This window comes from Rhipicephalus microplus, chromosome 10 (genome assembly GCF_043290135.1).
Source record: "Rhipicephalus microplus isolate Deutch F79 chromosome 10, USDA_Rmic, whole genome shotgun sequence".
Classification (NCBI taxonomy): domain Eukaryota; kingdom Metazoa; phylum Arthropoda; class Arachnida; order Ixodida; family Ixodidae; genus Rhipicephalus; species Rhipicephalus microplus.
The window spans coordinates 47,705,735-47,849,913 of NC_134709.1; the positions used below are offsets into that span (position 1 = coordinate 47,705,735).

Sequence of the window (144,179 nt, forward strand, 5' to 3'; positions counted from 1 at the left end):
ACAATCGCACAACTATGAATGCTAATTCTTGAGCAATATTGGAGGGTGCTGCGGATGGCGTTGGCCATTCGGTGTCGTTTGAGGTATCGTTAGAGCGGACAAAAATAGACAAATGTACAGACAGACAGACAGACAGACAGACAGACCTAAAATTTTACATCGAAGGTCCCCAAGAAAGACTATCGTCTTTAAAAATTTAAGTATATACATGGGGTTAATGGTGGAGCGTGGAGTGAAGCTGGCTCCGCACGCCGCTGCCGCGACGCTTCGTCATCCGGTTCGTGTACGCCGGGATTATGTCGGCGCCACTGCGCAGCTTCACGGCATGCTTCTGTCCCGCGTGTTCGCACATTGGTGTTCCGTCTTCGAGCGCGAGCTGCCGCTGCCTTGCGCGCACGCCGCTCTGCAGCCTTGTCCATCCGCCGCCCTTCTGAACGCGTGCACGCGCCAGAACGCCTTTTATTTTACTACACCACGCTCCCTAGCGTACGGCACTGCCGACGGACACGCAATCATCGACGTCTCCGTGTGACGTCGTTACTATTCTCTCGCGCACTTTCACATCGGGGTTTCGTCTTCGAGCGCGAGCCGCCACCACCCTGGGCGTATCATGCTTTTTATCGGCAAACCGTGATTCCTCCACTGACCGCGTCCGTCCATGCTCTGTCTGTCTGTCTGTTTGACGCAAGCACGGGTGGACGTACGCACAGATATGGACGCACGAGTGGACGGACGGGTGCACGGACGGATGGATGCGTGGAAGGATGCATGAATGAAGGGATGGACGAATGATTGAACGAACGCATGGACGGACAGATGCATGCACTGATGGACGCACGAGAAGATGGATGAACGGACGGGCGCATGGACGGATGCACGAATGGACGGAAGCATGGATGGACGAATGCACGAATGGATAGACGCATGGATGAATGAATGGACGCACGGACGGACGGATGGATGGACGCATAGGAGAGCGCTCTGACAGACGGATGTACGCATGAATGGATGTACGAATGACGGACGCACGGATGAACGGATGGACGCGCGGATCAATAGACAGACGCACAGATGGGAGGGCAAACGCTTCACCCCACCCATCATCATTCACTCCATGAATGCGCTGTGATATTTATTATTTATCATACTGCAAGTAACGTCCTCTAGTATTGTAAGATTCGCATATTTAGCGTATATGCATTTCATTATATGTACAACATCCCCCTCTACGGTAGGTTCAAAAACTGACGAGAGGTGGCCTCATAAGATTAGGACGGGACGCTCAGCCCACGCCTTAAGAAACTTCGCTTCTAAAAAGTATACAGTTCTGTGTTCAAATGCCACCGATGAGCGAAGCTCATTAAATATAGAACGCAAACGACTATGCGCTTCATCTCGTTCGCTGCGCTGGCTTTCACGAAGGTGTTAGGATTGGGATTGGGGAGGGAGCGTTCTTAAATGTGAAGGCATTTCTTAGTCCGGCTATGTCAGGCATCCGGCGATGGCGTCCGCGGCAGCGACCATGCACCGGGAAGTGTTATCTCTCCGCTCTCTCTCTTCCTCGCCCATTGCACAGCTGTGGGCGCGAGCGCTTATCCTTGACCATACAAACCAGGACGTCTGGTGTGAGAGAGCGTAGAACAATGTAGATGCAGTGCTTCGCTTCTCCTTCTTTCGCCATTCACTCTTCTCCCTGCGCCCCACTCTCCTGTCCACTCGCGCTACACTCACGACCGTTCACTGGCTGGGCGAGAACATCCGGAAATACGTGCTCGAGACAACGCTGTGAAACGCCAACGCAGAGCTGAGAACGCAGGCACTCCGCTCTCCCGTCTGTTCACTCCTCTTTTGACCGTTCTTTGGCTGGGCCCCTCTCAAGGCGATGGCAAAAGTCTGTGAAGGCGAATGTCTGACGGCAATGGTGCCCTCTCTCGCCGCAAGAAATGCCTTCGCGTTTCCTTAACTTGAAGAAATTCAAAGAGTTGAAAAAATGATAAAAAAAAACAAGTGCAAATGTCAAAATCCATGGAGCGCGACGACGTCGCATGAAAATGTCAAAGGCGTGAAGCGCTATGGCGTCACATTAGGTTAATGGCATTGGCTGCCTTGCAACAACGCTATATGCTCTGTTTAGGAAAACATGGCCAACGATTTATATTACACTGGAATCTCGTTCATAAATTTCTACATAACACGTTCTTAGATGTACTGCGTTTTGCTTTTTGTACGTGGCCAACATTCTCCGGAAGTATAGCAGACTTTCGCTTCGTTTAATACAATCACACATTACCCAAAACGGAATAATACACCGCCAAAGTGAATTTCCACGAATACATCTAGAAATCCTCTATTTTTACCTTTCGTTGTTTAAAAACAGAGCCCCCTTGATGACACCCAGTTTCGTCAACCGATGTGCCAAAATAGTATTGGTGAGCAAAAAGAGCTCTAGAAAATAGCCCGCTGATTTTCTACACTTTATTTCCCTTATTTGGCAAAATATATTTAAATAAGTGTTCTTTTGAGCTAAATAGAAATTGTAAAAGATTCCGTTGAAATTTCTGCACGTTCCTTTATCTGAAAAAATGAAGATAGACATTTTTTACATTTAAAAGAAACTTTTAAACGTGCTCACAGTTTCGACGTTATGAGCTGGTAACTGAGGGTCTTGGGTACAACTCCTGAGACCTTGAAAGCGTCCTCATTCTAACAAGCCGCCCCAAGCTGGTTTTAAAGCGCCTGTCCTAGGTTTTGTGGTGAAAATATCTCCGACAGGTGAGGCTGCTGCGTCAACTGATCGTAGGAATGTGCCAGGTGAAGAATGCCATTGAGGTCTAGTGAATGTCTGTTATAAACTTTTACTAGACAAACAAAACTTTACGAAATCCAGTAACTCATTCTACGTATAAGTAAATTGCTTACACTTCTGCAATGTCACGTTACTTCTGAAATCGAAACTAGTTCTTAAAAAATAAGACATATCGCACACTTGCCCCGCCGCGGTGGTCTAGTGGCTAAGGTACTCGGCTGCTGACCCGCAGGGCGCGGGTTCAAATCCCGGCTGCGGCGGCTGCATTTCCGATGGAGGCGGAAATGTTGTAGGCCCGTGTGCTCACATTTGGGTGCACGTTGAAGAACCCCAGGTGGTCAAACTTTCCGGAGCCCTCCACTACGGCGTCTCTCATAATCATATCGTGGTTTTGGGACGTTAAACCCCACAAATCAATCAATCAATCATATCGCACACTTGCACAATTTTGAATTAGGTATCAACCCTCAGTAAGGTTTTACGTTTATGCTTCGATTCTGAAAGATAAGTCACAAAGCCTGGAACTTTTCAGCAACTCTGTAGATGCTACAGTAGCTTAAATAGTGATGTACCGCGCACGCCATGGTGGTCTAGTATAGTGATGGTGTTGGACTGCTGACTCACCGGTCGTGGGATCGAATCACTACAATCGCGGGCGCGTCTCAATGGAGGCGATATGCTCGAGGCTCGTGTACTTCCATTTAAGGGCACGATAAAGGACACCAGGTGGTCCAAATTTTCCAAGCCCTCCACAACCCCATTCCTCAAAATGATATACTGGTTATAGGACGTAAAATACAAAGGCCTATTGAATATGTCACGTCATTTTGTGACTTGCTAGAATGGTGCTTTATGGACCCTTTAACATTTGGTTGGCGGTAACTAATTGAGCCAACGAAACGCCAGCCCAGCCGGTTATAGAAAACAGAGAAGAAGTACACAAAATATGTTATGTAAAATAAATTCAGCTGCTTCAATTTAAATTACAACTATACTGTTGGTTTCAGGGGAGTTGCATAACGCACGTAAATGTGTGGGCGTTTATTTTTTCACGAATGAAAAGAACTCTGCACACCGTGCAATGGGGATTTAATGGGTAGTTGTCGCAAAATATCATGAGGTGGAACATTGGCTTCTTCGAGTGGTGTTCTTGTTTAATTTCATTTCCTTATTTCCTGAGCATATTGCGTTTTAAACTAAGAGGGCAAATTACTGCATTTGTATTTGGCCACCTCGATTGTGTGCTTGCCTTCTCTGAACTAATGTGATCGAGAAAGGTGTACACTTCCTATTGTTCTAAGTGTCCTCCTTAAAATGTAGGTGCGTCATGTAGGCGTTTCTATACTCGAAGCGGATTTAGTCTCGCAGCGTCTTGATTACTGGAAAGCCCTACTGCGCACCTAACAAGACAGAACGCGACGGCGCTGTGTCTCTCGAAACTTGACTGGCTGCAGGCATGCAAAGTGCCTCGAAGTTCCATTTCGGACGTTGCCCGTCGGAGGCGTATACAACGCCTTCGGCCGGCTCCGAAATTAAAACCGATGACCCGGGTGTCAACCTCCGGGTCTTGCACTCGGTGTGACATCGTTGCTTCACGTGGAAGAATTTAATTATGAACTTGATTGGAGGAGTCCAAGCAGTAGACATCAGGTCAACGCATTCCAACTGGGCCCTGTTCTGACGGCATGCTGTTTACCAGGGAGAAGATATTTTGTTCTAAACTTCTCGTGGAGTATTGCCGTTCTGCTCCTGTCTGAATTAAAAAGAAAGAAGTTTCAGCATTAAATAGCACACAGTTCTATCAACCAAAGTATGACGATCTACAAAGCAGTTCAAACTCAACTCTGTGGTTAAGGATGAACTGCTGAGAACGCGATTGCTAGCGCTCGAGTTGCCTAACTGTACAAATGACATGTCACCTGTAGCGCTTTGCTCAAGTAAATATGTTACCAGTTTATAGGTATGCCTATATTTTTTACAAAAGTAAATAAAAACTGGCTGTGGTATTTTGATCAAAACTACAAAAAATCTGCATAAAACTAAGGTCAACATAATCAAAAGTGACAGAGAATAACTGGATAAGTAAGCAGTCGTAGAATATTTCCGGACGAATCTGTGCTCAGGGCCCCAGATTAAGGTAGCGTCTGTCTTGAAGAGCCGAGTGAATGGGCGTGCGATGTCGGCAAAGTTTTCCACAAAGCGACGTAAGTAAGAGCAAAAGTCAAAGATGCTGCGAACGTCTTCGGAGCAGGTTGGCATGGCGAAATCTTTCACTGCACGTATTTTATCTTGGTCCAGGTCAACACCAACGGAATCAGCGAGATGTACGAGCACAGAAATTTCACGATGGCTGAAGTGGTTCTTCGAATTTAGTTCCAGTTCCGCCGCACGGAAAACATATCATATCTTCGATTGCCTTTTAATCTCGGTAGGAAAAAATTGAGAAAAAAATGGTGACGTTATTCACGTAGCACAGGCACATTGAGCACTTATATCCGTGCAAAAGGGCATATGTGATAGGTTAAAACGGTGATATGTGATAGGTGATATGTGATATGTGTGGCATATGTGATAGGTTGCAATGTGCAAGTACCCGTAGCGAAGGTCGATGGCAGGAAAATACATTGCCCCGTGAAGGCAATCTAGGCCATTTCCTATGCGCAGCAAAAGGTATACACGTCCTTCCATGTAATCTTGTTTAAAATGCGGTAATCAACGCAAACTTTCCAACTGTTCTTGTTCTTAACAAGTACAACAGGAAGCGCCCGAGAGAGAGAGAGAATAAAATGAGGGAAAGGCAGGGAGGTTAACCAGAAAATGTAACATCCGGTTTGCCACCCTGCACTAGGGGAAGGGGGAATGGGGAAGAAAGATTGGAAAGAAAGCGAAGAGGGAAATAGACGCGCGCGAAAAAAAAGGGGGGGGGGGTGGAGCTGGGGTGCTACAGTCTATACAATAGGCCACCGCCACGCAAAAAGTTCAGTAAGGCCTTCACTGATTTTCTGTGAGCACACAAATCATCTCGTCTTTCCAGCACTGATTGTTCAGACAAAGGTCTGTCGTCAAGGCGAGCTAACGCAGCAGCTAGTTGCCGTCTTTGCACGCTGTTACGAGGGCAGTGACAGAGAACGTGCTCTATAGTTTCATCGCTGCCGCAATGACCGCAAGCAGCACTGTCTTCTATGCCGATTCGGAAGGCGAAAGCTTTGGTGAAGGCGACACCAAGCCATAGTCGGCAAAGCACCGTTGTCCCGAGTCGAGAGAGTCCAGACAGAGGCCGGAGTCGACGAGACGTGTCCAGTCTATGCAGTCGCGTGTGCCGTAAGCACTCGGTGTTCCACAGGGATTTTAATTCTGCATTAGCGATTTTTCGGATGGTCATTGCAGCATCAGTCTTTGAAAATGGTATAGATTTTTCTTCACCATCTTCGTGTGCTGATCGGGCAGCTGCATCGACATGTTCGTTGCCCAATATGCCACAGTGACTTGGAAGCCACTGAAACGTGATTCTGTGTCCTTCATCGAAGAGGTGGTGAAGCAGCTCTCTAATTTCCAGCACTAGTTGTTCATGAGGTCCCCGGCGTAAGGCGAATACCAAACACTGTAGTGCTGCCTTAGAGTCCGTGAACACGCTCCATTTCTTGGCTTCTTGGTGTTTAATGACTTGAATTGCGCTACGTAGAGAAGCAAGTTCCGCAGCTGTCGATGATGTCTGGTGGGATAAACGAAACTTCACCGTTGTCGCTGTTGCAGGAAAGATCACCGACCCTGCAGACCCATCCACTTTAGTTGAAGCGTCAGTATATAGATGAGTATGCTCCCGAATTGACAAATCAAAACGCCCAAAGCGCGACAAATCGTTTGGTCGATTTCCTGTTGTATGATGTGTATCTCGGCATGGGAAAAGGGATATAGGGTCCCCGATGTCTCACCCTGGCATCACCTGTGTCAATACGATGCCTATTAACGGCCATTTGTTCGAGTGGGTGGTCAAGTTGGTGGAAGAGGTCTCAAAATTTTGCACGCAGGAAAAAAACACAGGTTATTAGCTTGGTGGGTTGATATAAGGAGAACGCAATCACCTTCGAAACACACTTTGCTCTGACGCAGTAGTCGGCGAAGTTTCCTCTGCACTCGAAGCGCTGTGGTAACTCAGAGAGCAAAAATGACACTCTGCTGCCGGCATGATTTTCGCGAGTGAGAAAACGGCGAGCAGATACGGCTGCAGGCAATTTCACGAGCTGCCATTAACCCATTGCTCTGCTGCATTTAAGATTGCAGATGACGTTGTCAATACCATATAATAGATGTTGCAAGGTCAAATTACATGGGTCCTGAAACTTTGAACTAAAAGTGTCGGAAACCTATTGCCATAGGCATCAACGCCCGCCCAGGATTGAAGCGCAACTAGGTGAGGAGGGGACAAACAACGAAAGCTAAAAAATTAAATATGTTTTTTTTCTTCAAATAGTCGTAGTTTTATATTTGTCAAAGTTTACTTTAAACTTACTTTACGGTTTATCTAACATTTGGCTAAATATTTGACTGCCCCAATTTTTTGTCGAGTGCCATAATTTGGGAGGGGTGGGGGCGTACACTGGCAATATGCTATCAGAGTTTTTGTTTAGTTCAGCGTGTTCTTTGGTTCGACACACTGCCAGGTCAAAGAGACAGTGATCATTTTCGCGTGGTGATTTCGTGCGTACCTTCAGTAGTTTACCTATTTTATATGGGCTGTTTACTGGTGGGACATTTCAGAGCTTGACTAGCTCACAGAATGTATAGATAGCCGCTCCTGTGACTGCCCACTTCTCTCGCTTGCGCACGGCCAGCGTGCCCTTGCCTTTGGTGATGGTGAACGCGACACGCTAAGCAACGATATTGTGTACTCAACGGCTGCCAAAGCGATATTTTAAAACTGCTGTCTTGCTACAGTGGTTGTCGACCATTGAGCAACGTGAGTTTTCAAACTTTTTGGCTATTGCGTTCGTGAACAGTTACCTCACAGTGACCTCTGCGAAGTTCCTGGTGCATATTGTAGGTATACGTCATTTGGCTAAAAAAAAACAACTTTCCTTCCTCGATCTTTGTTTCTTTTGTTTCTTTTGTCTCCCACAAGCAATTAGCGAAGCACAATATGCATTAACTTTGCGTATTAATAGCAGCACGTAAAAGGTCCGCAATTAAGAAAATTTCGATTTAGTGCCATGTATACGACAAATGCGCGACGTAGCTACCACTTCCAGTTGTGACGTCATAATTTATTTTTATTTTTTGTTTTATGTTACCGGTCTCCTCCTCACGTAGATGGCGGCGGCGGCAATGAGCTGCCGAATACTTGATCAATGGCCTTCCATAGAAGTTACGCTAGCAGTTTACATATACTTTTGATATTTGTCTCACAAATTTTCTTTACCCTTTAGTGTTCCCAATGAAATATTGTTTCTGCAGTCGTGAAATATTCCTCTGCATAAGCGTCTAGAAAGATGCGCAACTTCAAGCGCAGCTTTGGAGACAGTGACTTGTCGGCTATACAAAAACGTGCAGTGCTGAAACCCTGTGGCGTCAACACAACTGAGCACTCATGTTCCCTCCTGGACGCATCAATCGCGTGGGCGTCTTTTCTGTCCTTCCAGCACATCACTGTTCGAAAAATTCTTTGCGTATACCAGAGAGCCAGGCAAGGTGTATACAAAAAGCCTATACAAAAATTCGCCTATACAAAAAGTCGTGAAACCTCGGGCGAATACCAATTCAGCAGCTATTGTCAGAGGCCCCAGCATGGGAAGTTATGGGTGTTCCGACTGAAGCATGGTTACGCTTAGAGGGAACGGATACGAATAGTGGGAAACTAAGTTTTATTCGAAGGCGAAGCAATTGTTTTTATTTCTAAAAATACGTTTGTTTCCAAACAATATCATTTAGGTGGAATCAGGAATGAATATACGACAGTGTTTATTATTATGTAAGATCTTCTCCGTATACCGCCCTCTGCCCACGCCATCAATACTAAGTACAGCCCTTGCACTGCATTAAAAAATGCAGTGACACACACCCTGACGTTTAATTTTTGTTTTTTTTTAGTATTCCGCACTTGCTTCCGCTCTCTGTATTACTGTGGTGAAAGTTGAAGTTGTTCTGTACGCAAAGTTGTCAGGTGCCTGCCATCATTGGTGAATGCCTTGAGCGCAGTATTCAAACGAGCAGGACGATACGGGTAAAATGTAGCGCCGACTGTTTACCCACAAACCTTACCAGCAGAAGCGATGTACTGTGCAAGGATGCCGGAACAACGCACGCATGCGTAAAAAATCATGCCTTTTAGATGAGAAATAAGGGCAACCGTTCGGACTGTGCTTGCCGGACTTTGGTGCAGCAGTGTTCCTATGGGCTGTTTTTTTTTGACCACGCAATTCCTACTATAATTCGTGTTATCGGTGAGTAAGTCGCATCGTTATCTATTGCGATAAAATTCGCAAGCCTGCATTCGCATACGCAACGGTCATTTATTAGATCTTAAGACAAAATACGCCGAATGTGCCATCCCCACATTTGCCGTGCTTATTATCCCACTTGATGATCATTGTGCGCAGTCCAACAAAAATGGAGTTCTTTTAACAATTGGGTCAGACTGAAGTTTCATAGTTTGGCGTGGCTATGTCACTTCTTGTTAAAACTAAAAAACACAAGTTGCGTGTTGGCTTCGCAAATACGCAAAGCTGCAAATATGAAATATACACTGCTGCTTGCTTAATTCATCTGCAGAAGATCCCACGAATAGAGTTTCATAAACAAGTTTTCATGCCGAACCGAGGCGAGTCGACTGGTACCACTCTTAAACATCACAATCTGGTCATGAGTCGACATTAGCTTCGCTGGCGTTGACTAAAGCGTAGTCGTACACGCCAGCGATTGCCTTAGCGCGAGCCCTTATAGCAATCAGGGGCCTTCGAAAACTAATATAGGATCAAATTTTGTGTTTGTGCCAACAAACCGACGTAATTTGTTTGCCAGGTATTGCGTCACACGAGGTTTTTTTTTTGTTCGGACGCAAGTGTTCCCTCCCCAGAAAAATATTGCTAAGCCTCATGAACAGCCCACGAGACGCCATTCTCTGAACGTATAGCGCTCTATGGATGCTTCGCTATCAGTTACGTTTACCTTGTACCGGTGTAAACTGCACATGAATTATTGTCTACCCTTCTAAATTTTTGTCCGCGTGAAGTTTAAAAGGAGACCACGAGAACGTCCAGAAATAGGCGGCCAGATGAAAGTTGGAAGAATTAAAGTGTTTCGGTTCACTGAGAACTGCTTCCCATTTAAAAATGAAAAAGTACACGAGCACTTCTTCATAATAGGGGTACCCTGAATTTTTCATAAAGAGTAAACGATGACATCAGGGCAGCTTCAAAACGAACGCAATTGCTGAGCCAGCGCGTGACTATTGCACACATGTGTATACCAAGTGCACGTGCACTACGTTTGTGAAGTTGGAGAATGAAATTGAACATAGGCACGGGGAGTACTTTGCGGTGCTCTTTTATTGACGCCCATGGAGCTCAGAGAAGAGGAAAGAGTAGAAGACTTTTACAAGTATGTAACAACGCAAAACACGTGACATGCAGGCAATGGCACATGGCAGCCGTACAACCATGTGTGTGGTCCAATACGTATAACATTGCTTTTGTTTTTCGTTAGCACTTGAAAGGGCCCCTGAACAACTTCTGAGAATGCGAAAAAAAACGACAGCATTCTTCTGTCCTTTTGTTTACCTATATTTGCACAGCGCAAGACTACGAGTAGTTACGACGTAACTACCGAAGAAGAGACAAGGACAGAAAGAGCGCTTCCGGCCTTTTCGACTCGATCTGTGACAGCGGCTCTTTTCACGTAACTCGATAAGAAAATAAGCTAATTATTGTTCCATGTACGAAAAATATCAGTCGTGAATTGTCAGCTACACTGCTTTTCCATGCAGACAAACGCCAATTTTGCCTTGTCGTAGTAGGCCACCGAGTGTGATCAATGGATTTCATTTAGTTCTTGGGTGTTTTTGAATCTGCAAATGGAGATACCAAGGTTTGGTCAAAGAGCGTGAAATCCCGATAGGCTGAAAGCTTCTTGTTTATAATGCCTACACGTTTTATGAATAAATAGACGGCTACGGTGATGTATAGCGCCTTTTGAATGGGCACTGAAGACTAGAGAAGAAAAGCCCTCTCTTGTATGTGCATTTATAGCGGTTCATAAGCCCTTTGACAGCCTTTTTCACCCGTTCTTTTAGAGTACAAAAATTATTTCAAAGTCACTTTGAGATATATTCTTCTAAATGGGGCTTAGGTGTGAAAAAAAATGTTATTCACACTGCGCCTGCTAACGCTCTCATTTTTCGTTTCATTGATGCGTCGCTTGCGTTGAAATTCACACATAATGACAACATTTCATTAACAAATTTACGCTACAACAAGGGGCATCGAGAATACAAGCACCAGTGAAAACAGGACGTACATTGCACCACCTGGCATCGCTTTAGAAAGCTATGCACGAAGAACCAGCACTGCGAGAGTGAGCGGGGCACGTGGTATAAAAACTTCTAAGTGGCCTCAAGAAGTGCCCCGTTTATAGCCGTGAATGCGACAACGTCACGGGAACTCTCGAAAGCACAACCGCTTGACACGAATAAGAATTCTTTCACACGAAGGTTTCAAAGCAAAAAAAAAGTTTTTTCTTCGAGTCTTAGATAAAAAGACGTATATTGAACACAACGCTATCATCACATAAAAACACAAGCCTTAATCAAGGCATGTCACCTATTTTCTAGAGGCCTTAATCATGAATAAGCGACGAAGAACGCATCTGGAGGTGAGTAAGTCTTTGGTGGAAACAAAAAATGGCGCTTGGATTCACTGAGTGGAAAAGAATGCTGACATCGACAAGTGTGAACGACGTGAAAACATGACGCTAGAGGGTATAGAGCAATATAACAAGAACTTTCCTGAATGAACATCTTTATATATGCTAAAGCATCTCAATTATTTCACTGAGAATGGTGACTCACATTTACACAAGGGCCACTGATATCTTTCACACGGTACAATTTATAACGAAATGACCATAAGAAAATTGGCACGTTTAGGCAAACATTTTAAGTCGGAAAACTGGGATCTATGAGATTCTCCCTCAAACGTGGTCATCTCCGTTCCTTTTTCAAGAGAAGTAACAGCCTTGAGAAGACATCCGCACTATCGAATGCATACCAACGTCCAGTAGCTTGCCTTAAGAGGGCCGGAATATGAAATCAGAAGCCGCAAACATGTTTGCTCTCACAGTCAACGTACAGTAGATGTTTTTTTTTTTTTCATTTTAGTTGGAGCAATACAAGATGATTTATCTATGTACATCTTCTTCAATGAATGCAGACAAAATATTTAATTAACATTTGAGGTTGCCTAATGAGTGTCATGTGCACAAACTATAGACATTGTAATTGAGCATTAAGTTAGTGTTTATTGCCCGCTGGAGCTGCCGCACACTCTAAATATAATTTTTGAAGGCCTTCAGAAATGTAAACCCGCCATGGAGAGAAAGACTGCTTGCCCCTTGCAATTGTTTCTAGAATATTACGACGTAGATACACAGTATGAATAGATGCTGCAGCTGCGTCCACGTAATGAATAAACTATGGTTTGGACAACCATAAGCTTGAGAACAAACAAATCTGATAGCGTCACGAGCAACGATCATCAGTGAAAATTAAAAAAAAAAGAAAGTTCGCTGCTTCGTCAGCACTACGAGACGACACGCACAAAAAAGTACGTTTCAAAAACTACCTGAAGAGTGCTCCGAACTCAACCTGGGTGGCACTGCGAAACATATTTTCTCATGTTTGCATGAACTTGTCCCTGAAGGATGGCTTTTTCTGCACATCATTTCCTGAATAATGTCCCTTGCCACACATACAATATATCCCGAACGCACGTCAAACATCTATAACTGGCCTCGTCAGTGTGTAACAACAACACTGTGCAAATGAGGGTCGAGTCTTGTTGAAGAGTATCCGGCCGGTGTCCTTGGACTGTTCATCTTAAGTTGAGACGTACGGTCTGGCACGATCACACTTGCGATTCAATGTCCAGCGCTTCTCAGTGGTCATGGAAAGCTTACTCACGCATCTACGACGTTCACAAGTGCATTACATTTCCGCGCAAACGCGAGAGGTCCTTGCATGCTCACAAAAAGTCCTCAATGGTTGTGTCCCTGCAGCGATTGTGCTGCTTGGCACTCCTCTTTTTGGCTCCCTTGACGGCGTGCAGCTGCGTAGCGCCGCGCTGGTGCAGCGGCGGGCACGGCGACTGTCACAAGGCGAGCGAGTCGCCCGGTAGCTGCGTCATCGAGTGCGGTATGGCCACCGTCGATGTGGCGTATGACGTGAAGGTGTACGTGGAACCGAGCCGCGTCGTGCCGTTGCGGGACGAGCAGCGGTTGTTCGTGGTGGTGGACTTGACGCGGCAGCGTGGCTCGAAGCAGGTGCGGTGACAGCACCGCACCATGCGACGGCGGAACTTGCTGGACATGAAGCAGTACACGATGGGGTTCAGGCAGCTGTGCACGAACGGCAGCAAGTAGAAGAGTACGCGCACGGCGTACACGCCGTGGTTGAACACGTTTAGGCAGCACTTGATGACGATCTCCATGACGAGCCGGGGACCCCAGCAGAGCAGGAAGAGGATCACCACAAGTATCAGCATCTTGATGACCTGCAAGCAAAGGAGGGAATACGTGAAGTGAAGGGCGTTTGCACTAGCGTAATGAAGAGGAAAAAAAACGTGCGTAAGAATGGAAGTGCGGGGACGTTAACTGGTTTTGCATAACCGATGGTCTATCTTGCACAAGCGGAAGGGATGACGAGTTTGGAGGCTCGAAAGCTGGGAGATTAAATAAACTCAGAAGGCTTGGAAAGCGAGCGCACATACGCATGCGTGTACGCACGTACGAACACGCAACGCCACCATCAGCCAGTCATGTGCGGTATATGGCATTACTGTCAGTCTTTACCGCGAACACTACCAGTTTACAGGTGCTCCTGTAAGTCTGCTGTTTTTAAATAATTTTAACAATGCCCTCACAGTCTTGTATTTGTGACCAGTTCTGATAAGGTCGTCGAGAAAATAAGATTTCTAATAAGGTTGTTTCTGGCTCGTAAAATGAGAAAAGACATTTAGTGTTTACAGTTTGGCAATAAGGAGAGGTCAACTTATGAGATAACATTGATTTCAACGTTGATTTCAACGTCACATTAACTTAGGATTAGATTTACTGTCTGCAGGATGTGCATAATTGCCAATAGCTGTCATTAGTTCGTTCATACATATAATGAGATGTAACTTTCCCTATAAATGGACACGAAAACACAATATTGTCTTTGAGTAAAAGTGGCAGCGTAAGTAAAATGAATCAAGACGGCATATTTTTTTTTTCTAGGCATGTACCTGTTGGCGCGCTCTCTTGACGTCCCTTATATCAGAGTTGGCGTGACCCCGAAGAATGAGTCTGCAGTTTGGCTGCTGTGGTCCTGGGCTAGGGAGGGAGCCCAGTCTGGGCGTTGTGGGTGCCTGGCATTGGTAGCTGCAACGTGTCAAGTCACTAGCATTAGTGATGGTGTGGAACAGTTTTGAAAAAAGTGGTCCTTTCTAATTATTCACAATCTTCAAGATGAACATTTAATGGAAGCGTGCTCAAGCTGCAAATGATAAGATCACTGAAGGCAACAATGAAATGTGTCATCGTGCATGTCATTACGACACGCATTACCACACCAGATGCCGATAAATAATAATTAAAGAGAGAGCCATCTCATTAAAATTATTAGAGCACTGATGAAGAAGGCCGAAAACGACGCGGCTTCTATGAAAATCGGCTGCAAAAGAAGGTTCATACGACTCCTTGCAATTTTTCTCGGTTGTTATAGCCTACAGAAGCGCAGCCGATAAAAACTAGTACTGAGTATTCTGCCGTCTACTTTCATTATTACGAAACAGGTCTTAGGTATTATGAAGTTTTCTTACTAGCCATACTAAAACACCGAAGTACTGCCTACGCTGATTTTTGTACGACATGAAGTATACGTATGAGTGACATGAATTTCCGTTTCAAGTCTAACTTCAAATACTTTCACTTGAACCAGTTTTACAAATTCTTTTATACGTATCGAACACTTCAAAACTATCTTTTCCATCCCGTAGACTATGTATCACTGTGGTTCTCTAATGCCGCACGAACACTTGACATTTATATTATTTATTTTTTGCCACAAACAAGCAGTGACTCACACCCCCTTCTAGCCACCGCTACCGCAGTCGAAGAATCTGGCACCTTCAAAATTGGAGTGATTACTATATTGTTGTTAACTACAACTGTCTGTAACGCCCTAGGGCCCATAAAGTATGAAAATAAACTAAAATAAAATTTAAAAAATACTACATTACCTATCTCGCCTTTATAATAACAAAAGCTGTCAAATATAATAGCACCACAGGAAATGTCACTTGTAACTTAGTTCAACATGTTTTTGTTTTTTTCTGACACGAAACCCCAGTGATACTCTTCTTTCTTTTGAAACGCTTCCAGTTGAGAATTTCGGTTTTGCCGAATGTTCAGAATATTTTTCTGTGAAAAATAGAGCAGGTTCCAAATCGGTGGTTCTGGATGAAGTTTAGAGTTATGTTGGATACGTATGAGACCGGGAATTGATTTACTGATAATATTAGCCAATGAACAGTTAGTAAAATTTATTGAAATAAATGAATTTGTTTGTTAGAAGTGCGTATTGTTTACTTGTGAGCAGCTGAGATTGTTGAGGCGGCACCTGACGGAAAATATCTCAGCCACGCGCTTCTTTCTAAGTGGTTTCTATATTGCACTTCGGCAGTGCCACGAAAAGCATACTTAGCCTAAGGAATACACGAGGTCACGCGAACGCCCACGTGCAAGTGCCACTACCGGTTCCGGAAGTTTTCTATTGGGGTCGTCTCCAGCATTTCGTCTAGCGTTTAGCTTACAACAATGTTACAACGTAGCCTTTCCTTTCAACTTTGTTTTGCTGCCCTCTTCTCTTCACCACGTTTAGAGTAGCTAACAGGATGTGTGCGGGAGCCTAGCTGACCTTTTCTTCCTCGTTCCATTTATGACGTTGTATAGGACTATTTGTTGCATTGGCGAACACAGTAGGCTGAGTCCACTCTGGTGGATAGTTGGCAATGGTGCTCGGCTTCTGACCGGAAGGCCCATGCTACAAACGTCAACGTAAATACGAGTCTAAACCTATAGTATCATTTTTACGTAACGATGTCAGATGTATACCTGAACTTTGCGGACTGAGTGAGCTGGTCCATGGTCTTGGTGCTGACCCAAAGTTCCAGGATGACCCATGAATAGCAGACGATCATGACGACCGAGGGGAGAGCGAACAGCGTGACTAGGCGATACCAGGACACCGACTGACCCTGCCAGTCGTGTTCGTCCTTGCAACTATAGATGGTGACGTTCACCCTCAGGTTAGTGAAAGTTGTCTGGATCACGTTCTGCGAAAACGTCGTTGGTACATCCCACGTTATGTGTTTGTTGAATTATTTCATTGTCATAGTGACATCAAAAGCAGTCAATACAGACTTTCTTGAGCTGATACAAATATAATGTAGTCGCATGGCTAATGTCAGCACTCAAGAATGTCTGAAGCATGCAGAGCCAAAAAATAAAGGGTCACAACGTCTGATTTGTGGCTTTCTCAGACGAAAGTGCTGTAATCCATCCCTGACTGATCACACCATATACTGCCACCAAACACGTGAGTGCACATAGCCAGAGTGCAGAGCTCAGACTTGTACTATCAAGCAACCGAAACATGAATGATGGAAACCTCTGCATAGTGGCTGTTTCGCATTGTACTGAGGTCTCACTAGTCGTTTCTCTGTAGCCGGTGTCCACACTCGATAAAATTTAAGAGGGATGAAATGGTAAGCCATATTTTGAGAAAATTTGCTATGGCTAGCAACATTTGGCCTGCTTTTAGGATTGTTCTCGTGTCTGAATATACATTTGCAATGCGCAGTCAAAGAGCGATTGTTTAGGCACCTCCACTAAAGCAAAAGTGTTACTGACTGCATGTACTAACGCGCATTCGGTTAGCTGCGATATCTACATCTCACCTTCACGAAGAGCATCGGCAGGGCAACGACAAGGGATACGAGCCAAACGCCCCACATCAGCCTCTTGCAGTTGCTCATGGTGCACACCGTGCGAGAGTGGATGGGGAACACAATCACCACGAACCTGGCATCGCGAAAAGTGTAATAAAAAATGATCACAATGAGATGTCTTTCTTTCACTGATTCAACATTTATTTGAATCATCGTATGTGTGGCTCGTTATTCGAAGGTCGTAGGTTCGATTCCTGCTCACGGCAAGTTATTTTTTCACCCACTTTTCTTTCTTCTTATTAACATTAGATTGCTTTTAATAACTTCCCCTATACATTCCGTGGCCTTATTGTTTGTTAAATCTCATTAATAATGTGTTAAAACACGGCAAAACGAGCCCTTAGATATACACTTCTGTCTCTTTTCAGTTTTCTTTTCAAGCACTTTCTTTTTTCACATTTACATTGAAATTACTTATAACATCCCCCATACTATCTTTGGCAATATTGTCAGTTAGTTCTCACTGAAGTTGTGTCTAATAAAGAAAACGAGCCCTTTAATTTACAACTTTCTACATTTAATAAAGTGATAGTTTGAGATATTGTAACAATATTACCGAGGAGGCTGAACGGCGCACATGAACGAGGGCGGCCAAATAACGGGCGCTTCCCGTTCATATGTCCTCCATTTAGCTTCCACTTATTTCTAGCCACGTTTAGTCAATGATGGGGTTACATATTTAAAAATAGCCTCGAGTATCTATTGGTATATCAGAATATCAATACAGTTTCTACATGGTATAGAGCAATCAGCGTTTTCAGGGAATTGTTAGTCAGGCACAATATCTTTGAGCCTCCTATGTAATAGTTTGCTTGGACAAAACTGGCCGCTCAAATTACAATACAGCACATAGAAAAATCTAGCAAGCTCCGCCTCGCCAGAAGTGAAGAAGCAGGAAATCTAATGTCCATCCTTCATCAGGCTACCGTGCTTCTATGTTTTGCAAATGTTTTTGTTGGCGCCTGATTTCCGCCTCTTTTGAGCGAACATCGCTATTATCTGGCGATGACACGCCAGTTGCCGCGTCAGCACTCGCCGACGGTCACGTCAGGCATCTTCTTGCTCGGGAGCCGTCTCGGCCTTTAACGAAAGAGATAATTCGCAAGGAACCAATACACTCTTTCACCTACTTCTCTTACGACTGCTAGATTCTTCCGCTTAGCCTGACTCTCGGCCATCTTGACGCTTACCTCATTGGTTCACTCTTTCTGCAAGATTTCACTCTTTTTTTTCCTAGCAAGCGTCTCAGGTTCGCCCGCCCAATTCTGCCTATCCATACTCGGCTCGATGCACTTTCTCTTCTCACGGACATTCAATCTCTCCACATTGTGTTGACTCATGATCAGTGCTACGTCATCTGATAGTGGGAACATTGCCTACGAAAAGCTTCACTGCTCAAAACTCAGCCAGCTACTCAACCTCTTAACCATCGCTCAATGGAGCTTCAAGTACGAGAGTTTATGGGATGATAGGCTAAGCTTAGTCTAATTTCGAACACCGTCCTCCTAATTTAGCCTTACCATTATCAGCATCATATCATTTTATTGATTACTGGTGACATGATATGGGTGACAATTATACCGGGACGAACACAAGGACCAAGAGTAAACTAAAGCTACTGTGACTTTTAAAGATATCTAGAACACCTATGCTGTGACAGATTCGCATACCTTTCAAGCGTGACTGCGACCATGTTGAGCACTGAAGCGAAAGCAGACACCGTCTCGGCGTAAGCAGCCAGTTTACACACCGTGCCGCTCGCGTCCCACCGGACTACGAAGTAGTGAGCAACGTCCAGTGGTGCACAGATGGTCAGTAGGAGCAGATCGGACACGGCCAGGCTGACGAGGAAGACGCTGGTGACGTTCCTCGAAGACTTGTCGCCAGCCATCACCGAAATCACCACCAAGTTGCCGCTCACGCCTATGGCGAAAGTCACCAAGTACGTAACCACGATGAAGAAGAAGTACTCGTTCATCACCCACGGCACCAGCATCTCTTCGGGGTACTCGAAGTACACGTGATCGGGTGGCAACTGCAGTGGCGTCTGGTTCCAGTACGGTGCCCCTTCTGGAGAAGGCGTGCGCCAACTGGCATTCGCTCCCAGGCCATCGCAGTCGGTGACTATGGCCGTGTCGTTGAGCGTAAAGCAGTCATCGGTCGCGGGGGACTCCATGGTGGACGGTGGCCACGGAACGAACATTCGAAAATGTTTGCCGGGTGTGCGCGTCCGACCGATGAGTTCGCACTAGGCTAGTTGGTAACCTTGGCGGCCACAGACTTCTTCCTAATCAACATGCGAGCTGACCAGGATCAGACACGCTTTCAAGTGTCCACGCTTTTATTCGACCCCACAGTACGCTTCCAAGCTGTTCAGCATAGGCGAGCGGCAAGAATCACTGCAATTAACTTTCTACCTACACCAATGAGAAAACTCTATACGCTTACATTCACTAGTTTTACATCCTGTTTTGGAAATTAAGCAAGTCGTTAGTAGAAGTTCACGACAGGAGCAGTGCGGGGTTCAGTTCTTCGCCTAGGTTTTACGCAGCTCTTCAGTAATGTGGTAGATTCTTTCAGCTATTTTCTCTATCTACAGACTTGAGATAACCCAGGACAATCTGCACGTTCTTGTCTTGCCTTGAGGTCGTTGTGATCCATCTCAGAGCTGGTCGTATGATGGCGCTTGGTGCGTAAAGCCAGCAGGGCCTTTCTCAACTCTCTGCGTTTATCTGTGCTGGCGTTCTTCAGAACATGCACCAGAAAAGCTGAAATATCTTGCCCACGTTCTTACACGTACGAAAAACATTTGTCGTGCTAGTCCGGAAGTAATCATTGCTTGAACACCTTCATTGGCAACTTAGCACGAGGCAAACTCGCTTTTTTGCCTTGAACTTCAGAAGGCGTGTCGTTAATGTGGAACAGTCATACAGGTGAATGAGTTGCAACGAAATCAATGGCGCACAAAGTCTGGTCCCCACTTAGTCTCTGTGTAGCCCCTGCAAAACAAAAACAGCAAAAAAGCACAATGAGGTTTCAGAAGTTTGTACCTTCTATCGTCTTAACTGGGCTGTAGGTATTTTCATCGCAAACATCCATAAACTTGCTCTCTGTATACAGGAAACATTCATTGTTCGCGTCGTGCGTCAGTTCATGCAGCATGAAGGTTTGTTTGGCATGGCTTAAGGAATTAAGCTTTACTGTAACTGGTTCCCAATCAGGAGGTGGTTCGAACGTACACAACCATTAAAGGCACGGGGCGCTGTACTGCATACGTGATGATGTTTGCTTCATTTTTCATGAGTGTACTTAAGTAAAGTTTATTACTAATGAGCCATCCGCTACCGATCTTAAACTGCATTTTGAGTTTCTTCACTATAGTGTGAAAAAAAAGGTAGCACTCGATAAGCGAAAGCATGGGCAGACATTCCCTCAATGTTTCAGCGCTGTAAATTACAAATGTTTGCATAAAATGAACTTTTTCAATGGAAAAAAACATTCATACAGCAAAAACACGGAATTTGAAAATAAAAACTTCTCTAAATGCCACAATATACTAAACGTTATGCACTCCGTCACAAAAGAATGAAAACTCGTAAAAAATAAAAGCAATCAATTATTCACTTCTCATTGTCAAATACACAATACGGCCGTGGTTGTTCATTTAAATGTATTTGGAATTTTCACGTAAACACGGCTAGTAAACACACCAAATGCACGTACATTAGAGCCACAAAGTGCCAACTTGGCAACATTCAACGGCCTGTTTTGTTTATGGAATACTGGGCATTGGACACCTAATTAGTTTTCTTCCTCAATTCTGACTTTCAGGTGCGACAAAGCATTTATTTTTTCGAAGATCAGTTTAGATAATACCAGAGAAACTTTGTGTTGGTACTGATTTTGCTTCTCCGTCGCGAAGTTCTCCACCAATCTATTCACTTCTAGCTGAAGTGCAACTTGAGAAATGGTCTCCTAATAATTAATAATATAACCTTTTATTGTTTAATACGATGTGTTATCATGATTCAAGTTGTAAGGCACTTACATATATAAGAAGTAGCGTCAATGATGCATTTCCGTAGCATGCTTATGTCCATGTTCTCTAAATTTCTATCCAGCCACATCGGCATGCTCTTAGACTTTCATATTTCGCTAGGTACTACTGTAACGCGCATAAATGACCAAGGAAAGACTATTTCTGGTTACGTAGTAACACAGTAGTCACATAGGCTACATAGCATATAGGCTTCACAGGAGTAAACACATGGTAACTTGCGATTCCGAGAATTCGGTTGCTCTGGAGACCCAGGCTTGCCCATAGTATGTCAGTTATTCGTTATTGCACCCCAGAAACGGCTCTCGCGCCTGTCAGGCAAGCTTGGCGTAACAGTGTGTCTCTGTTCTGGCTAACATTCTAGCCTTTATTAGACACATTCCGGCTTCGAGCCATGTCAATGGCTATATAGCAGTCACAGGTTGGTGCTAATGCCGTCCACATTCTCGGTGATGCATACATACATACATACATACATACATACATACATACATACATACATACATACATACATACATACATACATACATACATACATACATACATACATACATACATACATACATACATACATACATACATACATACATACATACATACATACATACATACATACATACATACATACATACATACATACATACATACATACATACATACATACATACATACACGTGTGTGTTTGTGTGATCGTGTGTGGAACGATGAAGACTATGTGGACTATGCGGGAGTGCAGCATTGTGACAGCAGATTCTATAAGTAGGATATAGATACACCAGGAACAAAGGAAGTGAAGAATTGCGTGATATTCTTGTTTTGTTTTGTTTTTTTTTGCACCGCACACCAACGTCCATGGAATGTCACTGTAGCTCTCTGAAGACACCCATTAGGAAACAGACCTGTACTTCCGCATTTTTTTTTTGTTGTTGGTCGTTGGTGATGGACACTTCTGTGAAGTGTAGTGAGAAATCACCTAACGTTAACAAAAAGCTAACAACCAAATAAGCAGTGCGGTCTGTGGCAAGGTCAAAAGGAGTCCTCGACATTCATTTCCTTCGCTCCGCGTTCATTCACTCTTTTTCCAATGTCCCCTATGCATTTCACCTGCGCAGGATGGCGTACCGTTTGCGCAAACTGCAGGTAACATTCTTGCTTTTCCTCTCTCTCTCTCTCTCTCACACACACACACACACACACTATTGTTTCTTTTCCTCCTTGGCCACTATGCATTAGCCCGACACATTCAACAAAAGAGCCACGACAAAAATGAAAAGACGTAAAAGCGTTCGTGTGTGACAGGGTCCTTTTCTTGCATGTTCATCATCATCATCAGTCTGACTACGTACCCTGCAGGACAAAGGCCTCTCTCATGTTCCACCAGTCAACTCTGTCCTGTGTTTGCTGCTGCCATTTTATACCCACAAACTTCTTAATCTCATCTTCTCATCTAACTTTTTCTCTCCCCCTAACCTACTTGCCTTCTCTAGAAATCCAGTTAGATACCCTTAATGACCAGCAGATATCCTGTCTACGCGCTACATGCCCAGCCCATCTCCATTTCCTGTTCTTGCATGTTTCAGGCTAACACATGCTGTAATATGAAACACCAACTCGCCCTAACAGCAAGCATTTCGAAGTTTTAGACGACATAAGCATTCGCTCAGAATTTAGCTGTCGTAAACTTGTTGTTGAGTTCAATACGCAGTGTTCTATCAACAGTATAAAGGAAGCATGCTTTAAGTTTACGCCAATTTAGTTTAGCTACATACAGCATACTCAGTTTAGCGGCACTGCATCCACAGTGGTGGGAACAAAGAACACGTGCGATTACCGAAGAGTAATCTGCAATACGTATGACATGATAATGGACCGCTATTTTCACTCACTAGAAGCAACCTGTTGAAATAACCTTGTGTAGCGTAAAATTTGTGACGTGACAATGTTAAAATGTAGCCTAAGCGGGAATTGGCCAAAGTAGAAGATGCGTCAACGTTCGCCTTATAAAACACGAACTCTCATTATCTGAGTCAAAACCGTGCTCCCTTGCCACTCATTTTCACGAATGCGGCTGCGTACCTTTCTTCAACGACACAATGATACGGTCGCAGCCGGAAAATCAGCGAGAAAATTGATTGGAGCCTTCCCCATCTGAAGGAAAAAGGATGAGTATGTCGGCATGCCATCCATTCCGCTGAGCGACGCACAATTGAGCTATCTTTCTAGCACTTGCAGAAGATGATATCACTGTATATATCCCCCCCCCCTTGTTTTTCCCTTGATTTCAGCGTGTCTGAATGCATTGCTGTTCGTTTTGTTTGTTTTTTTGCATTTTCTGTTGAGTGTCATTTCACATATATATAACAGCTGTTCTTTCCCAAATAAGTTTTAGTTGCGACTAAGCGCCTGTCTGTGTTCTTTTACTTCGTCGTCATCTCGTGTGCGCTGTTCAACCGTGTTGAACGCGTACCAACTCGTTCAAGCTTCCGTTCTTATTCTTTAAAATATAGGATGAAAACAGGCAAGCACGTTCAGAAACTAATACATTGATCGTTGCGCTATCTGAAGATAAAACGTGTGTATTATGTTTATTAGCATCAAATACTTGCAAATTTAGCATGTAGAATTGGCGTGGTCTCTAAGGATTACACAGGAGAACAGCGCGGTGGAAGAGGGGGAGGGTCACGGCAGACTGACCTGTGCACCATGGATGCAGAAGTATTAACTCGAGAGAGAGTTGAACATGCAGTGTACAACTGCACCACGGAACCCTTAGTGGCTATGGCGCGGCTTTGGTAATGATAACAGACCTGTCTCAGTACCCAGCCACTTAACGGCAGCATTCGAATGAGAAGAAAAGCACAATCTCCCTTCAGGTCTTGCTTATCTTTATGTTCACTGAATGGCAAGGCTTTTCGAATGAAACTGAAGTTGCTTACCAAAGCTTGCCTCATATTTACATTGTAGTTAAAATGCAAGAAGCTCGGCATTGTACTTGATTCATTACTGCTGCGCTCAGGTAAAAGCAAAACAGATTCATAGGCCGTACAAAATGGTGCAATGCATTAGAACTTGCTGCCAGATTATTACGTTTCTTAACATATCTTTCATTTTCACTTGAGTGAGTATCTTAATTATTGTAGCACAATGACAGGTTTCCTATGCCAATGCGCCAAGCCTTTTTGAATTCCAAACACGTGGCTGGTATATTCGTTTTTTCAATGTCTGTGAGCTTGGAATGAGCGTGAAAACAAGAAAACTTTACAAAATGGCATAGCTAGCATCAAAAAAGTCTTCGTGGTGTTCTACAACGGTGTAGCTTGTGAACATCGAATCATTTGGTACTGAAGTACAGAACATGTACTGGTGAAAGTTGCATGCCATTTGATGGTAACCGTAATAAATTTTCCCTGACTTGTGGTTTTACATATCGAAGAAACGTAAAATTTACTACAGCTGTTTACAGTAGTTGATTTACTATAAGAGGAAAGACGTTTCCTCTTATAAGAGCCAACTTAAAGATTTATAATAAAACTTCGTTGAACGCATACTGAATATTCCCACGCTGTTTCATGCAGCTGTCAAACATTTAGCTTCAGTAAATGCATTTTCATCAAACGTTTTATAGAAAATTACGACCTCCAAATTAGGATCACGCTTACATCGTAGGTGACTACTCGTACATGCCGGAGTCTCTAATAAAATGAACCAGTTTTTCATTGGATCGACTCAGGAGGCACCGTACAAAAAGGAAACCAAATAATGACATCACGTTCGGCGACATAATCTGTTGGACTGTGCTGACACAAGATGAAAGTAAATTAGCAGTATGAGAAATGGCCCACTTTCTTCAGTGAAGTTTTTTGTCCGTATGATTAGTTGTTTGTTATTTGAGTGTGCCGGAACGCGTAAATTATGATGCCTACGTATAAGTGCACGACGAAGCAGAGTCAACGTTTCTGCTCTTCATAGCGCTTCTGTCATTGCGCTCATGCAGTTCATATACAAGTAAGTAACGTAGTTCATGTAAATTTGCGTGTTTTAACCCTTAATGGTATGTTTTGCTGATGATTTAGCGCAATAATGTGATTTAGTTTCATGGAAGTTCCTTGTTCGTATCTGTTCAACAAGCACTGTAGTCTAACCTTGCTGTCACTATGACAGCTAGGCGGCAATGTTCAAAGAAACCTTTACAGTATAGGCATTTGTGACAAAAACAAAAAAATGCAGCTTTCGGTCTTTTATTTTCTCAGCAATATTATCATCGTCAAATAATTGTAATGTTACAAAATGAAAGTGTGTTTCTCACACAAGAAATCAGTGTTTCGAGTGGCTGGCAATCTCGCTCCGAGTGTTCTTATTCGACTTCCTATAAGTACTGTCAACAGCGGCGAGAGAAATCAGAACTTTCATTTTCTATCTAACACATTATTGTCTTCTTTTGAGCACTTGTACACGTTTAGAATAGGCATACACGCTCATGCACTGATCAACTCTCACAATGTTTCATATCATATATGCGGGAAAGGTCCAGGTCTTCTAAGTTCACTAAAAAAAAAAATCACCGTGGTATCTTTACCCACTAACTCTCTAACAGTATGCTGTTTTAATCTCACCGTAACCCTAGCACTTGTTCGCATTGTTGTTGATTAATTGTGAGACTACAGAAGCCTTACGTTCTTTTCTTGTCGATAGTCCTTCACCCCCCGCTTACCACCCCTAAATCATTTAAAGATAGAGACATGAATTAAAAAAAAATAGCACAGCATATCTATTAAGTGAATAAAGGCAAGTGGGCGAAGCTCCGGGGGATCATTAACCCCCGTACATTGGCCACTCGATCATGGAAACACGCAGCAACACGTTTGTACAGTATATACAGAGTTGTTATTCACGTTATTCGCAATGCGGCAAGAAAGTATGATATGGGTGGTGTTTTTCTTTCAATATGACCGTCTTATGATCGGTTAAATGCAAAGCTAAGGGTTCTTGAATGGGATCGAACCAGAAATTTGAGAAGACAGCGTTCCCGTGTTCCTGCAGCTTTGCGAGCCCTCAGCTGCGAATCGGCTTACTGGCACTGCCGTTTCACTGAAGCTTCGCGATTCTGCAAGTCTGCACTGCCGTGCTGCATGCAGCCGCTCTGCAAGTCTGAAACTCTGGACTTCGTTGCCGCGCAGCCGCGCTGCATGCTGTCGTGTTTTCATTCATAACGAAGGGCACTCCACCATGAGAGAGAGAGAGCCGGCAGTGGGCGCGTTTTATATCTCTTGGGGCGGCGCATCGAAAAAAAACAGCGTGCCACGAGGGAACCGCCAATCAACGGTCTCCTCTTACACCTACGATCGGTGCACTCCCAGCACGTGTAAGGCAGGAAATGGGACATCGGAGGCACAAGCCAAGACCCTGAGGTTCCTCCCCTCAAAAGGACAGGCACAGAGACAGCCCTAGAGAGACTATATTGAAGGACACAATACATAAAAGTATGGACTTCCCCCACAATTCACGGATTACTTAACGCGACCTTTATTAGGTCCCAAAGAGATGGGGAGGCAACCACGTCCGAAGCACTGATAATAGTCAGAATCCGTCCCCACAGTCAATGACGAACAACTCTCAATGATGACGAACGTGTATGGAGATCGAAGAAGGCGTCCTTAATAAGCGGTCATGGAGAAAGAGATGAAATATTCTTCAGTAGGTGATATCGATGTAGCCAACTTATCGACAGGTAGCACTGTCTCTTTCAGGGCAGCAACATTGAAGAAAAGAAACCGAGGTCGCTGTTTTTAAGATGACGACCAAACTGATTTCAGCAACACCCCCCCCCCCCCCCTACCCTACCCAACTTTTTCGTTGAAGAGTTCTTTGTCTGTTCAAGGCTCCATCTATTGCTGAAATATTTCGACAAGGGGACACATGTCTTCAGGGCAGCAACCCTGAAGAATTAACATAACACCACTTCCTTGAAGGAGGCAAGTCGACTTGTCGTAACGTTAGCTTTAGTATTGTGTACGTTCACGGCATCTTTCCCTTCAGCCCTCCATCGTCTCCTTAACTTCCGCCCTTTTTATTTATAAACAGAAGATTTCGCCCACTTCTTTCGTGCCAAGTTTTCAGTGGCTCCGTAATCGTGTTTCATACTCCTTGAGGATGCACTTTACTTGTCCCCCAACTTTCTTGTTGAAACAGCGGGGGCTCGTGTTACAGAGTTTGGATAAAAAGCGTAGGCACAAGCTCTGAAGAAACCGGACCCATGGAGCGAGGCAGGGGCTTAGTGGCGCTAGGGTAGAAGATTCAGTCAAGGCGATAAGTTATTTGTTTCTTCTCTTGCAGTTTTTTTTTGCCACTTCTTCTTTCTGCATTCCAGAAGTTTTAACTGCACTTGATATTTGGATCTTCAACGTGTGGTTCTCAGCAAAGCGTGCATGCAAGAAATCTCCGCTTTGCTTTAGGTCTGTCCACGGGTCATCTTTACGCTTGTGCGCTTGAAAACAGAGCAGTGCCACCACCACATCTGGCCCCTAATCCGGTGCCGCTAATCCAACTTTGATGGGAAAACGCACGTTTTATTTATCCTTATGGTTGGCCGTTTCCGGTTGTGAAGGAATAGTGCTGAACTGGTTCTACTTCCATAAAAGAGACAGGAGATGAAAATACCGTGCTTTTTCTTTCGTTTTCTAGCACGCCGGTATGGCTTGCTGCGAGGGTTTATTTGTAGAGCCGTCATGAGAGAAAAAAAAACATTCTTTTCAGGCGTAAGCGTAAGAAGTGTGCTAAAACTGCAAGCACGTTTTTACCAACGCTTGCGAAAGGAATCGTCAGAGAGGGGAGTTTGCGCTTAGCGCTATTAAAGCCACCCAGACAGCTTTCCCTCTTCAATGTGAACACCCCCCCTCCCCTTATCTTGACATTTTGAAGAATTCGCTGTCATACGGAAGTGGTTTTCTTATGAACGCTAAAGAAGGCTCCTTAAAAGCGAGAGAGTTGAGATCCACTTGCCGGCCAGCTTGCCAGGGTTTTAATTTTTTTAACACGTTTTTGAGAATATGCCATTATTGGTGGCGTTCTTTTTTGTTTGTTTTTGGCCACTGCGTTACGTTAGATAAAAAGCTGGACGTGTTGATGCAAGTGATTCAAGAACTTCTAAAGCGTTACCAGAGTATCCAAAAGTCAATTCACGATTAGTGAAGGTTACATTAAGCATAAGGGCAACATGTGCAAAGTTTTTCATTAAATTTTTATCGAAGTCGAAGGAAAAGATCAGGAACACACCATGGTTACTTCTTTTATTGAATTCAGCGATCGTAGAGGCGAACATTATTCACGTGCGGAATCTAACTGATAGTTATCGTGATGGCCGTGTAGACTACACTGGTGTTAGTTGACGTTTACACTCTAAAAATCATGTTGTAGTCTAGCAGCATCGGTTAAGTTCACAAGATCAAACCCCCATTACGGCGCTCAGGCTCTTCAACAAACTCGAAACACCCTTGAGCCTTGCTTCAAGGACAGGCATCAGAAGAGGAAACGAACGAAACAAACAAGTGTTATACTTTCATATTCAGTTTCCCACTAACACACGCGTTACTATGTAATGGCACTCAAGTATACTTCCCATCTGTTCTTATGATACGAACCAATTCGTTTAATAAGGCATGCTATGCAAAATGTATCGATAAGCGCAAGCTTCACAGAAGTGCCGTTTAAAAAATTTTCTATCTATCTATCTATCTATCTATCTATCTATCTATCTATCTATCTATCTATCTATCTATCTATCTATCTATCTATCTATCTATCTATCTATCTATCTATCTATCTATCTATCTATCTATCTATCTATCTATCTATCTATCTATCTATCTATCTATCTATCTATCTATCTATCTATCTATCTATCTATCTATCTATCTACACGCTTGGCCGCTGCCTTCGAAACTCACGTTCTGCGTGTCAGTTTTATCCCCCATGTGTTTCATTTTTCTGATTATTTCTTTCCTCCATGTATTGCAGACTACGTGCTATAGAGTTACCTTAAACATTCATGACCAAAATCCATACTTGTGGAACGTGCCTTTTTGCTTCCCCTACCTCCTGAGTACCCGGCTTGAATTGCTAGACCTGTGGAGGCGGCCACCACTCAGTAGAAAGTTCAAAGTAATCATACTTTCCCAGCGCTTTTAAGCCAACTTCGCAGACGTATAGCACTAACCCGCTAACTCTGAAGCCGAGAAGGGGCTGAGTGCTTGCACTACACTTCAGCAAACCACGACCGAACGTGTCGACACTGTCACAAGGAAAGCACATGCACTGCTCTGCCGCTCACCGAAATATAACTTTAATCGTTTGTTTTTATTCATATAATAAAAACTGTAGGAATGAAGCGTATACGTTGGAGCCCACTATGTTATTCGCATTATTATATTCTTGAAGAATTCAAGGAGAGTAAGAATACAAAAAGAAGAAAAATAATGTTCAGAACCACTACGTACATGCACGGTCTCTGGCGTGTTAAACCTATGCAGTTTACAAACAGGGCACAATAATCTTCTCGCTAGTCGACGCCGAAAATGAAACATACCAATAAAGAAAGAAGTAATTTCATTTTACTGCGAAATTTAAGAGTGCATGTATTCATTTGTCGATTCAGCACGATTAGTGAAGTTTAAGAAGGCAAGGACACGGTGGGCAGGCATTGAGAATTGAAAATTGCGCAAAGTTTTCGAAATTATTAGGAAGTTTCACTTAGTCTGATAACGAGGCATTTCTTGTTGCGCGCGCTGTTGTCATGGTGAAAAGTGATGACATATTGATGTTCTTGTTTAATCATGTAGTATACTTATCCACTTCTTTCCCTTGGTAAGTTTCGATCGGATGAAACAGACCATTGTTCTTTTCTACACACCTGAAGGGTTTGTTTCTAGTACTGCGTGCCTCATGCGTTGATTTTTTTTACTAAAACACTCCTATGTCATACGTTGGGACGCCCTACAAATTTTCTATATACAAGTCGCCTCAATGTGTTAACCAACTTATGGTTTTGTTAACTATTCGTTGTAGTATATTTAAGCCCTCACAAAATACTCAGGCTTGAACGTTCAGCTCGTCTAAGAAAATGACCGTTGCCTCACTTTCATGTAGTATATATTTTGTGAATCAGCCTTCTTCAAAAAGCCCCTGAGATTATTATTTTATACATAAAAATCGTTTTTGGAGACAATACAATTCAACTCTAAATAAATCCACGTGTTGGTCTCCATAAGATGTCGCACCTAAAATGAGTTTAAACACGCTGGCTGTCGGTAATCTAAACCCTAGCCTGAACAATGACAACGATAAACGTTAAATTGGCTGAGAAGGTGCCGCTGATCTAGAGAGTTCAATCCATCACTTTTTTTTTTCTAGGTCGAGGCTGCTTTGCAGGATGGCTGTCACTTTGAGTGCAGGCAGCATGTTTCATCACGTACTGCACGAGACTGCACAATTAATTGGTTCCAGTGGTCATAGTTATTCAAACTGTCTCGATTTCAGCACTAACTGTAATGCCAAATAATCACATTGCTTAAACTTTTTCGTTTCTTTATTAGGCAGGTACAACACGTGAGGAGAAACAATTAAGGCGCACTAAAGCGACCGCTCGAAGCTGTCATTGAACGCTTTTTTTTCTGAAAAGGTGAAACATTCAAGAAGTATAGCATCATTAATTACATAATATATTTTCCATTCAATACAGATGGGCGAAGGTCTGTTTATCCCACTTTTGCATGCTCATTCATACCAGCCAACTCACTAACAGCACAGGTTCGCATTACTTTTTTTGAAGAACAGAGGCAATGAAAGCTCCTTCTGAGATAAAGACTTACAACTTTTTAGGCGCTACATAGATAACGGTCTGTAATGAGTCACCTACGCAAGAAACCGTGTGTGCGAAATCCCATAATAAAAAAATGGATCGAGAGTTCTTTAGCATTGAAGTCCTTTGAAATACAATCAACAGGCATGACTTCTTGTATCGTTAACAGACGGTGAAAAGAAGTATACCTTTTGTGAGTTTGTGTCTACTCTTTAAAATAAAGATCATGTATCTGGTTTATTGGTTTTTTTTTTCAAGCTTGTGAAATAGAGCACATTTTTATCGGTGTGTTATGAGAGCCATGTCTTTCAAGGCTTATGGTGCTTTTGTATGAAATTCACTAGCTTAAAAATCGCATTACTTCATCATGAATGATGAACCGTTGAAGACAAAGAAATCTTATCGAACCATGCTTTTTCAGGGTTTACCTTGTTATGATGGCGCGCTTATCCTATGCAAGGAGTCGCTGAATACCCTCACATACGCAGGTGAGAACAATTACAGCGTTTTTCGTCATTCGATGGAAGGCAGCCGCGTAAATGTCGAGCTTGCATGAAAGCAGCTGCGCGAGCCATGGTCAGCCGCAATACTCTTCGAGCTATTTTGACATACCCATCCTTAGTGCAGGGTAGCAAACCGGATGTGCGTCTGGTTAACTTCCCTGCCTTTCCTTGCATCTTCATCTCTCTCACTCTCTTGACATACACGACCACAGTATTTGAATGAAGACATTACCATACTTGCACGTGATCCCCAAGCACATGTACACTGAAACCTATACAAACAGCTCTCGCGCCATGCATGGTTTTGTTGGACAGATTCATTTTGCGGGCTAAAATTCACCTCGAATGTAAAAAAGAGATCAGCTATAATGCACTGATGACGACCGTGAGCTCTGTGCATGAGGAAATGAAACAACAAGTTTCAAATGCACCGAATAGAGTCAGCTTGGGCGGGAAATAATCCCTTTTATTCATGCATCCATCCTTTTCTCAAGATGCTAACGAATTGGAGTTAGTATTGGTTCGTGTACACTTTATTTACACAACGAACGAGAAAGTACTACGACTCCAAAAAAAAAGGAATATATTAGAGTTTTGTTCTGAACCGGAAGTAAAACAATATTGCAAATATTATTGCTTCCTAAAAGCTTACAGATGAAAAACTGCATTGCACGCCACTTAACTGTACGCCATGGGAAGCTAGAAGCAATTAACGAAGAAAGTTTGTATATATATGTGAAGTCTGTACGTCATTTAGTGCTACTTCTCCGTTCGTTAGTCTGTGTCATATTTAATAAAAGCGTACGATTAACGCCTAACTCTTGCCACTTGGATATACTCACAAAGATCCCTTGTGGGTTATGTCCAGTCTTACCATAACACACCTGACGATGTCATTCGTTCAATTGAAGCCTTTCACACTTTAGTCGCGAGAACGAAGCCTCGCGTTTTATATGATGACATCTCGATTTTTTCGACTCTCTACGGTACTTACTTTGTTTTGTTTCATATGCGAGGTATGCGGTTCCGGTACGCCGCCGAGATCACCGACTCCACAGGTGCACGAGCACGACGAGCGCTAAAGCGTAGATTTCTTCGCGTCGCCTATTACGTTTCTCGACGCGGCACGAAGCTCGGGCGTTATTCCCTCAGACGTCAGGACACACGGCAAACATGGCACGACGCCTCGCGGTGTCGGAACAAGAAAAACCAGGAGAGCTGCAATTGAGAGCGCGCAACGGTCTGTACATACGCCCTCCGGGGAGATTAGATTGCGGCGGATATCGAGAGGCGTTGCGAGTTGTCGAACTTGTGAGTGACGGTAGGCAGGAGAACATAATAGGGGAGGCAAGGAGTGGGTGACTTGGGTGAACAGGAAGGCAACCCCACGCGACGCGCGCGCAAGATGGGCGGATGGGGTGTGGAGGTGTGTTAGAGTAGTTGCAGTATACTCTAATATTAGGCGCTTGTAAGCAACAAACGCGCTGGCTAAAACAAACGCCTGACAGCCAGCCAAACGGATAAGCGTCCTGATTGCTTGCCACCACGGCCCCTCCCCATCTCTTCCCGCGGCATCTATCGAAAGTTCACAGTCAGTGTAAGGGTATACAGTCGTGGGAGTTCGAGCGCCTTTCGCGAAATTAAGACCACCACGAAGTCAATCTCCCGTATCCTTCGCGAAGTACAATATGCAGATGCCGAGACTGCACGCTTGGGGGCTCTTCGACACGGATGTTTTTCTTTACTGAAGCGTTGGGTGTTCTACCGTAAATCAACGATTGGGGCCTCATGCAGGCATTATATGGCTTCCCAAGATTCTGAACTGCCGCGAATGAAAGATTTTTCTTTCAGTGGTGCTCGTTACGTCAAAGGAATAAATAAATTGTTGGTACCCCGTATTGATCTAATTAGATGAACATGGGACACATTAGCACAGATGTCGTACCGAGTTCATCAGATAAATATTTGTCACTATGGTTGCATTACTCCCGTTTATGTTGCCAATACGTTACTTCTAATAAGCAGCTGCCTCTTTATTGGTGACATTTATAGCGATAAAAAAAATTCCTATGCATTCTTGTACTTTCAATAATGACGTTTGAGATAGGAAATGTCCCCATAACCTTTAAGGCTCTCTGTACTAGACAACGCGTCGACTGAAGATTGGTTTGCCAAACAATATACCTATACGTGAGAGTTCAAGTTGGCACGCACTGGCCCAAAAAATATAAACTAATAATTGTTAAACACGCAAAATGTGAATATTTTTCAATGGTAAACTAATTTCCAAGAGTCGTCTGAAACATGGCAAGCTAATAAACCTCTTTCCCGTAGCGACTTCATGTCCACTATGGTAATCGAATTAGTCTGAAGAAAGTATTTTTTATGTTTCGCATATTGAAGCCGTTCAGCCTTCGTTCACGTTACTGCAAGTTATCTCTTCCTGCCAATATTTGCATTTCCGTCTGGCTGAAAAAGCTATAAGGACAAAAGCTCATGCAGGGAGAGAAAATTCATTAAGGCCAGTGGTTCGTGTTCAATCTAGCCCCATGATTAAACGACTGCTCATGGACTAGGGCAGACCTCGTGATTATTTATCAAATTACGCTACAGCTGACTGTGCGAATATCGTGCAGTATACAGTAAAACGTAGCTCCAGAATACGCAAAAATGTGTCGCGTAATGTAATTCACATATTGGCCATACGTTGCAAACTGAAAGAGACCAGTAATTAACGCTTTATATGTACGTAGGTTTCTTTTATGCAACTTCGAATGACGACACTCAAATAAATATAACGAGTAATCTGTCTTTCATCCGGATGTTTTCAAATTTGTGCCTCGTTACTACTGCACCTAAATGGCTAACAAGTGCGTCTATGAAGGTGTGCCTGCTAACTTCAGGTGAATATCCCGTGCGCACAGCTGGCTTTTCGTGCTTCGCTTTCTATTTTTTACAACGTGTCGTAACATTTCTTCAACGAGAGACAAAATTTATGAATTCTAAACAGACACGAATATCAGATCAGACTCGCCATGACATGCGCATGACTTGGCTAATGTTTCAACGTTCAACCTGCTTTGCACCTGGTCTCAATGCTTACTGATATGTGACGAACGAGCCTACTCAAGCTGAGAAGATCTCAGTGAATACTTTAAAATGAAAGCCTTTAATGCCTGAATAAACAAAAGAAATGACGATCGGTGCTTGTGGCGGAGGAGTCAACATGAAGGATGCAAATCTATGCGTGCGCATGAGGGGCTCCCATGGGAGGGCAACTGCTTCTCTCATAATACAAGTGAAACCCCGGTTGCTGAAATGAACTTTTCAGGAGACAATTCAGTGCGCAGAGTTACGCGTACATGTAATAACGGCTATTACGGCTACAGAGAACCATTGATGTTTCATTCTGAGACGTGTTTAGAACTTCCCACACTTGCCCCGGAATGCCACGGCCATAGCATTCCTTTATGAGAACCCTGTCATCACTTAATCTTTTTTAGGGGCAAAGATCCTCTTAGTCTAGCCTTGTCATGCGTCATGCGTAACCGAAAGAAGAGACCAGACATAAAAGAAGGCAGTATCTCCCAAACAGTATAACAGACGGCGCTGCCTCATAGAGGTACACACTAACTGCAGTTGAATGAGGATATTCAAGACGGCTGTGTACCGCTTATCTCCGATTGACTGCTCAGAGGACTGTGTCTGGGTACGTGGAGAACGAATGCCTCTCTCAGTCTCCTGGATAGTAGCCGCACGTGGTGAATCGTTGGTGGGGCATGAACGAAGCAGAGTGGTGGGCGCGTTGAAAATGCTTGCGCTCGGCTTCCTTGGCTCCCGTCTCGTCGGTGTTACACGTGCACCGTGTGCATTCACAAACACGATTAGACGCATGGACGCATGCACGGACGCTTCGCCTCACTCATTATCATTCACTCAGTTAATATGCCGTGATTTTATTGCTTAAGTGGCGAAGTTCAATTTTTTTGCTGACTTGGGCAGGACATGCAGGGTAGCGAAGCGCTGCAATGCAACTTGAGTCGCCCTTCTCCGCCTCTAATTGAGAACACTGCCAATGCCTATGGGCACGGTATTTTTATGACGACATCATCTGGTACAAATCAGTATTCAGCAGAGTAAGTTGGTTCACAGCTAACATTGGTTCCAGCAGCGGAATCAATAACAAGGAAAGTAAAAAACTCGGACAAGTACGTCGCCGTGGTTGTCTTCGCCTACTTTCACACTGCCTCATTTTCTCAGTTTCACTGCCACCAAGTGTTAGTCATCGATAACTTTATCGTGACTTCACAAACTCCACATGCTCACGTCTTCAGATGACATCGTCCCGTAGTCAAAGATTGCCCTTTCCAGGAGGCGAGGCTGAAGCTTGAGAAGTACAATACTTCATTTTGAAGGTGGGTATACTAAACTAAGAGAGGTCCTCAGGAGGACGTTTGTTGGGCCACAAGTCCAGGGCTCAAGTGGCTTTCTCCGCTCCCTTAACTTGACTTAGAAGCGCAAATTGCATCTTTAGATCTAAGCTGGAAAGCTGTGCTTCTACTATTTCGAACTTTCGACAATAGTGATTTGATTGATTTGTGGGGTTTAACGTCCCAAAACCACCATATGATTATGAGAGACGCCGTAGTGGAGGGCTCTGGAAGTTTCGACCACCTGGGGTTCTTTAACGTGCACCCAAATCTGAGCACACGGGTCTACAACACTTCCGCCTCCATCAGAAATGCAGCCGCCGCAGCCGGGATTCGAACCCGCGACCTGCGGGTCAGCAGCCGAGTACCTTAGCCACTAGACCACCATGGCGGGGCGAAATTTTCTCAGATGTAATTGCATGTTGTTTCATTTATTTTTACATCGTTTTAAATTCACTCCTGCTCAAGACCAGCAGTGTGTACGAGATAACTAAAAAAACAAATTCATTAATAAATAAATCACATGTTCAGGCTCAAGTATGTGCTCACCAAGTGGTATCGTATGCCTAGTGCTACCTTTAATGCAACACTAATGTTTATGAGCAATTTCTAAGGAAAATTTATACTTGCTGAATAACATGATATCATTCAAAAAATCACTAGGGGAAAGATTAAAACTAGCTAAGTTGTGGACAAACTGTAAAGAAAGCTACAGTGGGTGAACTGTGCATTCGCATGAACTGAACAAAGGAAGAGACTATTTCAGCAAAAGGTATTGATTGATTAATACGTGGAGTTTAACATCCCAAAACCGCCATATGATAATGAGAGATGCCATAGTGCAAAGCTCCGGAAATTTCGACCACCTGGGGTTCTTTAACGTGCACCCAAATCTGGGCACACGTGCTTATAGCATTTTCACCTCCATCAGAAATGCAGCCACCGCAGCCGGGATTCGAACCCGCGACCTGCGGGTCAGCAGCCGAGTACCTTAGCCACTAGACCACCGTGGCGGGGCGAAATTTTCGACAATAGTGTAGCTTGAACCAGAGTTCAAATTTTCTGCGTTTTGGTCACACTCCCAAGAGATTTGATATAGAGACGGTTAACCTCCGCACCACGGACCAGCACCAAGGTAAAACGTAGGACATATTTTGCTGAGCAATGCACAGGTGTGGAAAATTTTAGATAAGAGAGGATGGGGCTGGAGGCTTATTATTATTCACGAAAAATAAAACGAAGATGAAGATTGCCTTCACTTTTTGGTCATCATAACGCTTTGGCGGCATCCCGCTTATCGGTCAATCATATTGGTCAATCGAGCCGAAAGATCACTCCCTTTTTGCTCAGCTTCTTTACGAGAACAAACTTTTTACCGCTGCCTAAAAAAACTGTGTCTGAAGCTCCAGGCTTAGCATGACTACCCGTAAAACACACGTTTATGTAGAAAAAGACCTGAACAAAGTAAAAATAATTATTCAGCAGTTTATGTTATTAGGTGGCGCCTAATGGAGCCCTCCTTGAGAGACGGTGCGTCAGCATCTTGTGCGTCGGTGAGATGGTGGAAGGGCATGGACAATTACCTCGGGTAATGAGAAAGGTCAGCCCACTTCCTGACGAGCAATATGCTGAGTTCACGCTTTCGTTGTGTTCTGCATTAAATGCCAGTGTTGATAACGATATTATGGCAAATGTGATGACGTAAGGTTCCCATTTCAGCAGAAACTGAGTTTCGAAAACTCGCCCGAGAGTTAACGTGATTCTGTTCTCTTTTTTTCTAATCTAATTCAAGGTGAAACAGATAATGAATAACATGCCAGTGGACGACTCGAATGCTTTATTTCACTTCGTAATGAGTCGTTAACTCACGAAGAACATGCCTAGAGCATTAAGGGTTTATGCGTCCTTGCAATAAACATAACGTCCAGTGGATTTCAAAGTGCGACAAAAAAAGAAATAGTGATGGAATGGTGCCCAATATTTTAGATTCTGATTTCTGGTGACACTAAGCTTTGCCAATATCGGCGGTCGGTAAACTGATTAGGCCTGAAACTAAGAACACCACTGTGTAGCTACACATTCAAAAAACAAAAAAGTGCTTCAAAAGTGCAAACACCTTTTTGGGACATTAAAGTTACCATATATACATATATTTTTTTCATTGTTAGTTCGATTATTACTGATAGTTTCTTTTTGTGAACATTTCAGTGCCAACATTGTCGCGTAACAAAATGACAAAAAAGGCTCATGCCAACAAGCTTGCTCTTCTCCTTTTTACTTTTTAGCTCGTGAGAGACCAAGGTATACCTAAAGCATTGTACAGGTCTTCGTGGTATTTCGATAATCATCAATGAACCAGCCAGTTATTTAACGAGATTAAACACAAATATAAGGCCTTAGTGATGGTGCACGCCACAAACTAAAGCAATAAAAATAAAGAATAGAAAAAGGCAACCTTGAGACGATAATAGAAACAAAAAGGACAATAGCGCACAGACAAAGTAGTTAACACAGTAGGGAAGTGTACACTAGCACAACACAATAAGTAAGGAAGAATATTGAAGGGTAATTAACCACAGAATCACGCACATACGACTTTATACATAGCATGCTGAACGACGAAATGAATATTTTGTATGGGGTGAAGCGTCAGGAGCCTGTAAATCGGGACGGCTCAATGGTCTCCCATAGTGGAGTACAAGGTACTCACAATCGCAAAACACTCTTTCTGAACACAGAGTGCGTTAAAACAGACCAAAGAACCTACAGAGACAATGACTGTGAAGTGTTAGATATCTCAGGATAAACTAGTTGAGCTTTACAGAGATTATCTTCTGTGCACGACAGTGTTGCAATTAAGAAGCAGGCGGGTGCATGAAACGGCGCACTCTCTTAGATAACCCAATGTGGTAGAAGTACAGGAAATGATATAATACCGTGAGCTAGCTTGAAAGTAAATAAAAAACATTTAGCAACATAGTCCAGTTAAGAAGTAAAGAGCAAGATATGATGCCACGAATGCGCGTGCAAAGGAATAAAATGATCTTCTGGACAGAGAGGTGATGGCAATAACAGTGCAGCCTTTTTACAGCGATCATGTTAGACTCATACCCAGAATCATTTCAATCTAAGCGAGGATGATATATCCTTAGGAATCCTTAAGACTCGTACAGAGTTGTTACTGCTTGAATGAGCAAAGACGCCTCTAATTACAGACGTATAATGAAGTTGAAAAAGACACATCCTGGTGTGCGAGATACGAAGGCAATATATTAATAATAATAATAATAATAATAATAATAATAATAATAATAATAATAGTAATAATACAAGTAAAACTTGGGTGATTCCTCCTTCTAGATATCGGTATAAAACGAAAGTGAAACATGCCTTCGCAGAGGTAGTTGAGCGTAATTCTGCATAGTTCCGGTGCTTGAGAGAACGAATGAACTCTATAGCAACAAATTTCGAAGCGACATGACGAACGTGAAGCAGCTCGAAACTTGCAGCGCGCACCTCAAGCAGAAACCATGTACGAAATGAGCGTTCACAGGAAAAGCGCGAGATTATAGCTGTCTCGGGTCGACACTTAAAGCGCGCTGTTCAAGCAGAAAGAAAGACGCACGCACGAACGAGCAGGTATATTCAGGACAGGCAAGAACGACCGCCACTATTCTGACTTCTTCGTATGTTAGCAGCGTTCTGTTTTACGAAAAGAGAACGTCGCGTTCACGTTTTTCGTAAACGTGGCTAAGGCAGCGAGCGAAGTGGTCTTTGTGCTCCCGCGAAAGAAGGGAGTTGCTCCTGTGATCAAGGCGATTCGAACCCGGATCCCCTGCGTGCCAGTGATGAACGAAAGCTCGACTCACAGAAACAATGGCCCCAGCGCCATTCGCCGTTCAAAAGTTTTTCGTACTAATCAAGTAATGTCACTGTCGCGTATTTAGATATTGCTTATGTGAACTTTAGAAATACTATTTCAGGTTCATTGTGAACGCTTTTTTTAGGGACGAAGCTCCTTAGGGCGTGGGCTGTGCGTCCCCTGTAGCCTGTATGTAGCCACCTCTAGTTTAGTTCTTGCAGTGTTCGCTAGATGGCGGTACCATCCCCTGTATGTAGCCACCTCGAGTTTAGTTCTTGCAGTGTTCACTAGATGGCGGTACCGTCTCCTGTATGTAGCCACCTCTCGTTTAGTTCTTGTAGTGTTTACTAGATGGTGGTACTTGTAGCTGATGATGAAAAGATGCAAGATGTTATAAACTAGAAAGCGGTACTTGTAGTTGATGAAAGACGCGAGATCTTATACAGGAACCGCTCTCCCTTCGTTTCACAGACCATAAAGCCGTCATAATGAAGGGACATCGCAAGCCATCCATCGTCTAAGAACAAAAAAAAGTTGATTTGTGTATATACACACACAGCGTTTCTCACGTCTTTACATGATGATCGACTGGGCGAATTACACGGAAGATTCACAGTTTACCGATGAATCCCTCCGGAGCTTCGCCCATTCATCATCATTCACCCCGTGAATATGCCGTAATTTTTTTAGGGGCGAAGCTCCTTAGGGCGTGGGCTGTGCGTCCCCTGTAGCCTGTATGTAGCCACCTCTAGTTTAGTTCTTGCAGTGTTCACTAGATGGCGGTACCGTCCCCTGTATGTAGCCACCTCTAGTTTAGTTCTTGCAGTGTTCACTAGATGGCGGTACCGTCTCCTGTATGTAGCCACCTGTTGTTTAGTTCTTGTAGTGTTTACTAGATGGTGGTACTTGTAGCTGATGATGAAAAGATGCAAAATGTTATAAACTAGAAAGCGGTACTTGTAGTTGATGAAAGACGCGAGATCTTATAAAATAGGAATGATGTCACATATGGCGCGTGTCATTGGTTGAAGGCAATCGTTCGATTTAGTGCGGCGACGTACGCTAGGGGGAGCGATGTAATAAAATCGAGTGGGCAAAATGTACAGAGGATTCATGGTTTACCAGGTTTACCTCCGGAGCTTCGCCCACTCATCATCATTCACTTCGTGGATATGGCGGAATTTTTTTTCTTTTCTTTTTTTACATTTTGATGCATTAATTCGTTCGCAAAAGCTGTCAGGCTTTCTTCCTACTGAATCTCTTATATATTGTAAGAGAGCTGCCTTCAGGTTTTGATACTGATCTTTCTTCCGCGAGGGAGCGAAATGCCGAAATTTGCACAAGGCTTTGCAAGCATTGAAACAGGGAAATTGGGCTGTAGTGCCATCATCACCATCGTCATTTTTTCCATCACCGCGCCGCGTCTCTCGCGCAGCTGGCGCGAGCTCGAGCTGCGCGAGAATTAGAACGAGCTTCTGGCCTGGCGGTTTGGACGCTGGTAGTCGACGTGGCTCCGCTTCAGGCCTGCAATAAAGTGGCGAGATCGGCACGGCCCCACCGGCCGCCTTCGACGTCATCTCACGTCGTCTCTTCTCTCGTCGCTACATTGGTGACCCGGAGAACACGCCCTTCGCCGAACGGCCCGCTGCCATGTTCCCGCAACTCTGCCCGCCAGTGCCGCCGTTCCAATCGACCTACCCAAAGGTATGGTTTATGCAACTCGACGCCGTTCTTGCGGTGAATGGCGTCACGGACCAGCTGCTGATGCACGCCATTCTTCTCGACGCCCTACCGGTAGAGTTGCGCCATCTCGCTGCCACTTCAAGCACCAGCCCGCAGCCTTACGATGCCCTCTGCACTGCGGTGCTCGCCCGCAGCGGCAACACATACCATCCGCTTCCGTTTACCCGCACCAGGCAGGTTTCCCCGGCGTCGCAGAGCAAGGTACGCACGCAAGCGCACGCAGAGCAAGCGACGGCACGTGACACCGTGGCCCTCGCCGTTTCCGCGACCACCAGCTCAGACGTCTCGGCCTCCTCCTCGCCGCAGCTGCTGGTCAGCTCCTCGACGGTGCCCCCTGCCGGTCCGCCACCTGCCACTGGTGCCAGCAATGGCCTGCCGGGTGCCTCGCCACATTCCACTCGCACCTCCCCGGCCAGCAGCCGACCACCCTCGGCGTCCCCGCTCCCCGCCCCTGTGCCTGTCTCTGTTTCGTGGTCTATGACGGGCCCCAGCGCCGTGTCTTCGCGGAGCCAGAGCCTGCCCTCATCGTCGGCGTCGACACCGGCAACCACCAAAGCAACTGCCACCGTCGCCCCTCTGCCCGTGGCGCCGCAGCAGGCACCTGCGTCGAGACCCGGCGTCGCACAGGTGGTTTTGGCCAGCACCAGTCCTCGCACCTCTGGTGCCCCCCGGCTCATCCAGCCGAAACAGCCACAGATCCTGCCCAAGCTGCCGAGCGGCAGCGCGAACATGACGACGCCTTCGGCAGCGGCGACCACCCGGTCCCAGTCTCCTCGGGCAGCCCAGCACAAGGCCACACCGCGGCCCGCGCCTATACCGGCGCCGCAGCCTACGACATCTGTGGAGCCAACTCAACTGCCTACGACATCTGTTGAGCCAACTGAGCTGCCAACGACGTCTGACCAGCCAACTGAACTGTCTATGACGTCTGTCAAGTCAACAGACCTAACTACAACCACTGTGGAGCCAACTGAAAGCATGGGAACAAGCACTGCCACCAGTCCACCAGCGTCGAATACCTCGACAGTGACTGAGGCGACAACTGAACCCGTCTTTCCTGCACAGCCTCCCATGACGACATTTCCCGTGGTCCGCGTATTCGGCACGGCGACGAACGAGTCGCAGCCGCTGCCTGCGGACGGCGTGTGTGACTACACCTTCTACGACGGCCTCTACGACACGGGCCCATTTGACACGCTTTACAGCCCGCACTTTAGTGCACCAGTTGAGCACGTTCTCAGTCACGCGTCGCTTCACAGCGTCACTGAGTACGGCCTCTCTTTCGCCTACAGAAACGCATCACAAGTGGCGCGAGACCTCGAAATTCCAGAGGTGCTTTCCACGATTGAAGACCTCTGGGACCGAGCCATCCGCCATTACGGATTTCTTTCCATCGAGCGCTTACTTCTTCGTCCACTGCGCAACTCTCAGTGTCGCCCAGCAGAGACCCACTGGTTCCCGATGGTCACTACACGTTGACAAACTGGACTTGCCAAAGGAAGACTTTATGGACTGCCGTTCATGTACATAGCATTTGTCACCCTCTTTCTTTTTTTCATATGCGTTCAAATCGCGCAAAGCGCTAGGGGGGGGGGGGGAGCCTTGTAGTGCCATCATCACCATCGTCATTTTTTCCATTAGAACGAGCTTCTGGCCTGGCGGTTTGGACGCTGGTAGTCGACGTGGCTCCGCTTCAGGCCTGCAATAAAGTGGCGAGATCGGCACGACCCCATCGGCCGCCTTCGACGTCATCTCACGTCTCTCCTCCTCCTCGCCGCTACAGGGCCATTCTATATACTAATCTCGTTGCTTCTAGCTTTTTTTTAAGGTCTTAGCTATAGGTGAAGCAGATTCCAGGTTGTTTCTAGGTCATTGCTTTGCTTTAGCGAGATGATACCAGGTTGCCTCTGCGTTAATTCTAAGCGCAGGGCGGTTCGAACTATTCCACAAAGGGTCACAGACACGACAGCAACTTCTGAGACGGAAACTGCCTCTGAAACCAAGCGCTGTCATCTCATGGATCTTCGGGCACGCCGTCATTTGCCTAGACCTTCTCGCAGCCACCGTTTTTTTTTTTTGATAGATATTTTCTCGTTACAAGTGTTCGGGCTATTCGATTCGCCAAAGTGACTTGGCAGCAATTCGTTGTCCTAACTGTTGCCGTGTTTTTTTGTGTTTTTTTTGAGGATCGATGGCGATTCGTTAGATTGAGCAAACTTCTGTGGCACATACCCGCTTATGGGGATTACGGTTTTTCAGGTGAACTCACGTGAAACGTCTTGTCTTACAGCTTGGCTGTTCAGATAAAATACGTGAATTACGTGGAGTAGAGCACGATCGTAATACACGCGATGCTGATGACCCTCGTACGTGTGAAAGCAGTGAGAGAAACAATGCGCAGTACAGGCAGAAACGTTGTGGTCAGGATTGGCGATGCAGTCTGCCCGCAAGGTTTATTCGTGCATAGCGTATTTTGTATTGTTTAATAACTTCACCAAAATTTACCGATTGGCCAGACAATCATTTCTCACCCTTCAGATTTTGGTACGCAGACGCACCACTGTCACACCCTCCTCCCCGTCACAATTTTCTTCCCTAATGCCATGCGTAGGAGGAATCATGAACAATTGGTACATGAATTAAGACATCGCCATCATGAAACCTTGCCATCATGAAGCCTAATGCCATGCGTAGCAGGAATCATGAACAATTGGTACATGAAATAAGACATTGCCATCATGAAGCTCTAGCACGAGGGCATGATATTATATATTGATGGCTGCCTGAACATATCAGTATTACCGGAAACCAATGAGCTGATGATGCAGCCCACTCAACCCATGAAGGAACCCGTGTGGTCCCGACTCCTCTATCAAGGAATGATGTAGCAAGACAACTTTACCTGCTGGCTCAAGATCTTACACGGACGTTCTGGTCGTCTACCAGCTTCCAAAGGTATCAATTGTATGAACTGGATCCTTCGCTCAAGATAAAGCTACCATCACAACTTTTCCGCTCCGATGCGACACTGTTTTGCCACCTTTGGTTGGGTATTGCATTTAAAAAGGTGTACTCTTTTCGCATTGGTATGGCAGACACCTCTACATGCGACTACTGCGGAACTGACGAGACCATTGAACACGTCCTGTGCAGCTGCGCTTGCCACGACACACAGCGATGCCAGCTCCGGATGGTTTTGAATCAATTTGACTACAGACCATTTTGTGTGCGGAAGATTCTAGGACCTTGGGCATCTGCCTCAGTTGTGCAGAAAGCGACTAAAGCACTCCTACTTTACTTAAAGTCAACGAACCTGAGCGACCGCCTGTAGACTGTGTGTGCTCCCCGAGTGTGCTCGTGGTTGTGTGTACCTTCTCATCCCTCTGCAACCTCTTTTCTCCCCTTCATCCCTTCCCCAGTGCATGGTAGCAAACCAGATGTGCCTCTGGCTAACCTCCCTGCCTTTCCTTGCATATTTATCTCTCTCTCTCTCTCTTCTTCCCTAAGAAAAAACATAAATATGCCTCAAGAATCTCACCTGCTTAAATGTGCTGCGCCGCTCTGCAGTCACAATCGTCTGAGCTCAGTAACGGCGGCTATCGAAGTGTTGGCGGGTGACTGGTTTGCCAAATCTGTGAAATCAATAGGAAGATGTCAGTATGGCTATCACGTACGTGTTTGAAACTATAGTGATCAGGTAATTCTTTTGGGATGAAAATAGAAGCACTACCACACTTCCATTAGCACTCGCGGCAGGTAATAAATAGTTGCTAAATGCTTTCATTCACTTACACTCTTGCTTGCAGGCGTACGTACAAAGATTTGCTAAACATTTCCCCTCCTATATATATTGAATGCTAGCGCCACGTGATTCACACTTTGGCATCGACAGGCGGGGGAGGGGGGGATGCGTGGCGAAGGTGGTCCTTACTCCTCCCCTAAACAACTCCAGCACCTTCCCCCTACCCAAACAACAGCACTCGACCTCCCACTACGCAACCCCAATACAACACTGGCACATTTCAAGACAAATGCCTGCCGCCATTCATGTCTCCACATGCATAACTTTAGAAAATTGAGTGAGTATTGATCATGTACGCTCCTCATGTATGTTACAAAATATGTGAAGATGGTCAACATGAGTTTTTCAGTATTCTTTAAAAGGCATTTTTTATTATATAGGTGAAAAAGATGTGTGCATTTTTTTCTCTCGTAGGAGAAAGGTTTAAGAGCGAGTAGGTCATGATTTTATGCAGGCAACATGCAGCTCTCATACGACTGCACGAAAAACCCTAATGTCCAATGCAGTTGTGACCATCTGGATTTAAAAAAAAAACTATATAATAAGAATGAGCGGATTATCACAAAAAATGGAATTTGTTTTTCGGCTATCCAATCTGTATGTTCTGTTTTTCTTTTTCAGCTGGCTTGCGTAAAGAGATTCTGGTTTCAACACTTCGGCTATTCAATTTATGTAAGTTTTAGAGCGTAAGAACAAAACATTCCCAAAAAAACTAACAAAATTGAACCAGTATAAAAAAGTTCAGCCAATTGTTGCAGGTAAAAAAACGAAAACCATAAGGGAGAGTTTCTAGAATTGGTAAAGAAAACGTAAATGTTAGGCTTACTCAATCAATGTTGCTAATGTGGTACAGATTACTGACCCGAACACTGCAGACAAAGTAAAAAATACTGGCAAAGTAAACTTGCTGATGAGTCAAACCTGTAAGCGATGACACGCAGTTAACACAATCGCTAACCCCAGAACAGGGCGTCAATTTTTTTCTGCCCCCGTCTCCCCCACCCCCTCCCCTTTTTTTTTCGCTTTCAAAGGAGCCGTCGTTAACGACAATGGGTCGTCCGTGCTCCTATTTCCGGCGTTCACGGGGCTCCGAAAGACATGTCTCTTGATCGTGTTCTGCTGGGAAGCCACACGGGGCAATATAATCGGCCTGCTAAAGCGATGACAGCCCATCGATCAGTTAGAAAAAAAAAAGCAAATACATGCTACATCAGCGTTTGAACAAAAATGCAATACTTCGTGGCTTTTCTACTGACGCTTCATATACGTTTAGTTTTTGTGGAAATACTTTTTTATCAATCAATATATATTGGTTTCGTTTTTATATACCATTAATAATGGAACATGGCAATATAGGACACCAAGGCTGACAGCACGTCACAAAGACAAAGTGACAGCGAGTGAGATAAAAAGGGAGAAGTTGAAGAAGGGGATTCAGCTGAGAAACGGTATAGGTCGTTTCAGCCGCAGGGTTACTTGCAGGGAAAACACCTTCGCTGCTGAAGCGTCTCGATGGAGGAGAGGTTGCAACTGCCACTGAAGTTGTCTTTAGATATTCGATTTCTCCCCGGGAATTCGAAGGTGTTCATGCGAAAGTATGATTACTTCTCTTCTGACTACGTTGCAAGGTTGGGTCTCATTTGTTTTTTGGTGCAACCTATTACCCCTAGATGGCGCTTCAGTATTCTCAGCAAGCTTTTTGAAATATTTTTAAGATAAAGGCGCTAAAAATGTGCCGCAAACGTTAGAGTATACGGATATATTTTTCATTCCTTAACTTATAACGGTGATGTTACTCAAGGTGGTTCTGAATAACCGTCAAGGATGCCTTACTTTTGAGATATTGTTTTCCAGCGTCCTTTGCAGTGAATCATGCAGATACGCTGTTAATTTTTTCTGATCAAATATTTTCATGAGCTGGCTGATATACGACCCCATAGAGCAAACATAAAACCATCGTGAGCTTATTTGCTCTCCACGTCTTCTACGTTCTTTTTTTTCGTTTTATGGGCGAAGCTCCTTGGGGCGTGGGTCTGTACATCTGATGGGGTTTGTTGTTGGTGATGTACGTAGCCAGCAGTGGCACATACCCGCCCAAGAGCGGGTATGTGCCACTGATGGTGTCACTTGTATGTGGAACTAGATGGTGGTACTTGTAGTTGATGATGCTTGTATGTGATAAAATTTAAACATAGTACAAGAATGCACCGTCCACACTCGTTGGGGATTTCAACGTTGATATCGCAGACACGACAAATAATTGGCTTATCCAACATGTGGCTTCTAGGTATGCACTCAAATGTACATTGTATGACCATATAAAACCAACCACGATTCAAGGAACATGCATTGACCTAGTACTTGCGATTTTTCTACTGCAACTTATACAGGAACCGCTGACCCTTCATATCACGGACCATAAAGGTGTCTTAATGATGGAACATCGCAAGCCATCCATCACCTCTAAGAACAAATAAATGTTGATTTTACTATATACACACACAAAGTATTCCTCATGATGTCTTTAGATTATGATCGACTGGGCGAATTACACATGGAAGATTCGCAGTTTCACCGATGATTTTTCCCAGAGCTTCGCCCACTCGTCATCTTTCATCCCGTGGATATGCTTTGATTTTTTTTAACTGAAGCCACTTAACCAGATTTATATTCGTTGACGAACTATTCGTCAAGTCATTTACTCATTCAATTTGTAAAGCCAAATTGCAGCCAAGTGAAAGGTTCACATGCTTAAGTAATCTTATATGCTGCATTTATGCAGGTATAAATGACAAGACAGAAGCCATAATAGCACATAGTCATTTAATGAAAGGGGTTCAAGATACAGGTTATCATGCATTTAATTAATTGAGCTCGTGCTACGAAGTTTAGTTCGTTCATTTTATTTCTTTGTTTAAATGTTGGACTCAGGGTGGAAAGCGCAATTTTGTTTTATCGGTGACATCGAACATTTTATCTGACTTTGCCTGCGTTTTGAGAGGGAAAGAGCAGCAGTGATACGCAGGCTTGCAAGGAGGTTGTCACAGGCACGGGGGGATCGACAGTTGAGGATGTCATTGTTCCTGAAAAAACCACGGCAGCGAGGTGAAGTGTGCGACGTATTTTGATGCCTTTTCTGCGAGAATCTGCGCTGTGTGACATTTGGCGACGAACCGCTTTTATTCAGAAGATGCTCAGGCAGATCGATTACCGGCCAATAGGCTAGACTAACTACGCTTGTGGCAACCCTATCACCACCCCCGCCTTGGTGCAGTTTTATTGTATCTCAAATATCTTGAGCCGTAAATCTGAATGTGCAAAGAATGGAAATGAATACACAGCCATCCTCCTTTACTCTCTTTTAGCATGATATATTTCTGGAGATACAATCTTATCTGGGACAGCTAGGTTTGAACCATGTCAACGTGTATGAAGATACATGCGACTATATGTTTTGAAATGAAAAGCACGGGACAAGGCTGTGTTTCTTATTTGAGCTGCAGAAAGGAAAACGAGACAGGGAGAGATGGGAAAAAAATGACCGAGGCAAGGCAGCGGAATTCTATAAACTATAGGATAGTTTATTTTTGTGAAAGGGTGTGCAAAACGTCGTGCAGTGGATAACATGCTCGGCATATGTTGTCCTGGACCGACAGGTAACGGTTTCAACGCCCGCTGACAGAACGTTTTTCTTTCTGATCACGTGTATTTTTTCGACGTCATTTCCGTGACGGAAATGTGTCAGTGATATCTTCGTGGAATGCGGCTTAAAACAGTTTCGTGTGGAAAGGAAACATAAAGGAAACGCATGGAGGTTAACAAGTGTTGGCTGCCCTGTACTTGGGTAGGTGAAGAGGGGGAGTAAAAATCCAACAGAACTAGTGTCTGTGATGACCTAGCAAAATCATTACTATGGGATCGACCAAGTAAGACACACTAATGTTATCTGTGAACAGTCAAAACTTATTAGTCCGTGCAGCATCTCAAAGGGACAACAACGACGCTCTCAGAGCGGCTCACTTGGAAGACTGCGTAATCAAGTACCGTAGAGTTTTGTTTTCTTATGTGATGTTGGAGGGAAGCGGAGGTTTTCCAACTAGTATCGTACACGGCTGATGGGGCTGTTCTTACAGAATTGAAATAAATGCGCCCACTTATAAGTGATATGGCGAGAAATAAGCTAATACACGCGTATTTATAAACAATCATCGTTCCGTTTACTTACAGTGCACAATAGCGAAAAAAATGACGCTGTGTGTGCGATAACCAACAGACGTCTCGTTGTGTTTCGTTCAATCAGAAAGCACAATACGGCACCCGCCACGATATTGCCATTTCGTTCGAGCACAGTTCAAACACTGCAAGCCCACGCTCACTGAAGCAATTCTCGCGTAGGTGTGTGCGTGTGCACTTCGTCGACCCAGGCGTACGTGGTTTGTATTTGTAATCTTCGTTTTCAAGGACACGGGTCATAGTAGGCGCGGTGTGGATTTAATTACCTTTGCCTCGAAGCAATAGCCAATCTCACTCTACGCTCACACTCAGGGCAATGAATTTTTCTATCTGGTATGTTGTCACGGCTTCCACTCGTCTCCTTTCCTTTAGTTCTTAGACAATCAGGTTGATTTGCTTCTTGGAACAGCCCTCAAGGTTCACATAAAGACGTGTATGCACCAATTCGCTTCTGCTGGAGTACTTGACACTAGCACGATTCTCAATCTTTCTTCAACGTTTCAACGCACCAAAATAAACCAATTAGAGGTCGTGGGAAATATATAGCTGCATAGAAAATAATGTCTCCAGTCTGCACTAGCTCTTAGGACAATTGCTACTCTGTTGGCTAGACCATGTTAGCATATCGTTATTAGTCTAGTGAAACCTGTTTGTGTTTATCACTATAACAAAATTCAGAAAGCTCGCAGGTCCAGATTTGAGGAACGGACGACGCAAGACTTCGCATTTTTGTTGGATAAAGGATAAAACTAAATTGCATGAACGAAGGGTGCGAAACATAAATATGATATCTCACAGCGTTAAGTTTTTTCCTGGTTATACAAAGATGTCGAATTTCGGAGCTATACAATGCAAACAACTACTAATCTCAAGTTTAAACAGTTCTTCGTGCGTGCATACTCTTGAACATGTGCTTTACATAGCAGTATCTACAGGTGTTGTCTATTTTCGCATCGATGCTCTAGAAGGCGGGACAAAAGCAGAGTTTGTATGGTCTGTTTGTGCGAAAATTTCTATTATGTGCACAGTCACGATTGACATGACTCATATGTGGGATTTAACGTCCCGAAACCACCATATGATTGTGAGAGACGCCGTAGTGAAGGGCTCCGGAAACTTTCACCACCTGGGGTTCTTTAACGTGCACCCAAATCTGAGCGTACGGGCCTACAGCATTTCCACCTCCATCAGAGATGCAGCCGGCGCAGCCGCGATTCGATTCCGCGAGCTGCGGGTCAGCAGCCGAGTACTTTAGCCACTACACCACCGCGGTGGGGCTGTCAGACTCCAGGCGAACTGCAACACACTGTCTGTACTGAAAATCATGCAAACACTCCAAAATGGTACCACCACTGAAAAATTGGGTGACTCAAGTTTTCCTAATTAGTGGCACTTTCTTGTCCGATTTATTGTTTGTTGGGCTCGTGTTTCAAGAATGCTATCAAATAAACCAGAGCCAGCGCGTTCCTACTCATAGTGAGCGCGACTGTACACGTCCTTCAAGTTAGGCTTGTGCCAGCGCTCGCGACAAGTCCACTAATAGTAATAAGTCGTCGACGCGCACAAACGCGTGTTCCTCTGAAACCGAAAAAAAAATTCTACTAATCTCACAACAGCTGGCACGGATAAATCCAGGAGACATTGAAAATGAGTTGGCTTGGCAGTGTAGGTTTGAGCTGGCCTTCAATTGCTTTTCATACAAGGACATTAATCACTTTTAGATGGCTGGTCATGCAATGTACGCGGTATGCGGTGGTGCTGCTTGAAACGTACTGGTGGGCTAGCTGGTATGTCATTAGGGCATATGACAGCGCACACCAGGTTACACAACGAACATGTACACAAACAATTGCTATCAGCGCTTGTATCAACCCTTTGTGCGTGTGTTCGCTTTGTAACCTAGTACGCGCTGCCATATGCCCTGATGATGCTGAAGTTTTGCCTATATTATCATTGCTTATCGTTTATGTGTTCCATCTGTCTTTTCGTTTTCGACAACGCACTTATTACGTCGTTTTCATGAACAAACCTTCATTGTAAGCCAGTGATGTTGATTGCGCTCTCTTTTCTGAGTAGTTTCGTCCTTCACGCCAATCGCTTTCCTACTGCTCACCACCGGTCCTAAATATAAGGGAGGGGAGACATAGGAGCAAACGTGGGTGAATATTTTCGGAGAGACGTAACCACTAAATGAAAAATACCTTGATGAACAGTAGAGACTTTTCTAGGTATAGACACTTGATTAGCACATTTCTGCTTTTCTGGTAGTTCTTTGGTCATGGTTTTGACTGCCGATCTGACAAAGGTCTAGATAAGCATGATCACTCGTCCAGAAAAAGCAAAACTGACACCGAATCTTGAGTCCTTGAAGAACAAATTATTACTGGCTTATTCGACAGTGCTAAAGATAACCATAATACAAACATGAATATCTGAGGGTGATTAGCAAAACGAAAAGCAAGAAAGCATCAAAATAACATAGTCTTGTCACCAGTTTCCCTAGCAAAATCTGGTTTATGTTTGGACGTTACTTGCGGATAAGGCACCATAGCAATACTGTAATCGCATTGTTACAAACAAATCACAGCGAAAATTAGCTCGCAGTTTTAGTTTGTCCGTGTGGGCTGCATGTCCGGTTTCTGGGACCCAGTCTGTTCATGTATACTTCACTTACTTTTATCTCGAACTTTTTATTCTCATGGCACTGCTGTCGCTGCCCTTTCACGTAAATAAGGTTCAAAAATGCAGACGCGTGAAAGTATTTTTGTTCTTCTTAGCGGAATGAGTAAATATATTTCCGATCCTTTAGTCTCTGTACTCGACCTTTTGCTAGCCAGCCAGTATTCTGTATACTAACGCTAATTGTCTTGCGCTACGTCGCGCAGCTGTTGCACCCAATCTATTTTTTTGTTGTTCTTCACTCACGTTTCGCCTTGGAAGTTTATTCCTCGCTGATTTTCACTAACAATGGTATCAGTGTGTCAGTCCGATTTATCTTGGAACGCATCGTCACCTCCAGTCCTTCTTCACTGCAGTCCCATTAACGTAAAACACACACGTGTACGTGTGTGTGTCAGTGTGTGTTTGCGCGTGTGTGTTTTTGTGTTCATCTGCACGTATATATGTAGGTTGGTGTTGGTGTAAATGTACGTGTGTGTGTAAAGTGCGTGCATGCGTGCGTGTGTTTGTGTGATACCCCTTACCCACGTTTTCAAGTCCTGCCCTTCCTCGGTAGCCATGGCAACATGGGGGCACCATTGCGACACACATCTTATAAACAGTGCGAACGAGAAAAACGCGAAGTGTAAAGGACACACAGAACGGCATAAAGAGCTTTCAATTGTGCCCCCATTTCCGGTCCCCGTATGTCCATCCTATACTATATACAGCTCGCCCATAAAGCTTATCCCTCACAGGCGCACCACCTCTTTTATGGATTTATTTTCGTGGCCTGCCCTATGTGTTGCGGAAGAAGCGTATAGCTGAGAAAAACAAAACAACGTGGATGCATTACTTGAAAAGAGCGATACGGGAAAGTAGTGTTGCGGGAAAGTGCGGTCAGAATCCTAAAAGATATTCAGTGGCTGTTTTAGAAAGATCAGTGTCCTAGTTTGTACCAGTGTGCATTCAACGCACGTTCTTAGAGGCCGCTATATTAGGGAGTTGGAAAGGAGAACGCGGAAACGGGAATCATGACCAGAAAACGGAGTGCCGCAATCTCAGGATTTACTGGCCCGGAGAACCGGTCACATATGTATAGGAGAGCAAAGGAAAAAAAAATATGTGTCTTCTCTGTATATGCTCAGAAACAAACTATCTCATACATTCTGATCATGTTAACGCTACAGTGAAATTCGTTAACGGCAATGCTGGAGCCGGCGCGGCGAGTTTCATTAAAAGGGACTTGTGGGATTGCAAGAACGAAAATGTATACAGTTTGCAGGAATTCTGCCGTTCTCTTGGATGCCATGCGCGGTGAATGGGAGATGTATGTTTTTGACGGGACTTTCCGTGCATGGACGTTAGCGATGCGCTACTGGCGCAAACGTCGCAGAATGGTGTTAAAAAAGAAATAACGTGAAAAGATGACAGTCTTCTGTCGGCCTTCTTTCGTGCATTGCGTCGCATTTTCAGAGCAGCCAAAGAAACACTAAGGTCTCGTATATATGTAACTTTTAGTGAAGGAGCACACTACCTTTTGCTTGCGTATTGAGGTTGAGTCTCACATACGCGTAATACTTGCTTTTTGGTCGACTATGCTCACAAGTATGAACGCATCTACCAGTTCAATATGGCTGAGCTTTCAGCAAGGGCTTTGAATTTGGCTGGGAGGCTAAATAGTTTTGCGTGAGACACAAACACACACACACACACACACACACACACACACACACACACACACACACACACACACACACACACACACACACACACACACACACACACACACACACACGCACGCGCGCGCACGCGGACACGCGCACACGCGCACGCGCACACACGCACACAAGCGCACACACACGCGCACACACACGCGCACACACACGCGCACACACACGCGCACACACACGCACACACACACGCACACACACACGCACACACACGCGCACACACGCACACACGCACGCACACACACAGTAGATTGTACCAGCGCGCGCGCGCTAATTGTACATGCTGGTTTTAAAGACGATAGACTTTCTTGCCGTACTTCTACACAAAATTTTGGTCAGACAGACTGACTGATTGTCAGTATGTCTGTCTGTCTGTCTGTACATTTGTCTGTTTGTCCATCATAACAATACTTCAAACGGCATTAAGTGATACCCGAAAGCGCCAACTCTATTTGGCCCCTAGTGCGCCCTTCAACCACTAAGTGCATACTTATTAATGAGTTTTGTTACACACTTACACACACACACACAGACCAAAATGTCTGTGTTCAAGTATCCCAAGAAACGCTGTCGTATGAAATTAAAACTTTAACTAAGTTGAACAAAGCTTGAATCTTGATGCTGGTTTATCATCAGCTTGTGCCGCAGAGCGAAACGATGGAAACACTCGCCTTTACGTGCAAGCGTTGCATGGTCAGAGCAGCGTGCTAAACGTTACGGTCCTAATAATTACTCTTGTGTGCCTTTTCTAGTAAAAGAAGCACATAGAGAATATATACGTGTTGATATGGTGTCTCATATATGCGCAATAATTGCTTTTCAATTGACAATTGCACAAAAACGAACGCTGAAGCTTGAGCAACATTGGTGGGCACTGCGAATGAGGTCGGCCGTTAAGGGTACCGTCTGGTGCCGTTCAGAGTACCCGGTACTGTTAAGAGTGAAAAAACAGACAAATGTGCAGACCGACAGACAAACACACTAAAATGTTTGCGGCGAAGGTCCCCAAGAAAGACTTCAGTGCTTGAAATTGGTGGCTGCTGTGGTGACGGCTCGGTGGCGGCTCGGATATATTTAGCACAGGTGGCGCGCGGCTTTGTAGGTTGATATGGCAACGGAGCAGCAGCAGTTTCCTGTTAACGAACGTTTTACTGGCAGCTTTAACAGTGTCGCTATTGAAAAGATTCATTAAAACAGCAATAGGTGTCAGGCTGAGAAAAATGGAGATTATCGTAACCCTTGCCGTCTGTCGTGATTCGGAAGAAGGAACGGCCTCTTTTTATACCGTTTCCGATCTCTAGCCCGAAAGCTCTTCTCTGTTTTGATTGCGGTGGTATTGATTGTCGGTATAGGCAATGAAGAACCCAAACGTTACGACACGGGACATGCAATTGAGGTTAAAATAAAAAACAGGCTCAGAATAAACAATATAAAACAAGAAGGAACTGCGAATGTAAGCAAAACCATGAACACTAGACTGCATTATGAAAACTTATTCTGCTACGTTATTCCTTAGAAACTTGTGTGCCATGCGAATATCGCCTGTGCTGTAACGCTGAGGTTTCGTTGATACTCACTGTAAAGTTTCGCCACATATAAACTGTGCGACATCTTCGCAGTTACTGACACAAGCGTAATAAGTTTAACAAATTAGCTTTATTCGCCCCCAAACTAAAACTATACTGTGTCCGAAATGTCGCTTCCCGCAATACAGGAAGGTTATTACACGTCACCACGCACCGCGGTAGCTTAACTCGAACACACGCGTCAACTCCAAGCACAATGTAGTCAGAAGTGATCAAGAGCTTCGCTGCCCCACATGCTTCATAAGTATAGTTGTTATACCACTTCAAACCGCAAAATCGTGTTAATTACTCGTTCTTTTTTCGGAAACAGCATTAACAAAATGCGAACTTTGTTCGATGCTTGCCTTGTTTACCAAGCCGCAGCTCGAAAAGCGTAGTACATAAGTTACTAATGCGAGAAAACTCGTAATCTCTTCGTGCGGGTGCGAGCTTAACAAAATCAGTATGAAGATCGGCTTACTGTTTCGTCATGTTCTGCAAATATAGAAACAACTGGGGGTTTCTGATCTATGTACCAACAACGTTACCATACCAGCGCTAGCGGGTCTTTTTCCCTGCTGCCGTTATTAAGGGCATGGTTTCGTTCGATTATAATGAACCGACCTATGCAGAACCTAATATTGCGGCAGTTCTATATAGCCGCTGCTTTAGAGACACTGGCGTTGAGAGTATACCTATTTCCCTTTGTCCCTGTGTGTAGCCTCAAAATGTCGAAACACAGTTCTTGAAAATAATAAGAGATAAGCTCGATTACATGTTTCAGCAGTTCGCCGAAAAAAGAAAACCTGTAGCTTCAAAAAGATTGAAACTTCGGTAAGCCGTCACAGGCCCCTGGTGTTCATTACACGCCCAGACCAGTACTTTCATTTAAATTTTAGCTCCACCAAACTAATGAGCTCCGCTTACTTTTAGGCACGTTTCATGCGTCAATTAAAATAGCTTACACATAATTTTATGAAGCGTATAGCGTTGAAGACACCAGTATGACAGTTAAACAAAAATAATATAGAGAAGAGTAGACACTCATAGCGTCAACATTGTAGCTAACGTTAGTAAAGCAAGAGCAAACGGTGTTTACACTATTAAATTGTGTCAATTTTCACCATTGACACGGAAACCAAAGCTTAGTCGGATCACTGCATACTTAAAGGTTGTCAAAACGAAAATGGACTTAGTTTTAGACTCTATAAACATCGTTATAAAATTCTATAAACGCAGGAATAGCATTTAGGTTTAGTTTTGCAAAGACTGCGCACGCAATATTTTGTTGAATGTGACGCATAACTCAGTGAGCCAAAGTAGCTTTGACTGTTTCGTTTTATTTAGATAGATAAATAATCTATCTATCTATCTATCTATCTATCTATCTATCTATCTATCTATCTATCTATCTATCTATCTATCTATCTATCTATCTATCGATCGATGCATAGATCAACTTGCTGGCTGTTCTTGATGAAAATGACTCTCAGATTGAAATAGGTCTGCTGGATTTTTTGAAAAAGCTCATCTTGTTCTGGCGGTTGCTCTTGATGCTCGATGGCGGCGGTGGCTGATAGAGGTTCGATCTCAGCCTATACAATTCTGCCCTTGGTAAGCCTTTATTTAACGCACATATTTCGCATCCCTCTGCTTAAATTCAATTCATCTTTTATTCCATTTTTCTTGACATACACGCAGCCAGTGGTCTAGCTACATCTAATGAGTGACTGAAATCAGCATGTCGCCTGCGCAGCAACGAACTCACAGATGGCGCAGCCGGTGCGCTTCCCATGGCAAGTCTTAGGGATCAGTCACAGGCGAATCAACTGTTAAGCCTTTGCCTTATCACGCGGTACCGCAGCGGTGAACCTCTGAGTGAGTGCAGCTGCAGTGCATTTTAGCAGCGAATCACGTGGCGTGACGTCACGCTTGCCACATTTGATCTTCGCTGGCCCACACTCAGTAGGCTCAAGATCATGGTGGCCCGATGAATAACCTTGGTAGGCATGACGCAATTTAGCTCCAGCCGAAATGTGATTTAGGTTAGGTTATGGCTTAGTTCTGTTTCATTCGAAATGGAATGCTCTGATAAGATTGAAAGCCTTCCTCTAACACGACAAAATTGTTGACAGGGCTATACTCTTCCATGTTTGCCTGTGAGTGCGAATGTTTTTTTTTTCTTCTTAACGCTATAGACTATTCTGGGAAGGTTTGTTCATGATAACAGCGATAAAAACGTCGTTAAAAGCGGTCCTTGCGAAGTGGGAGAACACGGGGGCGAAGATAGATTTCAGTGCTCTCACTACTTCTCAATGGATTCAACTCCCCGAGCAACTCTCTAGGCCCGATTCAAAGTAGGTCATGCATGCATTCTGGCTAGGAGTTCAGAAGCAGTTATGCTCGAGAAGACATGAACTGCCACTCAGAAGAACGGTTTTCTTTTTTTTCGCACCCAAACCTTGTCCCGTACAGGACGTCTTCTAGCGGACAAAAGAAGACACGGCAGTTTCACGGTTCCCAATGAGAAATGCACCGCACATGTGCGACAGACCTAGAAAGTGTATTTTTTATTAGATGTTGCGTTTTCGCGCTTTCACTTCTGATGTGTGCCGTGTTGGAGAACTTCTACTTTTCTTTCACCACTTCATGGGTGGCGTCAGAATCTTTACTTTTAGCTTTAAAGTGCTGCACTCTGTGCGCAGAAATGTGGTGTGGGAACTTATCCGTCCGTAAAGGCAAACTGTGGATGTTTCATGGAGAACTCTTTCACGGGAGAAGAGATAAAATTGATGTTAGTAGGTTTTCCGAGCATATACACCCGTCACTTCTGAAATAAAAGTACTGATGTATAGGTTTGAGCCATTTTTTTCTTCCGGTACGAACGTCAGCAAACTGGGCTGCTGTTTTCCATAGTTGAGAAATCTTAGCATAGGCGTTTGCTGCCTGACTTTGAATAACCATTGACGTGCCTCCTCACGGCTTTCTATATGTGTCACGCACTACCATTACAGTATAGTAGAGTATTTCTGACGACTATCGTGCAAATAAAATTTGAAATGCAGTCATAGTACACTAAGAAGATATATATAAAAAAGAGCAGTCTTTCAACTATCGCGAGGACGGAAGCTGATGGCCGCGACTGCACACTTTCCGGCAGTGGCTTGGTTTTTTTTTTTTTCGTGTCCATTCGCACATGTGTGCACGATGTCATTCGTCTACTTCACGATCTTCTTTCCCCAACCGAATGAAACACCTCCTTTTCATAACGAGCCGAGAGCGCAACTGCTAACATCTCTAGCCTAATCTCTACGCCACTTATAAGTGTGGCAGCTTGGGCTAGATGGTATGGCATGACGATAGTTATAGCGCAAGAACAAAACGACGACACAGAGACAAGAAGGACACAAAACGTCACAAAGAGGCACGTCGAACGTGGCAAGCGCCACAGCGCAATTATTGCGACACTTGGTGAAAAAAGGGATTGGTAGAGGTGAGAGGTACATGCGCAGAGGAGGCGAGAATTGCCAGAAATTGCACTGCACGTCATATTGTCCGCGGACGCAATGTGCTAGAGCCAAGCCGCATTCAGCTTTGCTCAAAAAATTATTGATTGGGCGAGTAAAATGCAGACGCTGTAGGTTTTAGTCCACACTTGATAAACCTCGCTTAAGTGGCTTACTTGTTTTCTAAACAATGGTGGACTTCGAAAATGATAAATAATGCGGTGATTGATTCTGGTGGTGGCACCTGGCATGATTCCACGACAGTGTCGCTCACCACATTGTTTATCGTCATCGTTAGTCTTTTTATTTATCAATTCATGATAAATATTAAACTAACAAACTCCACTTTACCCCATCTGTGAGCTCGTTCCTGTTCGTTCCTACAAACATGTTAATCAAGGAGGCCCTTCAGCTTCCCCAGATCCCACTTTCTCAGCACTCAAAGCTCCTCTCATATCAGGCAACGTTTGTTTCATCATCTAATATAACTTGCTGCTAATTTTGGCTATGTTTTCCGTCCTTTGGTACTCATCTTTTTGTTATAACCAACTATCCCTAAACAGCGGCTGTTTGTCCTAGACGTCACGTGCACTACCCAGGTCTATATTTCTTTTTCGCTTAATGTCCGCCAAAACATAGGCTATCCTTGCTTGTTCTCTGGCCTTTTCTGCTATTTTCCAGTCTCTTAGTATGAGGCTTATCTTTTTATCTCTTCCAAAGCACACTGCGTGGTCCTTCACTGTAATATCCAGTTTCTTGGTCATGCTGCCAGACAGCAGCCAGTGTATATAGATCCCTGTGACGACTGTTTGTACTGAACTTGATAGCAAACATGAAGCAAACATGGAGCAAACATAGCAAACCTAGTAGAAACTTCACGCGCAGCTTGTGCCTCGTGTGTCATACCAGCAACGAAAGTTAAATTCTGCCCTCTTACGAAAAAAGTGTGCTTATCAGAAGTACTGGAGCAACTGTTGGACCAAGTAACCTGGCACTTCTGTGAAGCCGTGTTGCGCAAAAATTATATATGTAAAACAAGGCTGTGATGCGGCAATGATGCGATACCTTTTGGATCACAACTAAACGTATCATAAGTAATCTAAAGTATTTTCAATGCTATCGCGATTTGAATGCACGTAATCCAAAATTTTACGCCTGGTGGAGTCAGTACGACCAATCGCATGATCTGAAGGGTGTTTTTTACGTTTACTTTGTCTCCATATGTAACCCATGGCCTGTCGGCGTATATAGTAACCCTGCTGTGTGATACCCCTTGAACAAAGATAGCTACGAGTCATTGCGGACGCTTCACGATCGAGTGGCGAAAGGTTTACTGGTTTTCGAATGCACATGTTGCACATGGCCTCATTTAGTTGATCTAAAATAAATATTTATATGAACAGCTTTTGACGTCACATTTGCTGGCACCGCCCGCACCTTGTGAGCATAGGCTTCGGAGCAGCTCAAAAAGCTCTGAAGTGGTCCAGAGAGGAAAAAAATACCTTTGATTTCAACTGATAGCGGTTCTGATTGGCGCCACCTTTTGCGGCGAGATGTTCTTAAATCATCAGCCGTTCGTAGTAAGCGCATTTTATTACTTTGACAAAAATGTGTTCTTTATGGTGTATTTCGAGTGAACCGACAATAGTTAGAATGTCGCACGTTTGCTGAATACTACAATTTATTGAAGTCAAAACGTAGCTTCAGTGGAAACGAATAATATCACCAATTTATGCGTGCACCTGAAATAAATAAACTTACAGAAAGTGCTACAAGACCTTAAAAAAACAACCTCTGCAAGAGGTCATTCTGTATACAATTGGCAGCAAGTATAATACATTGTAAGTGAATGGGAAGCAGGGGGCAAACACTTCTGGAAAATAATGAATTCCGTACGGACAGGTTGGAGACAAGTCTACTTTCGATGATCTCGCACTGTTGAAACAACATCAATTACAAAACTATCACCTTGTTCGATATCCCCGTGCGGGAAGGAGTACAAGATATTGGAATCGGCTCGTCCTCCATGTCAACAGATGCTGTCTTCTGCGGCATTCTTCGAGCGCGGCGCTGTACTTCGACGGTGAAGCTGAAATAGGATCCTGTCTGCTCGCTCCGACAGTACGTTGACAGCTGAAGACACTATAGTGTCGGAGAAATCCCGTTTGCACTTTCGGACAAGTCGTCACTCACGGGGATGGTTCGTTGGTTGTGATACACTACACTTATTTTACAGCGAATAGTTATATGGCTATAGGTTCTGATGGATTTAGTCATTGGACAAAACAACGCCTGGAATAACAATTTTTGCAAGGAGCCTTGAATGATCACCACATTACGAGACAGTTGGGTATTATATTTAGTGATAAGCGACCCCGCTGAGTATCACTACACCGACAAAGAAGGAGTCGGCGATGGCTATGGATTGAGATGCTCAGGCTCTTTGAACTTCGACACCCCTGTTGGGTCTTTCAAAAGTGTTGTAATGTATACGCAGCAGTACTTGCCCCATCCCACCCTTTGTACCACCAATGCCCCCTTAACTAGTGTAATGATACTCGGTGATGGCGCTTGTTATTGATCGCTATACTCCTTTGCCTTGTGACGTCGAGATCCCGCTTGCGCTTTTATAAGCACGTGACTTTTAGACTCGCTATAGAGCGAATGCGCGTTTTTCGCTAGAAGGAAGAAGAGTGAAAATGCAAAACGCATCAACGCGCAGAGGTGCGTGAGTGGGCACGAAAATTACGTGAAGTCGCAACCACGAAACGTGCAGCCACAATCTCTGGCTTCACTGGCTTCTATCTTTGCAGTAGTGGAAAGGCATTCGATATTTGGACCCAACCAACTTCTTGCAGAACTCACTCAACGTATGTTTATCCCTAGCCCCCCTTATGAGTGACTTCGGAGTTTGAGTCCTCCTCCTGCGCTCAAGGTGGCGCTGGGTAAACTGGTGTGCGCACAAAAAATAAAAAAACAGACAAACGACAGCAGAGAAGAGACAGGGACAAGCGCAGGTCTGCGCTTGGTCTGCGCTTGTCCCTGTCTCTTCTCTGCTGTCGTTTGTCTGTTTTTTTGTGCGCACACCAGTTTACCCAGTATTATGAACCAACTCGCCCAGCTACAAGTTTTATTGAACCAAGGTGGCGCGTTTCATGCTTGAAAAAGGTGACTGCAGTGCGTATAAGCACCTGAGTTCAAAACTGCCCCACGACATTGTTTCGAGTGCACGTTGAATAATTTCAACAAGACGAATAAATTGAATTTATACGCCTTATGAAATTTACACAGTGATAAAATGGTGGCGCAGCCCCGAAATAGACATTCACGTTCTTTTTTTTTCTTTTTTTTTGTGTTCCCAATTTGACTAAAGACATACATATGTGAAGGACAACGAAGAAAATTCTGAAACTTATCATTGCTTTCCATACGAATTAACTCACTTCTCGGGGATTTTTATTAAAGATAGGTTTCTCGCAGTGTCATGCCGTTTACTGCATGTGAGATGTTTTGTGTAATTCATGATATAACTATTACTATTTAAACACTTGTGCATCCGGATACAACGTGAAAAAAGAGATGCCGAGTCTTCGCGCGTATATTTTCAGATATGAGAATACATTTTCAAGCTATGTACAGATATACACACGAATAAAAGTCTTGCCATTACTTATACATGCTGCTAGTCTATCTCAATGGTTCGAGCGAGAAATAGGCAGAATTTAACCCCTTTAGCCACGTTTGTTTTCAATATTAAAAAAACATTCCTGTTATTCATTCATATTTGGCTTTCTCTTCATGAGTTCGGGCACAGTCGTCATTTTTATCAAGTTTTCCCATTTAAAAAGGAAAACAGAGCTCACTGAGATGAGTGCTTTATTTGAGCGGACCTTTACCCAGCGGACATTATCTTCACTGCAGTACAATATCTTCACGACAATATCTGCACGACAATATCTTCATACTGCGGATTCCTCGATTCAGATCATAGCGTTGGTTATCATTGAAAATATTTGCGTACCAACTTGTCCTAATTGGGCCCGAAAGTTTCGAGCTCAATAAATGGCTCGTGTTGTTCACGCCTAAGGAAATTGGTGGAAACTTAAGTTCGCGGCTCATACAGGGTCTTCAAACCTTCCCAGAGTTGTGCTCACTAATAGGCGTAATTGAATTCAGGAAGAGGAGATTCCTGATCGGCTTAGCGTGCAGCCTGCCGTATCAGGAAACATGGTCATCCCTGGTGTTGGTAAACTCTTTGGAAAGACTTCGGCGTAACACCAGCATGCACGCTAATCCTTGTAAAGGCCGCAGTGGGGACTGCGTGTGCCCGCATCAAAGGAGGTGTTTGTGTAGTTTAATTATTCGGTGTGATTTAGGGTGTTTATCCAACCTAATTGTATATATCGGGATTATGTTCTTACTAGGTCAGCACAGCACGGAGCAATCGCTTCTGTCTCTTTATGTAAGATCCAGGCTAGAGCGAATATCTTCGCAACAGTCATTCATCCGTGCTAATTATGATCATTAACCACTAATACATGCTACATTGTAAAAAAAACTTCTCACGTACAAGGACGTTCATTATTCGCAGAGAACAGTGAACTATATATGAACAGTGCAGTAGATAAAGATTACTAACTTCCCAATTATGATGATGATAAAAAAGTCTAGCTTTCAAGATAACTTTCATTTTTTTAATACGTGGGGTTTAACATCCCAAAACCACCATTTGATTATGAGAGACACCGTAGTGGAGGGCTTTGGAAATTTCGACCCCCTGGCGTTCTTTAGCGTAGAGCACACAGGCCTACAGCATTCCCGCCTCCATCGAAAGTATAGCCACCGCAGCCGGGATACAACCCGGCGACCTGCGGGTCAGAAGCTGAGTACCTTAGCCACTAGAGCATCGCGGTGGAACGTTTAGTACTTTATGTTTTGTACTTTTTCCTTTTCTAGCTTTATTGTTGAGGCACTGCTATAGCACGTAATAATATGACTAAATGTTATTGGAAGTACATCGGCAATAATGTGTGTTGTAAATGGACGCCGCTTTTAGGATATCCTATACTTGTATGTTAGTGTAAGTGGACATGACTTATAAATTTAATACCAATACATATTTTAGTTATTTGAAACGTCACTGTTGATTACATAGTCTCAAAACTTCGTGTGGGCTTGCGAATATTGCCTCGTTTGAATAGCTGAATATTCATTTTAAAATTGGTTTCTCAGGTTTTTATATGCACGGTGCATGGTGCATTATGTGTGATCACTGATCAGACAATAGCCACGTGGATAATGCTTAGAGAAATAGGATGTGCCGTTTTAACGGCTGCACTATGAGCTTCGAATAATGAAAGGCAAGTAACCCACATTTTAAGCACATTAGCAACTGAGTATAGCGCAACGCACAAGAGTTGTACTGGGGACAGATTCACCTTCGAGAGTGATAGACGAAAAATTGCTTAGCCAGCTTAGATCTACAGAAAGTTAAACTGGCTTGCAAGACTGTATCATACGAAAAAAATGTAAGAATTGCACACAAGAAAATAAGAAGTGATATTCTGACATGACATTCATTTTATCAATTCAATGGTCATGTATTGGGGCGTTGTACGCCGAAGTTCTGCCATAATATGTCCTATTACCATACATACTACATTCGGAACGAGAGAAGTATTTTAGGGCCTCTAAGTGACTGCAAGCTGCATGGTATTATTTCAATTACACTGTATTGATTTCATTAGATTAGTTTGTTGCTTCGGTGTTTTAATCTAATCACGCACATCTTGAACTTTGACTAGGCTTTGCAAAACAGTAGGTTGTGTCTCTTACAATTACACGCGTTCTTGAAGTGCTTACGGCGGTGGTTCTGACGACTTATCCGCGTTCTAGTAAAGCTAACCGCCTGAGAGTTTAATTTGAGTATATACGTACTTTTCTGCTATATAGACTAAGCATTAAACTTCCTGTATACCAGAGAAGGCTATCCACAGTGCACTACGCTACGACTTGACAAAGAAACACTCGTAACAATCTTGACGTGAGAAAAGTGCAAGAAAAGGCAAAAAAATCACAGCATATCCACGGAGTGATTGATGATTGGTGGGGCACAGCGTTCGTCAGTCTGTCTGTCCATTCGTTCTTGCGTCCGCCTATCTGTGTGATCCTTGGTGCATCCCTCCGTTTGTTCATTAGTCTATCTGTCCGTCCATCTCTTTTTGCGGCCATCCCTCTGCCTGTCCATCCGTCCGTGCGCCCCTCTGTCTGTCCGTCCGTGCGTGTGTCAGTCCGTTCGTCCGTCCATATGTCTAGAGAAAACTCCAAGCACAGCCATCTTACATCTTTTCATCATGTATTCATCATATACAAGTGCCCCTATCCAGCAGACATTGTAAGAACCACTATTTCGTGTATGTGCCACTGGTGGTTACGGACTACGAGGGCCGCACAAGCCACGCCATAAAGAGCTTCGCCCCTAAAATGAGTAAATAACAACACATGCTGTTTTCCCCTCCTGCAGTCTTCTTTTCGCTTTCAGTTTACATTTAGGATGCAGCCTCGTTAACTTATCAACACTTACCAGTTCTGACAGCGTTTTCTTTCACTTTGCGTTTTATTGCGATATCAGTTAAATGGACACTCTCGGCTGAATATTGCCGCCGGTGTCGGCATCGCTGTCACTCACCGTATATGTATACATATCTATATATACGAAAATGCAAGAAAAAAACTAACTCAGAAAATGACTCCGCCGCACGAAATCGAACGTGGGACCTCTGAATTGTGAGCACGAAGTGTTAACTTACTGAGCCGCAAACGAGTTCCTCTTTCTACGTTCAAACGGCACGCTATTTCTATTTACCACCTAGCGCTGGTGACGAGCATCTTGGGGGAGCCATCGTGTTTTTAGCGTTACCAGCAAGATAGCGCAATGAACGCGCGTCACCACATCGTCACGACGCTGTAACGCGTGCTCTCATCTCCCACGCGTACTTTGCCCCGCGGAGAGAGAGCAGCGTGGACGCTAACGCGCGCGCTTATCTCGCGGCGCGGACAATCGTACTTCTTGACTCACCTTGGCCTTTCATTGGAATGATTTTGTTGCAGTCACCGGGAGCACAAAGGTCACTACGATTGTTTGACAGTCTCCTTTTGCGAAAAGGGTGCGCTTTTTAGACACAGCGGAGTAACAACCCAGACGCTTATTCGCGTTATTCTATACCTTTGAGTACATTTTATGCGTCATTAGTGCGTAAGAAACGCGGGGCACGTTTCGATCTACTTGTCATTCTGGTCGTGACCTTCCAATACGTGGCTATCGCGTTCATTGCTTCACCTTCGCGGCAGAGCTGTAACTTTTATTTACGCTACCACCAGGCTCCATGCAATACCAAATAGACTATCCATACAAAGTGTGGAGATTACAGGCGATGGCGCCACCTGTCCTGCGAAAAGTGTAAAGAACCTTATAATGCTTTTGGAGCAGCGTCAGAAAACACTGGGCGCGTACATGGCAGCATCCTGCGGAACTCTCGCTGTCGCAGTATGCTCCCACGTGCCCGTGTGCGCCCACATGATCACATTGATAGTATGACTGCGTGTTTGAAGAAAGCAAAATAAAAGAAATCAATCAAGTTCATAGCACACGTTGACGAACGGTCGTAGCTTCTTGCACTTTTGTCATTTACCTTCCTGCATAGCTTTGCCTTTGGTCATTGATCTTCCTGCGTAGCTTTTCCTCTTGTCAATCATCTGCATAGCTTCGCCTCTTGTCCCTCAACTTCCTGCATAGCTTCGCCTCTTGTCCCTCAACTTCCTGCATAGCTTTGCCTCCCTTCATTCAGCTTCCTGCGAAGCTTTTCCTCTTGTAGTTAAACTTCCTGCATAGCTTAGCCTCTCGTGAATCACCTTTCTGCACAGCTTTGCCTCTTGTATTTCATCTTCCTGAATAGCTTTTCATCTTGTCATTCACCTTCCTGCATAGCATGCCTCTTGTCAATCATCTTCCTGCTTAACTTTGCCACCCTTCATTAACCTTCCTGAATACCTTTGCCTTTTGTCAGTCACCTTCATGCACACGTTTGCCTCTTGTCCTTTAACGTCCTGCATAGCTTTGCCTCTTGTCAATCGCCATCCTGCATACCTTTGTTTCAGGGTGCTCATAGTGGTACTAAAAGAAAGAGAATGCGCATAAAGCGTGCGGAAAATCACTGTAACTTCTGAAGAACTGTATAGCGGCTCTTAGGGGCCCAAGTCACGACCGTACCGACCACGCACATTAATATCAGTGTCACCGTCCATAAAAGTGAACCAATATCGCCGATACTTTTCAACGCACACTACATGCCACAATCAACATTGCACATTTTCAAAGACGATGCCACTGTTCCACGCACTGGCTGCCATGTGTGCTCACTTCTGGGAAATAAACAGTCAGCCAGCGTGAGAAATATTCGATCACGCAGTTAAACACAAACCTATAGATGCTCTTTGACACATACCACAGCAAATGCTGCCACTGTAAGATGAAGTTTAAGCTTTGAAGAAAAAAAAAACTTGCCCCTAATACCGCGTGAAGGTACCCCAACTCAGCTACCAGCAGGTGTGTTTTGCCAACCAGCACGTTGCGCGTGCGCCGGTGACGTCACGCTGTGACACACCCCTAGTAGAATTTCATTCATGACGCAGCTGTCCGAGTCCGTGACGACAGGATGTAACATCTCTCGATTTGTCGATATACGACACACATTCGTTTTGAATTTTCCCCTACTCTGTTTTGCAATGCAGCCGCATGCCGTGTCTCGCATGACTATTGTGCAAGGGTAGATGACAGCGGGTGATCAAAAAGCGCCAAATGTATCTTTACCTGAGTGGTTCTACGCCTTAGTGCTCACATTCCTCGTGCTTTGTAAAGAAATAAGTGGCCACGATATGATAGCGCTTGTAAGAGGGATAACAAAGGCGAGAAAAAGAACTACTGTCTTGCCCTTAAGCTTGGTTTGGTATAAAGGCCTTTTAAACTCATGAGTCAGTGCGTGTGCCTTCGTCACACGCGTCTTTCTTTTGAATCGTCCTTAAGCTCTGAAAAAACGTCTATACCTGTAACTTCGCTCATACTCAACGTGTTCTAAACATTTTCGCAGCCCCAAATAAACTAATTTAACGAAGCATTTTAATGATAACTTGGACAAGTATTGCACAAGCTCTTCAAGCTCCATAAAAAAAATTATAGGAACTAACTCAAGCAAAGCGATAACGGTCAGTTGTGGGCTGAGCCACGCGGAGTGGGCCCTAAGTTATGCTTCAATCATTTTTCACAGAAACCGTATTATTATACACACACGTTCAAGAAATGTTTCCGCTTCATTGACCGATTGGGATGAAGTGCTTGCGCGAAAAAAAAAGAAACGTACGTGGCCTGTAAAGCCGGATACCAACAAAAGCGATAATTATTGCCTTGGGAGCAACATACGTCCCTTCGACACACAAATAGAGGAGCTAGAATGTGCCCTACTCTCGCTCTATGGGCACTTCAACCAGGTATGCGCATGTTCTCAAACGCAAAACCACTCACTACAGTCGCTTTCCGTGATTAATTGCACCAATTATCACCGCAACCACGTGGAAAATGGCTCGCTAAATGCTCACTGGGTAATTTTCAGCGGCTATGTCATAAACACTAGCGAACCAGAGTTTCTGTACAGGTGCTTTTCTGGAGGAGAGGGGGGGGGGGCAATAATATTGCAATGCAGTTCCTTTGCTCGACCATTAAGCGCGTATATCTCGGAGCTTCCACGCGTAGCTGCCGGCACTTCTCGACGGTCGAACGTACCACTCTCCGATTAACGATGCGCATGTTTACTGAATATGACGCAAGTAGGTGTGTTCTGCAGTGCAATATTCTTCATTCCATTTTTTTTACCCGCTAGCTGTTATTGAACAATCCCAGAGTCTTGTAAAGTCTTCGTGCGGGTCATTCTGCCTTTTCCCCTTTTTTTGTGCTACCACACTTTCACTATGAATTCACCTGTTAGAACGCTTTTGTATTTTCTACACTGTTCTTACTCTGTGTTCAGTTTGAGCACACATGCTCAACTGGAAGCAGGGCATGAGCGCACGTAGCTGCCGGCACTTCCCACGTGGAAGTTCGCTACCACTCTCACGCAAAGCCCCAACAACAAAGCAAGTGAACAGTTGTTGCCGCATAGCCGCAGCAACATTTCCATATAATAAGAGTTCTAGGTACCAAAAAGACACCAAACGAGAGGCATAATGCTCAAACTAGTGGAGCAAAGTAGCCGTACATTGTTTTCGGGAGGTAAACACGACTATTTGCTCCTCACGCAAACTTTGCACCGTGGAGTGTAAGGGGCCATAACGACCGCATATTCTGCTCGACGGCTCTGAAAAGTGCTCTGATGCATCGTGGCAACGATTGGGTGCAATGGTGCTCGAACATAACTGAAAAAAAATAAAGTTGAGAGTAGGCCGAAGACATTCGGAAAAGCGTTGTGACGTAGATTTGGTGTTTTTTTTTTACGACAGCAATGCGCTACAGAAGATGCTGGGGCACCTGAGAGGCTAACGCGCAGAAGCTATACACACAAAAATCAGAGAAACTAAGATTTTTTGTCTTGTCTGATTTTTTGTTTGTAGTTTGTATACCCTTCCGCGTTGTGCTTGAATTCACGTCCGGCAGCCACACATGATGAGGCAGACGCCTTTCTTCTGAGAAAATAGCGGGACAGAAACAATGCTTGGGAAGCGCCGTTTATCAAAACATTCTTTCTTCGGCAAACAACTCAGGACTGTGTGTTGGTGTTTGCATTAGCCTTCAAAAAAAGCTCCTTGTGCAGAGAAGAAAAAAAAAGATTTCTAACGAACTACACCTGAGCTTTTTTTTTCTAAAAAACAGAAATTGAGGGTGAAAGCGTTCATTCGTGCGATATAGTTTATCACTGGAAGGTTACTGTGAAACTATAGCAAAACAATCATATATCTGAAGCCTAATGTTAGATTTTTAAAGCAGTTGTTTCAGTCGCTGTTAGCATAAAATGAATTGACATTGCTCAACTTTATTTCATTGATTAGTGGATATGTGGGATTTAACATCCCAAAACCACCATATTATTATGAGAGGTGCCGTAGTGGAGGGCTCCGGAAATTTCGACCACCTGGTGCTGTTTAACGCGCACCCAAAGCTGAGTACACTAGCCTACAGCATTTCCGCCTCCATCGAAAATCTTATTTCAAGCCATCCAATTCGGTGGACGGCACGTCACATTTATTCTATGCTTGGTAGAGAAGTTCCTAAACTATCTTTAATGAATTAGTAACGCTTGCAGAGCATGATTCGAGTATCGCTTCCAAAATACATATAAGATTATCTGTTATTCTGGGGAGCTCCGTCATCTTGTAACAATTGTTTTGACCCCTCTAGAACGCAAACTGATTTGAAAAACGTGGCTCATTCCTCTTTTTCGGAATCGCGATAACACGAAAGTGAAACGTTTTTTCACAGACATAGTTGAGCGTTTTTTTTTGCATTATTTTCCGAATAAATGATAAGTGCAGCGAATAATTCCAATGTCAGGCAAAGAACGGCGACCTGCTTGAAACTTGCAGGACGCACCTCAAGCACAAAGAACGCATAAAACGAGCATACACAGCACTAGCGCCAACAATCTTCACAATTTTTACGTCTTCGTTTGTGAGCAGCGTGCTCCCGTCGTTAAGGCGGCTGCGAGCGAAGTGACATTTGCACTCTCTTTTGGCGCTGCAACTGCAAAGCAAGTTTGTGGTGGAAGCACAAGAGTCCGAACCCTGAAATAAGCGCATGCACGGGTAAGCGAACACGCCATTGGCCACTTCATCTGGGGGTGCTCGCGCAAGTGCGTAGCCAGAACTTTTTTTACGAAGGGAGGGGGTACCTCTTTGCTAAGACGACACGGTGGTGGCACCTACACGTCGCTTTGTGTTCTACACCTTATCACTTCTCAGACGGGCGCGCACGCCCGTCTCAGAGGTGCACGCTTCGTTTTTGAAGAAAATCGCCAGATGGCGCTCATGCATCACGTGTGACGTGACTTGATGCGCTCGTTTGCCTCCGCTGCACGCTCAAGGCACTCTAACGCAGCGCCTCCAGAATACCATTCACCAATTTTCTTGCGCATAACATCAAATAAATGTTTTGTTCACTCTCTCCACACGCAAGACTATCGTCTTTCGATGAGATTCGCAGATTAACATGAAGATACGGGGCCAATTTTTGTTCTCTGTACCATTGTGGGAAAACATTTGAAGGGGGGGGGGGGGCACTGGCCTGGTGTGCCACCGTCTGGCCACGACCCGGCGTGCGCGCATATAAGAGTGCGTGGTGTGACGCGAGGTGACGACCTTAATAGCACAAAACGTGCGCTTCTCACGTCATCTCGCTACCGATGACGAAAACCCGCTGAAGTTGCTGAGCTATACGGGTCGCCAATTGGACATGGCGTATTCAAATTCCTCGCGGTTAACAAGCTGACCAGCGTATGCTCTATGGCCTAGTAGTTTTCGTGGTGCGCTGCGGAGCGAGTGGTGGCTGGTTCGACGCTTCACTACGAAACTTTCAAAGACGATAGTCCTTGGAATAATTAAACGCACAAATGTTGGTCTGTCTGTCTATTGATGCAGCCACTCGGTGGAAGCTGGACCCCCTTGCTGATGACCATCCTTCTTTTTATGGGTGACTGCATTCATAATTGTGAGCATTGTCGAATAGAAACAAGTATTACGCATATTAGAGGTGCAACCTCAACATGTGAGCATGAGATAGTGTGTTCCTTCATTTAGAAAATACACAGGTACGTAATTTTAAAGACCGCAGTGCTGGCACTACACTGCGCTGACAATGCGGTGCTATGAACAAAAAGCGAGTGTTGCCTACACTTCGCTAAAACGAAAAGTTAGTGCCGCCTGCAGCGTCCTGAAGCACTTTCGTCTCTTCTTTGTCATGCGATAGTACGTATTTCACAACGTAATGCACATGACAAAAAAACGTCAGCGTAGCCGTGGGAAATCCCTCCACAAAACACTTTCGTGTTAAACACTTTCAGAAAACCTGAGCTGCGCCTTCAAGAGTAGAACACGATAGCGTAAGTCTAACTCATGCGCATCGCCTTCTTAACCGGAAGCCTCTCTTCTGTACTCGATGCATACCTCAATCTCCCTGCAAAAAAAAAGCGCCGCATATAGTCCTCTTTAGTAAGTCATGCCTCGTATTTTTCCGCGTTCCTTCGATAAGTCACTGCGCTCTCCACTAGGGGTCACAACTAACACGTCTAATTCATACGTTCTTTCAAGTTAATTCCATTTCAACGGTTGGTGGGTGCTATACCCGTCACTTTATCAGCGGTGCACACTTTCAAGAGGTGGAGCGTGTAATACATCTAGGTGATTCAAACCAGCACCAGAGCTGGACGCGCTTCCTAATAAGACATTTAGGCATCTTGCACATTGATATGGAGACTGGAACTGCTTCCGTAGGCATAAATCGAATGGTCAGCGGCGCTTTCGGCCCCCACCTACTAGGACGCTGCCTGCAGCTTCTGCTTTTGCTTTTCCGAGGCTTCACCAACAAGATTGCTTCGTCTTTCAGAAACGAGAAGCTGAGCCAGCGACTGCATAGAAAGTGGCGCGGAAGGTTTGTGTCCCTGATCGAGTGCCAAAGATGCTGAGGCCAGAAAGAGGCGTGGGTTGGCGGTTTACTCATGGCCGAGATCGTTCCGCTTCCGAGACTCGGTCTGTCTGTATATAGCTGTGTAGTAGGCCATGCCTCTTCTCTAGCCTCGGGAAATGAGACGGCCCAAGCGTAAGGACGGTACCCCCCCCCCCCCCCGCCTCACTGGCATTCGTAGCAGTGTGATAGCGCCTCCTCCTTTTCCGAACAGACGAAGACATACACAGTGAGGTGAATCGAGCACCCCTTTCGGATTTGAGGCCCGCTAATTAGCTTTCTGTTCGTGCTGCCCAGTAGACGTGATGACCGAGTGGGCCTTATTTGTTTTCGCTTCCTTTTAAGTCATCTTAGGCACACCTATAAGCAAACTCTTCACGTGGAGGTAATAACTGACAAAAGGAGAGCACTCTAAGACCTTTACGAACGCACGATGATGTGCGTATTTACGCAATTAGTTATCTCAAGGAGAACTTGGTATCCATTCACGCGAGTTGTTTGAGTCATTTTGCAGAAATCAGATCCGCTGAGCAGCGCAACACTGACCGTAGCATACGTGGCTATACAGCGCCAAGATCTAGTCTTAAATATTTGCTTTGTCATAAGCGTCACGCGTGTATTGCTTCCAGAGGCCGCTGCGGCAGCCATATCCAAGAGAGCCGCCATGCCGTTGTATGCGTCGCTCATCGCTATTGCATGGAATCAGGCCGTGAAGAAACTGTGTTTTCAGAGACGACATGAATGTTTGATAACGTTACCCTGACGTTTACCACGCGTACTCAGTCGTCTTAAGCTAACATAGAGGACGTCAGTATAGTGAGGAAGTGGGCACGTTATGGTTTTTGGCACACTGTGATGCAGTCCTCAGGCAAACGTATATCGCTCATGAAAAACCAAAAACAGGGAGAAATCTGGGGCTGACAGCGCTTAGTCACGTTCAGCGTCGGAGCTGTTTTTTGTCTCTTGTGGACATTTACCAACTAGCACAGATAAGTCATTCAGTTCTTACATGGGACCCTACCCCGGGTGAAAAAAGCCTAAACAGCGTACGTACAGCAAACGTGTTTCAAAACTAGGGGAGCCGGCAGATATTCGTCACAAATGCAGTTCAGAACGTACAAAACACGAGGTATAAGCGCACAGGGCAACTTGCGGGTGGCTCGAAAGGTGGTGACCAAAACATTGTTTATAGACTATTTAGTCCCAGTTAGTCACTGGTGCCTGAAGATGGCGGTCAGTTCACGACTGGAATTACCATAGTATTTTCGGCAGTCTGGAGGGTTCCCCTCGCATTCCCAAAGAATGTGATCTTGGGTAGCCATTTGCAGCTGCAAAGTCGGCTGTTTGATTGCATGTCTTCTCGGTAAAGTTACACGGCCAATGAGGCCTCGGAAAAGAATTTGTTTCCATTTCCCTCCAGATTGTATAGCATGTTTCCTTGTGAGGTCTGTATGCGGGGTCGCATATGTTTTTGTGGCTCTCTCTGTAAAAGGCTGTCATTTCGTTATGCGTGGTGATCCCTTCTTGTGAGTAGTTCACCAACCCTGGAACCATCGACAAGCTGAAATCAATAACCTTGTTGTTTCGTTAATTGAGTTATTTGATCTTTGCACAGAACAGTCGTCCAACTATGATGCATTTTTTTTTTCTTTCTCTGCGTTTTCTCATTCGCGGTGAAACAACTGCACCATCCATCTCATTCTACTGGCGTACGATCACAGCGGCGCTTCATTTGTAAGAGCAAAGTTGTTTAAGGAGGCATTAAATGCTTTGACGCGTACAATGTGTATAGAACTATCTTTATTTTGAAAATTCACGTTCTATCTTCATTGCAGTTACAGTGAAGGTTTTTAAGTTATTGGTAAGTTGTGACCAACCATTCAGAACTTCCCAGGTGGGTATGCACCACGGGAATTGGGTAATCTCAGCTACCGAGTACATGCTGGCGCTAACTTCAAACAAAAACTTTGCTCGGTGAAATGCATCACGTGAAACGCGCTAAACCAAAAAAAAAATGAAGAGATAGAAAAAAAGCGAAAAAAATTACCTGGGGCTTAGCTTCACTGTGTCAGGATATGAAGCTATATGGATGGACGGACGGATAAATGGACGAATGAATTAACCGTGGCCAGATGGACGAACCGGTGAACCACGTATGAAAGAACCACAGACAGATGGACTAACCATCGATGGACGGACGAATCACGGACAGACGTGCGGACGGATGAACCATAGACGAATGGATTGACAAGTGGACTAGCGAGCAAGTGATCTCACGCGAGTGAAGTGCCAGCCTACTAGTGACCCGTCACTGCAGGAGTTTCTACGCCTTCTCTAGCACGCATGCTGTGTGCCGTGTGGCTGGCGTCACACAGCTTGCGATGTAACACGGCATCGTCATAACTACTCACCGTAAGCCACATGAACTGCTCAACCTCAGCCAGTGTAGCTTACGCTAAAAAATGGCGAGGTGTGCAGCAAGTGGCGCAAGGCTTGAAACAGAGAAGCAGAGCGAGTACAAAGTCTATAACAAAACAGTCAATAGCCGGGAAATAACCTAACATCACTTACCCAAACTGAGGAACTGCCTTAAACCAGACTAGAAACAATTAATCTGCCACCACCTTGTTAATTACAAAGGAAACGTATAAAATTAATCTAAAAACAGTCCTGCATCATTTAGATAAAGCCAGCAAGAACATGAAAGCTACTTAAACACACGAGCGTAAGCTACACTGTAGTCTAGTAGAAATCTGAAATGAACCAGGTTAGACTTCAGGATCATTAGCTTCGATGTTTGAAGCCTTGTGCGACTCAGTGGAAGTTTCGCAATTCTTTTACGTTCTAGTTTCTTACATCTGTGTGCATTTATATCAACCGCATCGAGTCAGCTTGCAGGAGATATTTGCTCAGCTGTGCCAAGATGGCACAAAAAGAAATACTTGCCTGACAATGAATAGCAAGAGATACACCGGCGTGTTTACGAAGCACACGAACCGGACAGAGTTTCGGTCGTGAACATGGACAGCCGGAGGAAGGAGGACATGTAGCGATAGTGTGCACCTTCGTCTGAAGCAGCTCACGCATAAAACCCCGGCACAACAATGAAGGTTCCCTCAGCAATGCGCAAATGCAGGGCTGGCGGCAGAGTGGGGTACAGCAGAGTATACATACATATATGCACATGCCGGAAATGCTTGGGTCCAATGATACGTGACCGTTGTACGTCGAGCAACACTAGCCATTTCCTACGCGTGTACTCTAAGGACGAAGCATGGTTTCATTTGTTTGTTGGTTACTTCTTTTATGTTGATGTCTCACATACTTGTCGAAAAGAAAACGACATTCTACCGAGGAAGCGAGTTCTGCCATTCCTAAGGCATTTTCGAGCTCTCTCTTTCTCTCTCTCTCTCTCGCTGCTTCATCTGTCTGCGTGTTTGATGTAGGCGCACGTTCTGGTTCGCTAGTCTGTCGTGTGTTTAAGGACAAGCAGTCCCTCTGCTCAAGTTTACCGCTATGTTTTGCTCTTCTTCGCCATGGAGTTTGCGCGCCTACACATTTTGTCCGCTGTAGGAAGTCCCACTGGTGATTTGGCTTGACATACAGAGTAAAAGTTTCCCGGTCGAGTGAGTATTCGAGCTCATGTCTTCGCCACTCGTGGCATTTATGACGTCCCAAAGTCCGACGCGCAAGCTCGTCTACAAAGGGCCAACAGCGGAAGAACATAGGAAACAAGTAACCGCAATGCGTAAACTGTGAATATGTTGTATAGCTTTGTTGCCTATAAGCTACAAGATATTGCTGCATCGAAGAGGATGAAGGGAGTGGCTGGAAGAAGTGGAAGACACTTGACGTTTCCCGAGTGTCTTTTGTTGTGATGAGTCGGCTATCTTTAATACCTACACACACAAACAAGTGACACTGAGGGACTCCAAAGTTCATCATTATTTCTTTGTGTCTGCAGATATATGGTCAGTGCATCGCATTCTTGATGCAGCGGGTTCTAGTTATGAGGGAATATGGTCTTATTGTACTTAAGTGCATGATCTTTGATGATCCCCTGTTTCCGGGAGTATGTGCTGCTTGGTGTGACCAAGGTCATTGAGGCCCGCTAGCTTTTATCTATATACAATACCGATTTGACCCTCTATTTATTTATAATTTTTTCATATTGCTACCTAATATTATTTAAATAATAATAATAATAATAATAATAATATTAATAATAATAATAATAAGAAGAAGAAGAAGAAGAAGAAGAAGAAGAAGACGAAGAAGAAGACGAAGAAGAAGACGAAGAAGAAGACGAAGAAGAAGACGAAGAAGAAGAAGAAGAAGAAGAAGAAGAAGAAGAAGAAGAAGAAGAAGAAGAAGAAGAAGAAGAAGAAGAAGAAGAAGAAGAAGAAGAAGAAGAAGAAGAAGAAGAAGAAGAAGAAGAAGAAGAAGAGTGAAAGGTTTCTGTGCTGTGGAATCATCATCATCATCATCTTCTTCTTCTGTGCTGATCGACTACGTGAAGTAAATCTCTATCACTCTATATGCCTGGCGAGTTGCTCACTATTGCCATTTTTTTTTCCTTGCGCCTAATAGCTGTCGTGCCTGCATGCTGAAGTGAACCTGCTTTTGAACACGAGATGGGATCGTCGAAATGCCATCACGACCAGTTGGAAGCGCTACAATTACTTGAATATACCTTATGTCAGCCTGAACTGAAGTTTTCTTGATCAAACAGAGAATTCTGACGTCATTGTTCATTAGTCAGTGAAAGCCGATGAAGTGAAGAATTATTGATCCCTAAATCACGCAAGCTGCAGTGCGTAGTAGCACGAGTCACAATTTTTCAAGAATAACAGTTTCCGCTTGCCGTAGTTAATGCTGTGCTCGAGTAGTACAAAGTATTACAGTAATTATTTATTGAGATCTGTCATCAAACAGCTGCTTCGCGAAACGTGGCGTAACATGAGTTAGTTGCTCCATAACACGCGATGTTAATAAATTTACACCCTGGTGGCAGTTTATACAAGCTGCAAACGAGGCAATACCGAAGCGTGCCGGTTCCTCACCTTCCGTTCTTTGCGAAAAATGGATGTTCACGCACTCTTACTGAACGTCAAGATCCACTGCTTCGCGTGCCAAAACGACATTACGATTCCGCGCCAAGATGTAACAGCAGACTACATGTGGACTTTAATCATGCGGGGTATCTTGTACGCATGTGCCCGAAATAAAGCAGAAGGGCGTTGTTCTTTCGTTACTTTTTTTCCTCCTTTCGACTCATGGCCGTAATGGCTGTTAAAATAACACACACCCTCAAGCTGAACAGCGTTACTGTTTAACAGCTAAAATGTTGCGACACTGGACAGTATGTGTCGATAAGCTTACTTTTATTAGGTTCGAACCTGACCCGTTCGTAGATTCGAGCAAGAAGACCAGTTTTTTTTTTCAAACATCCGTCCGCATCAAATAATCCGCATTCTTTATTGTGTCGCAGGAATAACCGGTACATTTTGTGGCATAAGTAAGTACTGGAGTCTAAAATGCAGCAGCTCTGCCGTTATTCGTGATCTTTAGATCACAATGACTCACAGTTCTCGTAAGAACGTCGTCGAATTTCATCAGTGGTCCAAATTTTTCAGCTACAACCTCACAAGATTTTGATTGATTGATTGATATGTCGAGTTTAACGTCCCAAAACCACCATATGATTATGAGAGACGCCGTAGTGGAGGGCTCCGGAAATTTAGACCACCTGGGGTTCTCTAACGTGCACTCAAGTCTGAGCACACGGGCCTACAACATTTCCGCCTCCATCGGAGATACAGTTGCCGCAGCCGGGATTCAATGCCACGACCCTCGGGTCAGCAGCCGAGTACCTTAGCCACTAGACCACCACGGCAGGGCAACCTCACAGGAGGCAAGCTGTTCTTTTCTCAATTTCCGTTATCGTTCTTCTGATGATTACCATAACTGAACTGAGCCTGCAAAACGAGTTTTCCTCCTCGCTCCATTATTTGTTGATTTCACATATTTGCATCTGACAAAAATGCATGGGTCCATGGCTTGTGAGGAGATACATCCCCTAATTTTTTTTATTAGCAGCTGTTCAGTCATGGCATTCTTTCAAGACAGGCTCTGGTTATCACGTTCAGATCCCATTTTACATTCTAAGCACTTATTGCTGGTGCCACGATGTGATCTGTGTTCAGCGTTGCTTAGGTAGTACACATAACCTGGTCGTGTTTCAGTTTTGGTGGAAAAGAGATTGTTGCTGCTAGTGGTCCGCTGTATACGGGCCTCCTTTGAGTCTCCTCTCGTGGCCGTGTCGAGTATGCGCTGCAACCACAGTGTTAGGATACTTTAGGTGATGACACTTTGCCCCCTGGCGCATCTAGATCGTGTTCGGTACTTCCGGTCTCTCTAGACCCCACGTCGCAGTGCTTCCCACACAACTGCGGCCGGATCTTGTACGATAGACGACGAGGCATAGAGCACCGGTAAGAAACATGCTTGCCAGAAATATCGCATAGGCTATGGATTAAGGCTCCTACCCACTACGCGAAGTCGTGGTGGATCCTTCAATACCGTGGCGTGTATCGCGTGCATCCATTCCTTCAGTAAAGGTAGCAGGTATCTGTCGGTGGGATGGCGCACTTGAAAAAAAAAACATGTATCTGAACATATGTCACGTTGTCCGAGACAACTGTGGCGTTCGCCGCACGTCGCGTTCTTCGTTCACACTTGATAATTTGCATTTTCTACGAACCACTCCTTGACACGGCAACGCATTTTTCGTTTTTAAATTGCTAGGTATTCGCCACTAAGCACGTTTTTTACACTGTATTATCTACTGTCATCATCTGACCGACGTGCGCGCACTGTTTTTGCTTTATCTGGTCGATCGCGTCTCACAGGAGTCCTCATCTAAAGTGTTTGTATAGAAACTGGCGTAAGAAAACAAACATTTTTTTCTTACACCAAGGTGTAGTACAAGGCGCCTGCCGACCTGAACCTGTCCACAAGGTGCGCATAAAGTCGGGACTTTACGAGTGACTATCGCTTGTAGGACGTGATACTGTACAAGACGGACCCGAGTATATAATCGTGGTAACACTTTTTCAGAGCGAGGCTAATGGCTCGCCCGCTCTGTGCAGGCAACGAAGATGATGCACGCTTTCACGGTCTGCGGGGAACAGGAAGTCTTAGAAAAAGAATACGTGGGTATTTCTTTTTTTTTTTTTTGCTGATGGTAATGTGTAAAGTAGACCAGTCGCTCTTGTGCTAAACATTCCTGCTTTTCGTGGCAAATCTGTGTACTACTCGTCATTCCTATGGTGGCTGAGCGGTCGCGGCGCCAGAGTCTTCCCTAGTTAATATTAGGAAACTCTCTACCTGTAGGCCTTTGTAGGCCTTCACATCCCAGAACGCCCCTCGCAACTGTGGACGACGGATGTATTATATCTGAGAAACATATGGACGCGCTGTTCGCCATGGCCGTCGGCGAGTGTGAACACCTAATTTAATGGGAGAAGCTCCATAAGGTGTGGGTAGTTCGGCTCCTATATGTAGTATTCACCTCTAGTTTTAGTCCTTGAAATGTCCGCTCGATGGCGGTACTTGTATATGACGGATATATGACGAAAAGATGCGAGGTGGTGGTACTTGGAGTGTTCACTAGATGGACGTATGGACAGGAAGACATGACATACAGACAGGCACAGATGGGCAACGGACCCATGAACAGACAGACAGACACAGACAGACAGAGAAACAGACTGACGTACGGATGGACGGATGGATGGACAGATGGATGAATGAATGGACGGATGGACGGATGGATGAACGGACGTGGCCAGCAGATGATTTACGGTTTGCCAATGAAACGCTTGGAAGCCTCGCCCCCCTCATCATCATTCACTCCGTGGATATGCTGGGACTTTTTTTATACCACGGCTGCAACTAAGGTGCTCGTCTGGCTGTGAACGAATTTCTCTCAGCCTCAAAGACCTTACAATTGGCGAGTTTTTGAATTTTAGTTTAGGACACAAAACGCGAATGTACAAATTATAATTCAAAAGAGTTTGTAATGCCCGTATGATGTGCCCAAGTTTTCTAATGTAGCGATCAAGAATACGGCGAATATATTTACAGCTACAACCATGTTTACCGCGTGTGAACGAGGTAAGAAACGACGCTTTTAACGTAGCTGTCAACGTAATTGTCAGTGCATTTGTATTCACTCGTACTCGGTGTATTTGCAATCGACACACTGAAAAAGATGCGTGCTTTGGCCGTCTCTTTTGACTCACCGTATAACATCTCACTTTGTCACTCATTTATTGAAAAAAAAAAACTTTCTTTTTTTACGGTTTGCGCTGATGCGCGCTCTCTCTTTGTTACGTTTGAGTAATAAAAAAACCATTGGGGAGCAACTATCCATCAGGTGTGTCATCATGGCGGTTCACCCACAAAGATCGCTGCAATGCTTCCATGTCCCAAGAAAACGTTCGGCGGATCCAGATTGCCGTTCAGCAACGATCAAAGAAAACGCTTTTCCGCGTCCTATCAGTATGTCTCCTTTTTACTTGCGCGGAACAAACAACTATCCCCTTGAGCAAGCAGCTGCCGAGAAAGACATTTTCCTGGTTAAATCGTTGTCGTTGGCCCTGCAACAAACATGTTTACTCAACCGAAGCAATAGGAACCAGATCAAATCGAATGCCTCAAACTGCCGAATCTCGACGTTCTCTTTTTTTTTTTTGGTATCTCATAGAGAGCGAACGCCTAGAGAGCAAACACATGGTGTTCGACTTGATATACTATCCGAGAAAACACTCTACGGCTTTCTTCAACATTGCTCGCCCTGGACTTCATCTAATGCTCTTTGATGCACTCCAGCAAAAAGGGAGCGCTGACGTATTCGTCATGCTCAAGGCAACACTTAATGCTGGACGCTTTTTTGTTGTTGTCGTATTTGCATGTGCTTTGATTAGCACGCTGTTCTATTTAAAGGCACCACGCGTTGTAAATATGTTTGCTGTCTCCAAGTGCCGTGAACGGCATCTAAACATAGCCAGACCGGGAACGGAAGTCCCATACTACTCATTGGGAGGCAACCGGGACAGGCTATAAAAAGAAAGCAACAAAAAAAGTGTCAGCGATTCATTCGTCAGCTTCATTCGCGAAGAGACGTCCGCGATAATGTGTCTCTAGGCTCTGCATACAAATCTCATGTTACTTTCAAGCTCTCTACTCTGGATCTTGATGAAAAGAAAAGTGGGCCGACGCATTTTAAAAGCAAGTTTTCTCTAAAAGCGGCAGCGACGCTTCTTCCGATCCGATTAAGCAATTCGGAGAAACAGCGTTTGCGAACGCCCACGCATCTTTGCCGCTTGAGTTAAGTTTATGTTGATAGTTAAAGAAAGCACGAAATTCACAACATCGCATAGAAATGAAGTGATCAGGAGGACGCACGACTACCAACTGAATATTTACTTGAAAGCACAGAAAGATATTGCCAAACGGTGCAATATATTTACAATAATAAAGGTTCACGCAAATTCAGAATGCGTAAGACCTTAACGGAAAAAAAAAACGCGAAAAACGTCATAAGCCGTCGGTTAAGTGGCATGAAGGCAATCCACCTCCGTGCTGGATATAGCGCCACTGGAGCATAGCTGATGCATGCACAAAACAGCCATCTTCGTGATGTGAGCGTCCGGTGTGCATACATTTCTGTGGTTTGAGTAAAAATCGATTTGCTAGCGTGTCTTCCTGTCACATTTGTACTTTTGGGTCATTGATATTTCACGCCTTCTTTAACTATTCACGACCACTGGTGCAGTGTACTCTCAGAGTTTAGTGAAAACAATTTGATTCAGACTTACGTTAGATGCTAAAACCAGGATAGTACTATGCAGGGTTGCCGCAGAGGGGTAACATCGAATTATTTTGGACATGCAGAATTTTTTGAAATGTTGGATTCACTTTAAGCTCACTTCCATTATTGCATTTCACCTCCGTATCTACGTATCTGCAATGCCCTAGAATCTCACTCACACGCTAAAGCTTAGAAGCGTGGCACCAAGCTACCTGAAGCACTCCTAAAGATGCATGATGTACTGGAATCATCCCGCAAGTGACTTTTGAAGGATAGATCGCTATACCAGCCCTCTTGAAAGCTTCACAAAGCTACAGTAGCATGACGTAGTTTGCTCGTGAAATTCAAAAGCCCTAACCGTATGTTTAGCTTTAAGCTTAGTGGTCATCATATATACATGGAATCTTGGTAGAAACACCGTGGTATAAGCGTGATTCATTGAAATCATGAATTATTTTTTTTCACCGGAGAGTTACCACTTGATAGCGGCTCTCTTCACCCAACAGACACTCACGTTGCATTTATTTTATTGTTGTTTTATTATGCAATTGCATCTTAAACAGAAGATGGAGTGATTTTATATCGGCGAACAAGAGTGCAGAGGCGTGCTGCAGAATAATAATGATCCAGGGCATATCCAAATTTTTTTTCGGGGGTTGGGCATGGAGGATTCAAACATACTTCAGACACATGAGCGTGGGTGCGTTTGTATGTGGGCGTGCATACATATGCAAGCAAAATAAAAAAAAATCGGGAGGGTTGAACCCCCACGCCTTGGCTGCTCCACTGTTCACGACATCTGTCAGTACTGTAGAGCATGAGAAAGCTCAAACGCAACATATCAGACATGTGTATGAAATGACGCTAACCGACTAAATGATCGGTCAAGCATCAGCGACTTCGGGCGCGTGCCCCATGCAGTCCGCGCCACGTATACATTTCCGTAAAGAAGTAAATGAGCCGGAATAATGTTCCTTTTTGAAACGCAGCGTGTTTCACCGGAAAACGAGTTCTAATGAACCAACTTCTTTTTCGTTTCCAGTTGACTGCGATCACCATATTTTTGTTTATTGCTTGTTTCACTTTTTACTGGATGTCGAAGAAGCCAATCCTGGTACAAATAGAGGGCCAGGATTTTTTTTTAAAACTCTATCGCGTGCGCCTAACTATGAGCGAGATCTTACGGCTCAATTCACCCAGAAACAATTAATAGATCCATTTCTGTTTTGTTTTCTTATTTTTATCCCACCTCACGCTCCATATCACTCTCGAAACACTTTTGTTCATTTTTTCGGAACCGTGGGAATCAAATGAATCTTTAGCCGAAACTGAAAAGCAATTTCACGACACCGGTGGTTCTCTCTGGAAGCACGTCTAACGGACCGTCTGCAGCAAGTGAGGAGGAGATTTGTTTCGCGGGGACAGATTCATCTCTTCATCCATCTGTACTCGCTCACCCAAACGAAATGGCCTCTCGTCGCCTCTCGTATATACGCGGGTCACGCTATAGATCTTTGAGCCGTAAGTGTCCTCAAACTCATTTTCTTCGCAGCATCTGTTTTGAACGTCCGCAACCAAAAAGCGTGTCTCGTGGGCAGATATTGTGCGTTGTATTTTTAGTTCGACGAGCAACGGTGGAAAATTAATTTTCGCCCAGTGAGTTAGAAAATTGATCGGGAGAGGAGTAGCGTCGAATGCGGCTTCGGTGAAGTTGCGCCAGAGTACGATCGTTGGCGTTAAAAGGAGAGCTGCTGGTGCACCTCGAGAGAAAGGGAGGATTGGAACTGTTAGCAGGCGGAAACGCAAGGTGAAGTTCATCGCGAGTTGTTATCCAAGGTCCTAAGCGGTAGGCGCTAGCGCTGAAGCTGGCCAAGCCGCGAAGCTTCGGCAAACTGTGTTTAAGCTCTCCAATAACGTGCATATTGATAGAAGAAAAAATGTTAAAATAAAAGGCGCATACTATGAACGGGTAGGAGTGAAGAATTATTATGAATAGAAATTGTTAACGGACGTTGTTGTCTTCTTATGAAAGAATATGACCTTGCATTGGCAAAACTATTATTGTGACTTCGCCTCTGTCAACGTGCAGGGGCATGCGACCAGCCTTCATGGCCGAAAGGTTCAACTACAATCAGGGAATAATATGATTGACACGTATGTCATTTACAGAAGAACCGTGGATATAGCCGGCCAGTATTGAAGTGAGAGCCGGGAAGGGGAATTGGAAGATGGTGTCACATTGGGAAACAATGCCCCACGAATTGATTGAGATCACAGTTCTGGAAAAATATTTAATGATTGTTTCCAGGAGGATTTTAAAATGCGTTCAAAAACACTAAAAGCTTCTTATAAAGTAACCTGTCAGGAGCAGCATGCATTCTTTATTATCAATGTTTTAAATTATTACAAAAGAGAGCTATTTTCACCAAATAAGTGTAGCAAGGGAGATAGGAATCTGGATTGGAGCATGGTATGGGGACGCAAACCTTAAAGTGTGCTCCACGAAACGTTAGGCGAAATTGCGCACTTGCTATCCTTAGTAATATTAGGAAACGTTACTGTGCGCATTCATTTAAGAAAATAATTTGAAAAATACCCCTTGTTTCGAGAAATTTTGATCATTCAAACTATTTCATGCTACAGCCTTGGAATTGACTTCTGAAAATCAGATTCAACCGACAAATTTTTTCAAAGTTGACGTGCCTCGAAACCTCACCCGCTCCGTTTTGCCGGGCAAAGCGTGTGCCGGAAAGTAAAATCAATTAATTGATTAATTCAAGAAGCTAGTGAATTCCCTACAAGGGCACTAGATTACAGTTTTCATTGATGTCGTTTGACGAGTGAAGCGTGTGGGAAAGTAAAATCAATTAAAAGTTTAATTGAAGTAGTTAGTGAATCCTTAACAAGGGCACTAGATTACAGCTTTCATAGATGTCCGATGCGTGGGTTATTCTAGAATTTAATACTTTTTACTTTTCTGAAACCTACTTCTTAAGTATTACTTCACCTCGTCCTTGAAACATTTTGTATAATGATGCCACAATATAAAGAGGAGAGAGATAAATAAATAAAATGAATATCAAGAAAAAAGCTATTTCACCTACAACTTGAAAAAAATATCGCGTTTATGCGCTCACATTATTCTGTGAGAGGCTCTATCAGGTCCCTGAATAAAATAAGGGCAGTTACCCTCACAAATCCCTGCATTTTAACTACTACTACACAGAGTAAAATAATAGCTGTAGTGCCTGTGTTTGAAGAAAAATATTTCTTTAACTTTAGTACTAACAATAGCTAAACATCTATTATAAAATCACTAATGTTTCAGCTAGCGGTCATGCATGACAAAGCTGAATGGACGAGAAACACCGTGAGTTTTAAAATCATTCAAACATAAAGCAGAGCTTATTTGTCGGCGACCTAGGCCTGCTTTCAATAAAGGCTGTCACTGTACCCTCCTCAAAAAGTACCATCTCAAAAGACACCCATCTCATGACCCCAGGCGGACCGATCTTTAGTTTGATGATAAGGATAAGCTTCTCGCCTTCCACGGCATATATTGGCTCACTACAAAAAACAAAGGGAGACACATCCACAACCCCACCCTAAACTAGATAGGTCCCAAGAAGTAGACTGGAGACGCTTACAAACGAGAACATATCAAAACCCAGTGCACCACAACCGCATATACCTCAGGCGATTCCGCCACGCTGGCTGTATCCTATGTAAACACGATGGCGCAGACATGGAGCACAATCTTCGGAAATGCCCACACATTACACGGCTCTTCGAATACCAAAACCAGGACCTCCATGAGACGCGTTGGCTAGCTCATTCGAAGACGAAATCTGGGCCATCCAGCAGGCCCGGGAAGCGGCGGAAAGACCATACTTTACCGTGACCACCCGGGTGTCCTAGGTCCGGCCGCTAATCAGCCAGTTTTAAATAAAATTTTGTCCATTCCATTCCATTGAGGCCATTGCGAGGTGAAGTCCCTTGTGAATAGACAGTGCATAAACGCAAGATTAAGATCAGAATAAGATTGTAGCATCAGAAGGGTTATCGCCTGGGGCGTCTTCAGCTTTTTGTGTGGTAGAAGAAGTACTTTTCTTTCTAGATAGAAATTCTTGGTGAATTCACCATTATATAAACACTTGATCACTGAGAATGTTCCTTCATGACTATGAATCTACCCTCTAAACTCAGTTTTTGTTTCAGCAAGCGCGTTTCTTTTAATCGTAAGTTCTCAGAGCATAACGCGACCTTTATTTACTTCTCTAAGCCGGCTTTTCTGATGTTTACGCCCTACCTTGATTCTCTTGCATCTACTTTATGCTAATTTGATAATTTTTCATCATTGTGACTGACAAGATTTTGCATTTTCTCGCTTAACTACCCGGAGTCAGTACCTCCAAAGGTATGTTCAACAACAGCATATCGCCCATGAAGTACCGTGTTCTTTTTATTTTTTTTTGCCATCTACACAGTGAAGTTTTGCAATTTACATATTTGCTATTTCTTTGTCGTTTACAGGGTGCCTAGCTCTTTTTCGGTGGCTGTCGTCGAATGACCAGCGCGCTAATTGACTCGCTTGTGCAACACCGCCCCCCCCCCCCTTCCTTCATTCCCATGTCAGCCTCCTCCTTCTTCTCACAACGAGAAACGCGCGTACTAATGACTGCACAGGCTCACAGATGAAGCAGAACAAGACCTCCTTCTGTATTCTCGATGTCTTCATCGGAGTCGACAAGGGAGCACGTAAGTCCCACAAGCGCTGGCACTCCGCCTAAGCACACTGAAGCCAAACGACAGCTTTTCATTCATCTTATAAAATTACGCTTTTTAGTTTCAATGCTCTGCGGTATTATGAGGCCTGACCGCAGTTAGGCGCCACTGCAGAATTTCTTTATCGCAAGCTGAGGTCAATTTATTGCCTTGTGCATACATTTCTTCTTTATTTTTATAAGAACTAACAGACAACGCCAAGAAAGTATAAGGAACGATAATTGTGATGTAAACGTAAAGAAAAGATATAGGATGGAAAGATAGCATATCGTGGGCAGGAACCAAACTTGCGACCTTCAAATGACGCGTCTGGTGTAGAGCATCAGACGCGCTATTTGAAGGTCATAGGTTGAGTCCCTGCTGCGGCATGTTGTCTTTTCACGCAATATGGTTTCTTCACATTTACAATCTATTTACTATTATTAACATGCCCTATACTTTCCTTGAGAGTATTGTCTGCCACTTATTATTATTATTTTTTTCTAACAAAGAAAAAGGAGTCCTTGAATCTTCCATTTCTTTCCTTCCTTTGTTAGGCTTCCTTGTCTGTTTTCTTCTTATTCAGTTCGTTTCATTTTTTTTCGATCATATTATTTTTCAATGTCGCCGCTGCGTGTAGTGACGATACGCACTCGTAAATTAAAAAAAAATAAGATTTATAAGGTATCTCCGTTGTTCATCATAATCAGGTTTTAGTAGAGATATTGATGTCTGGGATTTTACGAACCAAGTACACAATATATTATTATGGAAGGTCGCAGTGGAGGGCTCCGGAAATTTCGACCACCTGTTATTCTCTAACGTACCCTAGCGTCAGACCACACACAGACAAATCCAGTCAAAACCTACCACCCGATCGGTATCGAACCGGCGAATTTTCGGTCAGCAGGGCCTTGAAGTAAATTCATTCGAAAGCGATGCGTTTATTAGCAGGCTGCTGTACGTCGTGCTACAATAGACTGTAGTTGAACATCGTTCATCGTCATAAAACTTGTCCGCCAGTTATCCACTTCTTAGGAACCGTAAGAAAATAGATGCGTTCGACAATTTAAGCTTTTTTGGACAATTCAAAAGTGCTCGTGAACACAGAGTGTTTTAAACTCGGTGATTTATTATCCATACCTCAACACGTAGAAAACTACACATAGACACTTTCTATTTGGTGGTACTCGTTTCATGTAATATACGGAAATTACAGGGGATGTAGGTTTTCGTTTTATTCTGTATCCGATTAGGTGCAATGTTGCTTCATGGTCACAAGACTTCGTTTTCTTTATTCGAGCATGGACGACTGACAGCCAAAACACGAAGATGTGAATGTAGTTTAGCAAATGTTAAATACGGTGAAAAAGTACGGTGAAAATACGGTGAAAAAATACGGTGAAAAACGTCGGGTCGTGAAATCTCAGCTAGGTGGCCTAGATTTGTTGAAATAATTGTGATTTGTCAAGGTTGCTATCACAGCGCCTTTCACGGGAACCAGCACGACGTACCACAAGTGGCCTGTTGCAACGCCGAATGATTGTGAATTCCCAGGAATAAAAAATGAGTGCTTTATACATTCTTGCGGAAACTCCCGCTGTTTGAAGTAAAAAAAAAAATTGTACTATCACTAATGTTGAATTTAGTGTCATACTAAAGCGAAGTGCTCAAGTATAATCGTTTGTTTTTGTTGTTCAATGCTTAGTTTTATGTGTTTACTAAAACAGTATGTACCTGTATTCAACGCAGTGACTGTTAAGTTGTCTGTACAGTCTTGAAGGTGCGTTGAAGGGGTGAAAGTGTGGGCACATTATTAGAAGAAACGCAAACTGCTAGTATTAAATTTCAATTTCGCTTCTTCAATAGGAGTGCAAAACGTGTACAAAATCAGTGAAAGTGATTTTCTCGATTGCGGGAGGCGAAGATGGTTCGTTGGTCGAGAGCCTCTGGTCAGGCCGGCTCGTAGGGGTGACAGACCTTTTTCAAGATTTGCAAGTGCACCACCTCTCTGCACTGCATATTTGAACAAGTAATGGCAGCACCTGTAGTGCTTCAAGCAAAGACGTGGTTCTAGTCGAACGTGCTGCGGCTTGTTTATTATGAGCGTTTATATGAAGAGAGTCGACTCAACATTTTCCTCGTCATTTTGTGAGCAAAGCACGTTTGAAGAGGCTATTTGCACTAAGCGACAAGCTGCCATTACCTGGGTTGCAACTTCATAGCAGGAAAGCTGACTTACAATTTCGAAAAGGGTCTATTTGCGAGCCTTCTAGACTACCAGTGGTACGTATACAAAGATGAGAAAGAGGTCGGTGAGGGGGGCTTGGCACAGCCTGCACCAGGGCATGAATTTCGTGAGATTGACGCGAGAGTATAGAAATTGGTATTGGACCACACGAGCTTTTACTGTATGCGTAGAGATTTTTGCCCGGAAGGGTAATGATGTGTGTGCAATCTATAATGTTGCTTAAATTCGTGATACGTCACCATACGATCACGTGTCGACCACATGATTTCCTGTTATTCATTCTGCGTTCCAAACTAGGTGGAGCTGTGGGCTCGGGAGGCAAAATCTCGAGCCTGACGGCGGGTGGCTTCGTTACCAGTGAATAAAGAGGGGGTTAGTGCCCGAATAAATTGAACAGTGGAATGTTTTGGGCTCCTATACAGAATTTGATTAGCTATTGAGTGAATGCTCCCTTGGGTATTAAAGGGAATAGTGGTTTTAGAACCACTAAACTTTTTTAATAAATGCATATATGGAGAGGTTGGTGCCAAGGAGTGGCTCCCACTACTCCTATTCTCTTGTACAACAGTGAACATTGCATATTAGATAACAAACTCAGGGCTATAGATAGGTACATAGCATAACATATTCGCACAGAGTCCAAGTTTTTTAGTACAGAAATCTGTCTACACCACACTGTGTATGTTGTGGCAGTGTTGGCTATGGCTAAGGCGATGGTCACCTCCACGGTCTCCTCTGAATTTGTTGTTGTGACTGAAGCTGTCGATACGTGTCGTCGTGCATATTTTACCACGGTGGCTGAAAAATCAATACGTCTCTGCATCTCGGCCATGCGCTGTTTTCTGGGTAGTTTTAAAGCCGGTGTGCAAGTCCTTGGACCGTGGAGATACGTGGGGTTAATATTCCGAGGAATTTTGAGATGTGCTTATTGAATGGAGGGTAAATTGGTTCAGGGAAGTAAGAAAGTGGTCTAACGAAGTACAGCGACCGGTCGTAGTGTGTGATAGTTAGGCATAGTTATAGCCATAAATAATCTCAAGTTATCTTCGTCGTGCGGTGTAGATGGAAACATCACTAAGGCGCTAAAGAATACAGTAAAGGTCTCAACCAAAATTCTACTCTATATTTTGCAGCAGTCTCTAGAAACTAGCATAATACCGTCTGACTGGAAGTTGGCAAAAGTAATACCAATATTCAAAAGTGGAAATAAAACCTCATGTGAAAATGACCATCCTACTTCGCTTACATGCATTTGTTGTAAAATGCTAGAAAACATCATCGCTTCGCATATTTACAGACATCTGGAATCCAATAATTTATTTTTCAAAAATCGACACGGTTTCCGAAAGGGTTTTTCGTGTGAGACTCAGCTGTTCGAACTAACCACAGATCTTCACGCTAATATGAACAATATTTATCAAACTGACTGCATGTTCCTAGACTATTCGAAGGATTTTGACTGGCTTGCACACTGTCGCCAGATATCGAAACTATCCGCCTTGAAGTTAGACTCCCGTACACTATCATGGCTTCGCAACTTTCTATCTAATCGGCAGCAACACACAACAGTCAACACTTTTTCTTGTCTACCTGATGCTTCTTCAGGTGTACCACAAGGCAGTGTTCTCGCACCATTACTTTTCCTCATATTCATAAATGATCTTCCGCAACATGTCTCTTCTTGCATCAGGGTATTCGCCGATGACTGCATTATTTACCGTCCGATCAATAACTTTAATGATCACCTGTCGCTTCAAAATGACCTCGATGTAATTAATGGTTGGTGTAGTACATGGCTCATGACTCTAAATGTCTCGAAATGCAAAGTCATGTAATTCACACGTAAATCTAGCAGATCCAAATTTTCATACAGCATTAATCAGTTCATTATATCGATTCCAACGGAATATCGGTACTAGGGCATTATACTTACACCTACTCTATTGTGGTTCGACCACATTAAAGCAATCTCTGCCAACGCTTCCAGATCATTTGGTTTCTTAAGACGTAATTTGAAAGCTGCACATTCAAGCATTCGCAAATTATCATTCTTAACCCTGGTTCGCCCTCAACAAGAATATGCCAGTTCGATCTGGTCTCCCCATCAAAAATACTTAATTGACACATTGAAAAAAATTCATAATAGGGCAAGCCACTTCATCGCCAATAACTACAGTCCCCATTCCAGTATATCGTATATAAAACGACAACTTTCACTTCCACTCTTGAACATCCGTCGTGACATTGCCTTGATTTCATTTTTTCATAAAATCACCCACTCCTCCCAAATCACCATTACTGGTCTGCACAAACCATATCTCACCTCACGTAGATTACGCAATCATCTCAGCTATTCCCGTATATATGGCTCTACAAACGCGTTCAACAAGTCGGCACTCCCACGTGCCATTATTCTCTAGAATAGTTCGCCTGATTACATTGTTGCCGAGACAAATAATGAAATATTCCGTCATATCTTATCGGTCCACTTCACAAATTTCACCGAGTAGATGCATTTTCGCAGCGCAAGGATGAATTTTGGGAACTTTTTCACACTACACCATCATCAAAGCAAATCTCTCGTATGCTACGTCAGATGAGCTATTTCTGACTGGCAGTTATCCCGCCTATCGCCTTTTTATCTTCCTCGCGCAGTAAATTCACTCCGCTGTATTACCGCTATAAAATGTATCGTTTTTTATCTTCATCGCGCATGGTATTAGTTTTTATTTAGTAAAACACGAACCCGTTTTAAGATTGTTGCAGTTGTGACGTCTAACCGCTCCCTTCTTGTGCTCAATAAGCGCACACTTTCGCTAACTGTTTGCGTGCGTGCGTCATCTTTACATGTATGTACTTATTTATAATGCTTTTTGTTTATTATAGTGCAATTGTATCTTTCCTCATGTATTTTGCCAACTCTATATGCATATGTTCATACATCTAGTGTATTGCCCGCCTTACTCAATGCCCCCACCCCTGGGGCCTGTAAGGTACCTTGAAATAAATAACCTCTCGTAGTGCGCGGAAAGGTGGGCTTCCACCATCTCCTCTAACGTATGAATTATATCTATATATATTTTGACCTTAGATTCGCAGATTGAAAACTTTATAGTGCTAGTGTGCGAGATAAGCCTGGTGCACGTGAGAGCTACTTTACAAGTACAGGTTATATTTTTCCCTCTTGACAAAAAATTTTCAATTTCAATAAGAAAATAAAGTTGTGTGAGAACAGGAAGTTGCCATAAATTCTTTAGTAAAGATTTTCGAGCACTTTCAAGACTGAACAATTTCATGTGCTCGGCAGTGAATACGAATTAAATGTTTTCGCGCATTGTGTCAAAAGCTCAATTCACACTCAGCACACGCTCACGGTAATGCGCCATTTTTATGTTTGTGTTCACATTACTCGAAACACTTTGTTTCATTTCAAAGACGAACATTAGTGTTTTGCAATAAGTTCTCGGGATATATGCGATTGCTCAAAAAAAGATTTACAAAACCAATTTTTCCGGCCGCTCATATCCTACTTTGTGATGTTGTTCAAATTTTGCTTCCCGGTACTGTGCCTTTTAAAAAATATACACCTAAGACACGGTCAGTACTTCATGTGCTATAATAATTGTGCAGGAATATGCTCGCGCGAAAGGCAATAAGTTTGGCGAGATATTTACGTGATTGGCCTCTCCTAAATGATATCATTCATTGTAGTAAAAGCTATGGGGCAATCTCTACATTGAGTTCTTTGAGCACCTGGGGCCCCCATATTTTCTATTGCGTCTACGCCCAAAATTTACTGAGTCATTATGGTAGCATCACTTGCTTTTTAAAAGAAACCTGTTCTTAGGCATGTCAAAAAAAATACAGCATTTAATTTACCATTGCCATGAGGCATAAAGCGAATATTATAGATCACAATTATGAAGTGTGATCAGCAGAATTTTTGCCTTTTGAAAAAAAAAAAAGCAATGTTGCACCCTAAATGTCTTCAAATTTGTTTATCCTATGCAGGTTGCAACCGTTTATAAAACGTTACTCGTTGACATTTTCTCAGCGGTTCAATGCAGACGCAGTTTATAATTTGGGAATTTTCGACGCAGTGTGTGCCGCACCAAGCTGTCATCTCGTCGCTGTTCGATGCATCTGTCAAGTGTGTTTCTCTTGACATCGCGAATCGAGACAGTATATATCTATAACTTTGAGCACTTTAAAAAGGCGCATCTATGTCATACCGAATTTGTACTTTAAAAAAAAAGGTCGTGCGCTAACAATTTTTTAACATAATATATAAGTCATGATGCAGAAGCTATCATTAGAGAAGCCACCTGACCGACGGGAAAACAAACAAAAGACAAGTTCGATGCATTCTGTCCCGAATTTTAATCATTATAGTGCTTTAAAGAAATTTCAAACACCAACATTGTTTTAGAGGTAGTCACTGAGCTCTTAAAAACTGTTTACAAACAAAACACAATCCACGAATCCACTTACCGAGAAAGTCCCTTGCTCGTGGAGTGGGCACTCTTCGGAATACCGTATTCTCTTGGGCTCTCTTTACGGTCCTACTGACCTTGATCCAAAATGTTCCTCGCACGCGCTCGCTTCTTGATATATTTGTTTGTTTTTTCTTTCACTGAATCGCCACTGTTTCTGAATGTCTGCTGTTCGTCACTTGAGCAGCCACACACTGCCAATGCGTCTGTTGTTCACCGTGGCGGTATGGCGTAATGTTCTGCAAAAAATAAAAGAAAGAAAAAAAGTCACCACCTATACTAGAAAAAAAAAACAAGCTTACAGTGCAAAATCTCTGCACTCGCACTTGGACAGAAAATAGCAGTGTTAGTCATCACGAAAGAATGAAAAACAAGGTGAACATCCCAAAATTTAAGGGCGAGATATTGCAATGAGTACATGGTAGGTGTTCTTCACTGCTGTATCAGCGATAAAACAATTACCCTAATTTATTGGTCTGAATTTTCGTACCTCGAGCTCTCTAAGCATTTTTCTTTCTTTTTGTGCTGAGCAATTTCTTGCTTCCTGCAAAATACACAGCATTGTTTTATCTCTCTTCAAATAATTTATTCTTCATAATAGTACCACTTAGATATATTGCGGTTGAATTGTACATTTTGTTTTGGCTATTCTACGTGGACGAGTCTATTCTATTACGGCTTTTAGCTTGACACTGCCTTGTATAGCAGTTGCAGCTAAAAATATTCCCAAATGAATAAAAAATAAACAGGTGCACCGCTAACATCGCAACCCTAAAGCAGCTTTCGTGTTTCTCTTTCGGGCGGGAGAGGCAAAAATCAAACCAATTATGCGGTGAAATGGGACAAGAGATATCCGGGCATCGAAACAGTGGCAAATTTTTTGACTGTACGCGATCTTATTCATCCACGGGCTTGGTAATACGAATTCCTTGCTTGATCTCTAAAACAAAATTCTCCATTTAACACCGTCTTGTTTTTGCGGCTAGCAACAGGGTTAAGCCGAAGCTTCGTGTTTCAAATAATAACACCAAGGGTAAAAAAAAAACTATCATAAGAATATAAGAGGCAGTTTCTATGGCAAGTACATCCCTATTCAATTGTCTGGCAACACCTGCTTTCTTTTCCATACCATACCCGGAGAAAATTAAGGCGATGCCTCAATCCGACAGTCACAACGGTTTGAAGTAATCTCTAACCCATTCGCAATATTCTTTTTTTTTAATAACAGCCGAAATCCCAGGTTCAAAATACCGAACAACAACACAACACGTTAATGGAATCACGCAGCAATATTTACTTACGTCCCGTATCTCCGCAAATCCTCCTTTTCCCCACAGAACGCCGACTCAACGCGAAAATTTCAAATCCCCGCCAACTTTCTTCGTTCGGGCCAGAGAGTCAAAAAATTAAGTCAACAAGAGTGTGAAACGAGTTGACCGACAATCCCGTGTATCCAAACAGCGGCAGATCTTTTCGACTGCAGACAAATCCACTTTATCCACCGAAATAAAAAAAAATGCTTCGTCGTTAACCACAGGGTTGAGGTGGGGCACCGATGCTGACGACAACGGGACGCTCTGTTTCCAGCGAGCAATCAGCGCATCCGTCCGACGCGGGGTTCGAGCTCCAACTCCCGCCACGGGATGCCGACGCACTCGGGGTTCGAGAAGCGAGCGGCGCGCTCTTCTGCGGCGCGCGCATGCGCCGTTGCATTCCTGAACTCGGAGGAGGCTGAGGAGGAGACGAGGGGACGGGGAGGGTGTTGTAGCGGTGGGTGATGTCTGCAACAGCATTTTTCTTTTTTGTCAATACGTAGCGAAAGAGGAGAGTGTCTCCCGACCGAAAGAGTACAGAGCACTCTCTCGTGCATAGTTTCGAGGACCACTGCTTTTGATATTGCCGCGAGCAGGAGAAAATAGATAAAGAAAAGAAAAACAAGCCCAGTGAAGTGTCCGCCGTGAAATTTACATTTCCTAAGTGGTCGACCCGTCCCGTCTTTACAAGCCCATCTTTTGTTCTCTTTTTTTGAAGAGCATGAACAAAACTCTCCCAGCGAAGCATTATGTTACAATAGAAAGAAGGCGATGGTGACGGTCAGTGGCATACCGTAAAAGATCGTTCGCTGGTTTGAGCTCTTGATCGATTCGGCGGTTTTTTTTTTTTTTTGGTGAGAAATGCGGCGGAATGTTTCTGCGGGAGTCAGGAGAAAGTGTCGAACAAAAGAGCGTCACGGGTGAGTCTGTGTCGATTCACTTCCTGCGAAGAAGCAGCACCAAAAAAAAAAAAAAGAAAAGACCAATAAGGATCTGGTCGAGCATGCAACACGCAGCGGAACCGAGCCTGTATAAAGGTAAAAGAATAACACAAATTGGGAAATGAAGCAAAATAAAACTGCAAGGGAAATCCAAGGCCTGCACTACATAAAAAATGGCTTTGGAAACTTATACTCGGTGTATCGTCCTTGAAAGCTAATGCAAATTAAGGGGTGTGGTCTGGAGGAGGGTGGAACTTTTTTATAGAGGCGAGAGCGTTTCGTTTCTCTCCAAGCTGTCTTTGGAAAAAAAAAATCTCAGTTGAATGAAGCAGCGCAAAAACCAACATGATCAATGTCATCGATTACGTCGTATTATGACGCCATCTTGATATACGTCATGTGAAGTGATAACTACGTATCAGTGAGTCTCAATGCAGAGATCGTAACGACTTCTCAACCGCGCATGCTGGTTTTAGAATTCCTCGTCCAACCAAAGACGGTTAAAAGCGCGGCATATATGGATGGGAAAGACGTTATGTTGTAGCTCCAAAGAAGGACCGAGGTCATGTAGATAAGAGGTTCAATATCTTTGAGATGACGAAGACAAGCCTGTAAGATTCCGACCCAGCAAATGCAGTTCATTTTGCGGCATCAGTCTTAGGACAGTGATTTGAAGCATGGAACTTGCTGCGTCGTGGCCTAATTTATTTATTTATTTATTTATTTATTAGTATACCCTCAAGACCCAGAGGGTGTTACAGAGGGGGTGGGTACAATATGAATGTGGCAAAAAAATATAATAACAACAGTGAAGGAAATACCACAAATAATAGTTAAAGACAAGAAAAACGAAAAACAAAAAACAGTGTGCAGTTACGCCATAATGTGTTTCGATATTATGGCCAGTAATACAGTTATACCATGGTAGTCACTCGTATATTGTACCTTGTTCTTTTGCCTTTTTCGCTCGATGTTGGAGTTGATAATATCTGATTTGATGCACCAATGGCTCATGTGTACTGTTCCGCAGGGCCATTGCAATTCTGCAGTGCTGCGTTCGAGTTACAGCATATGACTTATTTGTGTGGTTGCTCTTGCACAATGTTTTGAAGGGCTCTCATATAAGTGGAGAGTTGTATAGACCGTAGGTGCCTCTAGTTGCCCTACTGGAAGTTTTATCCGCGTTTTCCTGGCACTGCTCCTTCACATCATCATAGCCTGAAAAGAAATCGTTAATACGCTACATTGGCCTGGATACGCTCATGCTAGACTATGGTGATGACGTTCATATCATTATCAAAGGCGGCTAGCGAATGACAAGCATGAATATTGCAAACGAACAGCTACGCAAGTTCTATTCTTCAGCCGTAGTCTGAATATGCCGTTATGTCTTCCAAATGGTCCCGTTCAGGTTGCATGTTTTGGTCACTTTCTTCAGTAGGCAAGATATTCTATTGGTACGAGGCATACTTTTTTTTTCGCAGTTAATGTGCCATCTTTCAACGTTTTTTGTGTGTCTACAATGGGGATGGCAATGGTTGCCTGCCTAAAAGTTATCTGGAACACTGTCACTCTAACTTACCTTCAAACCCACACGCCGTCTGTGCGTGCGTACGTTCGTGCGTCCGCACGTCCATCTGTGCACCCATGCCTACGTTCTTCCATGCATCCTCCGCCCCTGCGTCCGTCCATGCATCCATCCGTCGGTGCAGCCATCCGTGAGTCCGTCCATGCATCTGTCGTTGTGTCCATTCGTCCATCTATTCAACACTGCAAGTACCACCATCTCGCATCTTTTCATCATATATTCCTCATATAGAAGCACCGCCATTTAGCGGACATTCCAAGGACTAAACGAGAGGTGGCACATGCACACTTTCTTACGGCTTGCGCTTCGGGTCTACTTCCCACCTTTTACCACCTGGCGTTCATGGTATTATACTAGTTCACTGTGTTCGTGGCACTGCGATCCAACGCTCGCTAAACCGTTCTAAAACTAAGGAGGTTATGCCCAGCAAGTATAACGTATCAACCCTTTGTTGTCAGATAGTGCTCAATGTACATGCCAATGGCTGCTAATGGGGAATGAGAGACAGGAGAATTCGGCTTCTAGTGAACGCGCACACAGCGAATTTTTCATTGTTCAACAACGCACAGAAAGAATCTCTCACCGGCACCACCTTGGAGGTCTAAATGTAAGACTTCTTACACACTACGACAGCTACTACAACTATGTGGAACGAATGGATACCGCTATAAGGAGCTTCGCCCCTAAAAAATATGTTAGGTCTCCCCGCCCACCAACGCTAATGCAGTTGTGGTGGTATCTCAGGCGTAAGTCATCGCAACTAGCTCCGCCCACTCGGCCCGTGTTTTTGCAGCAGTTAGAGCTACATGAAGAAAGCCGATGTGTTAGAGCATCCCGGCGGCGTAAGGGTTACATAAAAATAGTGTCTGCGTTTTTGTACTAAACCCTGGAGAAACCACTCCGAGGCAAGACTGATGGTCCTTTAAAATATTCATGATGTTTTATATCGGTTTTGCAACGTGCACCTGCGCACTCACGTTAGAAGCGCAATATACTGCACATAACACGGGAAGAGGAAAGCGCCCCCGCACGCAAACGCAATCACTGTGCCGGACTATGATATATCATCTGGGGACAGGACCTGCTCTCCCGTTCATCCGAGAAAATGCAGAACCAGTGAACGAGAACAAACTTATCCACGCGAATGCAGAGCGCTGCATACGGCAAATAAGAAAAGGATGACGCAATGCCAAACACGAGGTGTACACAACGAACGGCGAAAGTGTAACGCCACCCACAAACCAGGTCTTCACGGATGACATGCAACAGCCATAACCACCGAATGGCACAGGCAGTAATCGCAGTGGAGGGCCCAGAAGTAATGACTTCCGGCCAGTTCCCGCAAAGTACCGCAGCGAAAACAAATAGGACATTAGAGAAGGCCGTCCGAAAACAGACGCACTGAGCCTAACTCCAGAACATGTGTACCGACTCTCAACAGACATGCAAGCGCGTTTGGCACAATCTCATTCGTCCCGTAGGCGCGCAGGCTTGGACTGCACTGGAAAAAGTGGCGATGCCGTGATGCAACGATACGAAAGAGCAACATGGCTCGGCCCCGATAGGGCAGTATGTGCGCTTTGTAACCATGACCGGACACGCAGATATTGAGCCCGTCAAAACCCATCCCACTAAATGACCTGAGGCACTTGCTTTTTGCCACACGCACACCTAACTAAACAGCAGCTGTTCTTCTGAGCGTTTAGAAATCGTTCTAACATCTGAACTTATTTCTCTCTGTTACTGACTGCATTCTTGATGGTCATTAACCTAGCGGTACTCTTCAAGACCAATCATTTCTACGAGGTTTAGCAGACGTCAAGAATGAGCCATGAACACAACACAGTACCAAACGATGACATTAGCCGAACTTTTGAAACTTTAATGGCAAGCGGACGTCAAGTAAACCTATTTATTTTGTCTGCTTGTAGCTGCGTGTATCAGATTTGCGAAGTACGTAAGCACTTGAATAAAAAAAGTTTCCATGGAGAACTCTGGCTTCGATAATGTAGGAACGCCCAGTGTGATTACTAGAGAGCAGATTGTAGGCAAATGCCTATTTTTTTCTTGCCTTCCTATCACGACACTTTGATATATGAGCATAAATTAGAGGTTGAGAAGAGCTTGTATACTGTTTTATAGTGCCTACAAATGTCTATTTTTGACGTTTGTGCCTAAAATCCTGCAAGTGCCTCTAAAGGCATTTTTTCAAAATTGGTGCTTATATGAACAATCTTAACCTCGAATTTTGCTTTCTTGCATAGCTGAAGACCGGTATTCATGTTACCGGGCAAAACTGAGCTTTCGAAACTCTACTGAGTGCCAGCTATGCTCCTTCTTACAGGTTCTTTCAGCACTATAGTGTCAAGGCAACAAGGCATTCCAGCCAATAGGAAGGCCGATTAGCCTCTATAAATGCCTTCATACCCCCGGCGTCTGCTCGCATGCGTAGGGAACAGGAGGTGCATCTGTGCAGCCACAGGACGACGGGAAACAAATGTGAAATCATGGAGTGTCATCAGGGGAGAGTAGAGTGTAGATAAAAGAAAGATGTCCACGCGGTTTTTCTATTGTTCGCCTTTCGCTTTTTCAACAGCACATAACTAGGTCACATCAGAACTTTTACACTGGCACTGGAAGTTGTTGCGTGCTCAATGGATAGCTTTGCAGCACTATAATTTTTAATTTGTTCATTACGAGCTCGAAAACCATGAAAATGAAAAGGTGAGCTTTAAACATTCGCTACTCGCCTGCTGTAGACGTCGTAATCCAAATTTCTTCCGTGCCCTCTTCGGTATTGGAGCAATTTGAAGCCGGAAGTTCACTCGACGCATACCCATACACACATCATGCGCCCGCAAGGTTACATTCGCATGACATGCACATGCCAAGTCGTGCACGCAAGCAGTGTTGTGTCGTTTTGGCATTCTCTGTATTGTAAAATGTGGGATGAATTCCTCTATGAGCGCATGTTTGGAAGGGCTGGCGTGGATCATGTATCCTTACCATGATACACAGTGTCGCACCGCTGGAACTTCTGTAAGGGACGATGTTAAAAAAACTCAAGTGTTGTGAATGCTAGCACCACACGATGCGAGAACGGCGAGAACAAAGAGAGAGAGAGATAAAGATGCAAGGAAAGGCAGGGAGGTTAACCAGACGCACACCCGGTTTGCTACCCTGCACTGGGGAAGGGATGAAGGGGGAAAAAAGGTTGCAGAGAGATGAGAAGGTACACACAATCACGAGCACACTCGGGGAGCACACACAGTCTACAGGTGGTCGCTCAGGTTTGTTGACTTTAAGTAAAGTAGCAGTGCTTTAGTCGCTTTCTGCGCAACTGAGGCAGATGCCAATGTCCTGGTATCTTCTGCACACAAAATGGTCCGGGGTCAAGTTGATTCAAAACCATCCGGAGTTGGCATTGCTGTGTGTCGTAGCAAGCGCAGCTGCACAGGACGTGTTCGATGGTCTCTTCAGCTCCGCAGTAGTCGCATGTAGGAGTGTCTGCCATACCAATGTGAAAGGAGTACACCTTTGTAAATGCAACACCCAACCAAAGGTGGCATAACAGTGTCGCATCGGAGCGGGAAAGTTGTGATGGTAGCTTTATCTTGAGCGAAGGATCCAGTTCATAAAATTGACACCTTTGGAAGCTGGTAGACGACTAGAACGTGCGTGTAAGATCTCGAGCCAGCAGGTAAAGTGTCTTGCTGCATCATTCCTTGATAGAGGAATCGGGACTAAACGGGTTCCTTCATGGGCTGAGTGGGCTGCATCATCGACTAATTGATTTCCGGTAATACCGATATGTCCAGGCAGCCATTGATATACAATATCATGCCCTCGTGCTAGAGCTTCTTGATGGCAATGTCATTTCTTGTACCTTCAAGACTCCTCATGATTTCTTGTGCTTCATGACTCCTCCTACGCATGGCAGACTGCAAACTCTGAAGCGCTGCCTTCGAATCACAGAATATGACCTAGTTTCCTGGACGTTCTTGAAAGGGATATTGTAAAGCAGCCCTTATAGCAGCAAGCTCTGATGCCGTAGATGTAGTCATATGCGACAACTTAAATTTGATTGTCATTGCTGCAGCCGGAATTACAGCGGCACCTGATGAGCTGCTGGACGAGACGGACCCATCAGTGTATATCTGCGTTCGATCCAAGTACAACTCATGTAATAATAGCAGCGTTGCTTGCTTGAATGCTACTCTTAAGTGATTGCGAGAACAAAAACTCAAACTAAATGGGGGCACCTGAGCCTCGCATCTCGCCTGATACGAAGCTTTGAAAAATAATAATAGAATTGGCCCTGTATCTGCATGTTAATTTGCAAATGTTATCGAAAGACGATAGTCTTGCGTGTGGAGAGAATAAACAAAACATTTATTTGATGTTCTGCGCAAGACACTCGGTGAATGGTATTCTGGAGGCGCTGAGTTAGAGTGCATCGAGCGTGCAGCGGATGTGAACAAGCGCATTAGGTCACGTCCCACGTGAGACATGAGCACCATCTGGCAGTTTTTTTTTGTTTTTTGAAAACGAAGTGCGTGATTCTGAGACGGGTTTGCGCGCCCGTCTCAGAGGTGATAAGGTGTAGAGGGCAAGGCAATGGGTAGGTGTCACCACCGTCTCGTTTTAGCAAAGCATTAGAAACACTCACCTTTTCGTGGAAGCGTTGCATGGTCAGCGCAGCGTGATAAGCGCTACGGTCCTTAAAATTACCTATGTATGCCTTTTCTAGTAAAAGACTCACGTGCATAATATATTTGTTGTTATGGTGCCCCAGACATGCGCAAAATTTGTTTTTCAATTGACAATCGCGCAAGTATGAACGCTAAATCTTGAGCAACATTGGTGGGCGCTGCCGATGGGTCGGCCGTTTCAAATATATGATACAGTTAAAAGTGGACAAACAGACAAATGTACAGACAGACAGATGGACATACGAAAATTTTTGCGTCGAAGGTCCCCAAGAAAGACTATCGCCTTTAAAAACGTGCATAGCTCCGTTCACATGTTTTATTATTTTTATCATCCATTGAGGCAATATATAGCACAAATGACACATTTCGCCTCGAAATACTCTCGCAGTGTCACGCACTATTTTGACGTACGCAGATTCATCCCTTGCAGATGTCCCTTCCAACATGCTGGGCGCACGCCTTGAAATGGAGGTCACGTGGTGTTTAGTTTGACATTTCACCTCCATCTGGTCCGCGTAGCTTTGCAAATCTTGGCAGATCAAATCGTGAGCGCCCAGTGCATGCATTCCGTTTGCCTGCGCGAAATTCTCCTTTCTAGTAAAGGGCCCTTTAAGGTGTCCACATCCCGAAGAGAAAGGAACCCTGTGCGGTTATACCAAGTCAATACAAAGCAAAAAACCCACCTGGCCTATTGGCGTTCTATTTGCTACTGTGTGGCCTTTCTCAGCCATGCCGATAACAAAGAGACACAGGAGCATGCTAATTTGCCGGTGGACGCTTAACTCAACATGCTGGGTTAGAAAAGGAGAGACCGCATTCTGCAATCCCTGCGGGGAAAAAATGCATGGCTACGCTGAACTGTTAACACGTTTACCACAGCATAAATTAAAACATTCCTGTTTGCTTTCCTGTGGTAGACAAAGATCCCAAACGTATTTCTTCAAACATTCGAATTTTGTGTAACTTTATTGGGCCTATATTCACAATTTTCAGAGACTAAAGCAGGGTTTTGCCCGCCTATATTTTTGGCGCCCGAAAACTAGGTTTTTTACTGCCTATACTTCCGGATTCTAGTAATGAGCGCTGCAAAGCTTGACTGTAGGTTCGTGTCTTAATGTTAGCCAGCAACTAACAGGACAGAAGCGCTGGAGAAGCGACTTGTTCTTCTCCTGAATACCTTGAACATATATACTGTGAAAAAGTGTTAGTTTTGAGAAAGATGACCATGCCGTTGACGACTTTTTTTACACAGTAAAATATAGCACCAACTGCGATACGCCATGTGAAATCATGTCAATGATCAGCCCTGTGTAACTGTATATTCGTTTTTTTTCTTGGTTTGTTTGGGCTACACTCTCAGTCATGCTCAACCAGTGAGCTCACTCTTGGACTTTGCTAGCGCAAGCAGAATCGCACTTGTATTCTCAATTACTTTTAGGAAAACCCAAGTGCTTATGGGTAATTAGTGCCTTTATTCGCGGTGATCTCTAATTTACGTGAAACGTGTACCTTCGGTTGTGAACCAGTGCTTATCGATCATCACAGTTGACCTGCACGTCGCGCGATGAAAGTTCGGTGAAGCGTCAGCATTTAGATATAATCGAATGCTGAAGGCACATGTGCTTTGATTTCGGTTCACGTTTTTCGCGGAGCTCTCCGTTACGCCATTTCTTCGTCTCATAGCATGGTTTTGGAACGTAAAACCACTATAAATATTACAACTATAATCATTTTATATACACGCATCTAATCAGCTCCTGATGTTGGCAACCCTCATGCATGTTCGACGAAATCAGAAATAAAAAAAATTATTCACCACCTTCCAGTATCCGGTTTATGTATATTTAGTAAAATATACAAACGGAGCGTTACTAGGATAATTACGGAAGTCCATATTTGGGCATTATTTCTGGAACTAGATTTATCCAGTTAATAAAAGGTCCACCGATTACTCATACGCTGAAATGGGCGGGAGTAGAAACACGTGCGCCAAATCGTTCTCTCACATATTTTCTTCGAGCATAGATTCTTGTTTTTTTTTTTTGGCTTGTACGTGGGGTCAACTAATTGCTAAAGATTACTGCAGTCACTGCCTCTGCTGTAACCTGTAAAGGTCCCACGAGACTCCAAGGTCATGCAGGGACATCGTGTTCAATGCCAGAGCGGCCGAAGGAATTTCACCCTTTCCCCAAAAGGGAGCCATGCCTCCTTCGAGGGAAATGTCCTTTTCTTCTTTCCTCAGCTCGTGGACGTTGTCACGCTGCCTTTATATAGAACGGCGCCGTGACGTCGCCTTGTCAAGGCAGTTGCCCATACTTTTTTGCGCTGCATGCTTCGAGGTGGATTGCTTCGCGTGAGCGAATACCCGATGCAGTTACGAGATCGATTGCTTCGGGAAAAGGTTTGTTACCTGTGCTGTGGTGCCATCTGGTGGGAACCAGGTTAACCACGTGCCAGGAATCTATACGTGGTCATGGAAGACAAAGTGAGAGGTCTTGGAAATTGGGCAACATTGTCTTATTTACTCACTGATATATTATCGGTGCAAACAGGCGTTCAGACTAGTGGGTATGCAAAAGCAGACTAGAGATGATTCTGTGTTAGCCACACGACTAAAAAGTCAATCACAGGCACTGATTTAGCCGTCATGATCATTAATTTAAATATACGTATCGGCGATGGGTATATGCAGGTATGGATGTATTTATATATGTGTGTATGAGTTTGTGTGTATTCTTGTGGTCGTGTAGGGGTCAATTGGTCATTTACCTAAATGCTCATCCATAAGTATCGGGATAAAACGCCGGCCGCAGCTGACGCATTTTAATGAAGTAGAAGTGCTAGAGGAATGGCCCTTGTCTCTTAATTTAGGGAATGTTTTGTTGCTGATAAGTACCGCAGCCCTCCTCCGTGGTATCTCTCATAATCGTATCGTGATTTTGGGACGTTAAACCCCAATAGTTATTATGACTGCCTCCGCAGAAAAACCTCGTTTCTTACACTGGGGACATTTATATTATCTTCGTGTGTAACCTCATGAACTGTAGTGTAATTAGTCCAAGACAGTAGAAGTCGACCCGTAATCGGTGTCAGTTAACACTTTTATGACTTTCTCGGCCGGCGTGTTACACGCAGCTATACGTGCTAGCGCATCAATTGACCTCACTTTTGTTCTCTGTTAATTTGCTCCCTTTTCCCCTTCCGTCGTGTGGGGTAGCAAACCAAATTCAACCTGAGCAACCTTCCTGCCTTTCCCTTGGTTTTTTTTTCCTCCCTCTTTCCCGTGTTGGTGCTTGATCACGCATGAGTTGAGGAACGGTCCTTATCGTTTGGTGTGTAATGGCGATTCTGTGTGTCCTTTTCATTTCGAGAACCTATATTTCTTTCTGAGAACTGTTACCGCCATTTGAGGACTTACCTTGTTTTCGAAGACTAGCCATGATCAATCTTGCGCATGTTTTTTTTTTTTAACTCTGCGTGCCCCGTGTTCGATCGGTCCGCGTCACGTTATGCACTTAACTGTGTGAGATAGTATTTGCTATCGTTGCGAAGAAAGCATGGGCAGTGGTCTCCAAACTTCTATCGCGCACGTTCTCTAACGTGTACGTATTCGAGAGCGCTCGTTTCGTTTTGCCGATCAGGATGCCGTAGAGTGGCTCGGTTAGTTATCAGTACAACCGGTCTGGCACTCGGCAAATAAGTAAGGAGGAAAACGGAACTTGTTTAGATTGGAGCAAAGAAGTTTGCTTCGGCCAGCTTGATTTAGTTTAACGCGCTTCGTACGACAAAAAATTAAAGGTATATGAGGATGGCAAAAATAATAAATCCGTGATAAAGTTGGTAAATATTTGTGTCTGTAAACGCATCGCCGAATTCATAATAAATGAAAGATAGGTAAAAATTAACTATACGAACAGCTGGAACTTATTGCGGTGGTCATGTAAGACAAACTTGGTTTTATGCAGCATTCATCACTCAAGGATGCCTTTACTGAAACTGAACAAGAGATAGATAGATAGATAGATAAATAGATAGATAGATAGATAGATAGATAGATAGATAGATAGATAGATAGATAGATAGATAGATAGATAGATAGATAGATAGATAGATAGATAGATAGATAGATAGATAGATAGATAGATAGATAGATCACCGAGGGAGGAGAGCTGGTTGTTATCCAGCCCCCTTGCGGGCCGTTCTCACGTTGGAAAAAGCCAGGAAGTTTGTGCCAATGGCATAATAGGCCCCTTGGATTGCGTGAGGCTAACGGTGACGCTTTTTTTTTGGAAACAACACAGATTTTCGAGGACATATGAATGATTAATAAACCCTGCTGGTTTATTGCAGCCTGTTGCAGCCCTGTCACAACCATTTGAACGAATCAACATGGACTTGCTTGAGCCCTTCCCGAAGTCACATGATGGCAACCGCTGGATTGTAGTCACTACTGGCTATTTACAAGGTACTGCGACACGAAAGCTCTACAACTAGGCACCGCCGATGAGATTGCATATTTTTTCATGAACAACATTGTCCTCCGCCATGGGGCGCCAACAGTTCTTATCACTGACCGTGGAACCGCCTTTACAGCCTAATTGATACAGGACGTCATGAGACTCAGCGGAACAGCTCATCGCAAATCGACCGCATACCATCCACAAACCAATGGTCTGACGAAGAAATTAAACAAAACGCTCGCTGACATGCTATCCACGTACGTGGACTGCGATTACAAACACTGGGATGAAATTTTGCCATACGTAACGTTCGCTCACAACACTGCGGTTCAAGAGACTACGGGTTTCACTCCTTTCCTGTTGCTTCACGGCCGAGAAGCAATTCCGATGCTTGATGCCATGCTTTTGCCTGACATGACCTATATTCTTCCTGATGCGAACGACTTTATCCGGCTCGCCGACGCGGCCCGCCAACTTGCACTCGAGCGGATCCGAAAACAACAACGCATTGACTCGCAGAGGTACAACTTCCATTATCGCCATGTTATTTACCAACCCGGTGATCTGGTGTGGCTGTGAATCTCCGTTCGCCAAAGGGGCCGCTCGGAAAAGTTACTTAACCGCTACTTCAGTCCTTTCAGAGTACTACGGTACCTCAGCGATGTCAACTACGATTGAAAACAAAGCTCGGAAATCTCGATGTTACCAGCAGGTGGACATTGTTCATGTGTCATGGATGAAACCACACTACCCTCGAGTCACCTGACACTGCTTAATCATGCGTCTTTGTGCGTGTACGCGATTATTTTAACTTTTATTCGGCATTGAGCGTCAGGGTGGCACTTTTTTGGGAAGGGAGTAATGCCACGTGCGTGGAACGAGATTGAGCCTTGCTAATGCGAGATGTGCCATTTTGTGAAAAAGAAGAAGACTGGTGGTTGTGCTCGTGGCCTAAAGTTCGGTTCAGCTCGATGTCCAGTGCTGCTGCTCCTGTGAACAGACGTTATGGTCTTTCCGTAATCACGTGACAATATTATCGATCTCTGCTCTACCATGTGATGGTTACTGGGTAGTGGGCTGATAAACGACGCTGCCTTCGCGGCCTCTAGTGGAACATGCCGAGGTGCAGCGCTCGTGCGCGTAGTGCACCCGTGTGCGGCCAACCTGCGGGAATGCGCAAGAATTAAGCGCTGTAGCGCTCGCCTCCAACCATTAGCACCATCTCTCATGCATAGCCAACGCAAGTCTAACAATTGTTTAAGTACCGTTAACGTGCGGTTATACTACGCCCTAAATGCTTAGCCCTCCGTCTGAGAACTGTTGACTCAAGTGCTGAAACAAGACCACACAGAAGAGAGCGTCTGCACATGCGTGAGAGAGTCATCGATCTAGAGTTATTCTCTTGTCTCTGGGATGCAGTGCTCAAGAAAGCACATCGCGTGCTCGCCTGCTTCGATCCCTCTGTCCACGGTTGTATTGCCGGTAATACCCTTGACAGTAGGATGAACCCGACAGCACCCTTGTCGAAGCGAAGAGTGTGCGCTGTAGTTTGCCCGTCCGCAACGAAAATCGATGTCTAGTGAGATTGCTTGCTCGAAGTATCCGGCTTATTCTGCACGGAAAAGCATAAAACCCTGCTGATGTAACAAATAATGACTCTTGACGAGAGACTCAGTGTCTGATTGCATCTTTTGAGTTTTCCAAAAGAATTTTTTCCTCGGATATGTGTGCAAATCTTTGCAGGTGCTTTTTGAGTGTATATAGGAGATGAATGATAGCACCACACACAAAAAAATTACAAAATCGCCCGCAAAAGAGAACCATGTGTAGATGCGAAGCAGCGGGCGCTAACTCATACACTGACAATGACGCTGACGGTGGCGCTCACTTCGGCGGAGAGAGACCTGGGGAGGCCCAAAGCAAGGAGCGATGGGCCAGTGTTTTCTACTGGAACATGGCGATCGCTGCTAATAGGCAACGAGAAATAGATTACTGCAATTAGACAGAGACCCACCGTGTTTTCACTATAGCAATGGTTTTATATATATCTTGACAGCGGACAGTGCAAGACAACAACAAACCTAGGTCCCAAGGCCCATTATGGGCTATGTTGAAGTCGTCTACTTCTATAAAGGGTTTGTCTTCTAGGTGTTTTATTTTGTTCTGTCACAATCATGATGGATGTTAGTCCACTATGCAACCTTTTTTATTTTGTCATATGCTATCTGTGCGCACGGAATTGACGCCAAACGAACGGACGAGTCTCGCCCCTATTGTGCTTCGTACCTAAAGATTATCATTAGGGGACGACGTCAACAGATGTCTCATAACGTGGCCTGGCTGAAACGTAGTACAATCACAAAGGCAGTACAAAACCATGTGATCTGTCGGATTCTGGCCTATTAACTACGTGTACACGAAGCAAACCTGCAGGTGTATTTTTCAATAAAAAATTATGCCCGAGGGCCGACTCTAGAAATGAAAAAATGGCATCCCGAAGGCGCACGCCCAACGCAGACTAGCAACTGAAAATTTATTGAAGGCAACTCAGATATGAAGAAGGAAAAAAAACGAAGAACAAGATGATTACGCCCTCTCCCGCTGAAGGAAACCTTGTGCAGATGCGAAGCAGCTGGTGCTAACACTTACACTGGCGGTGACGTTGGCACTGGTGCAGAAACGGGTGACATTTATTATTGTCATAATTCAAGCATGAATTCGACGAAGACTGCGCTTTTCAGTCATGCCTGTGGTCTACTTATCCATTATTTAGTAGTGCAAATTTTGCAGTGCCTCCGTTCTCAGAAGCAGTGAAAGACCCATGTGGGGCAAAGAGAGAAACGCTAGAAAAAGACAAGGAGGTTAACGAAGCTAGGCTTCGTTGCATCGAGTGAGAATTCATCGAATGAGAAAAGAAAAGACGACAGCTTTTGCCTTCGATTCATCTTAGTTGAATGTATGAGGGACACCAAGACTGTTTATATTTGACCACGCTAAACGACTTCTTGTATAGGCAGGCGACGGCAACTTTCTGATAGCACCCCTTTTTCCCTCCTCTGCCCTTATATAAATATCTTATCCCTTTCCCTGCGTAGGTGTGTAGACCTTCCCGCCTCTCTTTCTCGTACTCCTCCTCCTTCTATTTCTGGCAATGGCCACATTGCTTTGCTGGCCTGCAACGCGAAGTACTTTTTCCTCTGAAATTGTCTATGATACATAGGATAATTGTGATCTTCGATTCGAATCACTGGCTGAAGCGGGGATCACTTGTGCGAACACTTAAAACATGATTTAGTACTGCAGCGTCATAGCGTGAAGATCAGTTTGGCTATTTTCTATGTGGCTCTTACTGCATTTCACAAATGTTAGCCGAATTCAGCCAGAACGCTTTTCCTTTGCGTGTTTTGTGTTTTTTTTGTTTTCTACTACGTGCACATACATTTCTCATATTTTTGCTTTTCTTTTTCTTTCTGTTTTCCCACCCTCCTTCTTACCCCTATTTCCCCACCCCTATTGCTGGCAAGGAAACCGAATGCTAATATCTGATTAACCTCTCAGCCTTCCTCTTCATTTTTATACCTCTCTCACTCTCTTAGCAGATCACTTACGCGGAGCTCATAAAGTGGGATTTAATGCTGTTTTTGAGACCAGCTTTGAATAATTCACATAACATTACTTCTTCCATTTAAGTGAGACACTCACTGAGCACCAGTGTATTTGATCATGTATTTTTTTGAATAAATACAAAAGAACAAAGGGTGTTCTCGGGATTATTTGGACGTTTTTATAAATCAGTGGCAGCGATCTATATGCTCCAGTGAATGGTTTCAAGGCAATCTTGGCTGAAATCACAACTTTATTGACAGCTTTTTTTCCTCAAATATTATTCCCATTTCGAAGAAAACCTGCTTTTGTTCTTAATTTTGCTTCTCTCCTAAATAAAGGTGCCCTGGAACAGGGGTCGGTCACAAGCGGCCCGCATGGCAATATCATGAGGCCCACATGGCAGTATCATGAGGCTCATGGCACGGGGTGAAATCCCCCTGTCCCATATCTCTTGCTACATCCTAAGTTGATTGATTCATTAATTGCTTTATTTGATTCGTAACAGTACAGTGTGACAGGAGGTGGAGGGAAAAGCCGTAATGACGGCTTCGGGGATCCTTTGCCCCCTTTGTGAACAATAACAGCAGCTGAAGGGCAGCACAGCATTTTTATGCGGTTGTTAAAGGGAAAAGCAGAGAAAAGTAAGCCCCATAACTGTCTGCATCAGAGTGCGACACCTCAAGAGTAGCTCACAAGGAATGTGGGAAAGCAGAGATTAAAAGGATAGGATAAAAAGGTATATATAAAGAGAGGAAAGAGAGAGCGAGGCGCAAGGACAGCGAGCGACGGAAGTAAAGAGAAGATGGAAAGATGGAGACGGTCGGAGGTGTCCGAGGACGGGGCACCACTGAGCGAGAGCTCATGTTGGCGGGAGGAGACGGTGTAGGACGAGTCCAGTTGGCCAGAGCTGAGCTGTCGTTTGAGTTCGGCGTTAGGAGATGGCGTAGGGCGAGCCCAGTCGGCTAGAGCTGCACTGTCGTTGGAGGTCGCGAGGGCTCAACCAGTCGGCACGAAATCCCGTGAGCGAGTCAACATCACAACATTACCACAATATCGTGTACCTTGAAAAGGGCATCAAATACGATATATTTTTTCCCTTTAAAACTGTCACATTGTTTTGCGCAAAGATCACGTCGTAAAAAAAAACTGAAACATGGTTTATACAAAACACACACAAGAAAAAGACCTGATGCGATCTTCTGCACCTAAAGAAATTACTACACAATGTACACAACAAAAGGAGCCGCTAATTCTGTGACACTTAAGCGAGATACATCTAATATAATTATTTAGACTTCTTTGAAAAATACGGCGAACAGTCTGAAAACCATCAATAGTGCGGAAGTACTTAACGTTCTACACTTCTGTATTTCTTTTTTGTACGCCTTTTCCTTCCGTAAGGTTAAGGCTGGCATGAAATTTGTGGCCTAAAACGAGAGCTTTGCTCGTAGCCTGTCTGATTTCAACTTTGTGACATGCGTGCTAAACATAAACATGCTTTATAACACAGTTTTAACAGCTAGTGTCAATTCACTGAATTTAAACGTTTTGCCCGCGAAGCCTCCTTCCTCCCCCTCCCCCTCGCCCATAATTTTATGTGTGGCCCCCCGCTGTGCTGGCTAATGCAACTTGGCAACAGCAATGCAACAGTATTAGGACGTGTTTTGTGGCTTCCCAGGCACCGTCTTGGCCTCTGAGGGACGATGCGTTATAGTAACGACGACGTCGACGATATTAGTGGGATCATTGTGGTACCGACAGGCGGTGATGCCTCGCAGTGGCTTCACTTCGATTGTCTGTGTTGCTGCGTGGATTTGTCTCAAATCCGGCGTCTTTGCCATGCTGCTTCGAATGATTTATTCTGTGTTCGCCACCGTCGCCATACGGATGGACGGATGGACAGACGGACGGATGGACGGACGGACGGACGGACGGATGGATGGATGGATGTATGGATGGATGGATGGATGGATGGATGGATGGATGGATGGATGGATGGATGGATGGGCGAATGGATGGATGGATGGATGGATGGACGGATGGGTGGATGGATGGATGGATGGATGGATGGATGGATGGATGGATGGATGGATGGATGGATGGATGGATGGATGGATGGATGGATGGATGGATGGATGGATGGATGGATGGATGGATGGATGCACGGACGGATGGATAAATGGATGGATGGAATATGGATGGATATGGATGGAAGTATGGATCGATGGATGGATGTATGGAATATGAATGGATATGGATGGATGGATGGATGGATGGATGGATGGATGGATGGATGGATGGATGGATGGATGGATGGATGGATGGATGGATGGATGGATGGATGGATGGACTGACGAACGGATGGATGGATGGACTGACGAACGGATGGATGGATGGACGCACACATGCTGAGTATCGCTTCCCCCGTTTTTCGGATAACCGAGGGGCCCTCAATTTCTTTCCAGTTGTCGTTCAGGAAAACAGAGTACTTCACGCGAAGAGACGTTTACTTCACCGCATACGGACGTATACGATGCCCGAGGTGAAGCTTGAAGGCAAGTTTATTATCTTTTTCCATGAAATTCCGCGCTGTTTGACAACAAACTCAACAAACCGTTACGTTACGACCGGTCACTCTGCCATCCACCATGCGGTGTGTGTTTACGAAACAGTGGCGTTCCTCAATGCCTCCTCGACAAGTTTCCAATGGGGCTATCTTTCAAAACGGCAGAGACGCACTGTTTAGTGTGCTTTTCCGAGAACGTCAACTTTCCTAAGGCCAATAAAAAGAACTCGGAACTCTTCGCGGTTTCATTTTTGCCGCGTCAATGGTTCGTCGGTAGCGTAAAGTCGTGCCGGAATTTTTTTTTCCCAGTCGGAACGGCACAAAGCCGGACATATATCCCTTACATTCTCATAGCAACCATTCAAACGCAGCAGTGTTTGCTCACTCGGGGGTTCTTTTTGCAATGTGCACACCAGTCTGTCTGACAAAAGCAACCTAAATCGGAAGAAAGTCAAACAGGACCATGGTAGTGTTGTTGAAACGGTTGAAAGCGCATCTTCGGCTGAGCTTTTCGTACACCTCGAAGTTCGTTGCTAAGTGCTGTTTCTCGTTGTACACACAGTCACCCTGTAAGGTCTTCGTTCGATTCAATTCTATAGTAGTCCGAGTGTTTTCAATGCATTGCTCCCTGAAACGTAGGCGTAGAGAGAAGTAGGTAAATAACACAGCGCTCTCAAAAGAACCTGCAAACGCAGTCGTTCCCAATGTCTTTGCTTGGCTTCTCCGGGAACCAAAAAAATCACCTATCTTAGCTGCTTGATATATCTTTTAGAGTATGTAGGGATATTATGAATTGTTTTTGAGAAAAAAGAAATCATTCGATGCTTTCATTTCACACTACTTCTTCGTGATTTTTTAGTGAATTCTGCAGGTGGAGCAGGTCCTTACTGTGGCGCAAAATGTTCTATTGTACAGGGTTGGGAGTTATCCAGGCCTTCCAGGCCACACTTTGCGCCCACTTTGCGCTAAGAGAATGCTGTAAAAAAACTTAACGCATTTAATGCCACTCTGGCTATATGAAAAAAAAAAAGAGTTTGGCACTAATCGTTGTGTAGATTGTGATATGACTTCGGTTGACTCGTCTAAAAGACAAAGTCTGATTGATGGGCGAACATGGCATAATTTCAAGGCAAACTGTTGTGCGCAAGTAAAAACAAGGACACTGGAAGAACGGACAGGAACAGGCGCGAAATTTCAACTGACTTCACTATTTTTCTTCACCCTTCAAGTATATACTTATAAAACAAACATGAACATGTTCCTTGAGTGTATATTTGGAGGCTAGGGAAAAATACGTCATTTGAAAGTTTGCGCAAGTAACTGCCCCGTCTTTCTATGTCCTTGTCTTCATTTGCACACACCAGTTAAGCTGGAAGTATGAACGAAATCGCGCAGTTGTAAGCTTTAGTGAGCCACAGTGGCATAACTTGCATATTGGTATGGTAGTGAAGGTATTGCTCTATTTTTCAGTAACATCAAAGCACTCGCGCTACCGCTATGGCTTGGTGTCTTCTCATTGTAGGCACGATTTAAGTTGAGTTTGAAGGAAACAGTACCATGACATGAGATGGTAATTAGGACGAGTTCAATGCAGCGCCATGTTTGTTAGTGCAAGTACTGTCTATGGGAAGCCGGTTTGTGGGAACTTCACTGACTTGTTTTCGTGCGTCATATGCACAGACCAGAAGTGGCTGATACTCTCATCTGTGTCTTCATTACCTTAAAGGTTCCGCTGCGCGCATCGTAACGTTAAGATGGCTAGTCTCGACGGTGGAGCCACAATCACCTGCAAGCGCGGACCTTGCATGGGAGCTATTTTCGTGGTGTTCACTTAGTGAACATGTCCAATTCAGCATCCACTGATCGATTGGAGCTAACGTGCAGAGATACACCCATTCCAGGTCTTTCTTCCGCAATGTAATTTCAAAATCACGCAGCTTTGACCACTCTGGATACAAATGGAAAATATGCAGTGCATTTCGCCACAACAAATGCTGCCCCTGGAGCTCCGCTTTTGAACGGACATCTCTGAGGCCATGAATAAACTCTGATCACGTTAGTCCTTATGTTATGACGCACCTGAAGATTGGTACGCATTCCCTGCATTCCCAAAACATCTCGACACGTTCATACGCAAGTTGATACTTGTCAGGTTAATTTAAGGGTCCTTTTCCTGTACATTTCATCCACATAGTTTTTTTTTTCCAAGCTGGGAATTCTGTGACAGGTTTGGTGCGCTGACGTAGTCGAGAGCGCCATGATGTCACGACACACCGTTTTTAAATTTATTTTTTGCGTAACTGAACGCACTTCACCGAGGTGGACAGCGGGCGAATCGTGCCCATGGACTCACACAAACTTACCTCCAATGCACTTCCAATCTACATGGAGATGCTGGTTCCAGATATTATAGCTAATAATATTTGTTTGCTCATGGCGCGCACTTTGCAAAATTGCACTGTCGAAAGTTTAGCGAGCTTGTGGACGCCACGATGGTTACTCTTTTCGATCAGGTGCACACAATTTTGAATTAGGTTGGGACATACATATATACCTATTCCATGTTTGTCAGCAGGGGGTATTGCCGCCATCGACATACTGAGGCGCTTGTAGCAATATTGCGGCGCGTAGGCACCACCCGAAGCCTGCTACCGTCCTCTATGACCTCGTGACCGCTGCCATAGCAGCTGCAATGCTGCCTTTGAGCACAGCTGGTCAGGAAGCCTCCCACACGCAAACCTATGGCCCTATCAACTCATGTACAGCATCACTATGATTCTCATTGGGGTTCGCCTTTATACTAGTGTGTATTCACACGTATTCCAAAGCAGTAACAGTCCGGCACACATTGCACTAAATCACGCTACTTCACCCTACACACTTTTTTACTGCCCTCCATTTTACCCAACGCTTATACATATCGCTGTTATGCAATAAAAATATACACACCACACTTCAATATATCACATACAGACGCTAGGGTGCGTTAGTCAGTAGCTACTTTCACAATTGGTGTGAAAAAAAATCTGAAAAACTTCAAAAAAGATTATGGGAATAAAAATAGTTCTCGTATGTGTATGCCGATAGAAAAAAAAACGACCTAAAAGACATATAATCAAATACACGTCTGGGAGTGTCAGCGATATGATGAGAAAGATCAGTAAGTGAAATTTCAAGTAGCGGAAAAGCTGTAGCGTATAGCAGTGATCAAAATAAAGCTGTCTGTGTGACCACTGAAGGTGTAAAGGGAAACTATAACTAAGTGAGTGAACACTTTACTGTCATTCAAATAGATGTGTTCAATCTTTGAAGTGACGTTGGGTAACTTGGGTTGCCGTATGCGCATAATTTTAAAGAGAGATTAAGTTACGAAAATAAATGCACGTCCACGGGGAAGGTAAGGTAAGGACAGATTTGTGAAGACATTCACTTGGGTACGTGTTAGGACACTATGCTACAAGAGCGCCTTGTGTGAGGAACAATACTGGAAAGTTAAACGAGGCAGTGATATAGATAGGAAAAAAAATATGACTGGGGAATCGGTAGCCGTGTAGTAGGCATATCATAGGAAAAAAGAATAAGAAAACAGGTAAGCTAACGTTACTGCTTGCTAAGGCTCAGAAAGTTTTGTGGCGAATTCATAATCTTCTTTAGGGAATAATAGCCTAAATTCAACGGGACGAGATTATGCCTTAACATAATAATAAAAAAGCAATAATAATAATAATAATAATAATAATAATAATAATAATAATAATAATAATAATATTAATAATAATAATAATAATAATAATAATAATAATAATAATAATAATAATAATAAAGGAGACGTCTCTTCATGCTCCCACCAAGTGTACTGGAAAAAACTCGTGGTTTTTTGCGCATTCAGTTGAGCTCACAGAAAGCCGAAAACCGTAGTGTTTTTTTCATAATTTCAACCGATCGTATTGATCACCTCGCCCTCGAGAGACTAACTTGTTAGCATTCGTGTATGTCTTATGCTGCTGACATGTGGATTATATAGGATTGTTTCAGTTTCATTCAAAGAAAAGTTCAGCTTCCTGATGTTATTTTTTTAAAGGTATTTAACCCTTCGGTTATGTCTGCAGTTTTCGCTGATTGATGATGAGCGAAAACAGGAAATTACCATACACCCGATAAGAGAGAAAAAAAATTAAATGAAGAGACAGTGAGGTTAACCTGACAGAAGAACTGGTACTCGATAAGGAAATCGCATTACCATATACTATTACCCCACGCTCACGGGAACATTCCGGCATTATTCTGCTATTAGGGTAATCAGGCTACCCTGTGTGTTATCGGCCTTGCGTTGGATAAAGAGAAGGTGTTTTTTCCAATGGCAAACAATAATAAGGTGATACTTCCTTTGAAATTTATCCCCTTACACCCCTCCCCCCCTTCCACCGCCACCCCCTGCTTTCACGATCTTCAATGGTCCCAACCCTTGTGGACCCAAGTTTTTGAACCATTGCCCTCTGGTTGAGGAATGCCATGCCACGTGGAGCGGGGGACTTTTCAGAACTTCAAATTTCGACACCGTAGAAGCTCTTGCACGTATCTAAATAGAACTTAACCAGTGCTTTCGCATTATTGCTTGAGATATGCAGGCGCGATGTTAGTGAGTTCACCTGCCGACTTTGGTCACCATAACCGATCACAAACTGCCGAGTGTGATCAAATACGTCGGGGATCTATGATGATGTGGTGGAAGGGGGACGCAAATAAAACGGCCTATAATACCTCCTAACCATATACATGTACATAATGGCTTTGGCTTATAGCGTGCATTCGAACGCGCACGTAAATAACTGCTGATCTCTTGAAACTGCACTCTGGTCACGCACAGTGACGCACACTTCCCGAACCAAGGACGTGGGAGGCGCGGCCGTGGCTTTAAATATGTGACGCACAGCGCAGCTGACTTGCGGGTTGTATTTTTAGGGCCGCTCCTGAAGCTGCACTTTACGACTCTCTTTAGGCACTTCGTAGCTTTCTTTCTTTAACATGTCTCTTTCTGTCAATTTGTGTTTAATTTTTAGCCTTTTACAAAGCTTTCAAGGTAGCTGAAGCTAAAAACGGGTTTGTTGTCGAGTATACCAGTACTTCGCTATTTGTGTGTGGCACTACCACTGCGACCATTTTGTTTTCTTGCGAACAAGTTCCACTCTGAACTAAAGTAGTTGGCCTGGCCCAAAATGGTACACTCTCCCAGCCTCCCGGTTTTTAAGGCACTGGTACGATTGGGAGCCTTGGCTCATTATTTAAGAGAAAGCAATTGAGCACCTCCGTCATGTAGGTAGATTTCACGTGGATTTATTTACTGCTTTATGGGTACTATGTCGCAGAATGTCACTTCTCATCTGGATGACACTGCAAAAGCTTTGTTGCACTGAAAATCAATATATATGTGAAATCAATAGCACGTTCAAGTTTATCTCTTTTTTATGACATATAATTTGTTTGTGAACTTATTCTGCATAATACATGTAAAGTAGAAAGCCATTTGTACTACAACAAATCATAGCATATTCATGGAAAGAATGATGATGAGTGAGGTGAAGCTTCAGAGGGTATTATCGGTAAACAGTGAATTATCCGTTCGTCCACCCATCCGTCCGTTTACACCTGCTGAGTGAGTCATAGAACTAGGTGGTTAGGTACCGAGGGAGACAAGCATGTAGAGACCCACGGCTCTAGAAGCTTCGCCCCTAAATATCTTTTCTAATTATTCTATTTTTCGGTGAAGCTTGAAGTCTATTAAAGTCCTAATGAACCAGCTCTGTAAACGCTAATTTACTTCAGTTTTCACATCAGTGCCCTGGCCTGGCGGACAAATACAACGTATATAAATAAAAAAAGAGTGCGAAAAAAAAAACGCCAGGCCTTTGCGTAAGGCGCAGCATAGGAGCAGCGAAAGCTATAAGAGCGGTTTTTCAGAACCTTTCTAAACACTCATTAGGTAACTGCCAGAAGCACACTTGCTGGGTACCCACTAGGGCAATAATAATAATAATTTCTGAGTAGTAGGCCGGCATTCACTATGCTATTATTGGTTATTCTTCTCAGAAGTGTGGAATCCGCAAAACATTTGCAAGGAATCCTGTGCCGATTGTTCATGCAGTGGCTGACGACGATGAGGAGTTATGCCTGAAGTGAGTATGTGCCGCGGGTAATGTGTTATCAAGAACAAGCTTTTGTAATGGGTTGTAGTATTGGATGACCCACTTGTTATGCTATTCGCATTGTGTGACGCCTGGTTGTTCTTTTGCAGTTATAAAACGCTTTATTACTCATATTAACGCGATTCCTTTTGCGACACCAAGCCTGCCTAAGTCAAGTTTGCGAATGAGTCCCAATCGCCATCGTGGCTCAGTGTTTGAATACCGGGCTGGCATGGAGTAGATCTAGGTTTGAGCCCCACTGTGTCCTTAGTAATAGGTTTTTTTTTCTTGATTCATGCGAAGTGGTAAAGGGCACCAACTGCGGCGGCGGACAACTATGGCGCCGCGCATGACCCGAGCTATGATCTCACAACAGCTTTCCCTGTAAAAGAGCCTTACACCTGTTGCGACAAAATTTCTCGCGCCACGTACATTTATATTATCTTGTTTTGTGAAAGGAATGCATACACCATGACGTACCTTTTTGGCAGTCCTGGTAACCCTCCTAGCGTGTCTGCAAGTTTCATTGTGGTTGAAAAGCTGAATAGCCTATCGCCTTCACACATGAGTGTAGTGGAGTCCTGTACAAATTTTACACTCGTTTCGCGCAAAAGTGGTACCCATCGGGAAGAACGTAAGTACATTTCTACATATTAAAGTACGCCAGGCGAAAGCAGCATCATTGATGGGAGACCACTGATTCTTCATGCGGAAGGCTCGCAGGGTAGCTTTATGAGATCCCGTATCCATGTTATTTCCCCTGAACGTTTTCTATCCAGGCAAACTTTACACGTCCCGTCTTTTGGCGAAGCAGTAAAATTGCGGCTGATCCAGGAAAGGGCCATCGGCAAGACTCCAGCTTGAAGATTATGTGCAGAGCTCTTTCTCGAGACTTTTCTCTCCTCTTGTGTACCACAAATACAGGGTGCATATAAAAAGTAGCGGGAATAATATTGCGACGTGGGGGAGGGAGGATGTCTTAATTCGCATTTTTTATTGTTCACGCGCTTTCTCTTTTATCAAGCTTCGTTCCACGGTATGGGTTAAGTATTAAGATTTGTTGAATTCTACTTCCCGAATCCACGGAAAATCGTTTTCGCCTTAAAGGGACACTAAATCCAAATAACGATTTACGTCCGAGTGAAAGCCTAATCTATGGCAACATCTAAAACGACAATATTATCAACAACAGCGCCCTACTTACATAGAAACTAAGGTGAATGCACAAGAACACATGCGCTGCTCTAGGACATTCTCAAAATGATCCCGATGACATCAGACGGACCACCTACATATAATGACTAGTAATCAATCTGGCTACACTAAATAAAGAACCTTCCGTGCATCACGAGACGCAATAAAATGCTGCTTGTTCGTTTCTGTTTGATTCGTGGAAAAAAAAAAAAAACCACCGGATGTTACTATGGGGAATGGCGCGAGTAGTCCAAAAATTCAATTTCCACGTATTTATACTGGACAGATGATCCCATCCAGCGGGGCGCACTTGAACCAACAAAAAAAAAAAAACGACTGCAATCTCGGAGTCAATGGTGGGAAATCGATGAATGGCCATTGTTGCTCCCACTGCTTTTGGTCTGCTGCTACTAGCGCAGTAAAGCAAGTCAACATCGCGCACGACAACAGTGACGTGAGTCGGTCCGATCGGTCCGCGTCTTGAGGCGTGTAATTTGAAGTGCACTGACCCGATGTGAACCACTAAAAGGTGATTTATTCATTTGATGGATATGTTCAGTTGAACGTCCCAAAACCACCATATGATTATGAAAGACGCCGTAGTGGAGGGCTCCGGAAATTTCGACCACCTGGAGTTCTTTAACGTGCACAAAAATCCCTTATTTTAAAATAGACCCTTCCTTGGCAAAAAAGTAACACTACGAGGTTTCTGAACCGCTATTTCAACAATCAACGTCGACGACTTAATAGTTGCTTTTAGTGTCTCTCTAAGTGTCCCTTTAAGGGCTAGGTACATCTGATTGCATATCTCTTTTCTACCTGTATGTGCGCAAAGTTGGTCTCCCCTTCCCCGAGTGCCCGCGCTGCGTGGCACCAGTGCGTATCACAAATCGATCTCGCCCTTTGCGAAGGCCTGAGTTGAAGACTCACTTTCGCAGAGGCGCCGCGCGTTCATCGGCGCGAATCGCATCTCGCGCACAGCCGGCTGGCCAGTGCATAAAGCGCAGCCGGGCGAGAAATGCCAGAGTAACGTCAGCTATCTCTTCGGAAGCGCGGTCCGATTGCTTTCAGCAAAGCGATCGCCCCCCCCCCCCTTCCCCCATCGCTAGCGCCAATGGTGTGCAAAGGCTGCCAGACGCCATTATGCCGGCAGCTCTGGGTCGTTTTTTTTTTTTCAGCCGAAGTGTTTTGTTCTACCGGGACGGTACTGACAGGAAGAGCATTGTGCGCCGTCAGCGGATCAAATCTTTTGGCGGCGCTATTCATAAGTCGGCGGTATCACCCGAATGACGAGTCGGTCGGAGTCAGACTCATTTCTAACTCGGAGTTCGCGGAAGCCGGGTGGAGTGCAACTTGTCTGTGTTTACAAAAACATTCCGTATGACATTCCAATGGTTAGGCCCGTTTTTATTCGCAATTCATATGCAGTCAATTTGTGTTTTATATATTCATCATATATTTCCCGCAAGCTTACTACAGAACATATGAACTATTTGAAATTACAGATGGAGAGAGAGATAGAGTGAGAGCAAAAATATAATAAAGGTGGTGGTGGTGGGGGTGGTAGTAGTTAGAAAAGGAAGAAGGTGCCTAATTTCTGCAGTACGATTGGGAGCACGGCGCAGCGCTTAGAGAAAGGTAGGGAGGTTCACTTGACTACGTTCTGTTTTGCTGCCCTACACGTGGAGAGAAGGCATTAAGAGAGTAAAATGGAGAAAGATAAAGAGAGAACAGGAGGTTGCATTGCACACCCGACACACAGTGCAGGGTTTCACAGGTGGTCGCTCAGTAAATTAGATACGGATGAAAACCGCCGGTCCAAGTCTAATGCCTTCAAGAAATTGACGGCTGCTTTTAACACCTTCACTCGCCATGTCCTCCTTAGACTACATTCTAGAAAAAAGTCGGCCACCATCTGTCCGTGATTTATGCAAGCTAGCGCAGCTGCAATTGGTGGAACTTTCTTGTAGGGTTATGAGATCAGGTAAGCCCAGCTGAATAAAATTACGATGAATTGGTAGACTGAGCGATTTCGGCTGAGAACCATGTTGGCAAGTTATCAAGCCAGGCTATCGCTGCTCAGTATCAGTTTTAGTAAGACCACAGAAAGAGCCAGCACGGGAAAGCACAACAGGCCAATTCCATAACCCGCAAGTGCGCTGTTATGATTCAAGGGGGCACCAGTTATGAGGCACCAGTTCTGATTCAAGGGGAAAGCAAGTCGTAGTTGTACGTACCAGGGCTTGTCAGCTATGCGTGTTTATATCAAGAGATTTGTCGCTAAATTTTCCGCGTTACAAGGTAAGCACGCACGCAAAATTTGTAGGACCTACTGTTTGCGAAATCGAGAAGCCGTCATTAGTTCGGCGAGCATCATCGATCAAAAACTAACTTCAAAATAGTGAAAAGAAGGTCTATTACATCTAGCTTGACTTTACATGAGCCCGGTTAACTCGTGTACTGGTGCATTTAAATCCAACAACGATGAGCTGGGCAAGCTCTAGCGAAGTGTTTGTAATGCATACCAGGGAGACAGAACCGAAATGATAGTTCAGTGAGTCTGAGCGTAGTAAGCCTCAGCCGAAAATCGTAACTGGTAAGCGAGTATGTTTAAACAGTCGGCAACAAATACGGCTTTGAATTTGAAGCACGTTTGCCGTGGTGCGTGTCGCACTGATGAATTACCCATAATCTCATCTCAATGTGTACGATTGATGTACTTGATGAGTGGCTTAAAGAAAAGAAGGACCGTGAAAGAACAGAAAAAAGGGATGTTAACTAGTCCGGAATAGCCGGTATTCAACCCTACTCTGTGGCTAGGAATGATGCACTTTAAAAGACGGATAGAGGAGAAAAAGATAAACAATGTACATTGCGCTAAGTACACACTCCAACTGTTCATTATGTTCTATGCCATGAGAAATTGTAATTCAGAGAATATTTCATGCACTTCTGTATTCATTCTAGAGAGAGAGAGAGAGATAAAGATACAAGGAAAGGCAAGGAGGTTAACCAGACGCACATCCGGTTTGCTACCCTGCACTGGGGAAGGGATAAAGGGGAGAAAAGAGGTTGCACAAAGATGAGAAGGTACACACAATCACGAGCACACTCGGTGAGCACACACAGTTCACAGGCGGTCGCTAAGGTTTGTTGACTTAAGGTAAAGAAGCAGTGCTTTAGTTGCTTTCTGCGCAACTGAGGCAGATGCCCAAGGTCCTAGTATCTTCCGCACACAAAATGGTCCGGAGTCAAGTCGATTCAAAACCATCCGTAGCTGGCATCGCTGTGTGTCGTAGCAAGCGCAGCTGCAGAGGACGTGTTCGATGGTTTCTTCATCTCCGCAGTAGTCGCATGTAGGAGTGTCTGCCATACCAATGCGAAAGGATAACACCTTTGTGAATGCAACACCCAACCAAAGGCGGCATAACAGTGTCGCATCGGAGCGGGAAAGTTGTGATGGTAGCTTTAGCTTTAGCGAAGGATCCAGTTCATAAAATTGACACCTTTGGAAGCTGGTAGACGACCAGAACGTGCGTGTGAGATCTCGAGCCAGCAGGTAAAGTTGTCTTATTCTTCTGTATTCATTCTAACTTTATAATGAAGTGTGGGGATGTCACCTTTCCAAACCTCCATGCAGAATTACGGTATGTGCAACATGTCTGCAGTTTGAGTTCTTTGCTGTTGCTAAGGTAATATCTTTTCGTACTGGGCACTAGCCTAGTCTTGTTGGTGAGAGCTGGCATAAACGTTTTCTACCACGGTGTTTGGCAAACTAACCTCAAAGTATCGTCCATGTTCTGAAATAAATATCACCATACCGCTGCCAATCACGAAAATTGTGTAACCGGGTCACTTTAATTCGTATGTCGGGTGCCTGCATCGATGTAGGAGCCTGGAGTAAGACTTTCCTTTATTTTTTTTTGTCTAACCGAGTGACAAGGTTTTTAAGGTTTACGTATATCAGTGCTGGGCGTTCTTTTCGTCGCATATGTAGAACCACATCATATTTTTTATATATCAGCTCAATGTTCTAAATATGACTTAAGCATCAGACGACTAAGGCCATAGAACGAAGACCTATCGGATACACACTCAATAATCCCTGCAGAATAGGTAACCCAGAAGCAAGATATGAATGCAAATATTTTAATTTCATACCTGCAGTTTCTCTTTTATACCTTAACAGCAGACTTATTCATTTTTTTAATTTATTTATGACATTGCAAGATATATTTACATTCTACCTAAACAGAAAGCTTGCCTTGGCTAGTCGTCGGCTCATTGCATATATGCGCTGGTATATATGCGCTCAATTTATTGACTTGTAGGTCAGTGGTTAACGTTTCTTGCGTATTAATTTGCGTGCTTGAGTATATCTCCTGATGGTTGTCAACTAGCACCTGCTCTAGTTTACACTTCCACTTGCGTCAACGTTCACAGCAATTGACATCAAAAGATTTTACGCTATTCTTCTTTTTTGTTTTTTAGCGGTCTTTATATGTTTCATTAGATAAAGTAAGTTAGTGTTATTAGGTTAGCGGATGGTGCTGAGGCATGAACTAGAAAGTTAAAATCGATTCCGAGGGGAGCTTGCGAAGCGCAGGTTTAGCGAGATAATTATATTGTTGATTCAATAACAAGCATAAAGTTACGGCGCTGTTTTTTTTTTTTGCACAGCAGTATAATTGAATTGCTTGAGACAGAAAAATGTGTCGAGGTTAAAATAAAAAAATGATATTATGCTCGACTAATCAATATTTTCCGCACAAGCGCGATATCCTCGCTTGATTGGCGCTCGGGGTGCATTTCGGTATGTAGTGGGGTGCCGTGTGAAAATTTTCAATTTATCCTAAGTCAGTCAAGCCGGCATAAAAGGAAGACGCTGTTCAGGCAATTCGCTTTAACAGAAGGCCGAACGTGCGGTAACTTTTCCATGATAATCCCCGTCTTCCAATCCAATTTCTCTTTTGCTCATGCAGTTCATTCAGTGCAATCTTACTCCAAAAGCGTTTTCAATCTCCATATGCAGCGTGATTACCAATTTCCTTCGTAACTCTTCGAGCTGTCAGCGCTGCTTTGTGGAGGTTGCTTTAATGAAGTCCAATTACTCTTGTACCCCTCGAAGTACGGGCTAGGTTGCTTTTCTCTTAAGCAGTAGCTTTCGAAAAGCGTCACCATCGATTGCGAGAAACAAAAGCAAATTTTAAAATTTTACGAGGTTAGGTGAAGGTATTCTCCATTCGGCACACATACTGTATTCGCAGAAATGAAAGTTTCATTGAGTAAATTGCGTCCTTTTCACAAACAATTATTTTTCAAATAGTGGTACTGTTCTATATTATCGGCGAAACAAGGGTGAATCAATTTTCGTTTTTGACATCCCTGATTGGCCGCAGAGTTGTAGGGGCCACTCCGATTGGCTGAAAGCACCGCCTTTCGCTGCCGCTGCCAAGGCGGTGGAGGGTGGCTGTATTCCGTTCTGTGGTCCGTTCTAGTGGCACCCTTCGCACCATCATAGCACTGGCGCGTATTGCTGGGTGACACGCGCTATCGCGGTTAGTGCATCCTGTATTCCCATATAAGGGCCTCTAGTGGCCTGGATTGTTATATGATATGCATATAGCGTGTATCAGACTGCCGGTATGCCAGTAAATGACTTTGTCTGGGGTTTTACGTCCCAAAACTACCATTTGATTGTGAGAGACGACGTAGAGGAGGACTCCGGACGTTTTGACTATCTGGCGTTCTTTAACGTGCTCCAACATCACACAGTGCTCTCAGCGTCAAATTAAACCCGAACAGAGGCAAACCTTCGTGATGATATAGTGCGCGCCGTGCCGTTATCTTGACTCAAAGGCTCACGCATCCCAATCGGCAGCTCTGCACATATATGCGTGCCTGTGCAAGGTGATAACTGGACGGTACGCACTATACTATCACGAAGGCTTCGTGTTTCATGGACGTTGATAGTACACCGGCCTCGACAATTTGCCTCCATCAAAATGCGACCGCCGTGACCTGAATTGAACCCGTGGCCTAAGGTTCAGCAGCTGAGCACTGTCGCCACTGTTCCGCCAAGTCGGCTGCGGTATGCCATCTCGTAGTGGTTATAGTGTATGCTCACAGTTCACTGCTGTTGCACAGTGGCTGCTGTGATTGGCAGTGAGAGTGGAGCTCACGGATTCAATCCTGGGCATGGTGATCTCCACTAGATTGAGTCAAAATACTAGAGTCGTGTGTTAATGTGCAATATAAACGATCTTAAATGTAATAAACATTTCTGGAGCCATTCAGAATGACACGCCTGGTAATCATACCAGAATTCAGGTACGTCAATACATATACAGGTATGCAGTGTCATTGGGGGAATGCGACACTCCGAAAATAGTAAACTAGTGTTCTCAAACGGGGTTAGAATAGACGAAATGTGATGCGTGCGTCTCCCTTCTTGCATGAGTGAATACGCCATGCGCAGCGACACTGCGCTAGAGAAACGCGAGTCCGACGCGGAGCGCGACCGACGACCAGTGCGAGGGGCTTCCGACTTCCGGTCAAATCCGCCACTTTGCGTGGAGCAGAAAAACATCTCCCCCCCCACCTCCTCAAAGATATTCATGAAGAAATGCGAATTCTATTCTTGCGCCCAGAGTACACGGCGTAGTAAGTTTAATGTTAATGACGAGACTATAATTTGTAGCATAACCATTTATTAACACATTCATCAGCCATCAAACGGTCGAGATTGAGGCGCGCGCTTCACCCATTTATATATACGTACAAGTGAGCAGAGTGAAGAGTGTGGCCATATTCTAGTTCAGTATAAGTTTGGCGCAGGGAGAAGAGAGAGCGATTGGCGGGAGAAGGAGCGGCGAAGCACTGCACCTTTCCTCTCCTACACTCTCTCGACATACGCGACATCTCTGCCGAGCTCCAGCAATGCGAGCGCCCTCACAGGCTAGAGCACGCTCCTCCTCTCCGCTACTCCACCCGCAGCTGTTTCTTGGGAGAGGGAGTGAGAGCGTAGAGATAACACTTGCGGGCTTGCGGACACCGACAGGCGCCTGACATGCCCCGCCTAATGGTGTCATTCATTGGCAGATTCGGAGCACTTCCTGTAATGTGTCCTTCTGCTACATGCGGGGCAGGTCTGTTCCATCGGCAGATTGAGAGTGCTCCCTGTATGCTTCAATGGCAGATCTGGAGCAGCTCCGTCACGAGATGCTTTCGGCGTAGCAACTTTTCTACTCCGCGAAAATCGGAGGATTTGACCGGAAGTCACAAGTGCCCCTTTCTTAAAACGGTGCCAAATTTGGGCGCGCCAACGAACGCTGTCAAATGCGCCTGGCATCGGAGCCATGGTGTAAGATACAAACACTTTGTATCTTACACCGTGGTCGGAGCTCATGTTTCGCTAGCATAGCGCCCTTGTGCTCAGCGTGCCCACTAATGCAACAAGAAAGACACATGCCCAGCATTCTATTCTGACCCTCTCATTTGCTTCATAAGGAGTGCGTGTGTTCCATTGGTGTATTCCCTTCTGTTACCCTCCGCCAGAGTGAAGTGCTCCGGCGCAGAGTTCGTTTGATACTCCGTGGAGCAGATATCGCGACTGAGATGCTCCTGATCTGCCAATGGAACATCTACAAAGCTCTCTCATTCTTTCAATTTTCGAAAGAGGCTTGCTCCGCATGGAGTAGAGAAAATGAAAACGAAAGTGTTCCGAATCTGCCAATGGATGATACCATAAGCTTGAAAAGAATTGCATTAGAGGTGCTCAACAAATGAGTTTAGGATAAATTGTAAACGATTTTAAGCACCATACACACTGTAATATGTGATCGCCAGAAGCTGTCCCAGGACGACTTCTGTTTAGAAACACTTTATTAACACCGCCTGGTTTCAACAAAAGTAAATGTAACGTGTATATAGAAAAGTGGCTAACGATTTAGAGTACTCAGTCCTCGACTATGGAGAACTTAGAGCCGTCCCTTGGGCCCACACTTGGTGAGAGCGACATCGACGGTGCATTTCGTGTGTTTAAAGATGTTTTATTTCTGAAAGAATCATACATACACCTAACACATTTATCTGTTACACTTTTCGCTCTCAAGACATTCCTAATATATCTTAATGTACATTCAAATATACAATGGGAAATGTTTGTACCTGCAAACGAAAATTCCAAGGTGCACAATGAAAACTACGCGCAGGGGTACATACACTTCACGAAGAGAAACGAAAAAAACAATAAAAATCTTTAGGTATATAAACAAATACATATACCATAGATAATGCGATTTCCAGTCATATTAAAAACACTAGCCTACCTTCTCAGTAATAAGGCGAGGGCACTTGATGTGTGTTTGAAAATTGTTTAACAATTTAAAGTACTTGGTAATGTACTGTGGGAGAAGAAAGCCATCCCAGTCGATAAAGAAGTCTTCGAAATTACGAATACGCAATTGTGTGTTTAGAATAAGCGAGAAACGATTCAGAGTACTAGGTACTCTACTATGAGAGGGTTTCAAGCCGTCCCGTAGGCTACAGAGTCCAGCAAAGAGAGACGCAGAAGAAGCAGCGATTGGGTATTTGCTTTAATATGGGAGCGAGCCAGACCGCCAACGTTTAAAGAAGCAATGTGACAGTATTCTGCCGAATAACACTTTCATTTCATCAACAACAGTAGCTCATAGTTATGCTGGAGCTTCTTCGATAATGCTAACCTGATTTATTATTGCTTGTGATTTACTTCAAGCCATTGGTTTAGCTGTCATTGGGTGCGCTAGGTCTTTATTTAAAACTGTTCGATTCGGGGCACCAATTTATGTTTACCACCTAAAATACTTCAGGCACATGTACGTGTACTGCTACCTATCCTTCGATGACGCAGCCCAATCAAGTGGCCTTCAAAAAAAAAACTACAAAGTCATGCACGAATATTGGAATAGCCGAACGGCCTATATGTTATGAGAGAGGGAACAAAACGTTTATTAAATACAAATCATTTATTAGCGAACTTCCGCGACTTTGAGCATATCTATCTATCTATCTATCTATCTATCTATCTATCTATCTATCTATCTATCTATCTATCTATCTATCTATCTATCTATCTATCTATCTATCTATCTATCTATCTATCTGTCTATCTATCTATCTATCTATCTATCTATCTATCTATCTATCTATCTATCTATCTATCTATCTATCTATCTATCTATCTATCTATCTATCTATCTATCTATCTATCTATCTATCTATCTATCTAGCCGCCTACAACCTATAGCTATTACTAAATTTGGTATGGCATAACATGACTGTATGAAGAACATATTTGGCTAGTCATAACATGAAAATCAAGACATGTATGTCATGAATGTGATAATTTAGATTTCATGGTCCTGCAGCTCTTGTGGTGGTTTCGTTCACGTGGCATGTTGCAAAACTGGTATGGTATGGCATGATTGCATGGCGAACCCAAGCGACAGACTCTAACATGAAAATCACGACAAGCCTATCATGCTACAACATGACTACATGCCACACTCATGATGCGCTCGCGGCCGTTTCGCTAGCGTCACATACACTAAATTTGGTATTTCAGTACGTGAATGATGCCATAGGCAAATGTCCCATCAGTTCAAACGGAGGTTCGAGCTCTTCAGGCAGCGATCGCGAGAAACCAGACGCCGTTTGTCCTGGCCTGCTTTCCTGTCGAATCTCAATCCGAATGCGCAGAAAATTGAGCAATTTGGCAGCCCGGTCATCTATCGGTTCAGGTGTCGCAATGCCGGACGTTTCCGGTGGCGCCTTCTGCACCTTATGGCGCTAGAGAATTGTAAACTCGACCGGCAGACACTTCATCAAGACGCGGTTGAAAACCTTGTTGTACTGGTCAGGTGGAATGTCCAAACCGGTCTTTGCGGAAACTCGGAAGTTGACCTTGTCGTAGAGCAGGTGAAGCTTCTCCACGTCTGCCGACATCTTGACCGGTGCTAAGGTGAGCAGAAGGTCAACGTGCTCATTGACAAGCAAGTCGCGTCGACCAAATCGCTCCGTCAAGATATTGATAGCGATGTTTTAATTGTCTTCTGTTAGTCGTATGCCCTCAATTGCTCTTTGCTGCACCGCTCGAATACGACTGAAGGTACTTGAACTTCTCAATTTGTAAAAGCTCTTCATTCAGGTGAATCGTGGCACTGAAATGGTCCCAGAAAGACTGCCAATCGCGAAGTGCGCCAGAAAACGTCGGAATTTGTAGTTTCGGCCGGACCACCGTGCGATGACGCAGCATCGTTCCTTGACTGGGAATCGCATCGGCTACTCGAGACAAGTCACTGCCCTGGCTTTGGGCTGCGGTGCTGGGACCACTATCGTCGACGTTCGGTGATATAGCCACCGACCTCGCAGCACTCGTTACTATCGCCTTGTCTGTGGCCTCTCGAAGGAAGAAACGCGCTAGTGACATGGCGTAAACGACCCTGCGGTCGTACTTTTTCGCGACCTCGAGCTCTTCATCGTAGTCTTCGTTGCCAGTCGCATCGAAGATTTCTTTGTTTAAGGTGACGAGTTCGGCGTTCTTCTGAGTGAGGTAGGCAACATGGGAGTCGACCCGACTGGCATCGGGAACGGAGGCTTCCTGCACGTCCGTCAGGAGCGTGATAGTTCGTGGGACGCTGGCCCTGACGACGCCACGGTTCTTGCGCAGCCGCTCCAACAACGCCATCGGAAGTAGAAGTCTTGGAATGGCGTGACCAGTGCGTTTCAGCACCAAAAAATGTCGTGTATTCAAGACCCGAGCCCTACACCAAGAACGTCCGTTTATTCTCCTGCTCGTGCCTAACTTCTACCTTGTCTTCTACGACGTTCTGCTTCTTGTTGCCGCCCGTCCGCAATCATCAGCAACATGCGTCACTCGGTCCATTGTCTTCATCCACATCAATATGGCGAACGTTCCGGAGCATGGAATTAGGCACTCGTAGGCCAGACCCAGTGGCCAGTGCGTGTCTGTATTCTGGACGCACGTCAAGCCAGTTCACTCCAGAAATAGTCAAGGCTTTTTTCGCAACCTACAACCTGGTCCCAGAACAATTCGACTGTCCGTGTAACCTGCCTCCGGAGGTTGGCATCACTCACAGTCCGTCGGACATCGAAGGCTTGCAAGCGCCGTACACAATGGCGGAGCTCCAGGCAGCAATCGCCCATGCAAAAGTACGCGAGGCGTCAAGACCAGGTGAGATCTCTTGTAAAGTGTTCAAAAATATCGATGGCCCTGCACTGTAGTGCCTGCTGGGCACGCTTAACGCTGTCTGGACGACCGGAGAGCTGCCTGAATTGTGTAAGTATGCCGAAGTTGTGCCGATACTAAAGCTGGAAAAGCACCTGAGCAACCTCTCTAATCTTCGGCCGATTGCTCTAAAGTGTACGTTGTGCAAGCTTCTTGAACGCATATTGGCGTCACGCATTTCCTGGTGGCTGGAAAAACCCGCCTCTGGGCATGGAAGATTGCCTAGATCACTTGAAGTTCATGGTACTTGTGGGAAGAAGATCAAGCAGCATTCGAACCCTTCTCGCCATGGACTTTCATAAGGCCTACGACAACGTCATTCACTCAGCGATCATTCGCATAATGCAATGGCTTTAACTTCCACCTCACGTCTGCCACTTTGTGGTGTCTTTTCTCGCACGAAGTACCTTCTGCTTCCGATTAGGCAAGAAACGAACCGGAAACTTTGCAATGAAGCGGGTTGTACCGCAGGGCTCGGTGCTGGCCCCGATACTCTTTTTATCTTGCCCTGTTTCCCCTCGCGTGGCAACTAGCACGCATTCCAGATGCCTTCTTCCTCCTGTATGCGGATGATTTGACTGTGTGAGCACTACATTCAGACCTGCAACGCCGGTAGGAGGCCATTTAGAGTGCTCTGTACAAGGCGTCGGACTGGTGTGCGCGCATAGGACTGACACTATCTGCCACGGAGATTGCATTCATGTCTATCACCAACAGACGAGGTCGCCGTCACCTCCTGCAGACGCCGATTTGTTTGGGCCTAGATGGCTAAACCCTCACTCCTGTTTTCACAATCCGTGTGGTCGGGGTCGAACTGGATGCCTCTGGCTCTGCGAATGCGTGGGTTTCCTCTGCTTGTCGGAAGAGTGATAATACCCTCCATCTCAATCGTCGCACCTCTCAAAAGAACGGAGGTGCCTGTTCTCGAATGGTCCGTACGTTGGTGCGATCAATCGTGCGACCTCGCCTTGTTTATCAAGCTCAGTTTCAACAACTGACATTGAGAGATTGGGACTTGCTCGAAACCACCAACCAAGATTCCATGAGGGCGGTTACATGCCTTCCTCGTATAGCACCTATCGTGAACCTCCAGCTGGCAGTGCACCTAACAACATCGACAAAATTCTACACCAGCGTCGAGTCGTTCGCTACCTAAAGAGTCAAGTTGTTCCTGCTGCGGTGGCTATATTGATCAAAACTATACTTCAACGCTGCCACCGCCCGACGCACCCCTGGCAGAAGTTCCACGATGGCTCAAGGCACCGGCCGGCGATTACCGACCTGCCTGTGACAATCCATCCAGCAAGTGGCGCAGGAGGGCATCGTCACTACCGTCGTCAACTCACTAGCGGTATACGTAGACGCAGCAATCGATAACTGTAATCTGCACACCAGTCTCGTATTCCCCAAGCTATCCGAAACTCAACATGCATGTTCTTAGGTAACAGAGGCACCGTACACAACAGTATTAGTGGAGCTCACAGCAATATGGGACGGGTTAACAATAATAATATTCAAAATGGATTCCTTCTCACACGATAAATTCCTTGTATATACGGACTCCACCCAGGCAGTTCGAGAGCTGCAAAAAGTGACCAGCTCTCTTGATACAGCCTCTGATATAACCGACTGATTTACTAACGCGCCTGTCCTGTCCGCGTATTGTGCATCCGCCGGTCTGTACTGGCTCAATTGGAAGCAGATGCCGCTTGTCATCCAGTGACTGTTCAACACTCGCTGCCTCTACTTCGTTTGCCCCTGAAGGACAGCTTGCTCGTGCCCAAAGAAACCCTCCGGCGCTCCACGCGTGCACTTATTCCTCCGCGTGGGTCAGACCTTCCCGGTAGCTTAACTCGCCGAGAGGAGGTTCCGCTCAGGAAGATTCGTGTGGGCGCCGCCTTGACTCCTGCAACGCGGGCTTCAAGGATATCCGGTGCACAGTCTCCCCCAACGACATGCCCATTCTGCGTTGTCCCAGCTGCAGAGGCAAAGCTCGATCGCCTATTGGAAACCTGTCCGGGCCTTCACCAGGCTCGCACTCGCCACCTACGCAGCCTTCACCACTACCGTGGCGACCACCTGACTTGACGCGCTGGACGCATGGTCCACTGCATCGACCACTCCTGGCCTTCATACAGGAAAGAGAACTTTTCCTTTTTATATGCCGTCGGGCATACTGGCGCCAATAAAAAAATTTTCTACACAAGATATATTAGTATTCCAACTTTCAATGCAAGGGGTAGGAACGTTCGCAGCTCCTGTATTCCATGAATGCCGTCGAAGCGACGCTTGTATTCCCTGACTTGTGGCTTTCAAAAAACAGTGCTTACCCACAGCTGGCTAACACCAAAGCGATAATGAACGAAAGAAGACAAAAAATCACGTGGCATCTCGGGCTTGATCTTGTATAGACCCTGTCTTATTGGGACTACCGTGACCACCATGTCACTCGCAGTCGCTCGTCCGTGTTTGGCCGATTAGAACTGAACTGGAGGATATCAATGAGTTCTACCGACAATGTAAAAAAAAACATTCGGGACGCATTACTCGTACTGCAGGCTCTTCATTGAAATATTTCTTGCTGGCGAAACAAACAGAATCCTCTGGACAGCACAAAAGATTGATAGCGGGAAATTCCGATTTAAGGAAAATACTCAGCCCGAATAGGTTCATTCCGTAGTCCTAGTTTCCATCATCGCATGGTGGTCCTTTTGTTAGGAAGATCTAAAATCTCGAGATTTTTTTTCTCTTGTTTCTTAACTACCGGCAACTATAGATGCGTCACATACGTATCTCATTGGCTGATGCTAGTCGTCGGTAGCCATGTTCTTCCTAACGTTATCCCGCACGTGGTAAGACGCGTCCCCAATCCACTAACGACGGCGGACTGACGGGAGAAGAAAGGTGATTGCCTACTGAAAGATACGTGGATAGTTAGAAGTATACGTGGCTTGGTAAACCTTCCATGTTCGGAGAGAAATGTCGTCAAACGCCGGCTGTGGGTGAGAGAGGGCAGGAGGAGAAGGCACTTGTTAGTACTTATGCAAAAGGGGAAAAATGTAGGCGGTTTGGGCCATCCGAAAGTCTGACGAACGCTAGAAAGAGCACGACTGGTGCATGTCAACCCAGCCTAAAAGTGGTGTTCCTGGGATGGCCGCTACTTATAATAAAGCTTAACTTTAGCTTGGAGTATTGTGCAATGTCGAGAAAAGGGAGCATTCTGTAATTAGAAAGAAAAAAAGAAAGAAAAGAAAAAAAGAAAGAGAGAATGAATGAAAGCAAGAAAGAAAGAAAGAAAGAAAGAAAGAAAGAAAGAAAGAAAGAAAGAAAGAAAGAAAGAAAGAAAGAAAGAAAGAAAGAAAGAAAGAAAGAAAGAAAGAAAGAAAGAAAGAATAGCTAAAGTATGCCCTCGCCAAGCTTCCCTTCTCCCCGTTTTCCTGGTTAAACAAAACCTAATATTTTTTATGGGTACGTGTGTAAGCCCCCTTTCTCTGCAACCATCACTTTGTGAGGCCCGAGCAGGGATTCAAGAGATAAGCAGCACCTCCATGAACCTTGCAGTCGCTCAATATAAACTTACAACTTGCGTTTTCAAAAAAAAAAAATTGCAGATCCCTCGCACAGTGCGAATCGATGATATGCGAAGCACGAATGATTAAGTTTGATGTGTCACTTTGAAATCAGCACAACGTTACGAGGTGGAGGTAAATGATGCCATACATGACTTCCGTGTGATGATTATCATGTTTGAATGTGTCGCTTACCTTCATCATCTGTTCAAGTCACGTGATACCTAATTTAGTATATGTGGAGCTAGCAAAACGGTCGCGAGCACGCTATGAGCGTGGTATGCTGTCATGTTCTTCCATGACACTCGTGTCAGGATTATCATGTTTGCACCAGTCACATGCTTTCTACATCCACTGACTTCACGCAATACCAAATTTGGTACACGTGGAGCTAGCAAAAGGGCTGCGAGCGCATCATAAAGGGCCCAATATACTGCAATGTAGCGTTGACGCGCGTGCACGCTGGGCACAACGACGCTATACGTTAGCAAAACACGAGCACTCTATAGTAAGACGTGCGGCACGACCATGCAGCGTCCGTCGGCGCGGCCCAATGGCAACCAGCGCGAAATTCCACATGCTGCATTTCGCACCGATGTGTTACACAGACAACACTGCGTCTCCCTCTTTTTGTGACGGAGGAACGCCGGACGCGCTAAAACGCGCATGCGTCGAAGCAATACAGGGCGGCGCGCACCTGCGAGTATATGGCAGGACCGGCGCCTGGCGTAGCAACGCCGGCGTGACGCGACGAAATGAACGCTGGCGAGCACGCGTACCACGTCACGTCGAAATGTATTGGCGCCTTGACTGGGACATGTAGTCATGTTCTCACATGACACGCATCTCGATTATCATGTTTGCAGCTTTCACATACCTATAACATACATTGGCATCACGTAATACCGAATATGGCATATGCAACGCTACTGAAACTGGCGTGAGCGCATCATGAGAGTGGCATGTAGTCATGTTGTTACATGACACGCATGTCGTGATTATCATGTTTGGATGTGTCATTTCCCTATGTGGTCCGTTCGCGTCCCGTAATACCGTGTTCGGTACATGTGAAGCTAGCGAGCGGCTGCAAGCAAATCATGGTCGTAGCATGTAGTAATGCTGTTACATGACACGCATCTCATGTTTATCGCGTTTGCACTAGTAACATACCTTCGTCATCCAATCGCGTCCTGTAATACCAAATTGAGTATAAGTGAAGTTAGTGAAACGGTCGCAAGTGCATCATAAGCGTGGCATGTAGTCATGTTGTTACAAGACACGCATTCATGATTATCATGTTTACAACAGTCACATACTTTCGCCATCCATTCACGTACTGTAATACCAAATTTGGTATATGTGACGCTAGGGAAACAGCCGCGAGCGCATCACGAGCGTGGCATGCAGTCATGTTGTTACAAGACACGCATGTCATGATTGCCATGATTTCCACGTCGCTTGTGTTTGCCATGCAAACATGTCATATCATACCAGTTTTGTAACATGTCTTGTTAACTAGACCACCGGAAGAGCAGCGAGATCATTAAATGTAAATAATGACATTCAGGAATGATATCCTTAACCCCCGTTTGTTCCCTAATCCACTCTGCTCTCTTCTTGTCTCTTAAGGTTACACCTACCATTTTCTTTCCATTGCTCACAGCGTCATCCTCAATATAAGCTGAACCCTCTTTGTAAGTCTCCAAGTTTTTGCTCCGTAGCTTAGTACCGGCAAGATAAAGCTGTTATATACCTTCCTTTTGAGAGATAGTGGCAATCTACCTGTCATAATTTGAGAGTGCTTGCCAAATGTGCTCCATCCCATCCTTATTCTTCTAGTTACTTCAATCTCGTGGTTCGGCTCCGCGGTTATTACCTGCCCTAAGTAGAGATAGTCTTTTACAACTTGAAGTGCACTGTTACCGATATCAAGAAGAAGAAATGAACATGGGCCGGGCATGTAGCGCGTAGACAAGATAACCACTGGTCGTTAAGGGTAACTAACTGGATTCCCAGGGAAGGCAAGTGGGTTAGGGGGAGACAGAAGGTTAGGTGGGCAGATGAGATTAAGAAGTTTGCGGGTATAAATTGGCAGCAGCAAGCACAGGACCAGGTTAACAGAGGCCTTTGTCCTGCAGTAGACGTAGTCAGGCTGATGATGATGATGATGATGATGATGATGATGATGATATGATGATGATGAATGACATTCATGACATACATGTCAAGATTTTCATGTTATGACTAGTTAAATATGCTCGTCAGTCATGTTATGCCATACCAAGTTTGGTATCGATACTATTATCCAGATGGCCAGGAGAGCTAAATGTCGAAGGTGGTTAGGTATATAGGTAGATAGATAGAAAGAAACGATCGAAGTCGCCGAAATTCGCTAAGAAATGCTTCGCGTTTAGTATAGTTGAACTGGCTCGCTGATGTTTTCTTCGCTTTTTTTTTCACCCTGAAAAATGAGATACCAAAGCAGCTATCATTTTTGCCACCTTGATGCGTGATTTCAAGCAGAGCCCAACCGCTCTACTCACCGCCTCCCTCTTGGACTTTATTCGCCAGGACAAGGGCTCGCAATTGTACAGTGAAGTGCCTTTCTGTTTTCCTTATAGATTCATTTGCTTCAGTGATCTTATGGCGGTGCGACATGGCCATAACTCAAAATACCTTTTGCGCAAGTCGATTGAGTACACATAACACAGAAGAACACAATAGGCGCCGAGCTTACAACTAAATTCCACAGTGGATAGAAGATATTGCACAAGCACAACACATAATGAGTACATGTACTTCTATATTTTTTCTAGCAACGAAGGAACCACAGTGATGCTGAGTAAACTAATATATTTATCTTCAAGAAATTGTGAAGCCTTGCTGATGCAGGCGTTGCCCCTTTGCCTTATGTAACACGTCTCTCTTAGTTCCCTCTCAGTCTGTTCTTTTCATCTGCCTATCAACTTCTCTTCATAGAACTTTTGGTAGTATTCACTCACTTGGAAATTCGACGCTGTCATGCTTAAAAAACCATTTTCTACGGTGACGTAGTGTTGCCTGGCACTGTCGTTGAAACACTGCCCAGTCCACCCCATATTTCTACATGAGCGGGTGCCAACGAGCTCAAACCAGAATTCTGCTATGACATGGTCACTTTTGATCATGATCGGGCCCGATCTGGACAGAATTTCTTAACCGGGATTGGCTCCTTCAAGCAAAGCTGCAGACAGAAACCAATCACGGTTGATAAATGTCAACCTGATGAGGCTTAATCGATGAGGCTTAATTGCCAAGCCATACACTGGGTAGCTACACCATTTTGTTAACGGTATCTGATATATGAATAGCGACAGCGTTTCGACATCAGCTGAAATCATGACCAGTGGTATTCAACTCTAAAGCCACTACGGTGCGTTCTATGGTAATTATAAACCTAACAAAAAATTAATAAAAAAGTATGAGGTGACGTGCACTCACCTTTCCATACGTTCGGCGTTTGGATAAACGCCCCGCAGTAATGCGTCGTACAGGTAGGAAGACCCTGCGTGAAAGGGAGGGACACAGACGCGTCAATAAATCCAGGGGCTGCTGGTTTCGCCGCTACATGGTAAACACGGCACAACGTGCTTCTGCAACCGCGTTTCCAGCCTCGGCGACGTGATTTCTCCGCCAGTACACACTGTTGCCTCAGTACACTGGCAGAGGCAGGTTAGGCCGCGCGGTCGAAGCTATCTACGTGACGGGCGACGGAAGCACGCCCGTAGTCCTGGCTACGTACAGCAGGCCCTACTGCAGCAGCAGGCACCGCAGCTATCCAACAAATGGCGCGCATACGACGTGCAAGTGAGTAGCAGCCGTCTCAGTCCTGAAGCTCGTCAGAGCTCGTTCTTCACACAACGACAAACAGAGAGCGCGAAAACTCAAAGAAAAAACGAAGAAGGCCAAGTCTAGGCAGGCGTGCTTAGGAGATACGGGGGAGGAAGGGAGGTGGCGGGCCTTGATGCAAGTATATAGGGAACTTAAATTGGCTCGTCTGTCCGGTGGACGCATGGCGAAATAAGGCAAAACATCCGGCGAGTCTGACTCGTTGGAGCCTCCGTCGAGAGCTTCACACTAAGCCTTCACTCTATTTGCTTTAGCGTGTGGCAGCAATTTACGAAACAGTTTCAGCCCCGAGGGGGGTAGGCGTGATTGGCTAAACAACCGTATGTGCTTTGGCGTAGTATACGCATTGCCAGTTGATGTCGCTGAGCGCTACCTAGTCACACATAGGGGCACCCGGTGGCTCCTATGACACCTTGTTTTTTTTTTTGTTTAGGGGCAAAGCATCTTAAACCCGCACAATGCCCATGCATCGATAAACCACCGCAAGGCGTCTACAGCTGATGTAGAAACCAAAACGTCCGTGAACTACAAAAATAGATTATCAAAATGCTGTTAACTTGAACAAACAAAAGAAAGGGCTGTAAAACCGCACAAACACAAATTAACCATCCATAAATCAAAGCATATGACAGAACAAAAGATTAACAAGAATAAAATAGAAGGCAACGATTCGCGATCCGATGGATCCTGCTTCGCCCCTTTATCAGCGTTCACTTCGTTTATGTGAGCGTTTTTTTTCTTCTGCTGGAAGAAAGTTAACTAACACTAGTTTTTCGAAGAGACAGAGCCACGTGGCAAGGCGAGCTCTGCGTCCACTCGGGAAAAGCTGACACTTGTTAATTTACACAAAGAAGAAAAATATGCATCACAAACCAGCCACGTGTGCTTGCTTTGTAAAATGTGGCAGCTTGAGGTGTTTATATTGTTTCATCGCACGCCCCTTTCACCGCTGCGATGTTTATGAAGATCACTTCCACTGTTAGCGATTTTTTGGTTTTGTGCTAGCGAACAAGACCAACATGCAACTTAATGACCTACTACGATTAGTTAAATGGCTAGTGGACTGCTACGAATGCCACACGCAGTTAAATACCTGTTAGTTTTCGACGTGAGGATGTCATTGGTCTTCCCTTTATTAAACAAAGAATGCATGAAGGTATACGCGACTGTGATTTTGCATATGAGTTGAAAAACTTTCGACTCATTCAGCCACCATGATCGCATGGCTTGTGCGGTTTTGTTTTCAGATACTCGTTTGAAAATCTGTGTAACGTTTCGCTTGCATTCCAACTTTTAAGGCTTTTGCGATGCGTCAAGAAACATAAAATAAGAATTGCGTGCTTGCTACTACAGGTCTACAGCCAATTTTAAATACGTTTATAAAATGAAATTACTGCAGTACTACGATGAATAGGTTGATGAATCAAATGTTCTAAATTAGAAAACGCGCCTAGATACAACCGAATTCTTTAAAAGGTACAGCAACAATGCAAAACTATGCGAGTGGCAATTCTCAGGTAGTGGTCTCTTATACATGCGCATTGTTATGTGCGTAGAGAAATATCAATGAGGAGTAGCTACCGTACAACTAGAGGGTGAGTGTCTACGCAATGTTTTCTTGAAATGCTTGCACGAACATTAGTTCTATTTTTTGTTCTCTTCGAAGCTCTGTAGGCTCAGTGGTGTACGTGCATATTAAACAACCGCAGTCAGAACAAAACAAAAACGAAATGTTATGACATACCTTGTGTTTAACGCGACGTACTGTCAATCAATCAACCCATCAATAAATAAATCTATCTATCTATCTATCTATCTATCTATCTATCTATCTATCTATCTATCTATCTATCTATCTATCTATCTATCTATCTATCTATCTATCTATCTATCTATCTATCTATCTATCTATCTATTGCATTTTGAAAACATAAGATGATGTTACAGGGCGTAAAATATGCAGACGAGGGTGCCAAATTACAAGACTACAGTAGGACCCTCGACAAGAGCGCAACGAGACCCTGGATCATCGCGGAGCAGCCCTGCCCTGTTTGCCGTTGTTAACTGACCCGAATGACTCGTTGCTACAATTCACGGACTGCCTTCGGTGTGTTGTTTTTGAAGCCTGACTGCACGTACGTGTGTCGGCGCGTAGCTTTCTAACGCGGCACGCCATTTCTGTTCATGGGGAGAGGTCGCCGCGCCGCGTCAGAAAGCCGCACAATGGCACGCTGAAACGCGTACGTGAGGTGATGCCTTTAGACACGGCTGCCATCGTAACTTTGTAGGATTGTTGTACACTCTCTTCTCGCCTTTCATTTTCCCGCCCCTCCCTTTCCCATGCACAGGGTAACAATTTGAATATTGAACCCTGATCAATCCCTAGCTTCTATTTTTACCCCTTGGCCTCTTCGTCTCTCTGAGCTTAGTTCAAAAGTCGGTGCCTGATTCTTTCTGGTGCATGCGTGGTTGGAAACAGAGAAAACGAATTATGCAATCCTAATTATTTGACCAGAGAGCAGCTAAGCAAGCGGTTCTCAGCCGTTGATGTTTTTAGGGCACCCTTGGGGACCAGCGCAAGAGATCAGGAACCCCTGGCGATGAGAGAGAGCGAGAGAGAAAAGGAAAGAAAGGCGAGAGGGGTGTGTTACATGCAGCCAGAAACGATACTCAAGGCACTCTGCATATCTTCTAACTGTATGGTATTCGCTATAAATTTTCCTAAACACTCTCTTGGTGTGATGTATACGGGCTAGACAGACATCGATATCGCTTTAAACTCGGACAGAAAAAAAATAATGTTTAAATACCTAAAAACGCCGTTTTCTCTAGCTCGAACTCGGCAGTTTTTTCCGTTAATATATATCAGTTTTACATATGACTATTTTCCGGACAACGATGTTTAAAACACTCTGAAAACTTTTACTGAATTCGACTTAGCTCCAGTATTTTTCATGGTTTTAAAATCTACTTTCTGCTGAGTTGACTGAAGAAAACTTGTCTGGAAGTTTACAAGTTCCCATTTAGGGACACCAAGTCCATTCTTTTGTGCCAAATTTACGTTATTAACATTTTCTGCATTTTTGTCTACTTCTTTACAGTATTTTTACGTTAGTGTTAGCCATATTCATCAGCTCTTTTTATCGTTTCTCTTCAGCCGCGCATGCGATTGCGTCTAAAAAGGAAGCCATCATGCAACGCGAAAGCCCCGTTCACTTTTTGCAAATGAATAAATGAAAAAATAAATAAATAAATAAGTAAAGACGGCCCTTACGAGCAACAACGAAACTTGGCCCTGGAAGCGAAACCAGGAGGTCAACTCGTATCAAGCAGATAACACAGAAGCCCGACTTTCGTCCTTGAATACAATCCGGCTTTATGAGACAAAGAGAGCCCTGTCGGGAAGCGTCAGTGGGCGTTGTTTTTTGCGTCTTCTACGTCCGCGACTGATCTCACTTCCTCAGTCTCCTTCGTTTCGTGTGCGCGCCGCCGCCTTGTCTAACGCAAGGTTGGCAAGGCGTCTGACATTCAACAGGATCTATTTTGGGGGCTTTTCTTACGTGCGTGAAGCTTCGCTCACGCGGCGAGCTTCGGCAAAGAAGTTCGAAAGAAATTGAAAAACTGCGCGTCAGAAGTTCAGCGGAAATAGAAGCATTCCGCACCATCAAATCGGCCTAATGGGACGCTAAAATGAAATTGACTTGCTTTATATTGATAAACTGTACTTTGGGTACTTTAGTGTCCTTCCTTCACCATCGTGTGTTCATCACTAACGAAAAAAAAAAACATGGCTGAAGTTTCCTTTTATGTTCATCTCTGCGCGTGAAGTCATGAATTTCACATTGTATGCTTCGTATTTCAGTGACATGAGCTGGATTCAAGTATTCAAAACTCGTATGTTACGTCTAAGGCACCCTGCAGATGACCATGTACTTCATTTTTACCAACTAAAAACTACGTAGGAGCCAGCAGAGGCCGTCAAATTCTCTGACGACCTGATCTTACCCGTTTGGTGCGGGAATCACAAACTGCCCCTCTCCACACACATTTTTTCTTCGCACATTTGCTCGCCTACCAAGTGCCCTCTCATGCTAAGAATGGTGTTTTCGGGACTGTGAATTTGTACTTTACTGATACGCAAAAAAGGTTTTCCTCTTTAGTGTCCCCTTATAGAGAGAATATGCATTATTGGGGTAAGGAGCCCCACGTAACATCATTATGGTGTGACAATAACATGTTTTTTTTGCTGATTAGGCTATATTGTTGATTTGCTTTGTCATTATTTGCTTGATTATTGTTTTTCAGAACTTCATCTATTATTTGAGCATACCTTTTCGCGACAAGTGCTTGCAGTATGTTGAGCTGCTGTCTGGATAATAACATGCATTTACACCATAAGCAAAATTCATTGATATCATACGATGTTTAGGGCATGCTCACGGCGATAATACCCATGGCGGCAATGATGACACTATATATCATGATAACAAAAATAGTTGAGATTAGGATGATAATGTTATCTTTTGAACAAGCATCAATCTAGCCTGGGTGGTTTTTTTTTTTTCTGTACTGTAAAGACAAGAACATTGGATCCCCTCTCATACACAAGACCCTTGACTACACAGTGACAAAGAACGAAAGGACGTTCTAAAAACACTACTGTAGCCTGAGGAATTGTCGCTCTATGATCACTCTCATCACATACTTTTTCTGCAAAATATCTCCAATAAGATTTCAGAAGCATATAAAGACCAGAATC

The 144,179-nt window shown here is 44.3% G+C and overlaps 1 protein-coding gene across 2 annotated transcripts; it reads right to left on the bottom strand.

Moving 5' to 3' along the window:
• Positions 1-10,329: 10,329 nt before the first annotated feature.
• Positions 10,330-95,729, bottom strand: LOC142761685 (allatostatin-A receptor-like). Of its 2 annotated transcripts, XM_075875619.1 has the most exons (8): positions 95,413-95,729; positions 94,110-94,350; positions 45,048-45,141; positions 18,732-20,060; positions 17,011-17,134; positions 16,166-16,386; positions 14,296-14,431; positions 10,330-13,563 (listed from the first exon to the last, which is right to left on the bottom strand). In XM_075875619.1, the coding sequence occupies exons 4-8, from the start codon at positions 19,262-19,264 to the stop codon at positions 13,162-13,164; spliced, it is 1,416 nt and encodes a 471-aa protein (XP_075731734.1). In that variant the 5' UTR covers positions 19,265-20,060; positions 45,048-45,141; positions 94,110-94,350; positions 95,413-95,729; the 3' UTR covers positions 10,330-13,161. The 2 variants fall into 2 exon arrangements, with proteins under 2 accessions (XP_075731734.1, XP_075731735.1); XM_075875620.1 differs by lacking the exons at positions 45,048-45,141; positions 94,110-94,350; positions 95,413-95,729 and adding an exon at positions 32,469-32,657.
• Between the last annotated feature and the right edge of the window lie 48,450 nt (positions 95,730-144,179).

Bases quoted from the DNA above. Each gene is read 5' to 3' on its own strand.
- LOC142761685 (XM_075875619.1), bottom strand. From the start codon at position 19,264: ATGTTCGTTCCGTGGCCACCGTCCACCATGGAGTCCCCCGCGACCGAT. The intron at 17,135-18,731 runs GTATGCGAATCT...TCGCGATGCCAG, and splicing joins GTCGCAGTCACGCTTGAAAG to GTTCGTGGTGATTGTGTTCC. The intron at 16,387-17,010 runs GTGAGATGTAGA...ACGTTTTCGCAG, and splicing joins TGCCGATGCTCTTCGTGAAG to AACGTGATCCAGACAACTTT.